This window comes from Ranitomeya imitator, chromosome 1, assembly GCF_032444005.1.
Source record: "Ranitomeya imitator isolate aRanImi1 chromosome 1, aRanImi1.pri, whole genome shotgun sequence".
Taxonomy (NCBI): Eukaryota; Metazoa; Chordata; class Amphibia; order Anura; family Dendrobatidae; genus Ranitomeya; species Ranitomeya imitator.
In genome coordinates this window covers 726,799,283-726,923,427 of record NC_091282.1, presented here as the reverse complement: position 1 = coordinate 726,923,427, position 124,145 = coordinate 726,799,283, and the positions used below count along the sequence as shown (strand labels likewise).

At 46.0% G+C, this 124,145-nt stretch overlaps 2 protein-coding genes across 4 annotated transcripts; one reads left to right on the top strand and one right to left on the bottom strand.

Moving 5' to 3' along the window:
* Window positions 1-4,162: 4,162 nt before the first annotated feature.
* Window positions 4,163-57,825, top strand: ATG14 (autophagy related 14). 2 transcript variants are annotated; one of them, XM_069732736.1, is made up of 11 exons: window positions 4,179-4,460; window positions 28,697-28,759; window positions 29,615-29,657; window positions 29,914-29,995; window positions 31,847-32,084; window positions 33,822-34,051; window positions 49,377-49,494; window positions 50,147-50,237; window positions 51,810-51,895; window positions 52,668-52,764; window positions 52,847-55,659. In XM_069732736.1, exons 1-11 carry the CDS (start codon window positions 4,231-4,233, stop codon window positions 52,874-52,876), a joined length of 1,308 nt encoding a protein of 435 aa, XP_069588837.1. In that variant the 5' UTR covers window positions 4,179-4,230; the 3' UTR covers window positions 52,877-55,659. The 2 variants fall into 2 exon arrangements, with proteins under 2 accessions (XP_069588828.1, XP_069588837.1); XM_069732727.1 differs by having other exon boundaries at window positions 4,163-4,460; window positions 52,668-57,825.
* A 10,433-nt stretch (window positions 57,826-68,258) lies between these two features.
* FBXO34 (F-box protein 34) lies at window positions 68,259-106,812 on the bottom strand. Of its 2 annotated transcripts, none has more exons than XM_069732706.1 (3): window positions 106,616-106,812; window positions 73,209-73,362; window positions 68,259-70,997 (listed from the first exon to the last, which is right to left on the bottom strand). In XM_069732706.1, exons 2-3 carry the CDS (start codon window positions 73,274-73,276, stop codon window positions 68,897-68,899), a joined length of 2,169 nt encoding a protein of 722 aa, XP_069588807.1. In that variant the 5' UTR covers window positions 73,277-73,362; window positions 106,616-106,812; the 3' UTR covers window positions 68,259-68,896. The 2 variants fall into 2 exon arrangements, with proteins under 2 accessions (XP_069588807.1, XP_069588816.1); XM_069732715.1 differs by lacking the exon at window positions 106,616-106,812 and adding an exon at window positions 76,929-76,991.
* Window positions 106,813-124,145: the final 17,333 nt, after the last annotated feature.

Genomic DNA, 124,145 nt, shown 5'->3' with positions numbered 1-124,145 from the left:
TTCAGTAAATACACTCAATACTTGGTCGTGCTTTTTTGGCATCAATTACAGCATCAATGTGGCGTGGCATGGATGCGATCAGCTTGTGGCACTGCTGAGGGGTTATGGAAGCCCAGGTTGCTTTGATGGCATCCTTCAGCTCATCTGCATTGTTGGGTCTGGTGTCTCTAATCTTCCTCTGGACAATACTCCATAGATTCTCTATGAGGTTAAGGTCAGGTGAGTTTGCTGGCCAATCAAGCACAGTGATACTGTTTTGTAAACCAGGTATTGGTACTTTTGGCAGTGTGGACAGGTGCCAAGTCCTGTTGGAGAATGAAATTTCCATCTCCAAAAAGCTTGTCGGCAGAGGCAAGCATGAAGTGCTCTAAAATTTCATGGTAGACGGCTGCGCTGACTTTGGTCTTGATAAAATACAGTTTTACCTTCACCAGAAGATGACATGGCTCCCCAAACCATCACTGATTGTGGAAACTTCACACTAGACCTCAAGCAGCTTGGATTGTGGCCTGTCCAATCTTCCTCCAGACCCTGAGACCTTGATTTCCAAGGTCTAATGTGAAGCCTCCACAAATAGTGATAGTTTGAGGAGCTACGTCATTTGCTGGTGTAGGTCCACTGTGTTTTATCAAGACCAAAGTCGGTGCAGTTGTCTACCAAGAAATTTTAGAGCAATTCAAAAAACTTGTCAGCAGAGGGAAGCATGGAGATGGAAATGTCATTCTCCAGCAGGACTTGGCACCTGTCCACATTGCCAAAAGTATCAATACCTGGTTTACAAACAACAGTATCACTGTGCTTGATTTGCCAGCAAACTCGCCTGACCTTAACCCCATAGAGAATCTTTGGGGTATTAAGAGGAAGATGTGAGACCAGACCCAACAATGCAGATGAGCTGAAGGCTGCTATCAAAGCAACCTGGGCTTCCATAACACCTCAGCAGTACTGATTGCCTCCATGCCACGCCGCATTGATGCAGTAATTGATGCCAAAAGAGCCCCAACCAAGTAATGAGTGCATTTACTGAGCATTTCAGTAGGCCAACATTTCGGATTTTATAACACTAATTTGAAAAAATTATTTTAAAGTATTCTAATTTACTGAGATAATGACTTTTGGGTTTTCATTGGCTGTAAGCAATAATCATTAACAGAAATAAACACTTGAAATACATCACTATTTGTAATGACTCTATCTAATGAGTTTCACTTTTTGTATTGAAGTGTAATTAAATTTTTGATATTCTAATTTTGTAAGATGCACCTGTATATATAATATGGTGATTCACCCCACAGCCCTTTCTAGTGTACTGTTGGGGAGGGGACAATCATACTATATGGGGGCTATGAGGTGAACTATCATACTATATTGGGGGGTAACTTCATACTATATAGGGGCTGTGAAGTGTACCATCATAATATATAAGAACTGTGTGGTGGACCATTGTACTATATAAGGGTCTGTTGGAGGAATCATCCTATGGGGGGGCTGTGAGATGGACCATCATGCTATATAGGGGGCAGTGGGGGGCCATCATACAGTACTAGGGCTTTGGGGGGAATCTTAATAGTGTATGGGGGATCTATCATACTGTGGGTGGCTGTGGGGAACCACCTGTGAACTGTGGTTGTGGTGGCCATCATACTGTGGGGTAGCTGCGGTGGACATTATACTGAGTGGAGGTTTATGGGGAACATTATACTATGTTGGGGGGCTGTGGTGACCATCATGGTATATGGGATGGTTATGGAGGACATCATACTGTATGGGGGCTGTAGGGTCGTCATACTGTACAAGGCGCTTTGATGGACAACACTTTATAGGGGCCTGTGATACTTCTCATACTGTATAATGGGGGCTGTAGTGGATACCATTCTGTATGGGAGGCTGTGGTGACACTTACTGAGTGGGGTGCTTTGGGGCATCATAATTTGTGTAAGGTTTGTGGGGAAATCATACTGTGTGGGCATAATACTTTGAAGGTGTCATGAAAGGGGTATCATAGTGAGCGAGACCATTTAGGGGTTTCAGTAGGGAAAAAGTAGCATTTACCCGATGTGGTTCCAGCCGATGTGAGCTCAGAAACTGCTAGGCAGCCATGTAACCCTCCATTAAAGGGCATCTGTCACCCCGAAAATCATATATGAGCTGCGGCCACCGGCATCAGGGGCTTATCTACAGCATTCTGTAATGCTGTAGATAGGCCCCGATGTAACCTGAAAGATGAGAAATAAAGGTTATATTATACTCACCCAGGGGCGGTCCAGGTCCGATGTGCGTTGTGATCCGATCCAGCGCCTTCTATCTTCATACGATGATGCCTCTTCTTGTCTTCCTGCCGTGGCTCCGGTGCAGGTGTACTTTGTCTGCCCTGTTGAGGGCAGAGCAAAGTTACTGCAGTGCGCAGCCGTGGGCCTCTCTGACCTTTCCCTGCGCACTGCAGTACTTTGCTGACAAAGTACGCCTGCGCCGCAGCCGCGACAAGAAGAGGATATCATATGAAGATAGGAGGCGCTGGACCGTACTGTGACGCCCATTGGACCCGGACCGCAGTGGGACCGCCCCTAGGTGAGTATAATAATACCTTTATTTCTCATCTTTCAGGTTACATCGGGGCTTATCTACAGCATTACAGAATGCTGTAGATAAGCCCTTGATGATGGTGGCTTCAGCTCACATATGATTTTGGGGGTGACAGACTCCCTATAATAAAGTGGTTTGTACAGTCAGGGGAGCAGGTACCCCACACATATCGACACTAAAGTGTCCTCCTCGGGTAATATCTGTCATTTTAAAGAGAGCATCTTTCTGGCTATTGCCCATGTTTATGTGCATGGTGCCTGACTTTTTTCCGATCTTCTTCTCTTGCTCACTAGGTACGGCTTGTAGTGCACCATCAACTGATCTGTGGTTTTTTTTTTTTTTTAATGTGAATTGACTTTGAATATTAAACAATTATCTACTATAGAGCTTGATGGTGCATCCTCATTCATATTTTGGGGGAGGACCATATTTGGTCAGGTTCTGCTAGCCACTTTGCCTTTTTAAATGTTTTATATTTGTTTATGGTTATACTTGTGCCTTTCCTTGTATCTAAATAAAAATTATTTTAAGGGGATCCTCAGTTGTATGCATACTATTTTTTTTTTTTTTTTTTTTTTTTCTTCTTCTTGGTTTTTCATTCTTCAGACTGTGAGCAGAGTCTGCAAGTAGTAAGCTGACACTGCACCGGTGGTCGGTAACCTAGGCAGTGAGTAGTAAATTCAAAAATTAAATTTGTAAGCGGTAAATTACACAGCTGCTTCCTGCTACACCTACTTTGCTATTATACCCATTTGTGAACATGAGACAACTCCTTTAAGCCCCCCATCTATACACAGTGCAGCTATTCCTGTGAAACACCAATTATTAGAAACAGAGAAGTGATTACAGGACTCATCCCTCTACCCCATACATCCCCCATGGGAACGGATATCAGCTGATTAGTGAGGTGGTGGGGGTCTTCTACTGACAACCTATTTTACATAAGGCTTGGTTCACATTGCGCTATGGCTCTACGTTTAACGGACGTTACACCGCGGCATAATGTAGTCCGTTAATGCTGCCATAGACTGCAATGTCGGACGCATCTCTAGCGCACGCCCACAGTGGGCGTGCGCTAGCGATGTGCCGTCCTTTGTGTGACAGATCCGGGACGTGGGCTGCAGCGGTTCCAGGTCCGTCACTGTTACCGCAGATAGAGCATCAGCTAGCTCTATCTGTGCTAGTGCTATGCAAGCGCCGGCACTTGCGTTACTGCAGTCCGTTTAACGGATATGTTGAACGGACTGCATAATGTAGTGTGAACCTAGCCTAACAAATACTGAAATAAAACACTGACCAAATACTGCTACTGAGACGACAGTCTTAAAGAGACTCCACCACCGAGACAAATTTTGCATGTATTTGTGGCTAAAAGTCTCTACGTGTGAAGATGTAGGGTCACAATTACATTGCTATGCTGCAGTGCGTGAGACTAGTGACAACCCTCGTTCTGTGGAAACCGCTGCTCTGCTCTAGTGTTCTGACGGCCACACTGCGATCACCGTGCTCTCTGCCGCCCCTAATGACGTCACCAGAATGGTGTCACGTGTCACCTGCCTGCCGCGGAAGCTATCCCCGCCCCCTTTTCCCAGCGTGCACCTGCTTGAAAACAAAATCCCACGTGACAGCAGGTGAGAAGAAGCTGTCATGGCGTCTCCCAGTGAGCGGGGAGTCAGGAGCTGGCAGCAGTTTCCGGCCGGGGCGAGCGGGAGCCCCCGCAGAGGGACGGAGATGGTGGAGTCTGTGGATGACGCCGAGGGGCTGTATGTGGCTGTGGAGCGCTGCCCCTTATGTAACACGACGCGCCGGAGGCTGACCTGCGCCAAGTGCGTCCAGAGCGGCGACTTCATCTTCTTTGATGGGAGGGACACGGAGAGGTAAGTGCGGGGGCTCTGGGGGGAGGAGAGACGCTGCATTGCCACTTACATGTCATTTATGTCACAAACCTATTTCATAGCAGTGAATGCAAGTGGCACTCTGTCTCTAACAGATCGGGGGTCGTAGTAGGTCCGTATACCTCCCCCAACTACAGGAGGTGCGGAGTGTACAATGCTGGGGTCCCTGTATATCTGTACCCCCCAACTACAGGAGGTGCGGAGCATAGGATGCGGGGTCCCAGTATATCTGTACCCCCCAACTACAGGAGGTGCGGAGCATAGGATGTGGGGTCCCAGTATATCTGTACCCCCCAACTACAGGAGGTGCGGAGCATAGGATGCGGGGTCCCAGTATATCTGTACCCCCCAACTACAGGAGGTGCAGAGCATAGGATGCGGGTTCCCAGTATATCTGTACCCCCCAACTACAGGAGGTGCGGAGCATAGGATGCGGGGTCCCAGTATATCTGTACCCCCCAACTACAGGAGGAGCGGAGCATAGGATGCGTGGTCCCAGTATATCTGTACCCCCCAACTACAGGAGGTGCGGAGCATAGGATGCGGGGTCCCAGTATATCTGTACCCCCCAACTACAGGAGGTGCAGAGCATAGGATGCGGGGTCCCAGTATATCTGTACCCCCCAACTACAGGAGGTGCAGAGCATAGGATGCGGGGTCCCAGTATATCTGTACCCCCCCAACTACAGGAGGTGCAGAGCATAGGATGCGGGTTCCCAGTATATCTGTACCCCCCAACTACAGGAGGTGCAGAGCATAGGATGCGGGTTCCCAGTATATCTGTACCCCCCAACTACAGGAGGTGCGGAGCATAGGATGCGGGGTCCCAGTATATCTGTACCCCCAACTACAGGAGGTGCAGAGTATAGGATGCGGGTTCCCAGTATATCTGTACCCCCAACTACAGGAGGTGCGGAGTATAGGATGCGGGGTCCCAGTATATCTGTACCCCCAACTACAGGAGGTGCGGAGTATAGGATGCGGGGTCCCAGTATATCTGTACCCCCAACTACAGGAGGTGCGGAGTATAGGATGCGGGTTCCCAGTATATCTGTACCCCCAACTACAGGAGGTGCGGAGTATAGGATGCGGGGTCCCAGTATATCTGTACCCCCAACTACAGGAGGTGCGGAGTATAGGATGCGGGTTCCCAGTATATCTGTACCCCCAACTACAGGAGGTGCGGAGTATAGGATGCGGGGTCCCAGTATATCTGTACCCCCAACTACAGGAGGTGCAGAGTATAGGATGCGGGGTCCCAGTATATCTGTACCCCAACTACAGGAGGTGCAGAGTATAGGATGCGGGTTCCCAGTATATCTGTACCCCAACTACAGGAGGTGCGGAGTATAGGATGCGGGTTCCCAGTATATCTGTACCCCCAACTACAGGAGGTGCAGAGTATAGGATGCGGGTTCCCAGTATATCTGTACCCCCAACTACAGGAGGTGCGGAGTATAGGATGCGGGGTCCCAGTATATCTGTACCCCAACTACAGGAGGTGCAGAGTATAGGATGCGGGTTCCCAGTATATCTGTACCCCCAACTACAGGAGGTGCGGAGTATAGGATGCGGGGTCCCAGTATATCTGTGTACACCCCAACTACAGGAGGTGTGGATTATAGGATGCGGGGTCCCAGTATCTGTACCCCAACTACAGGAGGTGCGGAGCGTAGGATGCGGGGTCCCAGTATATCGGTGTACCCCCTCACTATAGGAGGTGCGGAGCATAGCATGCGGGGTCCCAGTATATCTGTGTACACCCCAACTACAGGAGGTGCGGAGTATAGGATGCGGGGTCCCAGTATATCTGTGTACACCCCAACTACAGGAGGTGTGGAGCATAGGATGCGGGGTCCTAGTATATCTGTACCCCCTCACTAGAGGAGGTGCGGAGTATACAATGCGGGGGTCCCAGTATATGTGTGCCCCGTCACTACCGGAGGTGCGGAGTGTACAATGCTGGGGTCCCTGTATATCTGTGCCCCGTCACTACCGGAGGTGCGGAGTGTACAATGCTGGGGTCCCTGTATATCTGTACCCCCTCACTACAGGAGGTGTGGAGTATACAATGCTGGGGTCCCTGTATCTGTACCCCCTCGCTACAGGAGGTGCAGAGCATAGGATGTGGGGTCCCAGTATATCTGTACACCCCAACTACAGGAGGTGCAGAGCATAGGATGTGGGGTCCCAGTATATCTCTGCGCCCCCTCACTACAGGAGGTGCGGAGCATAGGATGTGGGGTCCCAGTATATCTGTACACCCCAACTACAGGAGGTGCGGAGTATAGAATGCGGGGTCCCAGTATATCTCTGCGCCCCCTCACTACAGGAGGTGCGGAGCATAGGATGTGGGGTCCCAGTATATCTGTACACCCCAACTAAAGGAGGTGCAGAGCATAGGATGTGGGGTCCCAGTATATCTGTACACCCCAACTACAGGAGGTGCGGAGTATAGAATGCGGGGTCCCAGTATATCTCTGCGCCCCCTCACTACAGGAGGTGCGGAGCATAGGATGCGGGGTCCCAGTATATCTGTGTACACCCCAACTACAGGAGGTGCGGAGTATAGTTTGGGGGTCCTAGTATATCTCTGCGTCCCCTCACTACATGAGGTGCGGAGTATAGGATGCGGGGTCCCAGTATCTGTGTGCCCCCTCACTACAGGAGGTGCTGAGTATACAATGCTGGGGTCCCAGTATATGTGTACCCCCTCATTACAGGAGGTGCGGAGTATACATTGCTGGGGTCCCAGTATATCTGTGTACCCCCCAACTACAGGAGGTGCGGCATATAGGATGGGGGTCCCAGTATATCTCTGCGCCCCCTCGCTAGAGGAGGTGCGGAGTATACATTGTGGGAGGTCCCAGTATATCTGTACCCCCTCACTACAGGAGGTGTGTATACAATGTGGGGTCCCAGTAGTTCTATGTGCCCCGTCACTACAGGAGGTGCTGAGTATAGGATGCGGGGGGAGGGTGTCCCGGTATGTACGTGTACCCCTAACTACAGGTCGTATGAAGTATAGGATGTGGGGGGGTGTCCCAGTATATACGTGTACCCCCTAACTACAGGAGGTGCGGAGTATATGATGCGGGGTCCTAGTATGTACATGTACACTCCCAACTACAGGACATGCGGAGCATAGGATGAGGGGGGTACCAGCATATCTGTGTACCCCCTCACTACAGAAGATGTAGAGTATACAATGAGGGAGGTCCCAGTATATCTTTGTACCCCCTAGGATGCAGGGTGGGGTCCCGGTATATATGTGTGTAACCCCCACCTACAGGAGGTACGGAGTATAGGATGCGGGGGGGGGTGTCCTGGTATATACGTGTACCCCCTATCTACAGGAAGTGCGGAGTATAGGATACTGGGATCCCTGCATATCTGTGTACCCCCTCACTACAGAAGATGTGGAGTATACAATGCGGGAGGTCCCAGTATATCTGTGTAACCCCCCACTACAGGAGGTGCGGAGTAAAGGATGTGGGGGAGGGGGGTTCCGGTATATATGTGTACCCCCTAACTACAGGAGGTGTGGAGTACACATTGCGGTTAGTTCCAGTATATGTGTACCTCCTAACTACAGGACATGCTGAGCATAGGATGTGCGGGGGGGGGGGGGGGGTTTGTCCTGGTATATACTTTTACCCCCTAATTACGGGAGGTGCGAGGGTCCCAGTATATGTGTCCCCCCCCCCCCCCCCCGACTACAGGAGATGCTGAGTATAGGATGTGGGGGTTCCAGGTATGTACATGTACCACTTAAATACAAGAGGTGCTGAGTATAGCATGCGGGGTTCCCAGTATATACATGAGATGCTGAGTATATGATGTGGGGGTCCCGGTATATGCATGTACCCCTAACTACAGAAGATGCGAGAGTCCCAGTATGTACAGTCATGGCCAAAAGTATTAACACCCCTGCAATTCTGTCAGATAATACTCATTTTCTTCCTGAAAATGATTGCAAACACAAATTATTTCGGATTATTATGTTTATTTAATTTGTGTTAAATGGAAAAAACACAAAAAGAATTGTCCTAAAGCCAAATTGGATATAATTCCACACCAAACATAAAAAAGGGGTGGACAAAAGTATTGGCACTGTTCGAAAAATCATGTGATGCTTCTCTAATTTGTGTAATTAACCGCACCTGTAACTTACCTGTGGCACCTAACAGGTGTTGGCAATAACTAAATCACACTTGCAGCCAGTTGACATGGATTAAAGTTGACTCAACCTCTGTCCTGTGTCCTTGTGTGTACCACATTGAGCATGGAGAAAAGAAAGACCAAAGAACTGTCTGAGGACTTGAGAAACCAAATTGTGAGGAAGCATGAGCAATCTCAAGGCTACAAGTCCATCTCCAAAGACCCGAATGTTCCTGTGTCTACCGTGCGCAGTGTCATCAAGAAGTTTAAAGCCCATGGCACTGTGGCTAACCTTCCTAGATGTGGACGGAAAAGAAAAATTGACAAGAGATTTCAACACAAGATTGTGCGGATGTTGGATAAAGAACCTCGACTAACATGCAAACAAGTTCAAGCTGCCCTGCAGTCCGAGGGTACAACAGTGTCAACCCGTACTATCCATCGGCATCTGAATGAAAAGGGACTGTATGGTAGGAGACCCAGGAAGACCCCACTTCTTACCCCGAGACATAAAAAAGCCAGGCTGGAGTTTGCCAAAACTTACCTGAAAAAGCCTAAAACGTTTTGGAAGAATGTTCTCTGGTCAAATGAGACAAAAGTTGAGCTTTTTGGGCAAAGGCATCAACATAGTTTACAGGAGAAAAAAAGAGGCATTCAAAGAAAAGAACATGGTCCCTACAGTCAAACATGGCGGAGGTTCCCTGATGTTTTGGGGATGCTTTGCTGCCTCTGGTACTGGACTGCTTGACCGTGTGCATGGCATTATGAAGTCTGAAGACTACCAACAAATTTTGCAGCATAATGTATGGCCCAGTGTGAGAAAGCTGGGTCTCCCTCAGAGGTCATGGGTCTTCCAGCAGGACAATGACCCAAAACACTTCAAAAAGCACTAGAAATTGGTTTGAGAGAAAGCACTGGAGACTTCTAAGGTGGCCAGCAATGAGTCCAGACCTGAATCCCATAGAACACCTGTGGAGAGATCAAAAAATGGCAGTTTGGAGAAGGCACCCTTCAAATATCAGGGACCTGGAGCAGTTTGCCAAAGAAGAATGGTCTAAAATTCCAGCAGAGCATTGTAAGAAACTCATTGATGGTTACCGGAAGTGGTTGGTCGCAGTTATTTTGGCTAAAGGTTGTGCAACCAAGTATTAGGCTGAGGGTGCCAATACTTTTGTCTGGCCCATTTTTGGAGTTTTGTGTGAAATGATCAATGTTTTGCTTTTTGCTTCATTCTCTTTTGTGTTTTTTCATTTAAGACAAATTAAATGAAGATAATAATACCAAATAATTTGTGTTTGCAATCATTTTCAGGAAGAAACTGAGTATTATCTGACAGAATTGCAGGGGTGTCAATACTTTTGGCCATGACTATGTTGTCACCCCTCCACCCCACCAACTACAGGACATGCTGAGTATAGGATGCGGGGGGTCCAGGTATATACATGTACCACTTAAATACAGGAGGTGCTGAATATAGCATGCGGGGTTCCCAGTATATAGATGTACCCCACCCCCCAACCACAGGAGATGCTTAGTATAGGATGCGTGGCTCCAGGTATATACATGTACCACCAAACTACAGGAGGTGCCAAGTATAGCTTACGAGGGTCCCAGTATGTACTTGCACCCCCTAACTACATGAGATGCTGAGTATATGATGTGGGGGTCCCGGTATATGCATGTACCCCTAACTACAGAAGATGCGAGGGTCCCAGTATGTAGTCACCCCTCCACCCCACCAACTACAGGACATGCTGAGTATAGGATGCGGGGGTCCTGGTATATACGTGTAGTATCTAACTACAGAAGATGCGGGGGTCCCAGTATGTACGTACACCCCCTAACTACATGAGATGTTGAGTATATGCATGTACCCCCTAACTACAGAAGATGCGAGGGGCAGCACGATGGCTCAGTGGATAGCACTGTATGGTGGCTCAGTGGATAGCACTGTATGGTGGCTCAGTGGATAGCACTGTATGGTGGCTCAGTGGATAGCACTGTATGGTGGCTCAGTGGATAGCACTGTATGGTGGCTCAGTGGATAGCACCGTACGGTGGCTCAGTGGTTACCACTGCAGCCTTGCAGCGCTGGAGTCCTGGGTTCAAACCCCACCAAGGACAACATCTGCAAAGAGTTTGTATGATGTTCTCCCCGTGTTTGTGTGGGTTTCCTCCCACATTCCAAAGACATACTGATAGGGAATGTAGATTGTGAGCCCCAACGGGGACAGCGATGATGTGTGCAAAGCTGTAAAGCGCTGCGGAATATGTTAGCGCGATATAAAAATAAAGATTATTATTATGCGAGGGTCCCAGTATGTATGTGGTCACCCCTCCACCCCACCAACTACAGGACATGCTGAGTATAGGATGCGGGGGTCCTGGTATATACCCGTACTATCTAACTACAGAAGATGCGGAGTATGGGATGCGGGGGTCCCAGTGTGTACGTGCTCCCCCTAACTACAGGAGATGCTGAATATACGATGTGGGGGGTCCCACTGATCCTTTGAGCAGGGTTTTTTGTGTTTGGAGATGCAGTCATCCTCACCCCCTCCCCCCCCCCCCCATGGGTTCTGCGGGGTGGCGGAAAAATCCCATCATAATCATTGCCCCTCCCATGTGTTCTTCGGAACAGTGGGGTGGCGGGACATCCTCATGTGTCCTGAGGGGCGGTGGGGCGACCCCATTGTTTCCCCCAAACCCCTGGTGTACCAGAAATACTTGATGTTGGAGAACACAAAGGACCCCTGTACAGCTAAGGGTTAGGTCCGCATTCAAGCAGAGAGTAAATGAGGGTGGTCTGTGACCATTACAAAAAACAGCAAGGGGACTGGGGACCCCCATTTTCTTGGTAGGTGGGGCCCTTCCTATACACATTGTAGCATATCCTGGGTACTTCTCATAACTGCGGCCTTCTAGACAGGTAGATGAACTTATGAGCTATGTAGGAGGTCAGTCAGCGCTCCATAAGGACCATGCTCATGATTGGGAAGGGGGTCCGTATGTGCGATCGTTCATTCCCTCCTGCGTGGACAAGCTTTCCTTTGTAAATGGGGAGAAATGCCACCAAATCGGGATAAAAGGTGCGATCAATGACATGCGTACAAGGGTCATGTTGGTTTGGCTGGACATTGGCCGTTTTAACGGGGGTTCCCTGCAGCGCTTATTTTCACATCTGCATTCACCTGGTGGAGCATGGTGAGGATTAGCTGCAGTGCTGGTTTGCCTGGGGTGAGCATGAAAGGTGTGATTTGTATAGCGGTTATATCCCCCTACGAGGCTGTGTGCTTACTTTATGCTTTAATGATTCATTACTGGGCAGGTCTGGTTTGGACAGATTTCACCTAATCTTCAAGCCCGGCTTTTCTAAAGAAGGATAATTGTATGGGAAAAATAAATGCAAAAATCCGTAGGTGGGTGCTGTGTAAATGCTTGACTCTTACCTTCCAGAATAGAGTGTGGCTCAGCAATGTGAGCTCTTACAATGGGAGGCCACAATGAGTGCAGCAGCGTTCTTTGTAACCCGCTCAGCTTTCTCATAGTGCCACCTAGTGGATGGATTTTGCTACTATAGAAATGCTATGTGGTATGATACATAGCAGCACGTGTGTAGGGACATTTGGAGGCCAATTCAGCACCCTTGTCATGACTAAACATTTTACTTTCCCAGGAACAGATTGAATTCAACTTACCGTACTTGACAGAAATGCATATAAAAAAAAAACCATCTCCTAAAATTTCATTGACACTTTTCCAACATGTGACACACATGTAAGTTACACATTGGATGCAAGGTGAGGAGTTGAGCTTGCTCTGTACAGGTTAGATGCCAGCTGTTATATAGCCAACACTTACCTCTAACAGCAGCAACCAGAGCAAGCTTCAGTTGCTGCTGTTAAATTTGCATGCAGCTGTCAATCTCTGACAATGGTATTTAAAAAGTAACCACATTTTTCTTTTTCACACATAATTGGTTGCAGATCTGTAGTGGCCATTTAAAGTGCCTTCAACATGATGGGAAGAAAAACATGTTTAGACACTTTAAATAGCATTATTGCAGAGTGTAGATTTTCTGGGGGGGGATGCATGTGTGAGATGCCAAAAAACTAATTTTGCCAATGGGTTCAGAGAATCTGCATTATCAAATACTCATGGTGAGAATGTAGCATTTTATATAGTGATGAAAAATAAACAAATTATGACTTTAGGTACAGAAAAGAAAGGGAAGAAAAAAGTAAAGTGGAAAAAATGGTGGTTGCAAGAAGGGGGTAAAAGAGGTGCATATGTAGATATCTTACATGCACATAGTATATGCAAAAGGTAACACCACATATCTAATATATAAAGCTGAATGTATGTGTGTGTCCGGGATTGGCATCTGCACCGTCGAAGCTACAGCCACAAAATTTTGCACAGTCACACGTGGACCCCGAGAGCGTCATAGGCTATGTTGTGAGGCGAAATTTTAACCCCGTGCTTTCCAATTCACCAAACAATTTTGCCCCTATCTACATAATGGGGAAAAAGTGAAAGGAAAAGTGTTGGAGGCAAATTGACAGCTGCCAGATGTGGACAAGGAGGACTTAAAGAATGAGAGCGATGGCGCCAAAGAGTATATACCATACAGTTGCTAAGGTGGGGCCCCGACATGAGATACTCACCACACACGGGGATATGAACACACACACAAAATGCGCCACACACTACCACGTGCTTGAACACATATACCACCCTCAGCACACATTTCACCACACATACACCAACCTCGCCACATATAAGACGAAACACAAAAGTCACTGCTCAAAACTCGCCACATGCAAAACTAGGCTCACGCAAAACTCGCCACACGTGCAAAATTCCACTCATGGAAAACTTGCACACGTGGAAAAATTGCCACATGCACAAAAGTTGCAACACATGCAAAAGTTGCCTCACACAAAACTTGCACATACTCAAAACGCACCACACATAAGACTCTCCATGCGCAAAACTTGCTGCACACAACTTGCTACACTAACCTGTCAAATGCAACTCAACACAAAGTTGCTACACGCATGTTGCCACACAAAACTCATCTCACAAAAGTCGCTACATGCATGTCGCCACACGCAACTCAACACACAGCTTGACACATGAAACTCACCCTAAAACACACACAAGTCTGGTATTATCCTTCAAAAAAAAAAATCTGATTAATAAGCAGACAAACTACAAGAGCAACAAATGTACCATATAGGAAATACGGCAGCTGTCAGTCACATGACCTGTCTATTATGTGTATGTGTGAACTAATATATACTGCCAGGGGGGAGGGCTTCCTGTTGGCTGGGGATTTATCAGGCTGCCAATAGCAACCAATCACTGCTCAGCTTCTATTTTGCTACAGTTAATTAATCTGAGCTTTGATTGGTAAATATAGGCAACAAAGGACATTCATAGTATAAGAAAGCTTGTGTGAGGTAATAGCATGTCAGTTAGGGTGTGTTAGTGGAAAGACTGATGTCAGTCACATTACCTCTATGTGAGAGGATATAGAAACTGCCAGTTACAGATTATTTTTACCACAATAATGCCTCATAAGAAAATGAATTCCATGACACGAATGTCAGCTGATGCGAAAAGAAAAGCTGCAGAACGGGCCAATGAAAAATGTGGAGTCCGAGAAACAAGACTGACACATGAGAACAGCAGCTGCTTCCTCAAGGGCCAACGAACTTTCTGAGGAGAGGGAAGCGAGGCTTGTAGACAAGAGAACAAGAACTGCTTCCTCAAGAACCAATGAACTTTCCGAGGAGAGGGAAGTGAGGCTTGCAGATAAGAGCTGCTTCCTCAAGGGTCAATGAGTCATCTCAGCAGAGAGAAGGCCAACTTGTCACGAAGAGAATTGCTATTTCTTCCACCAGGGCACAGGAAATGGTTGGAGATTTGAAACCTGCTGCCTTTTGACAGTCCTGTGTGTAATATTGCCAAGGGATCAGGACTGGCCAAATTGCTTAAAAAATGCAGTTCCATAATTTGGGATGAATGCACCATGTCACACAAAAGGGCTCTGGAAGCAGTGGACAGACTGCTGCAAGACCTGCGTAGCAACAAATATATCATGGGAGGAGTAGTTGTTTGGCAGGTGACTTCCGCCAAACACTACCTGTTATTCCAAGATCAACCCCTGCAGTCGAACTTAATGCCTATCTCAAAGCATCATACCTTTGGAGAAAAGTAAATAAAATGTCACTGAAAATAAACATGAGGGTCTACATGACAGGCAATGTTTCTGCTTGACTGTTTTCAAGCCAGCTGTTGACTGTTGGAGATGGCAAGGCACCAGTAAACTCAACCACTGGACAGATCACCTTCCCAAGCAACTTTTGTTGCATTGTGACTTCCATTGAGGAGTTGAAAGCAAAGGTTTTTCCAAACAAACATTCAACTCCACTTCAAAAATTCTGGCTGGCTGTGTGAAAGGTCTATTCTAGCTCCCAAAAATGACAGTGTCAACAAGATCAATCTTCAAATTCTAAATCTACTTCCAGGTGTGTGCACAACCTACAAGTCAGTAGATACAGTAATAGACCCTGCTCAAGCATTATTTTATCCAACTGAGTTCCTCAGTTCCTTGGAGCCACAAGGACTTCCTCATCACAACCTCTTTCTAAAACCTGGAGCACCTATTCTGCTATTGAGAAATTTGGATCCACCAAAGCTGTGTAATGGAACAAGACTCTTGATTAAAAACCTGTTTCCACATGTAATTGAGGCAACCTTTTTGACAGGATGTGCCACAGGAGAAAATGTTTTCATTCCAACAATTCCTCTCACTCCATCCGATTTGCCTTTTTGATTTTATACGCCTCCAGTTTCCTGTTCGACTGGCATTTGCTATGTCCATCAACAAGGCTCAGGGACAGTTCTTGAAAGTACTTGGAATCTATTTACAATCTCCATACTTTTCTCACGGTCAACTTTGTTGCCTGTTCAAGAGTTGGAACAGCCAAAAATCTGTTCGTCTTTGCACCTGAATGAAAAGCTAAGAATGTCGTTTATCAAAAGGCTCTCGACTAAGTAGTAGAAGATTACTTCACATTACTTGGCCAATTTAGTTAAATCTGTGTGGAATATCTCTTGTGTTGAAATATGCCGTGAAATGCTTCTATTAGCTTAGTTTTTGCGTTTTAATAATTACATTTCTATCAATTTGTTTTGTGGTTTTTGTGTGCAGAATAAATTAACACTTTCTATTTGCTAACAGCAGTTATTTACCCGGGCGAAGCCGGGTAGTACAGCTAGTATCTACATGAAAAGCATCCTTGTAAAACAAGGGCCTTCCTTATGAAAAGAACGCAACCCAATGGTTGCTCTTTGTATTTGGGGAAATATGAGAATTGTGGCTGTCTGAATACACAAACAATCTGTATTGGATGCACTTGTCACCTGTTCACATGTGCTTATTATTAAAAATCTCCTTGTTATTCTTACAGATTATGCAGATAAACAGCTTCCCAGATTCGGGCTCTTCTTATTACAGGCCTGCTGGTGTTACACAAATGAATACAATAATAAGCAGCATATCTTCCTATAGCTATAATATTCTGCCATTCTGTATAAAAGCAGGGCTGGCTCATCTGCCTTAAAGGGGGTTGCTCATTCCTTAGATGTTGATGGCCTATCCTTTTAGGATCCATAACTGATTGGTGATGTCTCTCCTTCTCCCCCTCACCAATCTGCTGATTGCTTGGCTCCTATACACTTCAATAAGAGCTGAAATGCAGTGCCTGAGAAGGACCTGTATACAGTGTACACTGCGGAGGTGACCTGTCGACAAACTGGTGTGAGGTGCCGCGTGTTAACCTCACCATCTGATCTGATAGTGATGACCTATTGATGTAGTAGACAACCCCTTTAAATTGTATAATGTAAAACTAATAGTGATACGTAATTGACGGGATGCATGTGGGAGAAGTTCACAATGCGTTTTGCCAAGAGTTCCTCCGTATGGCGCCCTCTGCCTCGAGGGGGGGAGGGAGGAAGTTTTTTGATTTGTTCTCCAAAATGGGGCCAATAAGAAATACAACTCTACCCCAGAAGAAAAGGGTCTGCATAGGTTAGAAGCTAAGGGAACATTCTAAATGAATTGTGGCTCTTAGAAAGTGCCGAGTTCCAGCTTTGTTTTTCTTCCGTCCTCTTGGAATCTCATCCCTCTCCTTTATGAACATGTGGATTGTCAGGTCGTCATTCCTGGCAGGGCGCTGTAATTGTTCCTCTGGATATTTACTCATCAATTACATTCTCCTAATTGTTTAGTAGTGATTACGATGGCTGCAGCATCTAATAATTACAGTTCATTAGATGGGTAGAAGTATGGCAATTGCTCGGCTGCTGATTGAGGCGATCTTTATCCATCAGGTGGAAATGTGTGAACGGTGAAGATGTCGTCATGCCAAGGATGGGTTCACATTGACGGGGAATGACTGATTGCCCCTAAGGGTACCGTCACACAGTGGCACTTTGATCGCTAGGACTGCACGATCTGTGACGTTCCAGCGATATCGTTACGATCTCGCTGTGTCTGACCCGCTACTGCGATCAGGGACCCCGCTGAGAATCGTACGTCGTAGCAGATCGTCTGAAACTTTATTTCGTCTCTGGATCTCCTGCTGACATCGCTGAATCGGCGTGTGACCCCGATTCAGCGATGTCTTCACTGGTAACCAGGGTAAACAGCGGGTTACTAAGCGCAGGGCCGCGCTTAGTTACCCGATGTTTACCCTGGTTACCAGCGTAAACGTTAAAAAAACAAACACTACATACTTACCTTCAGCTGTCTGTCCCCGGCGCTGTGCTTCTCTGCACTCCTCCTTCATCCTGTGTCAGCGCTGGCCAGCCAGAAAGCACAGCGGTGACGTAACCGCTCTGCTTTCCAGCTGACCGGTGCTGACAGTGCAGAGGAAAGCAGAGCGCCGGAGGACAGACAGCTGAAGGTAAGTATGTAATGTTTGTTTTTTTAACGTTTACGCTGGTAACCAGGGTAAACATCGGGTTACTAAGCGTGGCCCTGCGCTTAGTAACCCGATGTTTACCCTGGTTACTGGGGACCTCGGGATCGTTGGTCGCTGGAGAGCTGTCTGTGTGACAGCTCTCCAGCGACCAAACAGCGACGCTGCAGCGATCAACATCGTTGTCGTATCGCTGCAGCGTCGTATCAGCGTGACGGTACCCTAAGAGGAGTTTGTTTATACTGTGGATTAGTTGCTGCATAATTACATGGCAAATAATAAGCCAACGGAGACCCTATCTGTGCAGCAGTTCATGATTCTGTAGGGGATTAACATTTTTATTCACACATTCCCCTGAAGGAAGCATTGACTTTAGTTGGGCAAGCAAAGTCCAAAGCCTGACATTTTGGACTTCATTTGACTGGCGGAGTCCTTCTTCTAAAGGTGCCGTCACACTCAGCGACGCTGCAGCGATATAGACAACGAGCCGATCGCTGGAGCGTCGCTGTTTGTCGCTAGGAGACGTCAAACACAGTAACTCCAGAACGATGCAGGAGCGATCCAGTGACGTAACGGCGACTCGCTTATCGTTCTCGCTGGTTGTTAGCTCCATGTAAAACATTGCAGGCATCGTTGCTTTTGCTGTCAAACATGACGATACACGCCAACCTGACGACCAAATAAAGTTCTGGACTTCTAGCTCCGACCAGCGATGGCACAGCGGAATCCAGATCGCTGCTGCGTGTCAAACACAATGAGATTTCTATCCAGGATGCTGCAACGTCACGGATTGTTGTCGTTCTCGTTGCAAAGTTGCTGAGTGTGACGGTACCTTAAGAAACACTGTAGCAATGTTTCCTAAAAGGAACTGCAGCAAGAAAAGGCACACCTATTAAAAAAAGAAAAATCCCCAACAATGACTTTTGTAGAACACTAACGCACCAAAAAATATGCTGGATCGACATCTTCCCCCAACAACCTGCACGTTATCACCATACATATTAGAGTGTCTGTCAAACCTGTCTTTATCAGCGGGTACAGACGATATTAATCTATATGGGGCTTTAGACTCTTAACCCCTTAGTGACCGAGCCAAATTTTTTAAATCTGACCAGTGTCACTTTATGTGGTAATAACTCTGCAACGCTTCAACAAATCCCAGTGATTTTGAGATTGTTTTTTCGTGACACATTATACTTTATGATAATGGTAAATTTAGTTCAACATTTTTTGTGTTTATTTATAAAAAATATAAAAAATTTGAGAAAAATGTTAAAAAATTAGCAATTTTCTAAATTTGAATGATTATCCCTTTAATCCAGATAGTCATACAACAGCAAACCATTAATAAATAACATTTCCCACATGTCTGCTTTACATCAGCACCATTTGTAAAATGTTATTTTATTTTGTTAGCATTTTAGGAGGTTTAAAAATGTAGCAGCAATTTTTCATTTTTTCAAAGAAATTTACCACATTTATTTTTTTAGGGACATATCCATGTTTAAAGTGACTTTAGGGGTCCCATATATTGGGAAACCCCCAAACGTGATACCATTTTAAAAACAGCACCCCTAAACATATTGAAAACTGCTTTCAGGTAGTTTATTAACCCTTCAGGTGCTTTACAGGAATTAATGCAAAATGGCATGACAGAAATGAAAATGTGTATTTTTACCACCTAAATGTTGCTAACTTCTCAACAGATTACTATAGCCGGCAGACTCTAAGGCCGCTATTTGGTCATGAATTGCCATCGCAAACATCAGGACAACAAAATCATGATCTGAGGGCACCAATTGGGATAAAGAAGAAGCCCCCACACTCTGTTAACCATTTACAATGATGTAGTCACTATTGACAGCAGCATCTAAGGGGTTAAACAGATTTAGAAGGCGCAAATACTGATTGTGGCTGATACAGCAAGTTGTCAGCTATAGTGTACAACCAACAGATGCTGGATTGTCATCTGTATGGGGAGGCTATTCTCTTATATCTCAGGTCAGTTAAAAGACGTATTGGCGGTCATTAAGGGGTTAAAGTGGTTGTCCAGTGCTGAGATATGGATGACTCGTGCTTAGGATAATTTATCAATATTCGGTCGGTGGGCGTTCCTGGTACTCCCTCTGATTAGCTGCTGTCTGGTGCCACGGCAGCTGGATGTGTACAGGCGGCTCACTACTAATGGGAGCAGAGCTGCAGTACCTGACAATGGCCACTTCCCAGGGCACGGCACTCTTCTCTCTTTCCGGCTGTGGCTGTACGTCGGCCCCCACTGCTACCACACTGATGGCTCATGCTTAACATAAGTTATCAGTATCTTGTCCCTGGATGACTGATATGTTCCTATGAATATTTAGGGGAAGTGTAAGCCTCGTTACAGTGCTGAGTATTTCCCACAGGAAATATTTGCACTGGATGTAGATATCTTGTATGACTTGGGCCTAATGTGGTGGTGTCAGTGTATACTTGGCCCTATATGATTTTTCTCTACGAGCCCTGACCTCTTCCGGCAGATGTGACGTGATATATGGAATGACGGTGCTGTGAGCTGGTTGGACCTCATTCCGCTCTGTCCGTCTTCCTGCCTCATTTCTGCCTTCTGTGGCAGCGGTTAAACCAAATGTGGAATCCGATCTCTGTTCCATAAACTTTCTGGTGAGCAAGAAGAGAACGTGGGCTTGAGGTACAAGTCCTGTACACCCGTGTGGGAGATCTGGGACAGCTGGAGTCTTTTGTTTTTGTTCGTGTCCGTTTTCCCCGTGTCCGTTTTCCCCATCAGTGTGACATGCATTATTCTCTTATACACCAAAATGTCCATGTTTTGTCTCCCAGTAACAGAGCTATGATGCGCCACAGTTGGCATCTGTGTGCTTACCAGTTTACAGATCAACTCGAATGAGCAATTTGAGGTCAGAAACTGGAAACTTGGATCCAAACTGCTGAGTGATTGCAATGAGACAGACGTGCATCAGACTCACCCATTCAGAGTAATAGATCTATGAAAGATGGCGCACTGGTGACCTCCATCTGCCGTCTGTGTTGGCTGTCGGTCTCTTACTATTGTAGTGCAGCGGTATCCACGCTGTGCAGTGATGAGGCAGTGACCCAGCAAAGTTCAAAGCAAAACCTGTTTAATGTCCAAACTCGCACATGGTATCCTCCAGATCGCAGCCGGGAAAAACGACAGTCCATAAGTGCGTCCGGTTGCCGAAGGCGACTACACCGCCGTATCACACTGCGGGGTGCCAGGGGTTCGCTCTCCTTGACTCTTTGTTCCCTCACACAGGCTGAGCTTCTGCAGAACCTGTCTGCTCTGCTTGCTGCAAATGTCAGACTGACACACCAAACCCTCAATTGCAAGGGTTTTAGTAAAAGAACCTGTTGCCGTTGGCCACATGGAAAACCTGGGGCCGGGGAAGAAACAGACTGCCATCCTGTAGTCCGTTTCAAAAATAAAAGCCCAGAACAGGTTTTCTTATATCTGGACACACCACATGCTCAAGACCAATACTCATTTTTAGGCCGGGATCACACATGCGAGAAACACGTCCGTGTCGCGCATGTGAAATCCAAGCTCTGGCGCCGGCACTGTGGAGCGGAGCGTGCGGCCGCATAGCAACACATGGAGCCGCACGCTCCGCTTTGAAGTGTCGGCGCCAGAGCTTGGATTTCACATGCGAGACACGGACGTGTTTCTCGCATGTGTGATCCCGGCCTTATTTTGCGTTGCAATCACAGCTATGCCTGTGACTGCAATGCACTCCTACGACCTCCATATGCTTCTTTGCACATCTTGGACACATAGGGACCCTCGCGTATGACATCGGTCACTGCCTCACACTGTTTAATGGCAGCTACAGATGTGTGAAGGAGCCCTTAGTCAGCTGCCTGATGCATCTAGAAAAGGCTATTTGCAAATGACAACCTCTAGACCTGCAGAAGTGGCTGTAATATGAAGACTGTGCTCTTCCATCATCTGCCTCTGTCAGCAAAGACTGAGCAGGCTGCTGGGGTTTGGCTGTGCTGTGCTGCTTTTTACCAGCAGAGGGCGTGGTGTAGAAGTTTACAGCACCTTACGCTGAACCCTGCTTCCTTCTATAGGGGAGACAGTTGCCATTGTGACTAATGAGAGAAGTCCTGCTGTGACTACTATTGGTGCTTCTACTGAGAGTGTAGTCCTAGCTATTACTACTAGAGAATGTGGGGTTCTGCTGCCTCTACTAGTACTCTAGATCAAAAGCAGGTAACTGCATATTGTTGCTATCGATACTACTCCTGGGGGAGTGAGATCTTAGTTTACAGAGCCCATAATATAGGCTAATATAATTTTATTTTTATTTTTTTTCTCTTAAATACATGTAATTGGAACTAACAATCATTTATGCCATTGGGTTTCATTAAAAACTTTTGCACCATTCACTTTCTACAGCCCCTGTTTTGCACCCCCTATTTCTGGCTGTAGAATGATTTAACTGAGAACTAAGTCAGTGAGCTCACTATGACTCTGTTAAGCTTTAGTGTGTATATATAGTATGTTTTCACGAATATTTGAGCCCATGGATCCATTATATGTCCATTTTGCAAGCCGTTATATACATATATATATATATATATATATATATATATATATATATTACACACTTCATTGTTTGAAAAAATGTATATTTTATTGTTTACATCATGACAAAAATATAACATGATGTAAAAAATAAAATATACATTTTTTCAAACAATGAAGTGTGTATAATATATATAGGTATATAGTGAGTAAGTGGATACACGTCAAGTCTAAACGTAGTCTTTGTATGATAACCATTTTGCAAGCCGGTGAGAAAATCTCGCCATACGGATTTCTCACGGATGCTTAGATGTGAGAAAATCGCATCCTCGCATTCGCATTGCACACATTTCTGCGATTGTCGTCCGTGTAAAACGGACCGATAATTTTTTTTTTTAAATACATTGTGTGTGACCCCAGCCTAAAGGAGATCTCCCCCCCCACCCCAACATCTACTATATAATTGTCTAAGGGTCACTTCCGTCCGTCTGTCTGACTTTCTGTCACGGGTATTCATTGGTCGCGGCCTCTGTCTGTCATGGAAATCCAAGTCGCTGATTGGTTGCGGCAAAACAGCCACGACCAATCAGCGACCGGCACAGTCCGGTGGAAAAATGGCCGCTCCTTCCTTCCCGCAGTCAGTGCCCGCTCCATACTCCCTTCCAGTCAGCCCTCACACAGGGTTAATGGCAGCGCTAATGGACCGCGTTATGCCACGGGTAACGCACTCCATTGACGCTGCTATTAACCCTGTGTGACCAACTTTTTACTATTGATGATGCGTATGCAGCCTCAATAGTAAAAAGATCTAATGTTACAAATAATAATAATTGAAAAAAAGGTTATTCTCACCCTCCGCCGTCGCGCCCTCTCCTCGGCAGTGCAAGCGGCAGGTTCCGGGGCCAAGGATGCTATGCGAGAAGGACCTGCCATGACGTCACGGCCATGTGACCGCGACGTCATCACAGGTCCTGCACTCATACCAACCGTGGGACCGGAAGCTGCCGCCTGCACCGCACACAGGCGACAGGACTACAAGGGGCCCCTCGGAAGGTGAGTATATGTTTATTTTTTATTTTAACTCTTTTTTTTTTTTTTTTTTAACCTGTTACATACATGTCTGGGCAATATACTACATGGCTGGGCAATTTACTACGTAGCTGGGCAATATACTACGTGGCTCTGTGCTGTATACTACATGGCTCTGTGCTGTGTACTACGTAGCTCTGTGCTGTATACTATGTAGACATGCATATTCTAATACCCGATGCGTTAGAATCGGGCCACCATCTAGTTAAACATAATGGTATTTTACTTACTGATCAGAAAGGGCCTGATTGTCAGGATCTTGCAGAAGAACAGGGGCAGCAGCATTTTTTTCCCTCCATGGCAGCATTGCCATCTATCTGCAGTGTAGGGAAGTGCAACACAGCACTATGTATGTGAACGGAGCAGCTCCCTATACAGCAGTGCCAGTTTGACAGTAAAAATGGTGAAAGAAAATTGACCCAATTGCTGAGCGTATTTACACCATTGTATAAGGCTAGGGTCACACTGTGTTATGGCGGTACGTTTAACGGACTACGTTACACCGCGGCATGCAATGTGACCCTAGCCTAATAATTGGAAATATCCCTTTAACCCTTCTACCCCCAAGGGTGGTTTGCATGTTAATGACCAGGCCAATTTTTACAATTCTGACCACTGTCCCTTTATGAGGTTATAACTCTGGAATGCTTCAACGGATCCCAGTGATTCTGACATTTTCTCGTGACATATTGTACTTCATGATAGTGGTAAAATTTCTTTGATATTATCTGTGTTTATTTGTGAAAAAAATTTGGCGAAAATTTCGCATTTTTCCCAACTTTGAATTTTTATGCAATTAAATCACAGAGATATGTCACACAAAAATACTTAATAAGTAACATTTCCCACATGTCTACTTTACATCAGCACAATTTTGGAACCAAAATTTTTTTTGTTTGGGAGTTATAAGGGTTAAAAGTTGACTAGCAATTTCTCATTTTTACAACACCATTTTTTTTAGGGACCACATCTCATTTGAAGTAATTTTGTGGGGTCTATATGATAGAAAATACCCAAGTGTGACACCAATCTAAAAACTGCACCCCTCAAGGTGCTCAAAACCATATTCAAGAAGTTTATTAACCCTTCTTGTGCTTCACAGGAATTTTTGGAATGTTTAAATAAAAATGAACATTTAACTTTTTTTTCACATAAAAATTTACTTCAGCTCCAATTTGTTTTATTTTACCAAGGGTAACAGGAGAAAATGGACCCCAAAAGTTGTTGTACAATTTGTCCTGAGTACACCGATACCCCACATGTGGGGGTAAACCACTGTTTGGGCGCATGACAGAGCTCGGAAGCGAAGGAGCGCCGTTTGACTTTTCAATGCAAAATTGACTGGAATCGAGATGGGACACCATGTTGCGTTTGGAGAGCCCCTGATGTGACTAACATTGAAACCCCCCACAAGTGACACCATTTTGGAAAGTAAACCCCCTAAGGAACTTATCTAGAGGTGTGGTGAGCACTTTGACCCACCAAGTGCTTCACAGAAGTTTATAATGCAGAACCATAAAAATAAAAAATCATATTTTTTCACAAAAATTATCTTTTTGCCCCCAATTTTTTATTTTCCCAAGGGTAAGAGAAGAAATTGGACCCCAAAAGTTGTTGTACAATTTGTCCTGAGTACGCTGATACCCCATATGTGGGGGTAAACCACTGTTTGGGCGCATGGGAGAGCTCGGAATGGAAGGAGCGCTGTTTGACTTTTCAATGCAAAATTGACAGAAATTGAGATGGGGCGCCATGTTGCGTTTGAGAAGCCACTGATGTGCCTAAACAGTGGAAACCCCCCAATTATAACTGAAACCCTAATCCAAACACACCCCTAACCCTAATCCCCACAGTAACCCTAACCACACCTCTAACCCAGACACACCCCTAACCCTAAACCCAACCCTATTCCCAACCGTAAATGTAATCTAAACCCTAACCCTAGCCCTAACCCTAATGGGAAAATGGAAATAAATACATTTTTTTAATTTTTCCCTAACTAAGGGGGTGATGAAGGGGGGTTTGATTTTACTTTTATAGCAGGTTTTTTAGCGGATTTTTATGATTCGTGGCCGTCACACACTGAAAGACGCTTTTTATTGCAAAAAATATTTTTTGCGTTGCCACATTTTGAGAGCTATAATTGTTCCATATTTTGGTCCACAGAGTCATGTGAGGTCTTGCTTTTTGCGGGACGAGTTGACGTTTTTTGCGGGACGAGTTGACGTTTTTATTGGTAACATTTTCGGGCACGTGACATTTTTTGATCGCTTTTTATTCCGATTTTTGTGAGGCAGAAAGACCAAAAACCAGCTATTCATGAATTTCTTTTGGGGGAGGCGTTTATACCGTTCCGCGTTTGGTAAAATTGATAAAGCAGTTTTAGGCCATGTTCACACGATCCTTTTTTTCATGCGGAATTGCTGCTATTTTCCCGCTGCGGGTCCGCAGCTGTTTTCCATGCAGGGTACATTACATTGTACCCTATGGAAAACAGGAACTGCTGTGCCCACAATGCGGAAAATAAAAAAAAAAGCCGCGCTGAATAGCTGCGGGAAAAAAGAAGTACCATGTCACTTCTTTTTTCGGAGCCGCAGCGGTTCTGCACCCATTGACCTCCATTGTGAGGTCAAACCCGCAGTAAAACCCGCAGATGAAAAAAATATCTGTGGGTTTTACTGCGGTTTGTGGTGCAGAACCGCTGCAGCAGGAAGTGCGGGGAAGCGGGCGGAAGTGCGTGGGCGGAGTGTGGCTGCCCCCCCCCCAGTGCTCCGATGCCCCCCCCCGTGCCCTAATCTCCCCCCCTTATACTTACCCGGCGTCCCGGTGTCCGTCCGGCCGTCTTCTCCCTGGGCGCCGCCAACTTGCAAAATGGCGGGCGCATGCGCAGTGCGCCCGCCGAATCTGCCGGCCGGCAGATTCGTTCCAAAGTGCATTTTGATCACTGAGATATAATCTATCTCAGTGATCAAAATAAAAAAAAATAGTAAATGACACCCCCCCCCCCTTTGTCACCCCCATAGGTAGGGACAATAAAAAAAAATTAAGAAATTTTTTTTTTCTTCCACTAAGGTTAGAATAGGGGTAGGGTTAGGGTTAGGGTATTTTCAGCCATTTTAACCCTAAAAAACTTCCTAGAAAACACACAGACTCTGCATAGAAAACTGCATAAAAAAAAGGATCAAAAAACGCATCAAAAAAGGACAAAAAAAGGACCTGCGTTTTCTGCCAAGAGCTGCAGTTTTTTAAAAAACAGTCCTGAAAAAAAAAAAGGATGGAAATCAGGAACGTGTGAACATACCCTTATTCTTCAGGTCAGTACGATTACAGCGATACCTCATTTATATCATTTTTTTTATGTTTTGGCGCTTTTATACTATAAAAACTATTTTATAGAAAAAATAATTATTTTTGCATCGCTTTATTCTCAGGACTATAACTTTTATTTTTTTGCTGATGATGCTGTATGGCGGTTCGTTTTTTGCGGGACAAGATGACGTTTTCAGCGGTACCATGGTTATTTATATCCGTCTTTTTGATCGCGTGTTATTCCACTTTTTGTTCGGCGGTATGATAATAAAGCGTTGTTTTTTTGCCTCGTTTTTTTTTTTTCTTACGGTGTTTACTGAAGGGGTTAACTAGTGGGCCAGTTTTATAGGTCGGGTCGTTACGGACGCGGCGATACTAAATATGTGTACTTTTATTTATTTTTTTATTATTATTTAGATAAAGAAATGTATTTATGGGAATAATATATATATATTTTTTTACACATTTGGAAATTTATTTTTTTTACTTTGTCCCAGGGGGGACATCACAGATCGATGATCTGACAGTTTGCATAGCACTCTGTCAGATCACCAATCTCACTTACAGCAGTGCAGGCTTACCAAGCGCCTGCTCTGAGCAGGCACTTGGTAAGCCACCTCCCTCCCTGCAGGACCCAGATGCCTCGGCCATTTTGGATCCGGGCCTGCTACAGGGAAGGAGGTAGGGAGACCCTCGCAGCAACGCGATCACATCGTGTTGCTGCGGGCGTCTCAGGGAAGCCCGCAGGGAGCCCCCTCCCTGCGCGATGCTTCCCTATACCGCCGGCACACCGCGATCATGTTTGATCGCGGTGTGCCAGGGGTTAATGTGCCGGGGGCGGTCCGTGACCGCTCCTGGCACATAGTGCCGGATGTCAGCTGCGATAGGCAGCTGACACCCGGCCGCGCTCCCCCCGTGAGCGCTGCCGATCGCATATGACGTACTATCCCGTCGGTGGCCATACGGGCCCACCCCACCTCGACGGGATAGTACGTCTAATGTCAGAAAGGGGTTAAAAAAAAAAAAGTAATATCTGCAGATTATTTTATCTGTTTTCCCTACGGTTGGATTTTTTTTTTTCCAATTTTTGCAAGGTTGATTCCACCAATCTCTCCCATCGGGAAACAATGTACAGTCTGAGTTATGTCAAAGCTGCAGTTTTTTTACTTGGAACCACAGGTGACCTCAGGTCACCAATAAGCTGCAACCTTAGAAGGAAGATAGACTTTTCAATGACTGTCCAATAATACGGAAAATCTGATGGTTCAGAACCTGTCCAGTCCCTTTTTAGGCTGCATTCATTTAGATCTTCAGTTTTAAAGCTTAAACAGGTAAAATTTTACTTTTATTCTACTTCCACATATGTAGCAAATATTTTATATGTACCTGACTGAAATTGGCTGGGCAAGGAGTTCAGCAAGCTGGAAAACACACCAGGCAATTGTTAGGACTTGTTTCAGCTTTGTATTTGTATGCTTTGAGGTAGTGTGGTGCCACCTGCAGGCCATTTTTCCTTACTGCAGGTTTATGAAAATTAATGTTTAAAGTGTATTTTGTGATAACATCATGAATTTGTGGTTTGTTTGTCTATTTTCTTGCTGAAGGGGGCAAGTTTACCTTTCAAATGGTGTATCATTTGTGTGTGTGGGTGCAGTATGAGCGGAGATACAAAGTAATCACTGAAAAAGAGTGTTTTGAAATCATATAAAAGGATATTTATATTATGCACATGTCGACAATCCCTTTGAATAACATTACGGCACCTCTTGACTCCCATCCTGCATTGTGATCCACCCTGTGATGCAGCTATACATTGGCCTCTGCTTGCTGGGATGACCAGTGTCTGTCTGCCTTGGGCATGGGGTGGGCAAATCCCACCAACAATGTTGTCTATAGTCATTAGTCTGAAGCAATATTCAAAATTGTATTCTTAATGGGATAAGCGGCGCCTGGGAGGTGATGTCTGCGGCAATCGTGAGAGATTTATCTTTAATCTGAGAAGACTTCCTACATCCATTAATCACGGCCACCTAATAAATGCCATGGCTGAAACCACTTGTGTTTAAAAAAAAAATTAAGAAAAATGTTTTGATCTTTTTCAGGTTTGCAGACAAGAGGGAGAGATTAAATCACTTAAGGGAAACACAGCTGGATTTCCAGAAACAGTAAGTGGCTCTTCACATAAAAACATTGTACTTCAGATAATGACTGAAAAGTGCGGCTATTAACATTCCTGCTGAGGGTGGTAGTCCTCTGATCTGTCAGCTTTTCACATGGGAGGTTATTGTGTTGTAACAAGAATTGACACGATCGGTTCACTTGTGCCATACAACTGAGCCTGGCCGGAGGGGTCCGTGCTCATCGTATCCAAACCATGACCCCTCCCGAACCTACAATATGACTTGTGGAGGCCTGGGGTGGAGAGGGCACGTCATTCTGATTTAGGATAACATTGATTGATTTTATTTTTTTTGGGGGGGGGGGGAAGGAGGGGGTTTCAATGGCTTCTTTCTTTCTTTCTTTCTTTCAATTTTCTTTTTATTGAAGTTTTAATAATTACAGACAAATGGAACATCAAGAACTACGAATGAGCATATCAAAGTGCAAAAGAACATGTGACAAGTTAGCGATATAAACTCAGGCCAACTGACACTAATAAGTCCATATACTTTCAAGGAATAAGATCTATTAGGCAGCAAGTGAAATATTGCTTTTTGTAATTGATGGATTGGAAGCAGGAAAATGAGCAAGGGCAAGGATCTAAGCTACTATGATGAAGGCAGATAGACTGGTTAGAACCAACAAGAGACCCAAGAAGGAGGACTAGTGAATCGGCAAGCTCATGGGCTCGGCCGATCCATAGCCGCCCCATCTCACATCTTGTAAGCTCAAGCTGACCGTAGTTTTGGCTCGCATGTTGCCCATGGTCGGAGGCACAAGTCTCTTGATTGGCAGTGACATTAACATACAATTAAATCCTTTGACTTTTTTTTCTAATTTTTATTTTTTGTTATTTTTAGGGTGGCATCTGTCATAGAGGGAAAGCTGGCAGCAGATAAGCTGGTAAGTAAGCTGCTCTCATGACGCAGCCATTTTAGTAAAAACTTGTATTCCCGAAGAAAAAAGAATCAATCTGGGTTGTAACGTTCCATCTTGTAAATGGGGGGCAGAGCCTTAGTGCCGCGGGTGAATGTGCATTGTTAGGACACCCTTACTATCACAATATCCATATAGTTCACTCCGCTCCTCTAATCTAAAGAGCAGTGGGTTCTTTGTTTTATACTTATGGCCAAAATGACTGGAGAACCTTTTCTTTCAGAAATGGAAGATCATGTCCTGCAAGATGAGGATTGAATTGCTGAAGCAAAGTATATGGAACGGAAGTGAGGAGATTGCAAAGAGTAAGTGGGATCCTGCTGTGTGCCAAATCATCCCGAATTAAGTCCTTTTATCCGGAATACAAAAAACATAATTTAAAGGTTGGGGTCACAGGACCGTTTTCTCCACATCCACGGCATCCGTTTTTCTTGACCATGTAGAGGGAGAATTTTTTTTTTTTTTTTTTTTTTTCACGGACACATAGGCTTGCAGATCAAAATCGGAAATGTCTAAAATAAATGATGAGAATATCAATGGCCTCTCCATCCTTCAGTATCCTTGCACATTATAAACTTCAAAACGGGCTGGACCCTCATAGATCTGATGTTAAAGGGGTTGTCTCACAAAAGACACTCATGGCATATCTATAGGACATGTAATAGATGAGTGTCTCACCTCTGGCACCTGCATGATTTCCATAACCATGGTCCCTTTTATTCTCTGTTCCGGCTGGCATCCGACCACGATTGAGTGGAGAGGAGGCAGCACATGCGCCAGCTCTCTCCATTAATTACTATGGGTGTCCTACATATATCCAAGAGTCGTCGTTTCACCACCTCTCCGCTCATCATTTGTTAGACACCGGCTGGAGTGGAGAGCTCCCTTTCTGTAGATGGAGGCAAGTTTCACCTCTGGGACCTGTACGAGTCTCCAAAACTGGTCATTACGCAGTAATAAACCCTTATTCATATAGGTGAGGTAGATCCATACATAGGGATGATGGAAACTTGTTCTTCTTGCTATGGATATGACTTGTATCCATCCTGTAAGAAGGGCTCTTGCTGTAATGACCTGGGTGCAGAGATGTTGGACAATGGTCACCTGGCTGGCCGTCTTCTGTAGATGTCTGTCCAGCCTACCTTCATTCTCCAGAAGCCGTGCATGCAATGCAAACATGCCTGGAATAAAGATCTTACGGCTCAGAAACCTGTAGGGTGGAGGTCACAAGAAGTTTCTTGTTCTTTATTATTAGCCCCTTGTTTTAATCTTCAGCTTAAAATGACTACATGCTGACAGACGTCTGAACTTGTGAAAATATCCCAGTCTGACGAATCGGCTGAAAATGCCTCCTTATTGTAAATGAATTTAACTTGTGATTCAACTGCAGTGTTTATCTGCTTAATAATGGTGTGATTGGCGATTTTCCTTGGACTCCTTAATCAAGCAGTCAGTTTAAAGGGGTCTCCGGTGAAAACAAGTTATTTCTTATCCATGAGATAGACCTGGGCAACATTTGTTAAACTGGCATTTTGTACCCCAGTCCTAATGAGGAGGTTCAGGAATAAAATGTGCCAAATTCAATAAGATGCAGTCAGTGCATCTGATCAGCACAATGCACTTTACAGAAGTGTTACTCCAGTAGAGGACTGGAGTAACATTCCCGGCATAAGAAATACTGCCAGTTCTAAAAAACCTGACTGTGGGGCATAACCACACTTCACCCCGGAATCACCCATTTGCCCAGAGATGGTGGAAACTTGTGTGAAAACGACAGTTTTTTGCATAAACACTCAGGTTAATCGATGTCTTAGTATCAGACCTACTGCAGACAGGAACAGCGCCTCCCCCCTCCTGCCCCCCCACCCCGAAAAAAAAAAAAAAAAAATTACCTACAAAATATCAGCTTACTACCTGGAGGGATGATAGGGCAAAATGAACACTGGCTGTAGCTTTTCTGGGGGTTAAAGAAGGACTTGCTGGATAGTGTAGCGCATTTTCTGTGTTCTGTGATGTTCCGTTCAGCAGTATATAGGGCAGTGGTGTTGATCTACTATTTTAAAAGCTTCCCTGTTAGAGTGCTGTATTTTTGATCTATGACATGATTTTTGGGGGGGGACATAAAGCTTTAGTAAAACTTATTTATTTTTTTGAAGATTCTGAACTTCTGTCTAAGTCCAAAAAATACAACCAAGAACTTTACCTCAGGAGTCAAAGACATCAGGAGAAGAAGGAGAAGATTCAGAGGAGGAACCATAAGCTCAGCGTGGTGGTGGAGAAAAGAAGCAAGGATCTGAAGAGCCGGCACGCAGAGTTGGCAAGTCTTCGGCGTGCTCATATACTGGAGCTGACTTCAGTCATATTTCCCATAGGGGAAGTGAAGAACGTCACTAGGTAATTCCAGGCTTACACACTCTAAAACATATATTTTTTCCTTTTATGATTATTGGATCTTTCCATATGTTTTCTAGCATTAACGATGCTGACCAGGCATATAATATTGATGCCTTCTTTTTAAGATTGGGTCATCAATAGGAGTCTGACACCCATCATCTGTTATTGGCACCAGATGTGGTCATTAAACAGAACATGTCAGCTTTTTTTTTCAGAACGTAGCTCCCGAACACTGCAGATTTTATTAATGTGATCTGCAGTACCAGGCAGCGGGTGCTACACATTAAATGGAACTACACCTTTCATTGTTTACTTCCAGCTGCCACCGGAGCAAATAGTAGTGGATTGGTGGGGCTGCTGTGTGATATTGATGTCCTCTCCTAAAAGTAGGTCCTCAATAATATGCCCATACAACCCCTGGTATATAATGCTTGTTCCTGAACCTGTCCCTATAAAAACTTCTGTCTTCCTGTATTATTTGTATTATCACTCCCTAAACAGTCCCACGATTCCTCTGTCCCCCGACCAGTCACAATGACCTGACCCAGGCCAGGTTCAATGTCTACTCCTTTTCATGTCCACACAGTGACACAAGGTGGTGTACCAGCTATTGGCTCCACCTGAACTGGTGACACTAAAGCTGTGATGACTTATCCTAGCTAGAGGGGCATCAATCAATCCAGGAAGGGGCTAGTCAATGTGGTGGCTTGTGGCACCACGTCCATAGCTCTTCCTTGGCGGTTGACATACAGCATTTAATCTACTAAAGACCAAATGTGCTTGGTCCTGGGCTTTAACCCTGGGAAGTAAATGTACAATGATGTGGGTTTAAAGTTTCTGCAATCTCGCAAGAGCAGGCCCCATCCTGAGCTACTGTCCTGCTGTGTGGATGATCCTGGCTTATTAGTGCACAGTAAGATCTGTAGCTCTTCCTGCAGAAGTCAAGCGGCTTCTTACTTAAGGTACCGTCAACGATCCGGATCGCTGCAGCGTCGCTGTTTGGTCGCTGGAGAGCTGTCACACAGACCGCTCTCCAGCGACCAACGATCCCGAGGTCCCCGGTAACCAGGGTAAACATCGGGTAACTAAGCGCAGGGCCGCGCTTAGTAACCCGATGTTTACCCTGGTTACCATCGTAAAAAAACAAACAGTACATACTTACATTCAGCTGTCTGTCCCTTGCCGTCTGTTTGCTGCACTGACTGCTGGCCGCAAAGTGAAAGCAGAGCACAGCCACAGGGGTGAGTCACCGCTGTGTGACTCACCGCTGTGCTGTGCTTTCACTTTCACTTTGCGGCCAGCAGTCAGTGCAGCAAACAGACGGCAAGGGACAGACAGCTGAATGTAAGTATGTACTGTTTGTTTTTTTACGATGGTAACCAGGGTAAACATCGGGTTACTAAGCGCGGCCCTACGCTTAGTTACCCGATGTTTACCCTGGTTACCAGTGAAGACATCGCTGAATCGGTGTCACACACACCGATTCAGCGATGTCTGCGGGAGATCCAGCGACGAAATAAAGTTCTGGACTTTCTTCCCCGACCAGCGACAGCACAGCAGGGGCCTGATCGCTGCTGCCTGTCACACTGGACGATATCGCTAGCGAGGACGCTGCAACGTCACGGATCGCTAGCGATATCGTCTAGTGTGACGGTACCTTAACTGGGAGCTTAAGTGCTGAATTGTGATGGCCTCGGTGAGTAAATTGTGCACGTTTTGTGATCCTGTGTTGTCCAGGGATCCTGCTGACGTTTCATTTGAGAATGACAATGCAATGACCTCTAGCACTGTGAGCAAGCTGGCCGAAGCCCGCAGGACCACCTACCTTTCCGGAAGATGGGTGTGCGATGATCACAATGGAGATACCAGCATTAGCATTGCCGGACCCTGGATCACTCTGCCCAACAATGGCGATTACTCTGCCTACTACAACTGGGTGGAGGAGAAGAAGACCACGCCAGGACCTGGTAATCGCTCATTAGACGTGGATAGAAAGTTATTACTAATCCAGAAACTTAAGTGGTTCTTCCTTGCAGGGGCTAGAACGGCTTTGTGTATGTAAGTAAGCTCCATGTGAGTCTGCTTGCAGGCTCCTTGCTGTGTAATAACTTTGGCCCATCTTTACACACTTTGTCTCCTTTTGTGTTGAATTACTTGGAGTAATTTTTTATTTTTTTTTATCATCATGCTCAATTTCTTGACAGTCACACTGCCCTATTTAGTGAGGTGCAGAGAGTTGTAAATGCTTACTTTCCGCTGTAAATGCCTGAACCCCTTTCTGACATTGGATGTAATATTCCGTCCATGTAACCTAGGCCAATTTGACCATGGATGGAATACTAAGTTATCGTGACTGCCCGCACTCTCACAGTGGGGTGAGGGGGGGAGCACGGGCGACCGCCGCCGGGTATTAGTTGATTCTGACAGCTGACATCCGGCACTGCGATGGAACACGATCGCATCATTCCGGAAGCTGACAGAGGGCTGTCAGCCCCTCTGCGTTTGGATCGGAGACCCTGTGGCGTGACGCGGGATCCCGATCGTTGCTATAGTGACCCAATGTCGTCACGATGACATCAAAGTCACCAGAGCTAGAAAACTTGGTGATCATGTGCAGTGCATGATCAGCAAGTCTTGTCAGTGCAATGCTGACAGCTTCTATGGCATGGCGATGGTGCTTAATATGCATGCTATGGAAGCGATCAGCCTGCAAAAAATGATTGTCCCATAGTGGGACAAAGTAAAAAAGTTAGAAAAAAGTAAAAAAAAAAAAAATTTTATTGTAAAATAATAAAAAATCAATATGTTATCTCTAAATATTTATTTGAAAAAATATAATCAATTAAAGTACACACATTTGGTATCGCCGTGTCCACAACAACCCGACCTATAAAACTTTCCCACTAGTTAACCCCTTTAGTGAACACCATAAAAATTTTTTTTTAAAAAGGCAAAAAACAATGCTTTATCATTATACCGCCGAACAATAAGTGGAATAACACGCAATCAAAGAGACAGATATAAATAAACATGGTACCGCTGAAAACACAATCTTGTCCTGCAAAAAGCAAGCCGCCATACAGCTCCATCGTCAGAAAAATAAAGTTATAGCTCTCAGAATAAAGTGATGCAAAAATATATTTCTCCTATGCCTCATTGGGGGACACAGGACCATGGGTGTTATGCTGCTGCCACTACCGTATTTTCTGGCATATAAGACGACTGGGCGTATAAGACGACCCCCAACTTTTCCATATAAAATATGGAATTTGGGATATGCCCCCCCCCCCCCCCCCCCCGTATAAGACGGGGGTCATCTTATACGCCCAGTCATCTTATACGGCGTGTGGTTCCCAGGATCTGAAGGAGAGGAGACTCTCCTTCAGGCCCTGGGATCCATATTCATGTAAAAAATAAAGAATAAAAAAAAAACATGGATATACTCGCCCTCGGACAGGCCCTGGATCACAGCGCTGCAAGCGTCTCCCTCTGTTCCTTAGAATGCGGTGAGTGAAGGACCTTCGATGACGTCGCACCTGACCGCTCATGTGACCGCGACGTCATTGAAGGTCCTTCACTCACCACATTCTAAGGAACAGAGGGAGACGCTTGCAGCGCTGTGATCCAGGGCCTGTCTGAGGGTGAGTATATCCATGTTTTTTATTTTTATTCTTTATTTTTTACATGAATATGGATCCCAGGGCCTGAAGGAGAGTCTCCTCTCCTCCAGACCCTGGGAACCACACGCCGAAATTCAGAATCGCTCCCTGCACACGCCATACCCGGCGTATAAGACGACCCCCGACTTTTGGGACAATTTTTAGGGGTCAAAAAGTCGTCTTATACGCCGGGAAATACGGTAAGTTAACACAGAAAGAATAGCTCCTTCCCTGCAGTATACACCCTCCTGCTGGCTCTAAGTGAACCAGTTTTGGCTTAGTGTCTGTAGGAGGCACTTGGGTCTGCTTTCAGACCCCACCGTTTTTATTTTCATTTTTTATTTTTATTCTATTTTTTCCCTTAACGGAGCGAATGGGGGTGATGGTTCCTTTCTAGGTTCCGATCTCCCCCGAATCATCAACAGGCAAGTACGCAGAGCGTCCGTCCCGTATCCTTTCCTGCAACGTTGGATGCCAGCCCTGAGCTCACCTTACGGGCGACGGTTCCTTCGCGTACCGATACCCCCCCCCCCTCCATAGCAGGCGACCACATGGAGTAGCCCTCCATCTGCCTCTCCTGGAGCCAGGTGCATAGCCGGACATGAATATGTACGGCGTCCGTGCAGCCCCCCTCTGCATCACCGCTGATATAGCGGATGACGCAAGGCGGCAGTAGCTCTCCACCCCCTCCCTGACTATGGCGACGGTGGATTGAGCACCGGCCCACCGCATCTACCGTGAGTACACTGCAGGGGCCGAGGCGCTGGGGGGTCCTGGTCCCAGGGGGGTATGGGAGGTCCGCACCTTAAGGCTGCCGTCACACTATCAGTATTTGGTCAGTATTTTACGTCAGTATTTGTAAGCCAAAACCAGGAGTGGAACAAATAGAGGAAAAGTATAATAGAAGCACATGCACCATTTCTGCATTTATCACCCACTCCTGGTTTTGGCTGAGAAATACTGATGTAAAATACTGACCAAATACTGCTAGTGTGACGGCAGCCTAAAGCCCGGGTCCGTGGGTGGTCTGCAGTGCGGCAATTCATTCAGGGAGTGTGGCTTAAGAATGTTGCTAATAGCGGTCGCGGCGCTGCAGGCCGCAACCGCAGGTTTAAAACTTAGCCACCGGCTTTTCCCCTTCATACAGGCCGGAGTTTTGGCCACGCCCACCGGCAGTTACCGCCGCCCACTCTTTCTGGCGCTTCTCGTTCCCTGAGAGACACTCTCACTTCCTGATCTCGGCGGCCATCTTGGTACACCCACAGGGCTGATTCTGCAGCGCTGCTCCAGCCTTTTCAATCACAGCCTTCAGGACTAGCGATTCCTGTGCATAACTCCCGTGGCATCACACTGCGGACCTCCCCTGGAGACTCAAGAAACAGGACCTGGGTAAGCTGCAGATACATAGCTTAACCCTTCCCCTGTTAGTAAGCGCTCTCCTCAAGGCTATGCTATGCCTCAATCAAAGCCTCAAAAAGTCTGGGAAAACCCACACTTTTTTTGCGGCATGTACCGCTCGTAAGGTGTCACTACCCTGGGGTCACAATACTGCATTATACACAGCTTGTGAACCGGTGACTGATCAGGAACCACCTGTTGCTGATACTGAACCCAGTGAGCCTAGTCCCCCTGAGTGGGCTACCTCCCTTACCCGGTCTATGGCATACTTGGCAAAAGCGTTAGAATCGTTCCGAGACCCCTCCTCTAACCAGGGCACTATTTCGGACGACGCTTCTGATGATCAGAACCCCTTGTACTCCAGGGGTCGTACCTTGCCAAGGGGCTCTTGCCCTTGCAGAAAAAGGACTCATGCCATATCCCCAGACCATCATCGGGATTCGGGTTCTGAGAGCTCCATTTCTCGCTCCCCTTCCATTGGGGTTAGTAGAAAACCTGTTTCAGACGACGATTCTGATACATCCCTAGATCAGGAATTTCATCACGATCAGGAGACTTTCGACTCTCTCATTGAGTCAGTGAATAAGGCTTTGAAGCTTGAGGAGGAACCTTTATCTAAAACGGATCATGCCGTGTCCTTAAAGAGAACCAAGCGAGCTCAGAGTGTTCGCCACTCTGCCGAATTTAACGAAATCGTTGATTCTCGCAAGATCCGTCCAGATAAACGATTCACAGGGCAGAAACCCATGGAGTCAAAATATTCCTTTGCCCAGGATCCAAGAAAAGATTGGTCGCAGTCTCCCCCGATCGTGCCTGGCTACTAAATCTGTTTTATCCTCCTCGGAGGGCGCCTCTATTAAAAGACCAAATGATCATCAGATCGACACTATAGCGCGTTCAGTCTTTGAAGCCTCAGTAGCCGCACTCTTCCAATCTTTTGCCGCTACGTGGGTGGCTAAGGCTATGACCCACTGGGCAGAGGCTCCAGAACGGGCAGATCTTCCACACAATGACTCCCTGTGGTATCCGGGGGACACCCTCAAAGTAGGCTTTCCTTCAGTGTCACGTGGCTCTCGGTCGTTCACGACGTGTGGATCCGCGACTTGGTGTTCTCTGGATACAAGATAGACTTCTTATCTCGTCCTCCCAGGGCAAAAGCGTTAGAGTTCTTCCAAGCTATATGCTCTCTGAGTAAAGACGGAATTATTATTCCGATCCCTAAAAGCGAACGGTTTCAAGGTTTTTACTCAAACCTCTTCATGGTTCCAAGAAGGACGCTACAGTACGGCACATACTGGACCTAAAACTGCTGAACAAGTTCGTCACGGCGCGACGGTTCCGGATGGAATCTCTTCGTTCTGTCATCACCTCCATGGGAAAAGGCGAGTTCCTGGCGTCTATAGACATCCAGGACGCGTACCTCCACATTCCTATTTTACCTTCTCACTAAAGGTTTCTTCGCTTCGCAGATCAGGAACAACACTTCCAATTCGTTGCTCTGCCCTTCGGCCTCGCCATCGCCCCCAGGGTATTCACAAAGGTCATGGCGGCTGCCGTGGCCATACTCCACACCCAAGGAGTGTTGGTGCTACCTTATCTAGACAACATCCTCACCAAGGGCTCCTCTTTCCGCGCCTTCAATGAGGCTGTGAACATCAAAATAGATTCTCTTTCTCGCTTGGGTTGGAAGATAAACTTCACAAAATCTTCCCCAATACCGGCTCAGCGAATTTCCTTTCTAGGAATGATACTGGACTCGTCCCAGGGGTTGGTGCTTCTTCCCCCAGAAAAGATCTCAGCCTTACTGTGGGAAGCTCGGAAGCTCTCTCAACCTCGCACTCACTCCCTGCGCTTCAGTATGAGAGTCCTCGGCAGGATGGTAGCAGCCTTGGAGTCGGTTCCATTTGCCCAAGTACACCTCCGTCCCTTACAGCATGCTCTCCTTGCTGTTTGGGACAGGAACCCGTTCTCCCTCGACCGTCGGTTCTTCCTTCCCCAGCGAGTCTGACAGTTTCTCAGGTGGTGGACATTAAAGTCCTCCCTGAATCAAAAGAAGTCTTTCTTCCAGTACATTCGCTAGTTGTGACAACAGATGCCAGTCTTCTAGGCTTGGGAGCGGTGTTCTTACATCACACTGCTCAGGGCCGCTGGTCACTTTAGGAATCACGCCTTCCGATCAACATCTTAGAAATGTGGGCAATCAGGTTAGCTCTTCTCCAATTCCATCTCTTCCTGGTGGGTCGTCCCATCAGGATTCAGTCTGACAATGCAACTGCAGTGGCATACATCAACCGACAAGGGGGAACCCACAGCATGGCAGCCATGAACAAGGTAGGCTACATTCTCCGTTGGACCGAGGAAAACTTCTCAATGATTTTTGCAGTTCACATCCGGGAGTGGACAATTGGGAGGCAGATTTCCTCAGTCGTCAAGGCCTCGACTCCGGGGAGTGGTCTCTCCATCCGGAGATCTTCCACCAGATCTGCTGTCGTTGGGGCTCCCCAGACATGGATCTAATGGCCTCACGGCTTAATTCCAGGGTTCCCGACTTCATAGCTCTGTCCCACGATCCAGCAGCAATCGAGGCAGATGCACTTGTACTCCCGTGGCATCATTTTCGGCTTCCGTACATATTTCCCCCGCTCCCCTTGCTGCTGAGAGTCGTCAAGAAGATCAGAGCAGAGGGAGTACTGGTAATCATGATTGCGCCAGATTGGCCGCGCCGGGCGTGGTGCATGGAACTAGTCGCCGATGTTCCCTGGTGATTACCGAATCGCGCAGACCTCTTTTCAAAGGGCCCCATTTACCACCAGAACTCCTAGGCCCTGTGTTTGACGGCATGGCCTTGAGTTCTGGGTTCTAACCCAGGCAGGTTTCTCTCCGGAAGTCACCTCTACCATGATCAGCACTAGAAAGCCTACGTCTATGTGCATTTATCATTTCACTTGGAAAACCTGCTTTTCCTGGTGCAACGACCGGGGACGTTCTCCTCTTGAATTTTTCATTCCTTCCATCCTCAAATTTTTACAAATGGGTTTGGACTTGGGTCTAACCCTTAGGCCGGAGTCACACTACAGTGAGATACGGCCGAGTCTCGCAGGTTAAAACCAAGCTCTGGCACCGGCTCTCCGGAGCGGAGCGTGCGGCTCCATGTATCGCTGAGCGGCCGCATGCTCCGCTCTGGAGTGCCAGTGCCAGAGCTTGGTTTTAACCTGCGAGACTCGGCCGTATCTCGCTGTGTGTGACTCTGGCCTTAGTTCTCTCAAGGGGCAGATTTCGGCCCTGTCCGTTCTGTTCCAACGCAGGATTGCCAACAGATTACAAGTGAAGACGTTCATTCAGGGAGTCTCCCATAGGGTGCCACCCTATAAGATGCCGTTGGAACCATAGGACCTTAATCTGGTCCTCTGAGTCTTACAAGAAGCTCCTTTCGAACCTCTACAGGAGTTTTCCCTGTCTTTTCTTTCAAGGAAGGTTGCCTTCCTGGTTGCGGTCACGTCCATTATACTAGTCTCAGAGCTGGCGGCTCTGTCTTGTCAAGTTTCCGTTCCTGAATTTTCATATGGATAAGGTGGTTTTGAGAACATCCCCGTCCTTTTTGCCAAAGGTTGTCTCATCCTTTCATCTCAATCAGGAGATTGTCTTACTGTCTCTCTGTCCGGCACCAGTACATCGCATCGAGAATGCCCTCCACACACTGGATTTAGTGAGAGCTCTCAAGAGATACGTCTCGCGGACGGCGTCCTTCCGCAGGTCGGATTCCCTATTTGTGCTCCAGGAAGGGCCAAGGAAGGGGTTTCCCGCTCCCAAGACGACAATAGCAAAACGGATTCGTTCAGCTATTCAGGAATCCTACAGAGTCAGAGGTCATTCTGTCTCAGCAGGGATTAAGGCTCATTCCACTCGGTCAGTGGGTGCGTCTTGGGCCATCCAGCACCAAGCTACGGGAGCACCAGTTTGCAGAGCTGCGACCTGGTCCAGTCTGCATACGTTTACAAAACATTGCCATATTCATTCTCAGGCCTTGGCAAATGTGACCGTTGACAGATGAATTTTGCAGGCGGCTGTGCCGCACCTGTAACCTGCGGGTGCAAGGAGCAATTAGTTGATTGTTCCCCACCCAGGGACTGCTTTAGGTCGTCCCATGGTCCTTTAATGAGGCGTAGGAGAAACAGGGATTTTTGTGTACTCACCGTAAAATCCTTTTCTCCGAGCAAATCATTGGGGGACACAGCACCCACCCTGTTAGCCTAATGGCTTTGGTATTTCTGTGTTGGCTTGGTTTTGACATAGTTCATCCTGGCTAAATGTTAAGCTCCTACTGCTTTACCGAACTGGTTCACTTGGAGCCAGCAGGAGGGTGTATACTGCAGGGGAGGAGTTATTCTTTCTGTATTACTTAGTGTCCTCCTAGTGGCAGCAGCATAACACCCATGGTCCTGTGTCCCCCAATGATTGGCTCGGAGAAAAGGATTTTACGGTGAGTACACAAAAATCCCTATTATATTTCTATAAAATAGTATTGTATAAAAGTGCCAAAACATTAAAAAATATAAAAGAGGTATCTCTCTAATCACACTGACCCGAAGAATAAAACTTATTTATCAATTTTACCACATATGGAATGGCAATTCTCCCCCCCCCCCCCCCCCCCAATAGAAATTCATGAATTGCTGGTTTTTGTTCATTCTGCCTTCCTGAAATCTGAATATAAAACAATCAAAAAATGTCATGTGCCTGAAAATGGTACCAATAAAATGCCAACTTGTCCCACAAAAAAAAAGACCTCACATGACTCTGTGGACCAAAATACGGAAAAATTATAGCTCTCAAAATGTGGTGATGCAAAAACTATTTTTTTTGCAATAAAAAGCGTCTTTTGGTGTATAACAGCTGCCAAGTATAAAAATCCGCTATAACGCCTTTCACATGTCCTGATATTTCTGGTACCGTAGATGTCAGTGTCCGTGTGTGTGTAATACTTGCGGCACAAGTGTGGCCTGCGTGTGCCGCATCAGTACCACACGGACGGGCACCAGGGAAGAAGCGTTACAGTAAGCGCTGTCCCAGCTCATCGTTCTTCCCTGCTCTGCTGGCGATCGGCACGAGCATGGTGGAATGATGACAGTTACATTTAAAGGGAAGGTGCCGCAATTTTGTTTTTGTATTAAAAATGATTGTTTATATAAACAATTATTTTTAATACAAAATTTTTTTTTTTAACTTTAATATCTTTTTTATTATTCATTATTTTTGCAGCCACTGGGCGCCGCCATTTTGCTTTGCAGCAGTGTAAGAGTCCCAGCTCGACACTTACACTCTGCAAATACGGCAGCCCTGGGCATAGGAGGTTGCGGTCGGGAGCCGACCCCATAGCTACCATTATAAGCTCAGCTGCTCTCTGCTCTGATGTGGCCACGCCCCCTGGGCTATCTCCACATCACAGCAGAGGCAGGAGGTCGGCGCCATCTTGCTTCAGCCACAGTGGAGTGTACCTGTGAGCTCCACTGTGACTGAGAGCTGTGCTGTTGGAGGGGCAGCTACATCTGTCTCCCCTCACACTGTCAGCGGCCGTTCCCTGTCCTCTACTGCCTGGTGTGTGGCTGTAATCTCAAGAATCGCTAGAGAGTCTGAAGTGCTGGGGTCTGATGTCCTCTATCAGGACCTGCAGAGAGGTAACAGAGGGGGATGGGGGAGGCTCTGTGCTGCTCCGACCCTGCCTCTCACTGTAGCTCCTCACAGGACATCAGACCGTGCATCTATCACTATATTGTGCTGAGCCATGTATCTAATCCTCTTCTGTGTAATACTGTCTGCTGGCCCGTGTATCTAATCCTCTCATGTGTGATACTATGCTGAGCCATGCATCTAATCCTATACTGTGTGATATTATGCTGAGCCGTGTATCTAATCCTCTCCTGTGTGATACTGTCTGCTGGCTGGTGAACCGTGTATCTAATCCACTCCTATGCACTCCTCTCCCCCCTGCATATCTGTCCCCATTGCACACACAACTCAATGCGTGCGATAACAGGAGCTGCGGGCGTCATGCTGTATTATGGCATTATGTGAGATCTATATGACGGTATTATGTGATCTGTATGGTGGTATTATGCTTGATCAGTATTGTGAGAATTATATGGTGGTATTGTGTGATCTATATGGCGGTATTATGTGAGAACACTGGCAGCATTATGTGTGATCTATATGGCGGTATCATGTGAGAACACTGGCAGTATTATGTGTGATCTATATGGCGGTATGTGAGAACATTGGTGGTATTATGTGTGATCTATATGGCGGTATTATGTGAGAACACTATGGCAGTATTATGTGTGATCTATATGGCGGTATTATGTGAGAACACTGGCAGTATTCTCTTCAGAAAGCGGATCCATTCTATGGTGGTTCTGGCTGAGCACCTGCAAGCAGGTCTGGGGTAAGGCTACTTTCACACTGGCGTTTTTTTGAATATGTCGCAATGCGTCGTTTAGGGGAAAAAACGCATCCTGCAAAGTTGTTTGCAGGATGCGTTTTTGCCCCATAGAGTAACATTACTGACGCGTTGCAACGTATTGACACGTCGCAACCGTCGTGCGACGGTTGCGCCGTGTAGTGGCGGACCGCTGGGAGCAAAAAACGTTAAGTGTAACGTTTTTTGCTGCCAACGGACCGCTTTTTCCGACCGCGCATGCGCGGCCGGAACTCCGCCCCCACCTCCCCGCACCTCACAATGGGGCAGCGGATGCGCCGAAGAAATGCATCCGCTGCACCCGTTGTGCGGCGCATCAAACGCTAGCGTCGGAATTCGACGCTAGTGTGAAAGTAGCCTAATAGAGGGGGCAGCATGACCTCCAGTTAGGTGTAGTCAGGGGAAGGCTGGTGAGGTAGCTGAAGAGGGGTCTCATTTTTATCGTTACTATATGGCTACATTTCCTTCCCAGCGTCACCCCAACTGCGCCTGTCGCCTCGCTTTCACACATCGCCAGGACAGGAAGGAGAAGACAGGATCTGAGGAGGGGAATGGGATCTTTGCATGCAATGTCTGGATCAGAACAGGCCATCAATCAGCAGAAATGTTTCCTGGATTTTTGTGGAGCTGACGGTCCATCCATGTGTATAAAAGACAGCGCCCTATGTACAATCCCTGGCTGCTCCGCGCACCAAACAGGGGGCCCCCATAGACCAGCACACTGCTCTCCTGAAATACTCTGTGCTGCTGTCACCCTGCTCCCTCCACCACATATCTCCCAGAATCCTTGCTGCCTGCCATCCTCGGTGACTATCTACTTGTCAGTATAAGGCTGCTTTCACACTAGCGTCGAATTCCGACGCTAGCGTTTGATGCGCCGCACAACGTCGGCCCGACGCACTGCGACGGGCCCGTACCGACGCATGCTGTGAAAGAAATGTCCGACGTGGGCAGCGGAAGCAGTCTTACGACGCTTCCGCTGCCCCATTGTAAGGTCTGGGGAGGAGGGGGCGGAGTTTCGGCCGTACATGCGCGGTCGAAAATGGCGGACTCGACTCACAAACAAACGTTACATGTAACTTTTTTTGTGGCGGCGGTCCACCAAAACATGACGCAACCGTCGCACGACAGTTGCGACTTGTGGCAATACGTCGCAATGCGTCGGTAATGTTAGTCTATGGGGAAAAAACGCATCCTGCAGACAACTTTGTAGGATGTATTTTTTCTCCTAAACGACGCATTGCAACGTACAGCCAACAACGCTAGTGTGAAAGTAGCCTAAGGCTGCCGTCCACTATCAGTATTTGGTCAGTATTTTACCTCAGTATTTGTAAGCCAAAACCAGGAGTGGGTGATAAATACAGAAGTGGTGCATATGTTTCTATTATACTTTTCCTCTATTTGTTCCACTCCTGGTTTTGGCTTACAAATACTGAGGTAAAATACTGACCAAATACTGATAGTGTGACGGCAGCCATACTCTGCAGTCACCAACAAAATGGCTGCTCACTGGGTTCCTGAATATCATCCTCTCTAATCCCTTAGCAAACACCCAGAAGGAGAGGAGAGGAGTGACCTCACACAAGTCAGCAGACTCCGCCCATAATTACTGCAGTGCAGTAATGTGAGCTAGTTGTACACTAGGTTTTTCTGAAATTTCAGCAGCTGCTCCCCCTAGTGTTTAAAAGTGGAAATTCCAAAACGTTCAAGTTATTTTTCATATTTTACTAAATTATAAACAAATGATAATATTTTTTAAGAAAATATAATCATTAATTCTTTACATGGGGGGGGGGGGGAGGTATTCATCAGCCGCCGCCTGCGCTATAAATAAATGAATACCGTATGGGTTTCTCTGTATTTTCTATAATCAGCCAGGCAAAACTCACAGCTGGAGACTGCAACCCTCATCTGTCATCTTCAGTAAGGTTGGTTATCAAGAATAAAGGGGAACCCACAACGTTTTTTTTTGTGTTTTTTAATTTAAATAAATAATTTCTGACAACTAGCCTTGCTAAAGCTCACATCTGGGGACTGGTAAGGGGCCATGGATATTGACTCACCCCCCCTCCCCCTCCCAGACCACAGTTCTCCGCATCTGATCTCTCGGCAGCTCAGCCCGGCTGGGAATGGAGCCTCAGTGAGCGGAGGTAAGCTCTGATGTCACCCCCTGTCACTGACACTGCGTTCCCAGCAGCTTATTCACCAGTGGTTCTCAGCCTGGACGGTTGCATCTTGGCACCGTCCAAGTTAAAAACTAATTATCCCCCAGACATGGATTTGGCGTGGGACAGAACGACACAGGTACATGGTATATTGTTGTTTTTTTATTTTTGTTTTATTACAGGAGAACGAATGCTTTTCTGGAATAGGTGTTTGGTGAGTATAAGGCTATGTGCACACGTAGAAAATGTGGTGCAGAATTTTCTGCACTAAATCTGCATCTCCTGGCAGAATCCGCAGCTGCGGATTTGCTGCGATTTTTGTGCGGAATTGATGCGGATTTTGTGCAGTTTTTATGCAGATTTTACCACTGCGGATTTCTATTAATGGAGGGGTGCAGAAATGCTGCAGAACTGCATAAAAGAAGTGACGTGCACTTCTTTGAAATCCGCAGCGTTTCTGCGCAGATTTTTCTGCACCATGTGCACAGCTCTTTTTTTTTCACATTGATTTACATTGTCTTGTAAATCACAGTGCAGTTCTGCAGCATTTCTGCTGCAGAAAAATCTGCTGAAGATCTGCACTAAATCTGCATCGTGTGCACATACCCTAACGGTGTTTATTTTTAAATAAAATTAAAACTGTTTTGTTTTATTTCTAATAAAAGACTTTATTCTGGCTGTGTATTTAATTTACCATGTAACTACAGGATTAGTAATGGATAGGTGTCTTACAGACGCTTCTCCATTACTAATCTGTGGGCTTGATGTCACCTGACAATGCAAAGGTGACATCAACTCCACAAATATTAACCTACTTGCCACCGCTACAGGGCAAGTGGGAAGAGCCAGGCAAAGCGCCAGAATTGGCGCATCTAATAGATGTGCCTTTTCTTGGCAGCTGTGGGCTGCTTTTTTAAACTGAGGGCAGGGGGCGGGTCAATATTCATGGCCTTTTACCAGCCTGAGAATACCAGCCCCCAGCTGTGAGCTTTAACAAGGCTGGTTGTCAAAAATAAGGGGGACCCCACACTTTTTTTTAAATTATTTAGACTTAAAAAAATAAAACGGCGTGGGGACGCCGTCTAGTCTTGATAACCAACATTGCTGAAGATTACAGCTGGGGGTATATATCAGCCGCTCCTGCTGTCACTGTTATTAGCAGCAGCAGGTGTAGGCTGATGGGAGTAGTAGTCCCATCAGCCGGCGCCTGCTGTCTCTTTTATCACTTAAATGTAACTCTCATCATTCTCCCCTGCTCGTGCCGATCGTCAGCAGAATAGGAGAGAATGATGAGAGCTGTGTTTAGCAACCGGCGCCGCTGAACAGCGCTTACTGTAACGCTTCTTTCCCGGCGCCGATGCATGTCACACAGATGACATCCATACGTGTGCACGTGTGCGGGACGTTTATGGCCTGTGCTGGCATTTAAAAAAAAAAAAAAATGGACATGTCAGTGTATTTTGACTACGGACACACGGTCTGTGGAAACACACTGACATGTGCACAGACCCATTAACTTGAATAGGCAAATAGCGCTCTGTTCCTCCCGAATCTCTCTGTATGGCTAAGCAGTACTGTACAGCCACATATGGGGTATTTCTACCCTTAGTAGAAATTGTGGGACAAATTTTAGTGCCATTTTTACCAACTTCTTGTGTGAAAATGTAAAACCTTTGGCTAAAACAAAATTTTGGTGGTAAAAATGTAGTTTTTTTTCTTCACTGCCCAATGGTATAAAATTCTGTGACACACCCATGGTGTCAACATGATCACTGCACCCCTAGATGAATTCATTGACAAGTGTAGCTTGTAAATTAGGGTACCTTATGGGGATTTCTGCTGTTCTGGCACCTCATGGGCTCTCCCAGTGGGTCATCATGGCACCTGCAAACCATAACAGTAAAAACTGGCGCTCCTTGCCTTCTGAGCTTTGCACTGTGCCTGAAAAATGTTTCCCGATTACATGTAGGGTATTGGCGCACTCAGGAAAAAAAATGGACCTCAGTTTGTTAAATAAAAAAAAGAAACTATTGGCAATGAGAAAAATTAAAAACTTAGGGCTAAAACAACATTCACCATAAGTGATAAAAATGTAATTAATTCTTTCTTCACCGCTCAGTGGTATAAAACTCTGTGAGGCACATGTGGTGTTAATATGATCACTGCACCCCTAGATGAATTCATTGGGGAGTGTAGCTTGTAAAATGAGTTCACATATGGGGGATTTCTGTTGTTCTGGCACTTCAGGGGCTCTACCAATGTATCATGGCACCGTCAAACCATTACAGCAAAATCTGAACAATATGGCGCCTCTTCCCTTCAGAGCTTTGCACTGTGCCTCAAAAGTAGTATTCCCCCACATATGGGGTATCTGCGTACTCAAAAGAAATTGGAGAACAACTTTTGGGGTCCAATTTCTTCTGTTAACCTTGGTAAAATAAATTGGGGGCAAAAAGATTTTTGTGGAAAAAATTATTTTTTATTTTTACGGCTCTACGTTATAAACTTCTGTGAAGCACTTGGGGGTTCAATGTGCTCACCACACATCTAGATAAATTCCTTGGGGGGGGTCTAGTTTCCAAAATGGTGTCACTTGTGGGGGGTTTCAATGTTTAGGGACATCAGGGGCTCTCCAAACACGACATGGCATCCGATCTCAATTCCAGCCAATTCTGCATTGAAAATTCAAATGGTGCTCCTTCCCTTCCGAGCTCTGCCATGCGCCCAAACAGTGGTTTACCCCCACATATGGGGTATCCGTGTACTCAGGACAAATTGGACAACAACTTTTGGGGTTAAATTTCTCCTGTTACCCTTGGTAAAATAAAAAAAATAAAAATTGGATCTGAAGTAAAAAAAAAAAAATTCTGAAAAAAAAGTTAAATGTTCATTCATTTATTTATATATTTTTTTTAAACATTCCAAAAATTCCTGTGAAGCACCTGAAGGGTTAATAAATTTCTTGCATGTGGTTTTGAGCACCTTGAGTGGTACAGTTTTTAGAATGGTGTCACTTTTTCACTTTTGGGTATTTTCTATGATAGACCCCTAAAAGTCACTTCAAATGTGGTGTGGTCCCTAAAAACAAAAAAAAAAAGTGTAAAAATGAGAAATCGCTATTTAACTTTTAACCCTTATAACGTCCTAACGAAAAAAATATGGTTCCAAAATTGTGCTGATGTAAAGTAGACATGTGGGAAATGTTTCTTCTTAAGTATTTTGTGTAACATATCTCTGATTTTTAAGGGCATGAAAATTCAACGTTGGAAAATTTTTGAAATTTTCAACAAATTTCCTTTTTTTTTTTTCCCCCACAAATAATCGCAAGTCGTATTAAAGAAAATATTACCACTATCATGAAGTACAATATGTCACGAGAAAACACTGTCAGAATCATCAGGATCCGCAAAAGCGTTCCAGAGTTATAAACTCCTAAATTGACAGTGGTCAGAATTGTAAATATTGGCCCGGTTATTAACATGCAAACCACCCTCGGGTTAAGGGGTTAAACCACATTTATGAAGTGCAAATTTATCCAGCATTCTTGCGTTTGTAGCTTAGTAAATCTCATCAAGTGTTCTGTTTTTTTTTCCTTCAGACATGGAACACAACAATCCAGCATACACAATTAGTGCTGCGTTATGCTATGCAACCCAGCTCGTCAATACTCTGTCACATATGTTGAGTGTCAACCTTCCAAGAAAGCTTTATAATAGGTAAGTTTACATTCTGCAATAGGAAACAATGGCACGTACCCAAGATGCAAGATGATTATTTTAGGAGTGGTGTTTTTTTTTTTGTTAGTATTATTTTCGTCTCCCTTGGGGATTTGCATCTACAATCATTTGATTCCTTGTGCTATATGATGCACTATGACAGTATTGTATATAGTCACTGTCAGTCTCCTATGAAACCTTCAGTATTACCAAGGCGGCAGCGACTGAGGATTCCAGCATGCCCCTGGCTGCCGTGTCAGCTCACTGAGACCCCGCAATCATGTTGCAGGGTGTGTAGGGCGAAGGAAGCTCAGAGGTGTACCATCAGGGTTGTTCCAGATAGATGCCAACTATATAATACAGCCGGCATCTGCAGGATTTTGTGCAGGCTCGGGTCTTGCTCCTGCTGCATGTATTTGTTTTTGACATAGGATGGTTTACCAAAAGAAAGGCCTACTAAACACCTCTGCATTACTCCATGCAATCTGAGTTGTACAGAGCCATAATTCAGCCCCTGTCGGTGTCTTTCAGGCCCTGATGTACCTGTGTCATTGTGGGGTTTCATCCAGAAATGCACAAGACTTGTTGGTTTCTGACTATACTGGAAGAGGGAATATCACTGTGGTCTGATGTATGATTTCTGAATTTTCAGTGAATTCTGCGGCGAGAACTTGAGTCGGTGGAAATTTAATCGCGCGGTGAATAAGCTGAACTCCAACATTCTGTATCTGTGCTTCTCTCAGGTGGGCATCATGGGGGTCTGTATCTTGGTTGTAGAAAATGAATCTCCAATGAAACATGATGGGGCTTCTCTAATAACACAGCATGTGTGGTGTTACACCATGTACTCTAAGGCCATGTTCTGACTTGGGATCTGAGCCTAGACAGGCTTCATGTGTATTACTGCGACCTGATATGCTATGGTGGTGAGCCAGTCCTCCCTTATGTGCACCACTCCCCCATAGACTAGTCGCACGTGTATCCTAATACAATGGTTTACATCCCATAAATTTACCTTCCAGGAGTAAGAAACCAGAGGACCGTCATGTACTGTTTAGTAAATGCTTCCATTCCCTAAATGCGCTTCACTTTTTTTTTAACCCCTTTCAGACATCAGGCGTAATAGTATGCTGATGTCAGCTCCGGTTCTGATCTCACATCTTTCCCGGTACATGTCAGCTGTGGCTGTTAACCAGTTAAATGCTGCTGTTATGCTCTGACAGTGGCATTTAACACGTACTTCTGGCAATCGCGCCAGAAATTCTGCCCATCGGCACCCGTGTCACATGACCGCGGGTCGCCGATGGGTTGGCATGACGAGAGGTCTCCAGCAGACCTCCGTGGTTGTCACTGCTGGATTGCTATGAGCGCCACCCGATGGATGGCGCTCATAGCAAGTGAGTAATTCTTCTACATACAGGTGCTCTGAACATCGCCTGTATGTAGCAGATTCGATTTGGTTATGGCAGCTTCTAGTCTCCCATGGAGACTATCGAAGCATGCCAAAAGTGAAAAAAAATAAAAAACAAATAATAAAAATTTAAATCGTCCCCCCCCACCTTTCGCCCAATTCAAAATAAAAAACATCAAACGTAAACATATTTGGCATTGCCGCGTTCTGAATCGCCCTATCAATATAAAAAAGGATTAACCTGATCGCTAATCTGAGTGAGAAAGTCAAAACGCCCGAATTTCGTTTTTTTTGTCGCTGCAACGTTGCATTAAAATGCAAGAACGGCACTTAAAAGATCATATCTGCACCGAAATAGCATCATTAAAAACGTCAGCTTGGTGCGCAAAAAAATAAGCCCTCACCCAGCCACAAATCATGAAAAATAGAGACGCTATGGGTATTGGAAAATGGCACAATTTTTTATTTTTTTTGTTTTACCACAGCATTTGGAATTTTTTTTCACCACTTAGATAAAAAAGCACCTAGACATGTTTGGTGTCTATGAACTCTTAATGACCTGGAGAATCATAATGGCAGGTCAGTTTTACCATTTGGTGAACATAGTAAAAAGCCACAACAAAAAAAACCTACTCTGGAATTGCACTTCTTTTGCAATTTCACCACACTTGGAATTTGTTTCCTGTTTTTGAGTAAACCAATGGGGTCGTTAAAAAGTACAACTCGCTCCGCAAAAATAAAGCCCTCACATGGCCATATTGACCGAAAAATAAAAAAGTTATGGCTCTGAAGGGGAGCGAAAAATGAAAATGCAAAATCAAAAATTCCTCTCGTCGTTAAGGGGTTAATGTGAGGGGTTTTTTTTTCTTGCTGTAAAAACTATGCTCCTTCCTTTCTTCTGCAGCACGTGGACCTGGATCTGTTGCATCCTCTACATACGCTCAGGAATCTCATGTACTTGGTCAGTCCAGACAGTGAGAACTTGGGCAGGTGAGCTTGAATTGGCTTTTGTCAATGTTCTTGAGGACTGTTTGTAATGTTTTGATTGTATGGCGGTGACTGAGCGTCACATTGTGTCAGTGTGCATTGTGTGGCGGTACATAAGTCTTTGTGCTCAGGGAACATAAACGTCATTCATTACTCCTATTCACTGTGACAACTCATACTTCTTGTACATGAATGAAAGCTCTTGGCTTAGACAGCCAAGAAAGTTCTTTTTAAAGGGGTTGTCCGGTCTAAAATGTCAAATTTGCAGTCATTCTGTGTGGCTTCAAACTTGTGAATCCTCCCACTGCGCACCGTGCGGATTCTTGAATGTCAGCGCCGGGAACGGTCATATGAACGCAAGTATGTGATATGCATAATCCCGATCAGAACCCATCTGACGGTTTCCAGACTCGCACAATATGCTTGCATTGAGCGCACCAGAAACAGTCTAGTTGGGTTCTGGCCAGGAGTATACATATCATATAGTTAAGTTCACGCGACTGCTGACGTCCAAGAATTCTCACAGCACACCTCATTTTAGACCGGACAACTCCTTCTCCGTGTATGATTTGCATATGTGGCACACTTTGGGTGCAACGGGCTCTGCAGCTGAGCCCGCTCCATACAGGGCAGATGCCAGCTGTGTTATGCACCTTCCTGTACCACAGTGATCAGTTCTAGCTCCATTCACTGCTACTTAACTGCAGCATTTAAGGGTGGCACGACTGTTTTATGGCACCAATAACCGTATGATTGTCCATTTTCTGTTACTTAGGTCTGGGCCTTTTGAAGTCACCGCTGACCTTGAAGACTCCATGGAATTCGTAGATCCCAGCGGCGCCGGCGATAGTGATGAGAGCGGAGACGAGCACGTAAGTGATGAAGAAACCGATCTCGGCACTGACTGGGAAAATCTGCCTAGTCCCAAATTTTGTGACATCCCCTCTCAACCAGTGGAGATGCAGGAGAGCCAGAGCACGATGATGTCCCAGCCGATCGCTAGCAGCAGTGCCGGTGGCATGATCTCCTCTGCCGCCGCCTCGGTCACCTCCTGGTTCAAGGCGTACACTGGACATCGTTGACACGGCACTGAAGGACGAACACATGGCATTACCTCTCCTGTCGCTAACTTTTTACACAGGTAGTTTGACTTGCGGCAGAAAACAAAACTTTATATTGGATTGTGTTTTTGTTTTTTTTTGGATTTTGTGCACGGATGGAGTTTTCTAACGTTATCACGAATTATAAAATCTAACAGTAACCAGTGGGCAAGTCCTCTGCTCTCCATTCTGGACAGATGGGCAGCGTACCTGTACTGGGTCCTTGCTGAAGAATTTCAATTGATATATGTATATATACAGATTTGCACTAAACATATAATGGGAAGTTTAGTTGTTTTGGTCCTATCTTACCCATTTGAGATAGTATCATGATATGATCTAGGCTCCTATTGTCATATATATCAAGTGTATCTATAAAGCTCCATTTCCCCGACTGCATAGAATAGTGTCAGTAATGCCAAGAGGCATCCTACAAAAAAAAAAGTATACCATGCTTTGTACTATGGGACCTTATAGGTAACTTAACCAATGCATGCCTATAGTGTGGCATCGCTTAAAGAAAAACTAAACTTTTTTTTTTTTTTTTTTTTTTAAGTTCTCCTCCAGGCATTAAGTTATGAATTTTCATAATAGATTTCATTACTTAATTTTGCTTCTTTCTTTCCCAAGCCCCATGCTGTTTCACATGGTTAGTATATGCTTCTTTTAGAAGCTGCTTTTATCTGCTGCTCAGCAAAATTCGCACACACTGGGTGCAGGACTTTTCCTATGTGAGCGTGTCTGCCCTTCACGTCTCTGCCCAGATGAAAATTCCTCTATTCTGTCTATAGCGTACAATTTTGGTCGAGTAGCAGCTGAAAGCTGCTTCTAAAGAAAAATAACTGGACCATGTGAAACAACCCAGCAGAACAGTGTTTGGGAGAGTATAATTTTGCAATAGTTGGAGGATAATGATTTTTTTTTAAATTGTTACCCTTGAAGCTTTTGTTTGGATGTATACATAGAGAATCATATACCTCTTATAAGTGTCAGACCCTATAGCACTTTTTACAATAAGCCCAGTGGTAAAAGCACTGCTGCCAAAGTGAAGGGGAAAAAAAGATATTTTCTGCTGTTGAGTAATATTTCTTGGCTACTATTTTACATTGCCACCAAAACCCCTCTAAGGCTGGTTTCACATTCACATGGTGTATGCATGAACATACGTTTGTATGCGTTTGCTTGCTTTTGTGTACGCATGCGTTTTTTCGCAGGGCGCGGCAAACACAACATGTTGCATTTTTGGAAGCGTCAAAAATCAGTCAAATATGCGCAGACATGCGGATGAGTACGTAAAAAAAAAACGCATTACTGTCTATGGGAACGCATGCGTTCGATGCGCTTGCGTATTTCGGACTGATCATGTCCAGGAACTCTTGAGACGCGCTCTCCTGGAAATATCGAATGCATGCGCATAAAGCGCAACCGCAAGCAAAAACACATGCAAACGCTGCGTTTTTTTGCCGTCATGCGTGAGCTGATGCGGATAAACACTGCGTCGGCATGCGGTTGCAGATGATGCACTGCGCACATATACGCAAATGTGAAACTAGCCTAAGAAAAAGCCAGTTGCATTGGGCCTTTTACACTTTGGTATCTCTCCCCTATGCCAGGTTTGGCAGCACATTCAGGGTCCTAGTGTCCCTGCAGAGCTAAATGACAGCTAATTGGCAACATGTTAATCCCGTTTACATAGATCAAACCCCATGTTAGTTCTCTAATTGGTGGTTCAGTACACTTTGCCATTGTTCTCGGCAGCGCAAGTCATATTTACACAGCACGATGTGCTGTCGAGAATAGTTCTTTTATACAAGCCAAAATCTTGTGCCCATTGCCAATGATTGTGCAGTACAAATGCACATTTTATCCATATTTTCTATGGAAAAAAAGGACGGCATGGATGGACCTGTGTGAATACATTCTAATTGGGATTATGCTAACTATCCATATTCTGTAACACATGGACTCCTTGTGGTTCTGCTGGACTGACATTGGAGCACCATGGGGACCAGTATAAGGACTGATTTGGGGCTGCATTCAGACTTCTGTACAAATCCGACTGGCTGGGGGGGGGGTTTCCCGACTCAAGCGTGACAGCCTCATGGCTTCATATTTTTCTATCAGATTCAGGTCTGGCGACCCCCAGCCAGTATGAACATTGCGGTCCGATCTTGGACCAATTTATACAGACGTCTGAATGCATCCTTGCAATGAAATACGCCAGTCTGAATGATGTCTTGGATGTTTTTTTTTCTAAATTGCTCTGCGTCATGTAATTTACTTTGTCCCAAGTGTTCAGTGGTACGACACAAACTTTACTGACTGGCTCAGAATACGGACCCACAAATGATCACCTTTATTTCACATTTTACTCCTTGCTGAATCTCGTATTGATCACACACACTTGTGGGATGCCATATTTTTTTATTTTTAACAGTATTGACTACCCAAGGTTCTGTTGTACTATATTGATGCAGATGGATTTTTCTTCATGCGATGTTAACCTTGCACCAGAGTATGCTCTTATGATTATATTGAAGAAAAAAAAAAACACTGTAGGGATTGTAATGAGAAAAAAAATGTATTTGAAATAAATGTAATTACAATTTAATGAACTGTACAGTTCCACTTCCCAAGAATGTCTGCAATAAAAACCCTGACATAAGATGCATGTTCTGAAAAAAAAAAATATGCTCCAATGAACTTGGTGTCTGCCTTTTCCCATCGTGGGCGGAGTCATGTGCCATACTACTGACCACTTGTCCCACCCATGAGGACCGGTGCCTTACACCCAGCTCAGTGATCAGAGGGATGAAGAATGGCAAATATTCCCTCCTAGAGGAACAAAAAAAAAAAATCTATCTATCTATCTATCTATATATATATATATATCTCGTCCAATGTGTAAATAATTGTAAAGGATCTGACTTTTATTTTTGTAGCTATCAATCAGTTTGCCTCTAGCACCATGTTTCACAATGAAGGCTAGATAGTTCTCTATGGTATTCTTATAGATCCTTTCTTTGTCCTTTGCACCACATGTTACAATTTGGCAATAGTTGGAGTGCGAAGGGTGCACCATTTTTTCATTCTTCTACCTTTCTAAGGTCCTGGCAATCAGCCATAAAAATCAGTTAGGCAAGAGCTCGAAAGTTTAGAGCACTCCCAGCTGTTGCTGAACTACACTTCCCATTATGCTTTTCTTTTGCGCCCCAACTTAAAGCAGAGTGTCTGCACTAAATGACTGCTCAAACAAAGCACCTAAGTGCACCTTCCCACCTACTTGTTTTCCATCTATCTCTGTCCTCTTCCTCCATCTGTAAAACCAGGGCTGTCAATCAAGGAAGAGATAAATAGGGAAAACGAGTAGGTGGGAGGGTGCACTGAACTGTTTGGCCACAGCAACGGTGCATCGCGTGCCTGTGCTTGGTTTGAACAGTCATGTCATTTTGTGGACAATACTGCCTTTTTAAAGCATCACAGAAATGTATAGAATGTTATTTAGATAAACCAGCACTCATTATTTCATTATTTTCTTTTTTAAATCCAAAATGGTGGATGACCGAGAGAATCTTGGAAAAACAGCAGTGGCTAAATGGCTCTGACGTGTGATTTAAAACAAAGAAACTTCTGCCAGGACCCCTCTTTTCATACAAGGCAGACAGAGGGGGTGGAACACCAATCTCATGGGGCAGTGCAACAATTATAAAAAATAGTATCATGTCTCCGATTTTATTTCTTTTTCCCATGGACTACTTGGTCCAAGGCAAAATTTAAAAAAAAAAAAATCAGACATGTGCACAGTCCCATAGAATATAGCAGGTACGAGTTCTAGCCATGAAAACCACGGATGGCCATCGTACGAGAGACTCGGTCGTGTGCATGAGCCATAAGGCTAGGTTCACATTTCGTTAGCGTATCCGCTAAATGGATTGCACTAACGGATTGCGCTAACGCAATGTCCAAAAAGGGATTGCGTTCAGCAATCCCGCTAGCGCAGATGCCCGATCTGCGCTAGCGAGGAACGGACCCTGAACGCTGCAAGCAGCGTTCGAGGTCTGTCCAAAACTAACGGCACATCGCAGACGCATGCCAAAAATGGCATACGTTTGCGATGCGTTAGGGATCCGTTAGCACATTGCAGTCAATGGGTGCGCTAACGGATCCATTACATAGCGTTAATTGCAACAATTGCGCCATGTAATGGAGTCCGTTAGCGGACACCCACTAACGCAATGTGAACCTAGCCTTACCCTGATATTCAGGCTCTGCTGTGTTCGGTCCCATTAATATGCCATCATATTTTCTTGATACTCATTGTTGCACTGCACCCTGAGACTGGATCCCGTCTCAGGGATGTTTGTAAAGAGGGGTCTGTGCACAAATGTCTTGTTACACCAAGAGTAAGCAAGGTTTTGGCACTTGAAAAACACATTGGGTTTCACGTTTGTTTGTTTTTAATCTAAATTGGAACTTGACAAATGCTTTTAATAAAAACCTGGAGTGCTGGATCCCAGTCTACAACGTTCCCTCCACTGACTGTTGAGTAGCCGGCTCTGCGGTATCTTCTGTGCACCGAGGATAATCTCTGGATGACGTTGCCTGGGAAGGGTGAGCTGATGGTTTTTCCGATTACACACGTATAGATCGACCATGGCTGGAGTGCTGCGGGGTTACAGCCGTGGACCTGTATCCGATCGGCTTGTGGTGCTATATAAAATGCTGATATGTCCTATTCCTATGGGCTGATGCCATGTGGCCTGGGCCGCTCATTGATACCTGTGCTTGTTTAACAGGGCAATAAAATATTTATTTCCACCTTTTGATAAGCGGCAACGTGACTGGTGTTTTATTTGTGATGTGGTTTGTTTTAGGGTGATCACATTTACATGGATTATTGTATTATTATTATAAAGGGAGCAGTCAGCAAAAGATATACACCAGCTAGTGATCTCACTGAGCCGGCAGGCACAGCGAGCAGGTGTCTCGTGCCCTAGCAATGCAAATTCCTGGCAAGTTAATTGACGACATTCTCTTTAGTTTTCATTTAGCTGCAAATTGCCATAGCCTAACTCTCTACCACGAGATGTTGGCACATGTGGGGTGGGCAGTCTAAACAGGGGACACGTTTAAATACAAATTTTTTGCAATCCAGTTGGAACATACGTGGGGGACCCTTTAGGGGAAAACCGTAATCTGCAATTTATTTTTTTTGTTCTCTGAACTTCCTATTTGACTCGGAGACCCTGGCACCACAAAATGTAGTCCAGTCTCCAGGCGTCATGTTATAAGAGTAGGGGGAGCGGAGCAGGTTGCTATATAGTTATGTGGGAAAAGATTCAGTATATGTTTTAATTATTTAAACCTTTTGCTGACCACTGCCACAGCACACTAGAGTAGCTGTCAATCACTGATATAACCGCCCACTGGATCCAAAATGTCAAAAAGAGCAGAGCTTTAAATGATAAAAACACAGGCTTTGCTGAATCTTTTCTCATAAAACTGTATGTCATTCTGCTCATCTCTCCCTATGCATTTTCGTGGAGACAAGTTTCCTTTAAAAAAAATAAACTGCTGAAAGATTTCATTCGCTATTTAATCTAAGGGTACCATCACACAGTGGCATTTTGATCGCTACGACGGCACGATCCGTGACGCTCCAGCATCGTAACAATATCGCTCCAGCGTCGTAGACTGCTGTCACACTTTGCAATGTACGACGCTGGAGCGTTTCATGACGTGTTTGCGATGTAGAAGCCGTTGGTTACTATGCGCACATCGTATACAATATCGTGCACACCTTTGTCACACCATGCGATCATACCGCCACAGCGGGACACTAGACGACGAAAGAAAGTTTCAAACGATCTGCTTCGACGTACGATTCTCAGTGGGGTCCCTGATCGCAGGAGCGTGTCAGACACTGCGAGATCGTAACTATATTGCTGGAACGTCACAAATCGTGCCGTCGTAGCGATCAAAATGCCACTGTGTGACGGTACCCTTAGTGATGTTTCACTTGCTCAGCTGCTTTCAATACAATGTGTTTCATCAGCAGGAGATTATCACTAGGTGTCCCTGTGCAGGGTGTTCAGCTAATCTGTGTAACCCCACCCCCCCACCATTGATTGGGAGCAAGCTGCCAAACGGGTGTGGGTGGGATGGCACATAGCATTTAAGCACTGCTATATTTGCAGCAGAGAAAATAGAGATTACAACAAAACTGCAGCAAGCAGCCTATTAAGGCTACTTTCACACTAGCGTTATCTGCAATCCGTCACAATGCGTCATTTTGCAGAAAAAACGCATCCTGCGAAAGTGCTTGCAGGATGCGTTTTTTCCCCATAGACTTGTATTGACGATGCATTGCGACGGATTGCCACACGTCGCATCCGTCGTGTGACGGATGCGTCGTGCTTTGGCAGACCGTCAGGAGCAAAAAACGTTACATGTAGCATTTTCCAACCAAGCATGCGCGGCCGGAACTCCGCCCCCACCTCCCCGCACCTCACAATGGGGCAGCGGATGCGCCGGAGAAATGCCTCCGTTGTGCAGTGTGTTAAACGCTAGCGTCGGAATCTCTGCCCGACGCATTGCGACGGGGAGATTCCGACGCTAGTGAGAAAGTAGCCTAAGTGATATTTCTGGAAAAACGTTTTTTTTTTGCGGTATGACCCAAGCCTGATCCTATAAACAAAGCCGTGCCATGGAGTGATGGAATTTCCCTATCCCCAGTTTAATTCTCCTGAGGTGAGCAGCAGCCCTATAGGTATGAGGTTGTGAGTTTGGGGGCCGAAGACTCACGTGTGATCTGTACTTGGCCTTTGTTAAACTGGTTTCACAGATCATCTATGGTGAAGACTAATTTCCTGAAAATGTTCCAAACCATCCTATTAAAATGTGAGAAAAGGGTTAAAATTCCTCAGCAATACTACATATGTATTAATTAAGAAACAGTGGTGTGTTATAAGCCAGTCTTTAGAGGGTGCACTGGAATACAATTTGGTACATTCATTAAAATCCTTAGCACCAGGTGCAGTTTAAAAATAAAACCCACACATGGTACATTCTACCTTCTCAGGGCCAGGACTGAGTCTTTGCTGCTACTCCCGGTATCTGGCTGCAGTGCCATCATCAATATCAAAATACTGATCATATGGGCAGCGCTACCGCGCTCAGTGCTTGACTGGCGACGAGACAGCAATAGCAAAAAGCTGATCATATGGGCAGTGCTACCGAGCTCAGTGCTTGACTGGCATCAATAAGCTGATCATATGGGCAGCGCTACCGAGCTCAGTGCTTGACTGGCATCAATAAGCTGATCATATGGGCAGTGCTACCAAGCTCAGTGCTTGACTGGCGACGAGACAGCAATAGCAAAAAGCTGATCATATGGGCAGTGCTACCGAGCACAATGCTTGACTGGCATCAAAAAGTTGATCATATGGGCAGCGCTACCGAGCTCAGTGCTTGACTGGCGACATGACATCAATATCAAAAAGCTGATCATACAGGCAGTGCTACCGAGCTCAGTGCTTGACTGGCATCAATAAGCTGATCATATGGGCAGCGCTACCGAGCTCAGTGCTTGACTGGCATCAATAAGCTGATCATATGGGCAGCGCTACCGAGCTCAGTGCTTGACTGGCGACATGACATCAATATCAAAAAGCTGATCATACAGGCAGTGCTACCGAGCTCAGTGCTTGACTGGCATCAATAAGCTGATCATATGGGCAGCGCTACCGAGCTCAGTGCTTGACTGGCATCAATAAGCTGATCATATGGGCAGCGCTACAGAGCTCAGTGCTTGACTGGCATCAATAAGCTGATCATATGGGCAGCGCTACCGAGCTCAGTGCTTGACTGGCGACATGACATCAATATCAAAAAGCTGATCATACAGGCAGTGCTACCGAGCTCAGTGCTTGACTGGCATCAATAAGCTGATCATATGGGCAGCGCTACCGAGCTCAGTGCTTGACTGGCATCAATAAGCTGATCATATGGGCAGCGCTACCGAGCTCAGTGCTTGACTGGCATCAATAAGCTGATCATATGGGCAGCGCTACCGAGCTCAGTGCTTGACTGGCGATGGGACATCAATATCAAAAAGCTGATCATACAGGCAGTGCTACCGAGCTCAGTGCTTGACTGGCATCAATAAGCTGATCATATGGGCAGCGCTACCAAGCTCAGTGCTTGACTGGCGACGAGACAGCAATAGCAAAAAGCTGATCATATGGGCAGTGCTACCGAGCTCAATGCTTGACTGGCATCAAAAAGCTGATCATATGGGCAGTGCTACCGAGCTCAGTGCTTGACTGGCGACATGACCTCAATATCAAAAAGCTGATCATACAGGCAGTGCTACCGAGCTCAGTGCTTGACTGGCATCAATAAGCTGATCATATGGGCAGCGCTACCGAGCTCAGTGCTTGACTGGCATCAATAAGCTGATCATATGGGCAGCGCTACCAAGCTCAGTGCTTGACTGGCGACGAGACAGCAATAGCAAAAAGCTGATCATATGGGCAGTGCTACCGAGCTCAGTTCTTGACTGGCATCAATAAGCTGATCACATGGGCAGTGCTACCAAGCTCAGTGCTTGACTGGCGACGAGACAGCAATAGCAAAAAGCTGATCATATGGGCAGTGCTACCGAGCACAATGCTTGACTGGCATCAAAAAGTTGATCATATGGGCAGCGCTACCGAGCTCAGTGCTTGACTGGCGACATGACATCAATATCAAAAAGCTGATCATACAGGCAGTGCTACCGAGCTCAGTGCTTGACTGGCATCAATAAGCTGATCATATGGGCAGCGCTACCGAGCTCAGTGCTTGACTGGCATCAATAAGCTGATCATATGGGCAGCGCTACAGAGCTCAGTGCTTGACTGGCATCAATAAGCTGATCATATGGGCAGCGCTACCGAGCTCAGTGCTTGACTGGCGACATGACATCAATATCAAAAAGCTGATCATACAGGCAGTGCTACCGAGCTCAGTGCTTGACTGGCATCAATAAGCTGATCATATGGGCAGCGCTACCGAGCTCAGTGCTTGACTGGCATCAATAAGCTGATCATATGGGCAGCGCTACAGAGCTCAGTGCTTGACTGGCATCAATAAGCTGATCATATGGGCAGCGCTACCGAGCTCAGTGCTTGACTGGCGATGGGACATCAATATCAAAAAGCTGATCATACAGGCAGTGCTACCGAGCTCAGTGCTTGACTGGCATCAATAAGCTGATCATATGGGCAGCGCTACCGAGCTCAGTGCTTGACTGGCATCAATAAGCTGATCATATGGGCAGCGCTACCAAGCTCAGTGCTTGACTGGCGACGAGACAGCAATAGCAAAAAGCTGATCATATGGGCAGTGCTACCGAGCTCAGTTCTTGACTGGCATCAATAAGCTGATCATATGGGCAGTGCTACCAAGCTCAGTGCTTGACTGGCGACGAGACAGCAATAGCAAAAAGCTGATCATATGGGCAGTGCTACCGAGCACAATGCTTGACTGGCATCAAAAAGTTGATCATATGGGCAGCGCTACCGAGCTCAGTGCTTGACTGGCGACATGACATCAATATCAAAAAGCTGATCATACAGGCAGTGCTACCGAGCTCAGTGCTTGACTGGCATCAATAAGCTGATCATATGGGCAGCGCTACCGAGCTCAGTGCTTGACTGGCATCAATAAGCTGATCATATGGGCAGCGCTACAGAGCTCAGTGCTTGACTGGCATCAATAAGCTGATCATATGGGCAGCGCTACCGAGCTCAGTGCTTGACTGGCGACATGACATCAATATCAAAAAGCTGATCATACAGGCAGTGCTACCGAGCTCAGTGCTTGACTGGCATCAATAAGCTGATCATATGGGCAGCGCTACCGAGCTCAGTGCTTGACTGGCATCAATAAGCTGATCATATGGGCAGCGCTACCGAGCTCAGTGCTTGACTGGCATCAATAAGCTGATCATATGGGCAGCGCTACCGAGCTCAGTGCTTGACTGGCGATGGGACATCAATATCAAAAAGCTGATCATACAGGCAGTGCTACCGAGCTCAGTGCTTGACTGGCATCAATAAGCTGATCATATGGGCAGCGCTACCAAGCTCAGTGCTTGACTGGCGACGAGACAGCAATAGCAAAAAGCTGATCATATGGGCAGTGCTACCGAGCTCAATGCTTGACTGGCATCAAAAAGCTGATCATATGGGCAGTGCTACCGAGCTCAGTGCTTGACTGGCGACATGACCTCAATATCAAAAAGCTGATCATACAGGCAGTGCTACCGAGCTCAGTGCTTGACTGGCATCAATAAGCTGATCATACAGGCAGTGCTACCGCGCTCAGTGCTCGACTGGCGACGTGACATCAATATCAAAAAGCTGAAGCAGCAGAATAATTTACCAGCGACCAGGGAATGGTTAGTAGCGCTGCCCGTATGATATAATTTTTTTTTTTTTAATAATCAACTAGGATTGTTTGAAAGGGGGACAAATCCCTTTTAAATAGGCATGAGGCCATAAAAGTCTTAATGACTCATCACCACTGAGCTCCAGAAATGTATCCCAGTCATTGGCATACACATCTGTAGCCTAATTTCTCATACCTACTCCTGTTAAACCTCATCCAGTTTTTCAAATAGTTGATAAGGGTATCGTAAAAATGACAAGTCGGATGGCGAGCAAAAAGTTTTACACGGTCTTCAAGTGCAAATATTTTGCTGAATTGCTCCCTTAGTGTTGCCCCTGACAAAGTGCAGATAAAGAGAATAAGACACTATATACTAGTAACATCAATTATAGTGAAGGGGTGAAGATGTGACCCCCTCAGGCCACACCCAGCATTTGGTGACCGTGAATGTAACCCAACCGCTTAAGAAAAGGAAAACCGTAGAGGAGCAAATCCATGTTGCTGGAGGAGTAATGTTTCCATAAATAATTCAATGTCTTCTCAATGTCACGTATTAAATAATTAAGCAAAAAAAAAAAGCCCTTAAAGTGACCACCCATGTGTGGCAGCCAGGCATTGTGGCTTATATTACTTGTCTGCCCCATGGTAATGGCCAGAGACATGGACAGATTAATTTCAGCTGCGCCTACTTACTGCAGAAGTATGAAAACCTGCTGGTGACATGATCCAACTAGGCAATGGACCCATTCTGTGTATTCCCACCCAGCCGCTTTCCTCTTACTTCAGGTGTACATTAACTGTTTGTACCATAAGAGACAATAACGCAGAAGGGGGGTCTATCCCTGACAAACTCTGCAACAACAAGTGCTCCTATGAAGAACGCCATGATGTGTTCTAGGGGACTGTCACCTTCACATCATGCCATAGCTTAGATTAAATGTTTATGGTACGTATCCAGAACAATGTGTGCATTAAGGCTACATCCACATGTTACAGAATTGGGGCAGATTTTATTTTCTGCAATAAATTCTGCATGCTGCTCTGTTGGCCGGTTTACCCTTGCCATTGTACAGGATCACGGTCACAAAAGCATCCATTGAAATATGTACTTATAACTATTTTTTTTAAATATGAAGACAGACAACATTAATGCTCAGTATTAAAGGGGGCCACAACCTTACACTAAACACTCATCCTACCTTGCCATGGAGGTTAGCACCCTAAACTGGAATATGTGGCACCCCTGCTAGTCGATGGCTCGCCCTTCTCACACTAGTGTCCCGCCATGTCATGAGTTAGGGCTCAGTAAACAGAAATTAATGTAAAACAGAAACCACAGCATTAGAGATTGAAAGGAAGGTGCCAAGCGCATATGTGCCTGATAATTTATATTTAAAAAAAAAAGCCATAGGAAAAGACCTGGCTGTCCAATACATGCGATTAGCATAGTCTTTTCTTATTAGAAGCTGCTCACTATACTATAATGCGCAACTAAATCCCAACATACATAATTATGTATCAGAATTCGACTAGATGGGGAAACGGACCTTGTGGTATCAGGTGCCTGAGCATATGATCCCTAGATGGAATGCTAGAAATATCATCTTCCTGGCCACTAGTCAGATAAGTATATTTTTATAAAATTGCCTGATTTAGTACTAGTGAAGAGCAAATGTGCCCTGGTAAGATGTCATCCAAGCATGCTCATGCACTGAGTGTCTTCGGTGTGCTTGAATAATATGTTCGATTCCCAGTTGCTGTTAGTTGCAACACATGCGGGGATTGTCTAACAGCCACGGGAACTGGATCATATTTTTTCGAGCACACGAAAGTCATTGAGCACCTGAGCATGCTCAGATAACACCTTATTTGAGCATGCTCACTCATCACCATTTAGTACTCCTGATGAACCTTTAAGCTGTGTGCACACGTTGCTGTTTTTTCGTGTTTTTTTCCCCCGATTAAATCGCTATAAAACCGCAAAAAAAAAAAAAAAAAAGCATACAATAAGCATCCCATCATTTAGAAAGAATTCTGCATGTTTTGTGCACATGATGCATTTTTCTGCGAAAAAACACACAACATATTCATTAATTTTGCGTATTTCCCACTACAAAAATGCATTGGGAAATGTCTGGGGGGAAAAACGCATCAAAAAACATGCAGATTTCTTGCAGAAAATTTTCAGGCTTTTCTCAGGAATTTTCTGCGAGAAATCCTGAACGTGTTCACATAGCCTAAGGGTATGTTTTCACGTGGCATAATACATCAGGAGTTGCGTACAGCTGCAGCAGCCAGATGTTATTGCATAGTGGAGGAGATTTTATGAAATCCCATCTCCACTATGTGCACACGGCCGCATCCGGCAGCCCTGCATTTACACACATGTGGCGCAGCTTTATAGACCGCAGCATGTCTATCTTGTGGAGATGCTTAGTCTCCGCAAGACAAATAACCCGGTCTATGTCTACATACATACACACACACACACACACACACACACACACACTCACTCTTGTGTGTCAGATACAGTGCCAGCAAAAAAAAAAAAAAAAAAAAACCTTTACATTTGCGCAGCAAAAATAAAATTGACAAAGTCCACATAATTTAACTTTTTAAAAGTGTACACAATGGGGGAGAAAATAAAAAACTGTCTAATAAAGCTAGCTTTGTTGCAAATATCAACCAATCAACGCTCAGTTTTCACTTCTCTGGTAAAGCGAAAGCTGCCCTCTGATTGGTTGCTATGTGCAGCTCAACCGGTTTTGCTTTTTGGCAGTCTTGTAAAGATTTTTTTTGCCGACACTGTAGATAATCTCTCTCGGACTTGTTAGGTAGGGGTGTGTAGGTAGGTGTATAATATACACACACACATATACACATATATATATATATATATATATATATATATATATATATATATATATATATATATATATATATATATATATATATATATATATATATATACACATATATATACACATATATACACATATATATACACATATATACACATATATACACATATATACACATACATACATACACTAGATGGAATGCATTATTTATCAGGCACCTGATACCAATTACCGGCAACTTTATTTTAAAAACAAAAATAAATTATTAATTCCTTCTTTCCAGTAAACGCTGCTGGAGAGAAGTAATGAATGGGGCTTCAGCACCACACGCAGGGGGGTGACAGCGCTTACAGTAGCGCTGTCTCCTGCACGGCACACAGACTGCACACGGACAACATCCGTGTGCGGTACGTGTTTTACACGGACCCATTGACTTTAATGGGTCCGTGTGATCCGTGCGCTCCCACGAACACGGACATGTCTCAGTGTTTTCCAAACAGACACACGGTCCTTGAAAACACGCCGACATATGCAGAGACACATTGATTTTAATGTGTCTACGAGAGTCAGTGTCTCCGGTACGCGAGGAAACTGTCACCTCAAGTACCGGAGCCACTAACGTGTGAAACAGGCCTCACACAGTCACCTTTATAAAAGAAAGACTCCTGTCCACAGACTCAATTAATCAGTCACACTTTACCCCCTACAACATGGGCAAGACCAAAGCACTTTATAAGGATGTCAGGAAGATGAGTGAATTAGCTGCAGAGGGAGCCCGGTTTCCTGGCTCGTGCCAGCCGATTGCCTCTGCAGCTGCATGTGTCATGGTGGTGTGACAGCCTGCATGGAGAGCCTGTTTGTTAGGCTCTCCATGCATGTGTAGTGAAGGTCACACATGCAGCTGCAGCGCCTATCAGCCAGCGCGATCCAGGAAGCTGGGCTCCCTCTGCAGCTAATTCGGCAAGCTCTATAGCTTGCTGAATAAGAGGAAACCCGAGCAAATTCGCTCATCTCTAGTCAGGGATAAGATCAGACTTGCACAAAGCTGGAATGGGCTACAAAACCATAAGTAAGACGCTGGGTGAGGAGGAGACAACTGTTGGTGCAATAGTAGGAAAATGGAAGAAATACAAAATGACTGTCAATAGACAGTCTGGGGCACCATGCAAAATACCACCTTGTGGGGTATCATTGATTGTGAGGAAGGTGAGAGATCAGCCTAAAACTACACAAGGGGAACTGGTTAATGATCTCAAGGCAGCTGGGACCACAGTCACCAAGAAGACCACTGCTAACACATTACACCGTAAGGTTATGAGTCCACGTTCAGGATTGCATCAGGATTTTATGCAGGTAAAATCCTGACCAAATCTGCACCTGAGGTCACTGGCAGGTCGCCTGCGCTGTACTTGCGTTGTTTCAGCAATGTAAGGACATGCTGTGTTCTTAAAAGACGCGCCGCATGTGCGTTTTCATGGGTCTGCCGCATGCGTCTTTTAATGCATAGTAGAGACAGAATTTCATGAAATCCCCTCCACTATGCTGTAACATCTGGACGCTGCATTTTTGACGCTGCAGCTCAACGCAGCGTCAAAAACACAGCGTTTCCTGAACGTGAAAGCATAACCTAAAGGTTTAAAATCCTGCTCAAGAAGGCACATGTGCAGGCCCATCTGAAGTTTGCCAATAAACACCTGGATGATTGTGAGTGATTAGGAGAATCTTAATTTGTAGTAAATGTCATTAAACAAGGCGGGAAGTTATTATACATTTAATATTTCACCAGATTTGCTTTTAAAAATGGATTCCACAGTTCCATAAATTGTACATCTATAAACTCTACTGAAAACATTGCAGCTTAGAAAGAACGATCAATAGATGAAGACTGTATATTACACGGAATATAAAAAAGAAAAAGTGCAAAGTGACGAAGAAGAAAACAAAACCACAAAAACACTATTAAACAAAAGGTGAAAGCCAATGCATTCAGAAAGATTCAGGATGCACATTTTATTGAAGTAAAGCCAGACAATATCTTTCTCATATAGTTTGTCACTATACAAGTCACCTCATGTATTCACTTTGTCACAGTATTTCAGACACTTGTGCCAGTTCCGAGTACAACTCTCTCCAGTTAAACCAATGATAAACACTTTTAAATGCTTCAAGCCCTATATATTTTTAGAGTTTCTTTCTTTTTTTTAGAAACATCGTACAGGATATACATATTTAACAAGACACTTAAAATTAAAGAAAAAAAAAAAAAAAACACAAAACAGAAATTAAAAAAAAAAAAAAAAATCCATCCGTACACCTATAGCCACAACAACTTCCATAGCTGCTTTGTAAAGATTAGGTGGCATCAGCTAGCAATAGATTTTATATGTACATCTATTAGGAGTTATTTACATAAAAGGGCTAAATATCCAGTTGAAAAATGAAAAAAAAAAAGTAAAGGCTCTTGTGTTAAATGTGCAGTTTCGCGACCCCATGAAAAAAAAAAAAAACGAACAAAAGAAACCCTCATGTTTATGTACAATGTAAACAGCATGGGGCATGAAAATGTCTCTTTCTTTCTACTAGACCAATACAATTCCTGCCCGCACTTGTCAGTCTTCTTCAATGTCAGACTCTCTCGCTTTCTTGCACACAGTTCGGTTAAAGCTGTGAAAAGCGGGCACCCAGCGGTTGTCGTGAAGCCCCACCCTACAGCCGCGGCTCTCTTTTTGAGACATGTGACAGCACATCCAAAAACCCGGGCCGTAAGGTAAAGCTTGGCAGTAAGGTTTGGGATGCCACAGGCATAAAGACACGTCGCCCCTCGCATACTTTTTCTTGCACTGCTTGCAAGGGTCATCTTTGTAGCGAGGGTCCCGCACCCACAGCGAGTCGCACGGTCGGATGTCGTAATGTTCGATAAGGAATTTGAAATAGAAGGAAGTGCATTTTAGGGCAGCGAGAGATCGGGTGGGAAGATACTTGAATATCTTCACCAGGATGTGATGGGGTAAGAACGCCATGTACTGCTGTGGCTCCAAGAGCTGTTGGATCTTAAATCGAGTCTCGAGAAAATCATGAGACACCTGCCTCTTTACGGAGGAGGCATTGAGTACCTGAGTTACGGTTCCAAGTGAGGAGATAGAGACGGCGTACTGTGCAATCATTGAGCTATTCTGCATACACAGAGTATTGTCAAAGGCGCATTTCTCAGGGCCGTCTGCCTGTGACTTTACTTCAGGGCTCACCCGTACATGTGCATGTGTTGCATCGTTATGATCACTTTGAAAAAATAGGACCCCGGGTGATGGGTCACCTGATAAAGCTTTGTCCTGCGTGTGTCCTATATCCTGTGTTTGCATTCGTACATCTGAAGTCTTATAGGAGAGATCAGGGATCCTATCTGAACACTCTGACTTTTCATCAGCTGCAACATTCACCAACTGACTCTCATAAGAATCGGGGACACATTCAACAGCTTTTATACAGACAGAAATAGATAAGTTACAAGGATCTACAGTTATCGCAATATCGCCCCTACACCTCATTTTTAGGTAAGTCTCTCTTACGAGTTCAAGGTCTACGTTGGCCACAAAAAAGTCTTCCATAGGCGGCAAAGACTCAGAATCTTGAGGCTTGGGTGGAGCGCAGTTTTGCCAAGATTTCACAGCAGAAACGTCTTCCTCATTTTGCAAGACATCGGTCTCCACCCCAGAAGCAGCAGTAGAGTGTTTTTCAGGATCAGACGCATCATCTTGCAGAGGACTTGCTCCTTGCTGTGAGCCGCTGACAAGCAACATCCGGCCGACGTTCCTTCTGAAGCTGTTGTTTCTCGAGAGTCCTCCTGATTCACGGTCGTTCTGGCGTCTCAAACATTCAGATTCCAATTTAGCCACCATTTCCAAGACGCACACGGACTCCAGTTCGGTCTTCTCTGAATTGTCTTTCTCAGAAGAGTTTTCACTGGCTGCGAGTGCCATCAAGGAAACGGGCGGAAGGGCACATTTAGAATTTCCAGTGGGTTTCGAAGGATTGGAAAAGGGTTTAGCACAATCAGAAAGTAACGCACTTGCTCTTTGTTCTAGAAAAGCTACCATCTCTATCACAGAAATGGGTCTTCCAGGAAGAATTCCATCATTATCAGTGACAAAATTTATTGAACAGTCTTCCACAACGCTTGGGAAAGACTCAGAGAGGAGGCACTTTTTCTGCGCTTCCTGCACCTTCTCCAGATGGTTCTTTACGCGTTTCATGTCCACCGATTTCTTTCGCCTTTTGGCAGCTCTTCCATTCATGTCCCCAGTGTTTTTAATCTTCATGGAGCTGTTCCTATTGCTGATGCAGTGATGAGAGGCAAAAAAGGCAATCTTCTCTTTCGTGTTTCCTGGCTTGATGAGGGCATAACTATCCAATGGGACCTCTCCTTCGTCACCCTGATGGATGGTTGCAGGTGGAACATTCTTTGCTTTGACCTCGAAGCTGTTGGAGGAGCTCATCCCTGCCATATTGCACATGGTGTTTGGAGACAGCGTGCCCAATGGCCTGCGGGGGGGATTGTCCATACAGGGTAAACAATTCTTGGAGGCCACATTATGCTTCTCTTCTTTTGCCGAGCTTTGGTTGTTCAGATGCATGCCTTTGTTTGATCTTGGTTCTAGGAGAGATTCTCTTTTCTGTATTTTGTGATATGGCTTTAAATGCATTCCAGAAGCCCTGCAAAAAAACAGAAGTGCAGGCAGTGAGACTCGCATACATACAGAACCCAAAATCAATACATTCAGCAAAATCCCACAGCTGACCATATGCAGCCAGATCCCATCAGCTTAAGGAAAATCTCTTATGTTGAAAAAACACATTAGTAGCCAGATTTTGTACAGATTTGCTGCTCTTTACACAGCTTATGCAGTCGGGACAGCTCTGTAATCCTTGAAAAAGAAAATCATGAGGGCAAGCAAGCCATCCGAGAGAGCCAACAGCCTGATATTAGCAGCAATCTGACACCTAACTTTCAAAAAAAATACTGATTTTACTTCATTCTTCATTTGGAAAAAAATAGTGATTTTGAAGACTACACATCAGCTAGGTGGGCCTAAAAATTCAATAATTTGTGTAAATGAAGAAAAACTGATGTCAGTATACAATCTACAAAGAACTAGATTTCACACCAGTAAAATGGCTCCGCATCCACATGGGTGCACACATCTGTGCCTTTATCTATTCAAGTCTATGGTAGTCACTGAGGCCATGTTCCTAACGCACTGGAGGGTTTGCTCTCCCCCACACCAATCAGAAATTCACAGCATATTTTGGGTGAACACAAGTGCGTATCAGAAAAAAGTATTTGTCTAAGGTTCCTGCTATAAAAATATCCTACAATAATTGCTTTTCTCTGATGTGCAGTCGTTCTGAACTAATGCTAGCCCTGTACATAGGTGTGAAAAGGCTGTTCAGAAAAAGTGGGCAATCCCCATACAGGTGCTTAAAAAGGTAAAAGCAAAAGACAAACCTGCCATGTTGGATTTTATTGGTTAACTTTCCAATTAAGAAAAAAAAAAAAAAACACCACAGTGCACTGTGCATGGACCGGCTGCAGGTCTCCTTATCCATGCTTGACAGCCTCAGACATGTAACCTTGCCAAATTCAGGTCATGAGACCCAAGGCCGGGAAAGGATTCCATACACAATTGGTGGGTCCTCTGGCTGACAACTAGTCCTCTTACTGAAATCACTGCCTGGCCCCTTACTGCCTGGCCCCTCCATTACTAACCATAAATCAGGAACAGCTGAGGCCAAGTGCCAGACTTGGTGCATCAAATATGATGCACCACTTCTGGGTTGGCTGCAGGCTGATATTTGTAGGTTGGGAATGGCCCAATAACCATGGGTGTTCCCAGTATATTAATATCAGTGCCCAGCTGACTGCTTTGCCTTAGTTGATTAAAAATAGGTGGGCCCATCATCATTTCTTTTAGCGTCCTATATTATTAATAACCAGCAAAGGCAAAGCAGACAGCTGAGGGCTGATATTAATAGGCTGGGAATGCCCATGGATATTGGGTCATGCCAAATCTACAAATAAAAGATGCGAGATCCCGCCTATTTTTAAATAACCAACCAAGGGAAAGCAGACAGTTGTTAGCTGGTCTCATGCTGGGAAGGGGCCAAATATCCATGGACCTTCACAGCCTGAGATTACCAGCTGTCCGCTTTACCTTGGCATCAAAAATGGAGGGGGGGCCCTACGCCGTGTTTTTTTTTTTTTTTAAACTTAAAATGTAGGCAGAAGTGCCTACACCAGAAAGGCTTGTTGATTGGCTGCACTGCAGTCTTTGAACAAGCTTCGTTCGGGCTGCCGAGCCCAAACTAACACCAACTTCCGTGATAAATCAGTGTTCGGAGTCTGTGCACGAACACTAGGTGTCCGGTACAGACCCCAATCTAAGGGGGTTCACCCATCACTACTCTTGACCTCCCCATACACACATGTGCATGCTCAGTTGACCATGCATGTGTTCTCAATGGGAAGCAAGCTGCTGCAGGACACTTGTTGCAATTCATCTCCAAAGGAGAAGAAAGGATCAAGCAATGTTAATTGCCAGATACTTCCGTACTCTGACATCAGTTCACAGCAAAGGGCTTGGCAGATTCAACTAATGTGTATGGGGGCCCCAAAATGGTTCATGGATGCCACTCGCTTATGCATCGGTAGGAGAGCAGCGCAATGATGTTGCATTGCCAGCTACCTGCTAGGGCACGTGCACAACGCCTGCAGATTGTGCTCGAATCATTGCACTGCTCACCTCTCCATGCATAATTTAGAGTAGCACCAACTGGAGGAAGTTCTCTGTTTAAATGTAAAAAATCCAGCAGATGGTCCTCTTAACAATGACCGACAACGAGCATGGACGACTCCGCAACACTTACCTCTTGACATGTTGATAGGAGTGGAATTTAAGTGGTTCCCTGTGGAGGCCGGTTCGGCTGGAACTCATCCTAACTGCCTGCACACGAGGCGTGTCGTCACAGCCAGTCCATCTTGGTTATGGGTTTATGCTCAGTCCGTCACAGTTGTGGTAAACTGCAGAAACACAAACAGAAGAGGAACATTTAGCGGGACTGATTGGCGCCGTTCATCCCCAACACAGGTAATGGATGACACGGAAAACCACATTACATGAAACAAGCACCCTTCCCCCAATAAGGATTGCTTATGGAGCCACTTGCTCCACTTTTAGTGCCATGCAGATAAGGCTACTTTCACACTGGCGTTTTTTTTTTTTTTTTTTTTTTTTTTAATACATCGCAATGCGTCGTTTAGGGGAAAAAAACGCATCCTGCAAAGTTGTTTGCAGGATGCGTTTTTGCCCCATAGAGTTACATTACCGATGCATTGCGACGTATTGACACACGTCGCAACCGTCTTGCAACCGTTGCGCCGTGTTGTGGCGGACCGCCGGGAGCTAAAAACGTTAAATGTAACTTTTTTGCAGCCGACGGACCGCTTTTTCCGACTGCGCATGCGCGGCCGGAACTCCGCCCCCACCTACCCGCACCTCACAATGGGGCAGCGGATGCGCCGGAGAAATGCATCCGCTGCACCCGTTGTGCGGCACAACAAACGCTAGCGTCGGAATCTCGGCCCGACGCAATGCGATTATGCGACGGGCCGAATCCGACGCTAGTGTGAAAGTAGCCCAACTCCTAGAGCAATTCTGAAGTTTCATTATAAACGTAAAAATAAATAAATAAAAATTGCACACTTCTGGAACAAATAGCAAACACTGTAGCCGTACGCAAGGTGTACTTACTATTGGCCCTGTTTACACTACAAGATCCATTTTAGGCAAAAAACAGGTTTAAAAATATCTGAACTGAAGATTTCCACAACTCAACACTTGTGACTGTCGTATCTGCCAGGAGGCTAAAAATACAGGAGCCGAGGCCGACACTTCATAATCCAGACGGTGCCACTTACTGGAGGCCTATTAATCACAGGATTGAGGATCCCAAAACAGAAGGGGCAGCTATACACGAGATGGCCAAATATTAGGGCAACAGACTGCCCCCATACACACGAGCACTTGGGCTAGCTAAGCAAAACCAGGAACTAGGAGAAAAGCTGCTTCAGGGTATGTGCACACGTTCAGTTTTTTTCGCGATAAAAACTAATTAAAAACGCATACATTATGCATTCTATCATTTAGAATGCATTCTGCAATTTGTGCACATGATGCGTTTTTTTCCCCCGCGGGGGGGGGGGGGGAAAGCAGCACGTTCATTAATTTTGCTTTTTTTTTTTGCGTTTTTCCCGCTATTCTATGCCTTTGGAAAAAACGCATGCGGATTTCTGGCAGAAATGTCAGGTTTTTGTCAGGAAAATTTCTGCCAGAAATCCTGACGTGTGCACATAAGTCTGTCGTAGGCTATCTCCCCTAAAAAAAGATGGGACGTGGAAGCTTACATGTTCCTGATTTCATGCACAGTGTCCCAAACAGTGCAATATGAGGGGCACAGAGACCCCATGTGCGGTTCTGCAGAGTGTAGACCTCTAGATTTGAGTGGCTGGCAGTGGAAGCAGACTAAACCCAAAATTAGTATAAAAGCACAGAGACAAGTACACCACGTACAGCGCCATGCCAGATTCATCACATGGCAAAACATGGGAGGATTCTGCAAATACAGGAGGAGGGGGGGGGGCGGGGAATAGAAGGAAGACAAAAAAAAAAAAAAAACACACCACACACACACACACACACACACACACACCTTGGAAGCACTTAAGATTCCAGGAAACAAGGTTAAAAAGTACGAAGGAACATGAAGAACCGGGGTCTCGGGGCCACGCTCTTATTTCTGTAGCCCACCATTCGCAGAGGGACTGCTCTTTGCAGGGAAAGGAAAGATTCCCCTTTGGATGACTATAGGCGAGAGGGATTCTGATAGGAGCGAGAAGCCGAATGTGGTCTGTCTGCACCTGCTTCTCATTATTAATGAAGTCCAGACATGGCAGCGGCAATTCTCCCAGCATGGAGGTGGATCATCACAGCAACCCCACTGAGAATTGATATGTGGGGGACCTTGTACCCTTGGTCATGCACCCTGCCACTCCATTCAAGCCTCTTACACTGGCAAGGATAGCCGAGTGCACATCTGTGCTAAAGGCATCTTGTGTAGTCATAGACTAAGGTTGTCAGCATACTGCCCCACTTAAAGGCATGGTCTACACTTGAGAAAAATTTGGAGTTTGGCGAATTATTCCAATGTGTAGTATTCGCCTCTGCATTGTCGACTCCAGTTCTTGCCTAGTCGCAATCCTGCACAGACTAGTGTCAGCCACTTCTCAATGGAATCTACTAAATGAAGCGGAAAGTGGAGCCGAATCCTAACAGTGTGCACATTACATTGCCGAAGATGTCCTCAGGGGAGGGAGGATGTTTGGACAACCCTTGAAGCTATACCCTGGCCCCACCAGAGAATAGTTAGAGAATAGTTTTGCACAGTATAGAGCTCGAAATCTCTCATACTTCTAGATCCTCGGATCATTTGACATTACTAAGACCACCAAATACTAGACAACTCTCAAAAACACATGCAGATGTGCAGGATATGTCATAAATGTGATAATGGATGCAAGTCCACAGCCACATTGTGGGAAATGAGACGTGCAGTGCTCTCCTTTCGTTTGTATGGGAGTTAAAAAAAAAAAAAAGCCAAGAAAGTGTCCGTATAAACAAATGGAGAGAGCACCGTGTGGGGCCCAGGATCCAGCGGACATTTTCGGTATATCAGGTACCATTTAAAAGGAACCTGGCACCTCCAGAAAGGCAGTTTCCCGGCAGCTATAGAAATATCTGCAGATAAATAGCATTGGCCGCACTGTCCTCAGAAAAGGGGAGATTTTGGCTGTCCTGGTAATGTAAAAATGGATAAGGAGCAGGTGTATTTTATGGTTACCCACATAAACCTGGTCATATGGCAATGATGCCGGTGTTATAAATCAGGGAGGAATCCAAATGACTGCCAAGTCGTTTGAAAGGCATTTTTTGCAGTGAATGATTAATAGGTTGTGAAATGCACCCACAGAAGAGCTTAAAGCTGAGGACACATTCTTAAAGGGGCAGGAAACGGGTTGACAAACAGTTTTAAGACTACTTCCCAAAAAGGTCACCAGAAGCCGAGGTCATATGGGCCCGCTTCGCTTTTGGAAAGGAGTATATTTAACAGAACAATCTGTAAATCAATAAGCAAGGACAAAGTAGGGGAATTTCTTTTATAGGGGATAGAGGAAGCAGATCATTTGACTAAAAGAAAAATGGTAAGTTATACCTGAGGAGGAGCAGGTAAAAAAAAAAAAAAAGGTGAAAACGTCTTAGTGGTCAAATACAAGCCAAGAGTTAAGTACTTTATGACAGGGATTAGCGGTGGGAGGTCACTACCACTCCCAGAAGCCAACTTTCATCGCAACTCCTATTTTTACAGAGCTAAACTGGAGCAGGACACCTGACAAGCGAGTGGATGGTTTTTATAGCTTTTGATCTTAAAATAGAGATTAGGTTTCACTGTAACAGAATTAGGATCAACCAAAATGTATGGAACTAAAGACTGACAACACACCGAGTATCACGATGTGCGGGCTATACTCACAGAAAGGAGCAGGAGATCCAGAAAGTATAAACAAGGCTTTATTATTCACACTATCGTGTTTCTGTACTTCTCCAGGCAAGACAAACAAAAAAAACCCTGCTTATACTCTGAGCTGAGCCAGCATGCAGTAATAATCCCTGCCTTGCCAAACTGCTACCTGAACAGTACCCACAACTGTTCCTCATGGTACTGCCATATCTGTGAGCCTTTATCCCATCCAGATCTCAAGCCTGGGGCACTCCAGCTCTATTCACTGGCCATTGCTGCTTTCTCCTGCTTGACCGACAGCCTCTATGCAGTGTGACTTCAGACAAGGAAGCCGTCCAGCCAAGCAGAAGGAGGAGGCACTGGGTGGGGGGGGAATAGAGCTGGGGTGACAGGCTTGAGCAGTGCTTCCAAGCAGATTTCTCTTTGAGGGTATGTGCACACGTTCAGGTTTTCTCATTTTTTTTTTCACGATAAAAAAAGGCATTAAAAAACGCAGACATATGCATTTTATCATTTAGAATGCACTCTGCAATTTTTGTGCACATGGTGGTGTTGGGGGGGGGCGGGGGGCGGCACAAGGCTTAGTTTGGAAAATCAGGCAAGGTACACTCCCTTAGTTTTACAGTACCAGAAGAAAAAAAAATTCTTACCAGTCAAATGACTTTCTTCCCATCTCAAGCCAATGTCAAACTTTATGGTGTATTGCCATCATAGTTCTCCAGTATGGCTCCCCGGTCACACAGTTTCTGCCGGGAATTCTGGGGTTCTGCCTGAATGAATGTCCCCCCCCAAAACCCTGGAGAGGGCCACAGACTACAATGACATTTCATATCAATATGAAATGAGCTCCATTTGTGGGTTTTTCCCCCGGAGTCAGTACATGGGGGGCACAGAGACTAGGTTATATTGGCACCCCGTAGAGCAGATCTGCCTCATCCCTCATTTACTGCCCAGTATGGCTATAAAAGGATCATTATGTAGGTTTCCACGTGTGCAAAGGTCACACAGTCTAGACAGCCGTCACAATGTCAGAAGATAAGGGCAGTCTAATATCTGGCTTCAATAGAAGGCGAACAGGGACTACCATAAAGTGGGACAGGAACTGCGGCATAGGATATTGTACACTGCCAGGGCTTGCTGGGAGTAGTAGTATTACAACAGCTGGAGTGCAATAGTGGACCGTGGCTAAAAGGGCTGTTCAGGGCTTTACCTATTCTATGGATAATATATTGATGGCTGGCATATTAGCCTTTGCGAAGGAAGGTATCAGTGTAAGAACAAACTATGGAGTGACAGCTTATTTTTCCTTAAAACACAAGGTATTTTAATTGTGTTAATAATAATAGGAATCACACTTTTGCATGTCGTTAATTTGATCAGATACTATGACAAACAGGTCAAAAGATCACGGCTGTATTATTATAGGTACTTACAAACCTGCCAAAGAACATACACTGATGAGAACAATCCACTTTATTTTCATGGCAGTGGTGAAGTCGGCCAAGTAAAATGGGTGTATACCACATGAAACAATCTTGGAATCTGCTACTAGGATATAGGAAAAAATGAGTAATGGAGACACAAACATTCCCTTTGCTTTCAACGTTGTAAATGGACGTACATCCCAGAGAAAAGGTTCAAGTGACAGTTCAGGACTACACAACTTATATTGGTACAATGTATAAAAGGTATGTGCACGCATTAAGTGTTTGGTGCAGAAAGTTCTCCAACATTTCTGCATCTCTTGACAGGAAAACCACAGCTGCAAAAAACACGATCGTTGGTATGGGTAAGGGTATGTTTCCACGTGGCGCAATACATCAGGATTTGCTGCGGATTGAACGCTGCGTACATCCACAGCGTCCAGATGTTACACCATAGTGGAGGGGATTTTATGAAATCCGGTCTCCACTATGTGCACACGGCCGCATCCGGCGGCCCTGCGTATATGCACATGACCGCAGCATGTCTATTTATCTTGTGGAGATGGTCAAATAACCCAGTCTATGTATACGATGCGGTGATTCTGCATGTGTTTAATGAACACATCTGGAATCCTAGCGTGTACAAAAGGGGGGCAGCACTTTGGGCGGAGCGGGGTATCTGCTGTGTCCAAAGCGCTAAGTTTCCTGACAGTGGAAACAGCCTAAAATGTGCAGCAAAAAGCTGAAAGAATTGACATGCTGCACCAAATCTGCAAGTCACAAATAAGCAACGTGTGCATGAGACTTTAGGATTCTTATTCACTTTGCTGATATCAGGAAGCCCTTCAGGTTGTATGTCTGTTCACAGAAAAAAAAAAAATACATACAAAAACACACAATTGACAAATCTGCAACATGTGAACAGGCTGTAACTGTACATCAACCCACTGATTAAAAGGGAATAGGTCAGCAGATTTTTGCTATGTAATCTGAGAGCAGCATGACAGAGGCAGAAACCCTGATTCCAGCCATATTAGGGTATGTGTCCATGTTCAGGATTTTGTGCAGGTAAATTCCTGACCAAATCTGCACCTGAGGTCACTGGCAGGTCACCTGCGTTGTCCTTACATTGCAGAAAAAAAAACGCAAGGACATGCTGCGTTCTTAAAAGATGCGCCACATGTCCGTTTTCGCGGGTCTGCCGCATGCATCTTTTAATGCATAGTGGAGACGAGATTTCATGAAATCCCCTCCACTATGCTGTAACATCTGGACGCTGCGGCTCAACGCAACGTCAAAAACACAGCGTTTCCTGAACGTGGAAACATACCCTTGAAGGGAATCTGTCAACACATTTGACCTATTTAAACTATTAATATGGGCATACAGGTTACAGGCCGCTGAAGGCTTCGGGAAAATGACTGCCCCTAGAGCTGGTTTTACATGAAGGGGGAGTTACCAGTGAGATGTGTAAGGGTATGTGCACACGTTGTGGATTTGGCTGCGGATCCACAGTGGATTTGACGCTGCGGATTCGCAGCAGTTTTCCATGCGCTGTACGGTACCATGTAAACCTATGGAAAACAAAAAACGCTGCAGTTTAATTTTCCGCAGCATGTCAATTCTTTGTGCGGATTCCTCAGCGTTTTACACATGCTCCATAATTGGAATCTGTAGATTTAAAAACCGCAGTAAATCCGCAGGTAAAACGCAGGGCGTTTTACCTGCGGATTTTTCAAAATTTGCACGGAAAAATCGGCAACGTGTGCACATACCCTAATGGCGGCTCTCATCTCACTGCAGAGCTGTGGGTGATTATACCGGACCCATCTGCAGGTTCCTCTCAGCCTCCAGCTCACAGGGAGTCAGGGCGGCAGAGCTTAACAGCTGCAAACATATTGTTTGCAAGAAGTCAAAATTTAATTTATCCTGTTCTGTGTTAGTTACTTGTCTCACACTGTTCAGTTTTTTATGTTTTTTTTTTTTTTTTTTTAATGAAACTGGAGGAGACATGCTCATTTTTTTGTTTTTTTATGCTAGCCATAAATCAAACTTGCCTATCCAAATTAGTGGGTCCATACGCAAGACATGGACGATGTCTGACTCCTGAGTGTCCAGTTTGTTTTGTTACTACCTCATCTGTAAAGGTTTGGTAAGAAGTAAAAAAAGCAAGCAAAAAAAAAAAAAATTAAGAGTAATGGATGCCCAAGCGGTTCGAAAGGACAGTGTCAACAAATAGAGAATTTTCATTGCTGCCCATTATAATGGTAGAGGGCATTAGCCACACATCTCTACGGGTATACAGACACTAGATCATACGCTTCTGCAGTACATACAGTAATCCTATTCTGATATAAAGAGTACATGCAACAGTCCAAATTATGTGCCTATTATATGGCTGGCATAAGAACCAAAACATTGCTTGGCACCTCCAAGGGGACAATTTGCCCTAGTCACTTTCTAATGTCAGTGTCAATGCCATGACTAAAGCTCCCGAGCAGCCTGAAGAAGGATCATTATCGCTGCAATTATCGAGGAGGGTGTGGAGGCCACGCTTGTTATCTGTAACTACAGAGCGTATGGAGGAATGACATGAATGTACATTGTGTAATCAGATTTAGGTGTGGCATCAAGTGCACCATTCAAGGGAACATTTCACCCTTGGAGTATAAAAAAAAAAAAAAAAAAAAAAAAAAAAAAAAAAAAAGGGGGGGGAAGCAGGTCTGTCCAAGACAGAGTCTTACATCACAGGCCTGGCAACCTGTGGCTTCAGTGTGTTACATAAGGTAGCGACTGTCAGATGGAGACGGGTCATGCGGATTATAATCTCAGCATAACCCGGTATTATACCGCTTCAAATAACGCTCATTCAGCAAAAACCATCATGTGTGGCCCTGCCCAGTCTGACACCATTACACCAAACTCCTATGTCCTGCAAGATACAATGTTCAAGGGTTTATGAATTTGGCATTGCCCCTTGGTAGGTCTTGTTTCCCTAGAAATTAGAGGTGTTGATGGCTTGGACACCCCTTTTCAGTTAGAAAGTTGCCAGGAATTCACCTCCATTATGACCCATGGGTGTTATGGAGGCTGACATTTTCCAGGCCACATCGATAAACATTGTTACGAAAAAAAAAAAAAGTGTTAATTTATGAAGTCATAGGCACAAGATATCCCCCAGACAGCATTCTTACATCTAAACATCTGAAGGTTCGGAAGTGGCAGCGCTTTGGACGCAGAACATGTCCGCTGTGTCCAAAGTGCCACTGTCTATTTAACGCAGGCGAATCCGCATGTGATCACTGAACCGTGCGGATTCATTGTGTTGCCGGGTCATTCCATGTCAGGTGAACCAATGATTTTTACAACTATATTTTTAATTATTTTGAGATTTTGTTGTTATTTGGTAATAGTGTGTCAGAGAATGCAAAATGTGAAGAAGAAAAAAAATTCTAGATTCTATTGATTTTCAAAGTTCGGAAAAAGTGCGAATTTCGGTGTTGCCTGCCTTTTACATTTCTCTCCATAACTCAGGCTAGAAAAAAAAAAAATAGAGAAACAAAATAAACACCATTCTAGAACTGTACAGGCTTTCACCAGATATGTCACAAGAGTATATTTGATAATATTTTACCTATGCGAACGCAAAACTTTAAAAACGCATTTCCGAAAAAAAGTTTAATTTATAAACTTCAAGAACTGCACATGTGCCTGTTATGCTCCTAGCCACATACAGTGGGGCAAAAAAGTATTTAGTCAGTCAGCAATAGTGCAAGTTCCACCACTTAAAAAGATGAGAGGCATCTGTAATTTACATCATAGGTAGACCTCAACTATGGGAGACAAACTGAGAAAAAAAAAAATCCAGAAAATCACATTGTCTGTTTTTTTATCATTTTTTTTGCATATTATGGTGGAAAATAAGTATTTGGTCAGAAACAAACAATCAAGATTTCTGGCTCTCACAGACCTGTAACTTCTTCTTTAAGAGTCTCCTCTTTCCTCCACTCATTACCTGTAGTAATGGCACCTGTTTAAACTTGTTATCAGTATAAAAAGACACCTGTGCACACCCTCAGTCTGACTCCAAACTCCACTATGGTGAAGACCAAAGAGCTGTCAAAGGACACCAGAAACAAAATTGTAGCCCTGCACCAGGCTGGGAAGACTGAATCTGCAATAGCCAACCAGCTTGGAATGAAGAAATCAACAGTGGGAGCAATAATTAGAAAATGGAAGACATACAAGACCACTGATAATCTCCCTCGATCTGGGGCTCCACGCAAAATCCCACCCCGTGGGGTCAGAATGATCACAAGAACGGTGAGCAAAAATCCCAGAACCACACGGGGGGACCTAGTGAATGAACTGCAGAGAGCTGGGACCAATGTAACAAGGCCTACCATAAGTAACACACTACGCCACCATGGACTCAGATCCTGCAGTGCCAGACGTGTCCCACTGCTTAAGCCAGTACATGTCCGGGCCCGTCTGAAGTTTGCTAGAGAGCATTTGGATGATCCAGAGGAGTTTTGGGAGAATATCCTATGGTCTGATGAAACCAAACTGGAACAGTTTGGTAGAAACACAACTTGTCGTGTTTGATGGATGCAACTCAGTATTCTTTTTCCTCCAAACACCATACCTACTGTAAAGCATGGTGGTGGAAACATCATGCTTTGGGGCTGTTTCTCTGCAAAGGGGCCAGGACGACTGATCCGGGTACATGAAAGAATGAATGGGGCCATGTATCGTGAGATTTTGAGTGCAAACCTCCTTCCATCAGCAAGGGCATTGAAGATGAAACGTGGCTGGGTCTTTCAACATGACAATGATCCAAAGCACACCGCCAGGGCAACGAAGGAGTGGCTTCGTAAGAAGCATTTCAAGGTCCTGGAAGTGGCCTAGCCAGTCTCCAGACCTCAACCCTATAGAAAACCTTTGGAGGGAGTTGAAAGTCCGTGTTGCCAAACGAAAAGCCAAAAACATCACTGCTCTAGAGGTGATCTGCATGGAGGAATGGGCCAACATACCAACAACAGTGTGTGGCAACCTTGTGAAGACTTACAGAAAACGTTTGACCTCTGTCATTGCCAACAAAGGATATATTACAAAGTATTGAGATGAAATTTTGTTTCTGACCAAATACTTATTTTCCACCATAATATGCAAATAAAATGATAAAAAAACAGACAATGTGATTTTCTGGATTTTTTTTTCTCAGTTTGTCTCCCATAGTTGAGGTCTACCTATGATGTAAATTACAGACGCCTCTCATCTTTTTAAGTGGTGGAACTTGCACTATTGCTGACTGACTAAATACTTTTTTGCCCCACTGTATCTACCAAAATACTCGTTGGGATCGTGATGGGATCAGATTTAAAAAAATAAAACTATTAGTGTCAATTTGAAAATCTCGCATTCTGATCTGTTCAGCCTGTGGTCTAAAAGTGTGGGGTCTATATTTACCAAATAATCCATGATTTTAGATATTACTGTATTATTTTATTATGTTACAGCTTAGGCGCCGTCCTTTGTGTATCCAAGAAAACCAGACATTTTAAAAGTTACAAAAATCAGATATTAACTCAGGTGGAGCTGAACACCATGACAGGCCGCACATACTCTGACACAGAAGGAAACGCCATTGCTAGTAAGCGCATATGGACAAGATTAGATTTCATCCACTAGAAGGGACAAATTGATGATAAAACGTTAGTGTAAAAACCTACTATTAATTGTTACATTAGTTCATATTTTATAAAACGAGGATTTAACTACTGTACTATTCTTAAACAATTCATAAATGACATGTTTAGTGATGAATTGTTACATGTATAAATAGGTGGTAAAAATATTGGTTCTTTTAATCTTTTTAACATAATTAGGATGAGACTACTTGGAAAATCACACTTGAGGATATGATCACTTTTTTCTTTTGGCTTGTTCAATGAATTCAAGTTGAAAATGCTGAGCAATGATTAAGATGGATTTATTCTGGCACTTCGGGATTTGTTTTTTGTGTTTCTTTATTGTTACATAAATGTTGAATGCAAGAAGTTATAATTTGAAAAGAAAAAAGGGAAGAAACTCACACAAACAAAATCAGATAATTCAAGGATTAAGAAAAAAATAAAAATTTGACAGGTCCCAAGTTGAATTCCTGTACAAATATAAACAAGAACACAAGTAACACACATGCATGTTTTCACCATTTTAAAACATACGTTTTTCACAATTGCGCATCAAAATTTTGAATTTGATTTCTCCAAAACAAAATATCAAGAAACAGTCTTGTGACATATCAAATGAAAGCCGGTACCGTTCTGAGAAAAATGATGCCTCTCCCACCTCTTTATCCTAATTCTAGCCCGAGATATGATAACAAATGTAAAGCCATACCAGGCCAAAATCCGCACTTTCAAAACTTCAAAAATCTGTAAAAAAATTAACTGATGGGAGAAAAAAAAAAAAAAAATCTAAACTTTTAATTTGTAATTAACTAAAGTTGTACTTCATAAAAACAAAAAAACAAATAAAAAAATCTAAAGACGTCAGGTAAAACAAATATTCATATTTCGATCACTTGATATGGAATGACCCGTCCAATACATTCTATTGGGTGAAATTATCTTGCGGAAGCATAAGCCTCCACAAAAGTAAACATGCTGCGGTCTGGAAAGACACACTGCAATATCCGCGGGCGTCTGGACGCATAGTGGGCAAGCGATTTATTGAAATCCCATCCACTATGCTGCAACACCTGTATGCCACACAAGTACGCAGCATCCAACCCGCAGCATTTACTGAACCTCTGCACATACCCTGCAGCTTGTATAGAGCAGTTATATTGGTTGTTTGTATGTCGTCCCTTAAGCCAGGGGTCAGAAACCTCAGGTACTATGGCTTTTATGAAACTACAGCCCCCAGCATGTGCAGACAATCTGGGAGTTGTAGTGTCACAACAGCTGGAATGCCAGAGATTGGTGACCCCCTGCCTTCAACACAGGTTAGAAATTAATCTGTTCTGTACAGCAGAAGGTTTGCAGAACTGACTCATCTAATCCCCCTGCAAGAATCGCATACAGTTGTGCTCAAAAGTTTACATACCCCGGCAGAATTTTTGCTTTCCAGGCCTTTTTTCAGAGAATCTGAATAACACCAACTTTCTCCACTCATGGTTAGTGGTTGGGTGAAGCCATTTATTGGTGAACTAGTATGGCTTCCTTTTTATAAATCATACTTACAACCCAAGACATCCAAATGACTGATCTAAAGTTCACATCAATGACAACTTGAAGTCTTTTGTGGTAGTTGTGGATGAGGTTCTTTATTTTCTCAGATGGTAAAGCTGCCCACTCTTCTTGGCAAAGCCTCCAGTTCCTGTAAATTCCTGGGCTGTCTAGCATGAACTGTGCGCTTGAGATCTCCCCAGAGTGGCTCAATGATATTGAGGTCAGGAGACTGAGATGGCCACTCCAGAACCTTCACTTTGTTCTGCTGTAGCCAATGACAGGTCAACTTGGCCTTGTGTTTTGGATCGCTGTCATGTTGGAACGTCCAAGTACGCCCCATGTGCAGCTTCCAGGCTGTTAAGTGCAAATTTGCCTCCAGTATTTGTAGATAATGTGCTGCATTCATCTTTCCTTCAACTCTGACCAAGTTACCTTTACCTTTCTAGCTCACACATCCCCAAAACATCAGTGATCCACCCCCGTGCTTTACAGTGAGAATGGTGTTCCTTTCATCATATGCCTTGTTGAATGTAACATTTATGGTTGTGGACAAAATGCTTACTTACCAGTAAGGCTGCCGTCACACTAGCAGTATTTGGTCAGTATTTTACATCAGTATTTGTAAGCCAAAACCAGGAGCGGAACAATTAGAGGAAAAGTATAATAGAAACATATGCACCACTTCTGTATTTATCACCCACTCCTGGTTTTGGCTTACAAATACTGATGTAAAATACTGACCAATTACTGCTAGTGTGACGGCAGCCTAACAGTGTTATTCGGAGCCCAAGACAGCACGAGAGAGGGGATCTACCGTTCAGGGACAAGAAACCTACAGACATAAAAAGGCGGCACCTCTCTCCCACATCATTTGGATTACAGAGCATGAGAAGACCTCCCAGGTTAGTATCAAAATACAGGTCCTTCTCAAAAAATTAGCATATAGTGTTAAATTTCATTATTTACCATAATGTAATGATTACAGTTAAACTTTCATATATTATAGATTCATTATCCACCAACTGAAATTTGTCAGGTCTTTTATTGTTTTAATACTGATGATTTTGGCATACAACTCCTGATAACCCAAAAAACCTGTCTCAATAAATTAGCATATCAAGAAAAGGTTCTCTAAACGACCTATTACCCTAATCTTCTGAATCAACTAATTAACTCTAAACACATGCAAAAGATACCTGAGGCTTTTATAAACTCCCTGCCTGGTTCATTACTCAAAACCCCCATCATGGGTAAGACTAGCGACCTGACAGATGTCAAGAAGGCCATCATTGACACCCTCAAGCAAGAGGATAAGACCCAGAAAGAAATTTCTCAACAAATAGGCTGTTCCCAGAGTGCTGTATCAAGGCACCTCAATGGTAAGTCTGTTGGAAGGAAACAATGTGGCAGAAAACGCTGTACAACGAGAAGAGGAGACCGGACCCTGAGGAAGATTGTGGAGAAGGACCGATTCCAGACCTTGGGGAACCTGAGGAAGCAGTGGACTGAGTCTGGTGTGGAAACATCCAGAGCCACCGTGCACAGGCGTGTGCAGGAAATGGGCTACAGGTGCCGCATTCCCCAGGTAAAGCCACTTTTGAACCATAAACAGCGGCAGAGGCGCCTGACCTGGGCTACAGAGAAGCAGCACTGGACTGTTGCGAAGTGGTCCCAAGTACTTTTTTCTGATGAAAGCAAATTTTGCATGTCATTCGGAAATCAAGGTGCCAGAGTCTGGAGGAAGACTGGGGAGAAGGAAATGCCAAAATGCCTGAAGTCCAGTGTCAAGTACCCACAGTCAGTGATGGTGTGGGGTGCCATGTCAGCTGCTGGTGTTGGTCCACTGTGTTTCATCAAGGGCAGGGTCAATGCAGCTAGCTATCAGGAGATTTTGGAGCACTTCATGCTTCCATCGGCTGAAATGCTTTATGGAGATGAAGATTTCATTTTTCAGCACGACCTGGCACCTGCTCACAGTGCCAAAACCACTGGTAAATGGCTTACTGACCATGGTATTACTGTGCTCAATTGGCCTGCCAACTCTCCTGACCTGAACCCCATAGAGAATCTGTGGGATATTGTGAAGAGAAAGTTGAGAGACGCAAGACCCAACACTCTGGATTAGCTTAAGGCCGCTATTGAAGCATCCTGGGCCTCCATAACATCTCAGCAGTGTCACAGGCTGATTGCCTCCATGCCACGCCGCATTGAAGCAGTCATTTCTGCAAAAGGATTCCCGACCAAGTATTGAGTGCATAACTGAACATTATTATTTGATGGTTTTTTTGTTTGTTATTAAAAAACACTTATTTGATTGGATGGGTGAAATATGCTAATTTATTGAGACAGGTTTTTTGGGTTATCAGGAGTTGTATGCCAAAATCATCAGTATTAAAACAATAAAAGACCTGACAAATTTCAGTTGGTGGATAATGAATCTATAATATATGAAAGTTTAATTGTAATCATTACATTATGGTAAATAATGAAATTTAACACTATATGCTAATTTTTTGAGAAGGACCTGTATATTTATATATACACATACATAAAATAACTTTCCATACGTGATTATGCTAAGGTAAAAAGGGTGCCGGAATGGGCTCCGAAAAACACAGTTACCGGCAAGTAACCAAGCATTTATTCGGTCTCCCATGACAGCACCACAAGAGAATTACAGAGAGATAAGGAAATTATGGATGGATCACATCCTGAAGCACCCTTGTCCCAAATGTGACATCGGAGGAGGTATCCATATCAAGTCTATAATGTTTGAAGAACGTGGAGGGAGAAGACCATGTAGCCGCCTTACCCATCTCCTCAAATCAACACCTCCGATTTCTCTGCCCAGGAAGTTGCCAAGGCCCGCGTGAAGTTAGCCTTCAGACCCTCCAGGATTGCCTCACCAATTGCTGTATAGGCCAAAGAAATGGCTTCGCTGATCCACCTAGCTAAGGTGCTTTTTGAGACTATTAGCGCCTTCCTAGCTCTGTGATAGGAGACAATTCTCTTTCTGATGTTCTCCTTTCCTCTTATGTGCAGAGAGGTCAATGACCGCAAATGCACTTCGGCCACCTGAAATATAGATTCGGGAGAGAGGTGCCACCCATTTATGTCTGTAGGTTTCCTGTCCCTGAAGGGCAGATCCCTTCTCTCGTGGCGCTGTCATGGGAGACCGAATAAAAGTTCAATTTCGGCCTCATCACTCCAAATTGCCTTGTTGCATAAGTTTTGAAGCTTGTCTGTGCTGTTTTGCATATTGCAGGAGAAATATTTTGTGGCATTTGTACAGTAATAGCTTTCTTCGACTATGCAGTCCATTTTTCTTCAAGTGCCTCCTTATTGTGCATCTTGAAACAGCCACACCACTAGTTTTCAGAGAGTCCTGTATTTCAGCTGATGGTATTTGTGGGTTTTTCTTTGCATACCGAACAATTTTCCTGGCAGTTGTGGATGACATTTTTGCTGGTTTACCTGACCATGGTTTTGTTTTTACAGAGCCCGATTTTCCATTTGTTAATCACAGTTTGAACGCTGCTGGCTGGCATTACCAATACCTTAGATATCTTTTTGTATCCCTTTCCTGTTTTATACAGTTCAACTACCTCTTCCCGTAAATCTGTTGACAATTTTTTTGCTTTCCCCACGACTCACAATTCAGAAACGTCAGTGGCTGGATGAAATATGCATGAGTCTGTCTGGATCCCAGAAACTCACTCAGCTTTTATGTGTGCACACACACACACACTAATTACAAGCAAGTCATAAGGGAGGATATTACCTTTAGTAGCCATTCAAACCCATTTGTCAACTTCTGTGCATGTTGACAGGCTAAAATCACCAGGGTATGTAAACTTTTGATCAGGGTCATTTGGATGTTTTGGGTTGTCATTATGATTTAAAAAAGAGAAAAACACAGTAGTTTGAAAATACATGGCTTCACCCAACTACTAACCATGAGTGGAGGAAGAAGAAGAGGAGAAAAAAAAAAAAAAAAAAAAAAAGGTTGGTGTTCTCATTCATATTCTCTGAAAAAAGGCCAAGAAAGCAAAAATTCTGCCAGGGTATGTAAACTTTTGAGCACAACTGTCATGGTTGCAAGCATGCACAACCATCATACCACTATGTATGACCGATCTATAAAACAATAAGCGAGATATATATTGTACACATACACACACGCCTCATAAAAAGTTTGTGCTATTTGGCTTTCGGGTGAAGTTTCATGATGATCCTAAAATGCCCTCTAACCTTTTCAGGTGAACTTAATGTGACGTCTCTGAACGCCCATGACCAACTGTTCAATGTCCCAGTACTTTTTTTTTGTTTTTTTTCACCCCCACAAGTTGCTGTTCTAAGGCTACTTTCCCCATTTCCATTTTTTTGAATCCGTCAATGCGTCGTTTTGGAAAAAAAACGCATCCTACGAATTTGCCCGCAGAATGCGTTTTTTCCCCATAGACTTGTATTGCCGACGGATCGCGACGTACGGTCACACATTGCGTCCATTGTGCACTGGTTGCTTCGGGTTTTGGCGGACCGTCATAACAGAAAAACGTTCAAGGGAACATTTTTCTGTACGTCGCATCCAGTGTTTCAGACTGCACATGCCCAGCAGGTAATATCACTCACGATCTTTCCTCACCCTGCAGTCTGACAGAAAAGGGAAAGCACACACTTCCATCGGTACGTCGCGCTGATGCTTCGTGACGGCCCCGTACCGACGGAAATGTGAAAGAAGCCTTACAAGGATCTTGTTGTGAATTTTGCCATTAAGTGTTTGATCCATGAGTCGCCCAATAAATTTGAAGGGTCAGTTAGAATGGTTATTTAACAGTCGTCCTCATCACCCTGGTCACATGTTGACATCAGGAGACCAAGACAACACCAAACAATTGATAAACACTTTCACCATTGCGAAGCTTCAAAAGCAGGATGCTGTCAGACGAAAGTGGCCCCTGATCTTAGATAGTCACAGAGTCATCAGCAGGGTGCAACAGAGATACAGGAAGAGTCACAGAACGGCAGAGAAGTGGACGTCCTCTGCCACATCCCACACCGATGACTGCTTCATTGTGAAAAATTAATCCTCATCTGGTTCTGAAGGGTATGAATGCCACACAACCCCAAGCACATGCAAGGGAGGTGAGAGGCAGCCAAGTGTCACATCAGACCATTCATAACCATTTACATCAGCGTGGTTTGTGTGCTAGAGGAACTGCAAGGTACCAGACCCCACCATCGGTCACAGGCGTTATCTACGCTGAACCAGGGGACCTCAGAGCTATTTCACTGATGAAAGGAGATTCACAATGAGCAGAAATGATGGCCGCCAATGATGTTAGAGATGTCAAAGAGAGTGTTATGAATTGGCAACTTGTCACCAGGCGAGCCTGTGATGGCGATACAGGGTGGGCAGGTGGTCTGGTTAGTACAGAACTGCCCTACACTACAAGAATAACCTCACTAATCCAGTCATTGTGCCTCTGCACGGACAACACAGGCCTAATTGAATCTTCATGGACGACAATGCTTCAGTTCTTTGAGGTCCCATCATTAGGGAACGGCTGCTGGAGACTGGGGGCCCTCAAATGGAGCAGCCTGCAATATCTCCAGACATATGTCTCCAGAAACCTATGGGATCAGCTGAGTCGCCGTGTAGAGCCTCGTAACTCTCTACCCCAGAACCTCAATGACTTGAGGGCCACCCTTCAAGAAGAGTGGGACACCTTGCCTCAGACAATAACTCGCCTTATGAACAGCAGTACACATCGTCACCTGGAATTAATGCTCAAAGCCCCAGGACAAATTATTGAGATCCACCATTTACCCACCACTCTTCTTGGCTTTTGTTTCAATAAATTGAGATAAATGAATCACCATTGCTGCTTCTACTTAAATGTCCGACTCATGAGAAAATATCACTGTAGTGGGAACTTACGTTTTCCATTAATTTGACCCAAAAGTCAAATATCCCTAACTTTCTGTGAGCAGTGTATATTTCGGCTCCCACTGTATCAATCATCTTTTTATTTTGGTCTGTTTTTGCTACATACCACACATTACACCCATTTAATAAGTGATTCTGCAAATTCAGTGCTAAGCTCTATATCCAGTTACACAACTTGCTTTTCATGGGTGTAGTTCCTAAAAGTGCAGCGCTGGTGTGAACCAGATACAGATCTCATTTTCCAAGTGAAAGAAGGATCTGTCCAAAGCGATGGTGCCTTCCACAGCGCGGTCTTGTGCCAAACCCTGTACTTCTGTGTCACATACTACATCTCTCTGCAATTATAGAGGAGACCTTAGAGAAGAGATTTCCCCTTTCGTGAGGAGCACTAGGATTCTTACACAGTACTAAAAATAGAATTATTCTTACCGTTAATTCGGTTTCTAGGAACCTTCCACGACAGCGGTACTGGAGGATGTCTCCCCGCCCTAATAGGGGACAGGAAACACAAAGAGGTTAAATACCCTCCCCTTCCTGCCACCTCCAGTGTTTTTTCTGGACACAGTAGTATGTATAGTTACCACTTAAGTGCAGGAATCATCCAATAAATCATCAGATAGGGAGGGAAATTAGTGCTGTCGTGGAAGGTTCCTAGAAACCGAATTAACGGTAAGAATAATTCTATTTTCTCCAGTCACCTTCCACGACAGCGGTACTGGAGTAGTAACAACAAATAATTTCTAGGGGGGGGGGACAACCGCCTGCAGAACTGTTCTGCCGAAAGTTAAATCCCGGTTGAAATCAAGCCTGTAATGCCTGGTGAACGTATGTACTGATGACCAGGTGGCAGCTCTGCAAATCTGCTCCGTAGAAGCGTCACCTCTCTCTGCCCATGATGTTGACACCGACCGTGTAGAATGGGCCTTCAGTGATGGAGGAGGTGGTAGATTCTGGGATGAGTATGCCAGAGATATGGCTTGTTTAATCCAGTTGGCGATAGTATTTTTCGTAGCCTTTTTGCCTTTGTTCTTCCCGGAGAGTTGAATAAAGAGATTTTGGTCAATCCTCCAACTCTCTGTTTGTGAGAGATAATGTAAAACCACTCTGCGGACATCCAGAGTGTGGAAGGACTCCTCCTTCACATTAGAAGGATCCGGGTAGAATGAGGGCAACACTATGTCCTGACCTCTATGAAAGTCTGATGTAACTTTAGGTAGGAAAGTAGGGTCTAGACGCAGGATAATACTATCAGATGTTACCCTCAAATAAGGCTCTTGTATGGATAGAGCATGTAGTTCCCCTATCCGTCTGGCAGAAGTAATAGCCACTAAAAAGACCGTTTTTAGGGTAAGAACCTTTAATGAAATCTGAGATAAAGGTTCAAAAGGATCTTGAGTTAGACTTTTAAGGACCAGATTAAGGTCCCAAGGAGGAGTATTGTTGAGAACTCTGGGACGGATTCTAGTTGCTGAAGTAACAAAGCGCCTGATCCACCGATGTTTGGCTAGATCCTGATCGAAATAGGAGCTAAGTGCAGAAATTTGTACCTTTAAAGTGTTAGGCTTAAGACCCAACTCCAGACCCTTTTGCAAAAAGTCCAGAATTTTGGCAATGTTTGGATGAAAAGGGTCAGGAATATCTGGAAGATACCAAGATGAAAACCTCTTCCAGATTTTGGCATAAATAGCATTTGTTATGGGTTTTCTACTGTTCTGGAGAGTATGAATTACTCCATCCGAGAGACCTCTTGCCTTTAGTATCTCGGCCTCAGAAGCCATGCCGAAAGATTCAATCTGTGAAGGTTTGGATGCAGCAATGGACCCTGACGAAGAAGATTTTCCTTCTGGGGTAGATACACTGGATCTTCCTGAGCCATGTCTAACAGGGCGCTGTACCAACTCCTTCCTGGCCATGTTGGCACAATCAAAATTGCCGTAACTCGTTCCGATCTGATCTTCTGTAGAGTCTTCGATATCAATGGGATCGGCGGGAATGCATAAACAAGGTTGAACCTCCACGGGTGAGAGAACGCATCCATACCCAGTGCTCTGTCTGTCATATTTACCGAGAAATAAGATCTTAGCTTGGCATTCTGACCGTTGGCAAAAAGGTCCACCTCTGGGATCCCCCATCTGGAAATCAGGGAGAGAAAGACCTCCTGGTCCAGACACCATTCTCCTGGATGCACATCCCTTCTGCTCAAAAAATCTGCTTGGGTATTGGCTGACCCCTTCAGGTGAATTGCTGAGATAGAGAGAACATTTCTCTCCGCCCAGAAAAAAAAATGTTTGAGGCTACAATCTTTAGTTTCTTGAATCTTGTGCCTCCTTGATGACGCAGGTATGCTACCGTGGTCATGTTGTCGGAATATATTCTGACACGGTGTCCTTGAACAAGGGAGGATGCAGCTCTTAATGCTTCTTCTACCGCTTTCAGTTCTCTGAAGTTTGAGGAGCTTGCTCTGATGTCTGGGCCCCAGGTGCCCTGGAAATGGGATCCCTCGACTATAGCTCCCCATCCCCTTTGACTGGCATCCGATGTTAGTGTCTTTAGTGGGATCTGATCCCAACTGACCCCCTTTTTTAGGTTTCGAACCTGTAGCCACCATGTCAGGGATGTCTTGACATGATTGGGAAGGCAAACTCTCTTGGAGAGAGAACTCTGCTGACCGTTCCAGGATGATAGGACATGAGTCTGGAGAGCTCTCGAGTGGGCTTGTGCCCAAGGTACCATCTGGATACAAGATGTTAGAGATCCCAGCACCGACATAGAATGTCGTAGAGTAGGAGCCTTCAGGGTTTTGAATGCCGAAATCTTCTGTACCAGATCGAGTTGACGTTCTCTAGGCAGAAAGGAACTCCTCGACTCTGAGTCCAGAAGGACTCCTAGGAACTTCTTCCTCCTGGAGGGACGAAGGTCCGACTTCTCTAGATTTGGGATCCAACCCAATGATTTTAGGATTTCCAGAGATCTTGTTAAGTCGGCTCTGAGGCGGGAAACTGAGGGAGCGACAATGAGTAGATCGTCCAGATAGGGTACTATGCAGATCCCTTGGAGACGGATGAATATAATGGCTTCTGTCATGATCTTTGTAAAGACTCTGGGAGCTGAGGCGATTCCGAAGGGAAGGGAGTTGAACTGGTAGTGTACTATCTCCCGATCCTGAGATATTGCGAATCTTAGGTACTTTCGGAACTCTGGATGGATTGGGACGTGATAATAAGCGTCCCTCAGATCCACTGTAGCCATCTCCCAGTCCTGTCCTATCAGAGGGATCGCTGTTTTGACCGACTCCATCTTGAACCTCCTGTAAGTTATCACTTGATTCAGGGGTTTCAGGTTGATTATAATTCGGTGCTTCCCCGAAGGTTTCTTGATCAGAAACAGGTGGGAATAATGTCCTCTGCCAATTTCTTGCTGAGGTACTGGGGAAATTACTCCCTCTTGGAGTAAGTTCTGGAGGCCGGAAAGGAATGCGCCCTGAGGACTGAGACTCTGTAACGAGGTTATCCTTAAGTGATGAGGGGGAGGGCTCTCGAACTCTATTTTCAGTCCATTTTGGATAGTGTCGAGTACCCACTGGTTCGACGAAATGGACCTCCACTGGTTGATGAAGCTCGAGAGACGCCCCCCGACGCCCTGGGCGTAGTCACTGTTTGTCCGGGGTCTGCTGGGACTGGGGAACCAGGATGTTCCTACCTTTCCCTCCTTTAGGATAGCTCCAGCGTCCTGTTTTGCCTTTCCCTTTGAATTCCCATTGGAAGGGTTGCTCCTTTGAGGGACGAAAAAAACGTTTCTTCGGATTTCTCTGTTCCGGAAGCGCTTTCTTTTTGTCCGTTGCCTTATCCAGAATATCATCCAGGGCCTGCCCGAATAGATAGCAGCCCTGAAAGGGAATGGCACATAGTTTTGTTTTAGACGTTATATCCCCACTCCAGGAATTGAGCCATAGAGCTCTCCTGGCTGAGTTAGAGAGCACTGCTGATTTGGCAGCCACTCTTACGGACTCTGCCGAAGCATCGGCCAGGAAGCCCGTAGCTTTCTGGAGAAGCGGAAGAGAATCTAATATTATCTCCCTAGATGTTCCCTGGGTAAGATGGTCTTCCAGCGTGCGGAGCCAACGAAATAGGGATCTAGCCACGCAGGTGGACGCAATGTTTGTTTTCAGGAGATTGGTAGAAGTCTCCCACGATCTTCTTAGCAAACTCTCCATTTTGCGGTCCATAGGGTCTCTGAGTTGGGACGAATCCTCGAAAGGGAGGGTTGTCTTTTTGGACACTAGAGACCTGCACGTCCACTTTAGGTGTATCCCACAGAGAGACATCTCCATCTAGGGAAAAGCGATTTTTTAGCTCAGAAGGAACAGAAAGACCTTTTTCAGGAGATTCCCATTCATGAAGGATGAGACTCTGTACATTCTCATGTATAGGGAACCCCTTTAATTTTTTAGGTTTCAACCCACCGAACATCTCATCCTGCACCGATGGCTTCTCCTCCTCAACACCCATTGTCCCCCTGACCATACTGATTAACTCCTGTATGTCTTCTGAGGAAAAATAATATTTTTTACTCTCCTCTCTGGGGGTGGAAGTGGAGCCCTCATTCTCCCACAAATCCTCCGAACCGGAGGAATGAACTTCACCAGAATCTGAGTCAGAGAAAACCGGCGCCGTCTTCCTTTTTTTTTTTTTTTTTTTTTTTTTTTTTTTTAGGAGGAGGAGGCGGAGGTAACAGAGACTGGGAAAGGGCCGATACCGAGGATTGCACTTCCTGTTTAATGAGGGATTTAATGCTCTCAAACAAGGATGGCTGTTCTGAGCGAATTATTTCATCGGTGCAGGGCTGGCACAGTCTCTTCTTGTAAGAAGAAGGTAGCTTTGATGCACAAACACCGCATTTACGATCTTCCGTTTTTGTCTTGGAAGATCTGTCCTTCCTAGGGGCAGAGGCCTTGTCTCCCTAGAAAAGAGAGAGAAGGGGGACTAAGTATATGGCACCCTAAGGAATACAAGGATAGAGGGACCTTAACCCACTACTCACGGTAGGAGGGAGGACGCAGGGCTCGGCAGAAGCAGAGATAGACCTGTCACCTTCCATGGTCAGTCAGTACTGAAGTCCAGTCAGTCAGACAGGGGGCCTTACCTGGAGGTGACTACCAGGGTTAAATACCGTGGCAGTTGCGTCCGATGTTGTTGGTCCTCTATTGTTGCGTCCTCTATTGTTGGTAAAATATTTGAAGGGTTTCTGAGGGATGTTATTCTGGATTATCTCAATGAGAATAACTGTTTAACTCCATATCAGCATGGGTTTATGAGAAATCGCTCCTGTCAAACCAATCTAATCAGTTTTTATGAAGAGGTAAGCTATAGACTGGACCACGGTGAGTCATTGGACGTGGTATATCTCGATTTTTCCAAAGCGTTTGATACCGTGCCGCACAAGAGGTTGGTACACAAAATGAGAATGCTTGGTCTGGGGGAAAATGTGTGTAAATGGGTTAGTAACTGGCTTAGTGATAGAAAGCAGAGGGTGGTTATAAATGGTATAGTCTCTAACTGGGTCGCTGTGACCAGTGGGGTACTGCAGGGGTCAGTATTGGGACCTGTTCTCTTCAACATATTCATTAATGATCTGGTAGAAGGTTTACACAGTAAAACATCGATATTTGCAGATGATACAAAACTATGTAAAGCAGTTAATACAAGAGAAGATAGTATTCTGCTACAGATGGATCTGGATAAGTTGGAAACTTGGGCTGAAAGGTGGCAGATGAGGTTTAACAATGATAAATGTAAGGTTATACACATGGGAAGAGGGAATCAATATCACCATTACACACTGAACGGGAAACCACTGGGTAAATCTGACAGGGAGAAGGACTTGGGGATCCTAGTTAATGATAAACTTACCTGGAGCAGCCAGTGCCAGGCAGCAGCTGCCAAGGCAAACAGGATCATGGGGTGCATTAAAAGAGGTCTGGATACACATGATGAGAGCATTATACTGCCTCTGTACAAATCCCTAGTTAGACCGCACATGGAGTACTGTGTCCAGTTTTGGGCACCGGTGCTCAGGAAGGATATAATGGAACTAGAGAGAGTACAAAGGAGGGCAACAAAATTAATAAAGGGGATGGGAGAACTACAATACCCAGATAGATTAGCGAAATTAGGATTATTTAGTCTAGAAAAAAGACGACTGAGGGGCGATCTAATAACCATGTATAAGTATATAAGGGGACAATACAAATATCTCGCTGAGGATCTGTTTATACCAAGGAAGGTGACGGGCACAAGGGGGCATTCTTTGCGTCTGGAGGAGAGAAGGTTTTTCCACCAACATAGAAGAGGATTCTTTACTGTTAGGGCAGTGAGAATCTGGAATTGCTTGCCTGAGGAGGTGGTGATGGCGAACTCAGTCGAGGGGTTCAAGAGAGGCCTGGATGTCTTCCTGGAGAAGAACAATATTGTATCATACAATTATTAGGTTCTGTAGAAGGACGTAGATCTGGGTATTTATTATGATGGAATATAGGCTGAACTGGATGGACAAATGTCTTTTTTCGGCCTTACTAACTATGTTACTATGTTACTATGATGTTGTGCTCCTCCTCCCGGTCCCAGGTGTAGGGGAAAGACCGCTATGCCGCCAACAGAAACTGCAGCCTGACGCGCGTGCGTTCCACCGCTGGAACGCACATGCCGAGAACCGGAAGTTCGGGTACTTCCGGTTCACGCGTTCACTGCTTCCGGCCAAGAAGCGAGGAGGAAAATGCCGGGGAGCCGCGCGGGGACCCCGACTGCACCACACCACTCCGCTTTACTCCCGAAGGAGCGCGGGAGGAGCGGAGAAAAGTCCCGAGTCCGCACCATGTGGGGAGACGGAAGCAGCGCTACAGGGAGGAGATACATCCCGACCCAGGCTGCCCGGCTACGTAAGATGCGAGTGCTCCGATCGCCGGCCACGGCAGCACTACCGCAGGACCTCTTCATGCCCCAAAAGGGGACAGGAAAAACACTGGAGGTGGCAGGAAGGGGAGGGTATTTAACCTCTTTGTGTTTCCTGTCCCCTATTAGGGCGGGGAGACATCCTCCAGTACCGCTGTCGTGGAAGGTGACTGGAGAAAAGTTAGCCATTCTTCACCAAGGACATATTGTATATGGTGGGATTTTTCTCTCTCCACTGTGGACCTCAATGCAAGTCAGCATAAATTTTGCAGTAAATTTCACGCATTACTTAGATTAAGTTCTTTGCTTGCATGGTGCAGAAACAAACATCTGCAGTATGCTCATTTTATTTGAACAGTAATTTTTCTGCAGATTTTGGTCAGTTAAAAACCCAATATACATTTATTACAAATGCTGAGCGTTTGCAGTGCAGAAGTCGAGCCACAAATCTGCAAATACAATTGTCCGCCTCAGATCTCACTTTCACTGCCAATCAGTAAATTGATATCTGAATTTACATCTAAGGCCGGAGTCACGCTACAGCGAGATACGGCCGAGTCTCGCAGGTTAAAACCAAGCTCTAGCACCAACAATCCGGAGCGGAGCGTGCGGCCGCACAGCAATACATGGAGCTGCACGCTCCGCTCTGGAGTGTCGGTGCCAGAGCTTGGTTTTAACCTGCGAGACTCAGCCGTATCTCGCGTATGTGTGAGCTTCTGTGTGCATTGACCCTGTATAGCAGTGTATGGAGTCTAAAATAGATCACAACTGGCTGCATTCACATCATGGCAGCGATTAGTTTTCAGACATTGTTAAAGCTCCTAAAATGTACATCTCGCATATGTATCTATAGGGTATCCTCAGCCAGAGGATGATCCTCCATCTAGCCAGTATCTTTTACTCAATACAACTTTATCCAACATAGAAGTATATGGTAAAATGAGATCTAGATAGATTTACAATGGGATCTCAGAGGACAATATGGCATCTCTGGGAGGCATTCATGTATATTTAGTGTAGGCCATAAACATCAAGTAATCAGAGCCTTGCAGAGGTGGCCTGTCATAGATGCAGAGGTGGCCTCATCTAGATGCAATATATCTCCTGATGGCTTCCAGGCAAACAGGGAATAATCGGGTAGCACTCATCTGATTTATATGATCGTGTAAGCGAGCCCTCAGAACGAATCTGGTAGCTATCCATCGACAAAAGTTCTGCAGACAGATTTTTTATTTTTTTTTTTTACAATATGTGCACTCCTAGAACAAAACTACACTTGCACAGAAGACTGATTTCACAAAGAAAAAAACAAAACAAAAAACCCACAAACATCTTTTGATAGCAATCTATAAAAGCTGCAACTCAGTTACAGAAGCACTTGTAAACTTCCTCCATTACACCGCAACAGGATGACATTTCCTGGACGAGCTGTACGCAGATGTCACATGAAACGAGGAGACACTGTCCTACACATATTAGTCACTGTGTGTGTTGCAGCTCGTCCTGTCCCCCATACAGGATGGGGGTCCAGGCTATGTACGGTAAGCCCTGTGGTAGGAATGTTGTGTATAATCGTGTACTGCATGCACAGACATGCTCTACAGCACAAGAAGTCATTGCACATCATTGGAGCAGCAAAGCATTGCAAGAATGTTTATGACAGTGAAATAATAGACAATATAATGTACCACATAGCAGCGATCTGTAAAGAAGCTTTGGTCCAAAAAAATTTTATGATCTCAATCATTTGAGGACTTCACATCTGCAATTTCACCCATTGTTTGTTTTTTGTTTTTAAACCAAATAAAAATAGTAAGGCCACATTCACACGTTGCGTTCTGTCCTGCGGGTTCTCCCGCAGCGGATTTGATAAATCTGCAGGGCAAACCCGCTGCGGTTATCCCTGCAGATTTATCGCGGTTTGTCCAGCGGGTTCCGCTGCGGGATTTTACCCCTACTATTGATGCTGCATATGCAGCAATATGCAGCATCAATAGTGGTGTTAAAAATAATAAAATAATTATATACTCACCCTCTGACGTCCCGATCGCCTCGGCGCTGCAGGCGGCGGTCTGGTTCCAAAGATGCTGTGCGACCAGGACCTTCGTGACGTCACGGTCATGTGACCGCGACGTCACCGAAGGTCCTGGTCGCATGGCAAACCTGAGACCGGACGGCCGCGTGCAGCGCTGAGACTTCAGAGGTGAGTATAGCTTATTTTTTATTTTAATTTTTTTTTTTTTTTTTTTTTTACACCACAAATATGGTTCCCGGGGCCTGGAGGAGAGTCTTCTCTCCTCCACCCCGGGTATAACCCGCACATTATCCGCTTACTTCCCGCATGGTGGGCACAGCCCCATGCGGGAAGTAAGCGGATCAATGCATTTCTATGGGTGCAGAATCGCTGCGATTCTGCACAAAGAAGTGACATGCTCCTTTTTTCCGCAGCAATTCTGCGCGGTTTTTTTTTTTTTTTTTTTTTTCGGGATTTTCCGCATCATGTGCACTGCGGTTTTTGTTTTCCATAGGGTAACATTGTACTGTACCCTGCATGGAAAACAGCTGCGGACCCGCAGCCGCAAAATCGCGGCAGTTACGCAGTTAAAACCGCATAGTGTGAACATACCCTAAGGACCTTAGCAAAGGTTTAGCAAACACACTACATGCCTATGTATTCCAATTGAAATGGTGGCACTAAAACATCTGCAATTGAGCCAAAAGCTCCATGCACAGTGCACACCCCTTTGTATTTGTCTGTACAGAAGTGCCTGCTTCCTTTGTGAACGTGTTGATGTAGATGAGTGATGCTCATATCCATGATGATGCGCGAGTCACCTGTACCCGGTGGTGAAGGTCACAGGTACAGTGGCTCAGCAATGTGACTGCCTCCCTGCAGGGAGCTCCTGACCTGCTCCCAGCTAAAGAACAGCCAGTCTGTGGATATGCAGAGGTCTAGCAGGTGGAGATGTGTACCTCTGACCAATGTACTTGCCCAGAAATAGAAGAGTTGGCAGAGCGGACAAGGCTGGCAATTACAGCGCGCTCATTAAGAATCCGTACAAGTAGAAAGCTTTGTACAGCAAAGGAAATAAGCCAAACGCAGAAGCTCGGCTCATTCTGCTAATAACTGGAGCACACCAGGCAGAAAACAGAGGTTGTGCACCAAGAAATCTGCTTTGAGGCTATGTGCACACGTTGTGGATTAGGCTTAGGAATTTCTGATGTGGATTCTACCTCTCCTGGCAGAAAACGCACCTGCGGATTTGTCACGTTTTTTGTGCGGTTCCGCAGCGTTTGTGCTGCGGTTTTCTTGCGGATTTGCTGCATTTTTTTACCCCTGCGGTTTTCTATAATGGAATGGGTACAAAAACGCTGCAGATTCACAGAAAATTAGTGACATGCTACTTCTTTTAAACCGTGGCGTTTCCGCAGCGGATTTTCCGCAAAGTGTGCACAGCATTTTTTTTTTCTCATTGATTTACATTGTACTGTAAATCAATTGCGGATCTGCAGCGTTTCAGCACCTCAAAAAACACTGCGGATCCGCAACGTGTGCACATACCCTTAAGGTACCGTCACACTAGACGATATCGCTAGCGATCCGTGACGTTGCAGCGTCCTGGCTAGCGATATCGTCCAGTGTGACAGGCAGCAGCGATCAGGCCCCTGCTGTGCTGTCGCTGGTCGGGGAAGAAAGTCCAGAACTTTATTTGGTCGCTGGACTCCCTGCTGACATCGCTGGATCGGCGTGTGTGACACCGATTCAGCGATGTCTTCACTGGTAACCAGGGTAAACATCGGGTAACTAAGCGCAGGGCCGCGGTTAGTAACCCGATGTTTACCCTGGTTACCATCCTAAAAGTAAAAAAAACAAACACTACATACTTACCTACAGCAGTCTGTCCTCCTCCTGTACTGGCTGTGAGCGTCGGTCAGCCGGAAAGCAGAGCGGTGACGTCACCGCTCTGCTTTCCGGCCGCTGTGCTCACACAGACAGTACAGGAGGAGTGCAGAGCACAGCGCTGGAGGACAGACGGCTGTAGGTAAGTATGTACTGTTTGTTTTTTTTACTTTTAGGATGGTAACCAGGGTAAACATCGGGTTACTAAGCGCGGCCCTGCACTTAGTAACCCGATGTTTACCCTGGTTACCGGCATCGTTGGTCGCTGGAGAGCTGTCTGTGTGACAGCTCTCCAGCGACGCTGCAGCGATCCGGATCGTTGTCGGTATCGCTGCAGCGTCGCTAAGAGTGACGGTACCTTTAGGCTAATCTCTATTGCAGGGTCACTAAGGACTCGTGTACAAGGCAGAAATGGTAGAGGCACCCTATGGTTTTATATTACAGAAGCTGCCATATGTCACCATAGTCTGCCTCCTCAAAGCCAAAATAATGCAATTGTGGTGGGCCATCCAAGTGTTTGCTCATCAACTGGGCACAGTATTACATATCCATCATATGGTTGGACATATGTGCCCGACAGATGTAGATTTCTCTTCGATAGCTATAGGGCTAAATATTAGTTACACTTATCGCTACCCTCCCCTTTATACACATGTACGCTCACAGCTGAGGACGCACGTGTTTACAATGGAGAAAATAGTGTAGGCCACTGCCTAGCTCTTCCGACAGCGACTCAACCTGTAGGACTCGTACACACAACCGATTATATGGGACAAGTACTATCCACAGTTTTTACAGATCGCATATCGTAGATGCGAGTGCTACATGGCTGTGAACATGTCCCAATTTTTCCTTGGATCAAGCGGTCTGCATGGAAAATATATCAGGTTTTGATCTGATTCAAGTGTCAGATCAAAACCGGCAATGTAAGCCTATGGGCATGTGAAAGAGAGAAAATACATACATACTGTACTGTGGATTTTTACAGATTACAGAATGGAGAAGGTGCAGAAACTGATTATTCCCCTCTCCCTCCACATCCCAGCAAATAAAATGATGGCACTCCGATAAGTCATCAGACCATTTTTCTCAGATGTGGAGAAAAAGGTCATGGGACCCTACCTGTAGGAAAAGTATAAGGCAATGCAGTTGGAGGAGGGGAAAAAAAAAAAAGAAGGGTTGGGCATGATAAATTACAACATGTCCGATCCTGTGCTCTGAAAGATGAGATAAGCCAGAACCAGTGAGATCTGGCAGCCGCTTGTTCCTCTCCCCACCAAGAGGACATACAAGTTGGTCCAAGAGGAGCATCATATGCATGGACGGACAGACAAAATAGCCGTCTCCCAAATAAGTGTATGACCAGCACCCATGCTGCTGAGAATATCCACATCAATATGCAACACTTGCCGGCTGCACCCCAGGCAATGCTCCGCGCCACTTGGATTTGTCAGTCTCGAGCCTCCGACATAGAAATTTGTCCTGTGGTTACTTTTTAAAAGGAGTTTTCCCAGGAATAGCCTGCTAGATACATTCCCCTATGCTGCCTTATAGCCGACCGACTTATATGCCAATATTTTAGCCACAGACATAGGCAGTTCTTCCTCCTGTACAGTCAGACTTTTTGATGTGCTACAAATCTCGCAAGTTGTGCTGTAAAAACTGCAATGGTATTGATGATACCACGACGAAATACTACGCATGGGTCCAATACTGTCCTGGTGTAATGAAGCTGTGACATCGATTGTACCGTCCAGCATGCTGAAGTAGAGCAACGTGCCAAATGGTCCGACTGCAGGAATGCACTGATGAGTTTAGCTTGCTGTTATAGAACTAGAACTTGTTGTCGCTCTTTCTGCAGCAGACATGTTATGGTTTGAGTAGAAGACTAAAACAAGATCAGCACATGACTTGTACATTTGGTGCAGCTAGGAAATACGAATCCAAAGTTATGCTCCTCTGTCATTCAAAATGACAGATTCATAGTGAAGCAGGATGACAATCTGCTATTAGTAAACACAGGGAGTCACCGCACTACTTCAGATTCAGATCCCGGAACGGTTACACCGCCTACACATGGAGCGGCGACTCCTTCCTCATCTATGCATCATAAGTAGTTACTGTTCAAGAGACTAAATATTGGGGGAACACCTCCAGTGGGGGAATGGTATTTATTTCCCTCCCCAGAACAGATGAAATTTTATTAAAAAAAATAAATAAATAAAAACCACACACACACACACACACACACACACACACACAGCATAAACTAATAAGCAAGTGCTCCTTAAAAGGAGGTTGACTATGTCAAAAAAGAAAAGTGCTACTAGTTTTTGTTTGACTGCAAAATCGGGACACTGTACCACCTGTGCAGCTGGGCAGTCATATGACCACGTGTACGCGATACGCAGAGGAGAAGCGGACGAGAGTCTAATCAGCACGTGATGGCGAGTATGCGCACAGCCTGACAAGCTGCAGGTGGTACACATGGGCATCAGTCACTGCCAAAACTCAGGGATGGCAGACTTCTTCTACAGGACAATCCCATTATGGTAACGTTCACATTAGCGTTATGCTAGTTTGTGTCATGCGCCCCTATATTTAACATGGGGGACGCATGCTTTTTTTTTGTTGCGTTGTGCGACGCATGCGTCTTTTTTGCCGCAAGCGTCGGACCAAGAAAACGCAACAAGTTGCATTTTTCTTGCGTCCAAATTTCGACAAAAAGCGACGCAAAACACAGCGTTATGGCGCATTTTTGCGTGCGTTGTGTCGCCGACGCACAATGCTAATGTGAACGTAGCCTAAGGAAATACACTGGGTGGATCAGCTGCATATTTTCCATCCAGATTTTCTCAGTAGAAAAAAAAAATCAGCAATGTCTGAAGCCATGTTTGCAGTCAAGAGATTTTTTTGGTTGCTTATTTTAGCGGATGTACTACAAATACCTTCTCAAAAGGAGTTTTTCTTTCCAGAAAATCCTGGTCCCAGGACACACTTTTCCCATAAAAAAAAAAAAAAAACAAAAAAAAACACACACACACACTAGCTTTGCTCACCCTGCCCTTGTCTAGTGCAGAGTCTCCAGAATCTGATAATGGCGGTTACTGATGACATCACGTCTATAGCGCTGCAGTTCATCATTAAGCTCAGCAGCCGGACTGGCGATGTGTTATTAATATGGGGTTGTCCAAGTAACTCCAGTGTTTCCCCCAGTAAAATAGTAGCACTTACCTGATGCCAGCACTGGCTCCCCCAGGGCTCTAGTGACACTATTATGTCACGCTATCCCTGTGGCCAGTCAGTGCTGGCTCCACTCTCCTACAGAAGTAACCGACAATCAGAGGAAAGGAAAGAGCGGCAGCAGCTCACACTCATGTTCTGTTGTATCCGAACAGAAGGGGAGAGTGAAGCCAGTGCTCCCTGGCCGCAGGGATCACCCAAACATAACTTGGGGATCCCCAGGAGCGCCAGTGCCAAACTGCTGGAACGTCGCCGGCACCAGAGGGGACTATAGGTGTTATACTGGGGGGGGGGGGGACAGACAAGGGCTGACAGACTAGCAGGCTATCCCTTTAATGCTACAGACACTGGGAGCAGCAGCGGAGACTCAGCACTGGACCTCAGGAGGGAGACACTCTTAAGGGGAAAACCCCTTTAAATTGCATTACTTGGTGCATTTTTCCGCACCCACCGTTTATCAGACACAGGTGGACACGCTTAATTTGAGACTTTTGGGGGGGTGTTTCTTATAACAGCATGCCAAAAACATCATGCAACAAGCTAGAAACCACAGGTCAGTGGTCTGCAACCTACTCCTCTCCAGCACATGTGGAACTACAACTCTCAGCATCCACAAGAAGGAATCTACGCCAACTGTCACACGTTATAATGGCTGGAGGACAACAGATTGTGGTCACCTTTCTGCAGACATCTGTAGAGCCCCTCAGCTGGGGGGACGGGACTACACCTCCCAGCATGCCCTGACCACTGCATGCTATGAGGGCATACTGGGAGATGTAGTCCCCCCGCCGATCAGGATGGTGTGATGGGGGCACTAATGCTGCATTATACTCTACGGACTCGGGGAGGGAGATAAACCGACCACAAACCGGAACACACACAGGAGAACATCCATAGGCTAAAAATAGCCTCGGCCCAGCGCGCAGGAAAGTCCGAGGCTGCGGCCTGGAGCAGCTCTGTACCGGCGTCCGGGCCCGCTCCCTCCCGGGCAGCTCTTACCTTGTCTATCAGCGGCGGCCCCGGCTGGGCGGGAGAGAGGAGGCAGCAGCTCGGCCGCGCCACACGCTCTGCTCACTGTGTGTATAGCAGGAGAGATCCTCCGGTAACGTGACCACCCAGGAGAAACGACAGCAGTGTAATACCGAGCGACCGACACCAGAGGAATGGGGTGCAGAGGAGATAAGCGCTACGTCACCAGAACTAACCAGGCCAGCGCCTCTCATAGGGCCGGGGAACCTGCCACTCACACGTCGTCCCGCCCCTTTCCATCGCCCTCTGACTGGAGCGTACCTGTTGGCGGGAGCGAGCACTTCTGCCATAGATACAAACCGGCGGGAGCGCGCACTGCTACTATAGCTACACAGGCAGGATCGCGCACTGCTACTATAGTTACAGAAACGGGAGCGCGCATTGACTCCATAGCTACTACAGACAGGACCGTGCACTGCTACTATAACTATCGAGGCGGGAGCGCGCACTGCTTCCATAGTTACACATAGGCGGGAGCGCGCACTGCTTCCATAGATACACACAGGCGGGACCGCGCACTGCTTCCATAGTTACACAAAGGTGGGAACACGCTCTGCTTCCATAGCTACACACAGACAGGAGCGCGCACTGCTTCCATAGCTACACACAGACAGGAGCGCGCACTGCTTCCATAGTTACACACAGACAGGAGCGCGCACTGCTTCCATAGCTACACACAGACAGGAGCGCGCACTGCTTCCATAGTTACACACAGACAGGAGCGCGCACTGCTTCCATAGTTACAGACAGGAGCGCGCACTGCTTCCATAGTTACACAAAGGTGGGATCACGCTCTGCTTCCATAGCTACACACAGACAGGAGCGCGCACTGCTTCCATAGCTACACACAGACAGGAGCGCGCACTGCTTCCATAGCTACACACAGACAGGAGCGCGCACTGCTTCCATAGTTACACACAGACAGGAGCGCGCACTGCTTCCATAGTTACAGACAGGAGCGCGCACTGCTTCCATAGTTACACACAGGCAGGAGCGCGCACTGCTTCCATAGTTACAGACAGGAGCGCACACTGCTTCCATAGTTACACACAGACAGGAGCGCGCACTGCTTCCATAGTTACAGACAGGAGCGCGCACTGCTTCCATAGTTACACACAGGCAGGAGCGCGCACTGCTTCCATAGTTACAGACAGGAGCGCGCACTGTTTCCATAGTTACACACAGACAGGAGCGCGCACTGCTTCCATAGTTACACACAGACAGGAGCACGCACTGCTTCCATAGTTACAGACAGGAGCGTGCACTGCTTCCATAGTTACAGACAGGAGCGCGCACTGCTTCCATAGTTACACACAGGCAGGAGCGCGCACTGCTTCCATAGTTACAGACAGGAGCGCACACTGCTTCCATAGTTACACACAGACAGGAGCGCGCACTGCTTCCATAGCTACACACAGACAGGAGCGCGCACTGCTTCCATAGCTACACACAGACAGGAGCGCGCACTGCTTCTATAGCTACACACAGACAGGAGCGCGCACTGCTTCCATAGTTACACACAGACAGGAGCGCGCACTGCTTCCATAGTTACAGACAGGAGCGCGCACTGCTTCCATAGTTACACACAGGCAGGAGCGCGCACTGCTTCCATAGTTACAGACAGGAGCGCACACTGCTTCCATAGTTACACACAGACAGGAGCGCGCACTGCTTCCATAGTTACAGACAGGAGCGCGCACTGCTTCCATAGTTACACACAGGCAGGAGCGCGCACTGCTTCCATAGTTACAGACAGGAGCGCGCACTGTTTCCATAGTTACACACAGACAGGAGCGCGCACTGCTTCCATAGTTACACACAGACAGGAGCACGCACTGCTTCCATAGTTACAGACAGGAGCGTGCACTGCTTCCATAGTTACAGACAGGAGCGCGCACTGCTTCCATAGTTACACACAGGCAGGAGCGCGCACTGCTTCCATAGTTACAGACAGGAGCGCACACTGCTTCCATAGTTACACACAGACAGGAGCGCGCACTGCTTCCATAGTTACAGACAGGAGCGCGCACTGCTTCCATAGTTACACACAGACAGGAGCACGCACTGCTTCCATAGTTACAGACAGGAGCGCGCACTGCTTCCATAGTTACACACAGACAGGAGCGCGCACTGCTTCCATAGCTACACACAGACAGGAGCGCGCACTGCTTCCATAGCTACACACAGACAGGAGCGCGCACTGCTTCCATAGTTACACACAGACAGGAGCACGCACTGCTTCCATAGTTACAGACAGGAGCGTGCACTGCTTCCATAGTTACAGACAGGAGCGCGCACTGCTTCCATAGTTACACACAGGCAGGAGCGCGCACTGCTTCCATAGTTACAGACAGGAGCGCACACTGCTTCCATAGATACACACAGACAGGAGCGCGCACTGCTTCCATAGTTACAGACAGGAGCGCGCACTGCTTCCATAGTTACACACAGGCAGGAGCGCGCACTGCTTCCATAGTTACACACAGACAGGAGCACGCACTGCTTCCATAGTTACACACAGACAGGAGCGCGCACTGCTTCCATAGTTACACACAGGAGCGCGCACTGCTTCCATAGTTACACACCGACAGGAGCGCGCACTGTTTCCATAGTTACAGACAGGAGCGCGCACTGCTTCCATAGTTACACACAGACAGGAGCATGCACTGCTTCCATAGTTACACACAGACATGAGCGCGCACTGCTTCCATAGTTACACACAGACAGGAGCGCGCACTGCTTCCATAGTTACAGACAGGAGCGCGCACTGCTTCCATAGCTACACACAGACAGGAGCGCGCACTGCTTCCATAGTTACACACAGACAGGAGCACGCACTGCTTCCATAGTTACACACAGACAGGAGCGCGCACTGCTTCCATAGTTACACACAGACAGGAGCGCGCACTGCTTCCATAGTTACAGACAGGAGCGCGCACTGCTTCCATAGTTACACACAGACAGGAGCGCGCACTGCTTCCATAGTTACACACAGACAGGAGCGTGCACTGCTTCCATAGTTACACACAGACAAGAGCACGCACTGCTTCCATAGTTACACACAGATAGGAGCGTGCACTGCTTCCATAGCTACACACAGACAGGAGCGCGCACTGCTTCCATAGTTACACACAGACAGGAGCGTGCACTGCTTCCATAGCTACTCACAGACAGGAGCGCGCACTGCTTCCATAGTTACACACATACAGGAGCGCGCACTGCTTCCATAGTTACTGTCAGGTCGCCGTTATCACCGCCGCGGCCCCTGCTGTCCGCTCTTACTTACCGCTCCTCGGCGTCCCGGCGCGCCCCTGTTCCTTCTCCAGCGCCGCCTCCTCTGCTCGCTCTCCCGGCTCCTGCTTCCTGTCGGGCGCGCGCGCACTAGGGTTTCCTGCGCACGCGCACTCTGCCTTCCCTTCCTTCCCTGCTCCGGTCAGCCCTGTGTCTCACGCTGGCAGCGCTGACGTTATTAGCAGCGCTCCTGCGCGTCCACAGCGCCTTCTACTGGAAGCACATGAATGCGCACTCTGCCTTTTTTCCTTTGGACGCTCTTTCCCCTGCTCTCTGTGGTCCTGGAGGTCCATGACCCGGAAGGTACGCTGCCACTCTGCATTTAAGGCCGCCTCTTCCTTTTGGCTGTGCCTGTCTGTCATTTGTTTTCTGGCAAATGTCTCTGGCTCTCTCGCTTCCTAGCGTACCTTACGTTCTTCCTGCTGCTTGTCTCTGACTTTTCGTTTCTGTGTAATTTCATTAACTGTCTCCGTGTTTCCCTTGCAGCTCCAGTTCTCCTGTACCTTCGTTTCTTCCCGGTGTTCCAGATCCTCTGCCTAGTCCTTCCGCCATCGTCTCCTGCGCTTCCGTGGTCTCGTGTCTCCATCCTGTCTTCCAGTTTGTCCTTCCATTCTCTGTCTGTCTTGTCCGTTTCCCGTTACCCGTTCCTCTTCTCCTTCTTCGTTTTCTTTTCCGTCGTCCCTGCCCTGACCTTTTCCTTTCCCTGTACTTTGGTACCGGCTGCCGTTCAGTAGTCTCCCCTGGGCCTGCTCCTAACGCTCCCTGTATAGGGGGCGGTCCACCTGGTCCACTCGTCCTGGGGAGGTTCGCTGTTGCGGTCCAGTGGGTCCACTTATCTCGCTTTCCTGGTCCCTAAGCGTAACAGTTACAGACAGGAGCGCGCACTGCTTCCATAGTTACACACAGGCAGGAGCGCGCACTGCTTCCATAGTTACACACAGACAGGAGCACGCACTGCTTCCATAGTTACACACAGACAGGAGCGCGCACTACTTCCATAGTTACAGACAGGAGCGCGCACTGCTTCCATAGTTACACACAGACAGGAGCACGCACTGCTTCCATAGTTACACACAGACAGGAGCGCGCACTGCTTCCATAGTTACACACAGACAGGAGCGCGCACTGCTTCCATAGTTACAGACAGGAGCGCGCACTGCTTCCATAGTTACACACAGACAGGAGCGCGCACTGCTTCCATAGTTACACACAGACAGGAGCGTGCACTGCTTCCATAGTTACACACAGACAGGAGCACGCACTGCTTCCATAGTTACTCACAGACAGGAGCGTGCACTGCTTCCATAGCTACACACAGACAGGAGCGCGCACTGCTTCCATAGCTACACACAGACAGGAGCGCGCACTGCTTCCATAGTTACAGACAGGAGCGCGCACTGCTTCCATAGCTACACACAGACAGGAGCGCACACTGCTTCCATAGTTACACACAGACAGGAGCACGCACTGCTTCCATAGTTACACACAGACAGGAGCACGCACTGCTTCCATAGTTACACACAGACAGGAGCGCGCACTGCTTCCATAGTTACAGACAGGAGCGCGCACTGCTTCCATAGTTACACACAGGCAGGAGCGCGCACTGCTTCCATAGTTACACACAGACAGGAGCACGCACTGCTTCCATAGTTACACACAGACAGGAGCGCGCACTGCTTCCATAGTTACAGACAGGAGCGCGCACTGCTTCCATAGTTACACACAGACAGGAGCACGCACTGCTTCCATAGTTACACACAGACAGGAGCGCGCACTGCTTCCATAGTTACACACAGACAGGAGCGCGCACTGCTTCCATAGTTACAGACAGGAGCGCGCACTGCTTCCATAGTTACACACAGACAGGAGCGCGCACTGCTTCCATAGTTACACACAGACAGGAGCGTGCACTGCTTCCATAGTTACACACAGACAGGAGCACGCACTGCTTCCATAGTTACACACAGACAAGAGCACGCACTGCTTCCATAGTTACACACAGACAGGAGCACGCACTGCTTCCATAGTTACACACAGACAGGAGCGCGCACTGCTTCCATAGCTACACACAGGCAGGAGCGCGCACTGCTTCCATAGTTACACACAGACAGGAGCACGCACTGCTTCCATTGTTAAACACAGACAGGAGCGCGCACTGCTTCCATAGTTACAGACAGGAGCGCGCACTGCTTCCATAGTTACACACAGACAGGAGCACGCACTGCTTCCATAGTTACACACAGACAGGAGCACGCACTGCTTCCATAGTTACACACAGTCAGGAGCGCGCACTGCTTCCATAGTTACAGACAGGAGCGCGCACTGCTTCCATAGTTACACACAGACAGGAGCGCGCACTGCTTCCATAGTTTCACACAGACAGGAGCACGCACTGCTTCCATAGTTACACACAGACAGGAGCGCGCACTGCTTCCATAGTTACACACAGACAGGAGCGTGCACTGCTTCCATAGTTACACACAGACAGGAGCACGCACTGCTTCCATAGTTACACACAGGTGGGAGCGCGCATTGCTTCCATAATTACACACAGGTGGGAGCGCGCACTGCTTCCATAGTTACACACAGACAGGAGCACGCACTGCTTCCATAGTTACACACAGACAGGAGCGAGCACTGCTTCCATAGTTACAGACAGGAGCGCGCACTGCTTCCATAGTTACACACAGACAGGAGCACGCACTGCTTCCATAGTTACACACAGACAGGAGCGCGCACTGCTTCCATAGTTACACACAGACAGGAGCGCGCACTGCTTCCATAGTTACAGACAGGAGCGCGCACTGCTTCCATAGTTACACACAGACAGGAGCGCACACTGCTTCCATAGTTACACACAGACAGGAGCGTGCACTGCTTCCATAGTTACACACAGACAGGAGCACGCACTGCTTCCATAGTTACACACAGACAGGAGCACGCACTGCTTCCATAGTTACACACAGACAGGAGCGCGCACTGCTTCCATAGCTACACACAGGCAGGAGCGCGCACTGCTTCCATAGTTACACACAGACAGGAGCACGCACTGCTTCCATTGTTAAACACAGACAGGAGCGCGCACTTCTTCCATAGTTACAGACAGGAGCGCGCACTGCTTCCATAGTTACACACAGGCAGGAGCGCGCACTGCTTCCATAGTTACACACAGACAGGAGCACGCACTGCTTCCATAGCTACACACAGGCAGGAGCGCGCACTGCTTCCATAGTTACACACAGAAAGGAGCACGCACTGCTTCCATAGTTACACACAGACAGGAGCGCGCACTGCTTCCATAGTTACACACAGACAGGAGCACGCACTGCTTCCATAGTTACACACAGACAGGAGCGTGCACTGCTTCCATAGTTACAGACAGGAGTGCGCACTGCTTCCATAGTTACACACAGACAGGAGCGCGCACTGCTTCCATAGTTACACACAGACAGGAGCGCGCACTGCTTCCATAGCTACACACAGACAGGAGCGCGCACTGCTTCCATAGCTACACACAGACAGGAGCGCGCACTGCTTCCATAGTTACACACAGGTGGGACCGCGCACTGCTTCCATAGTTACACACAGACAGGAGAGCGCACTGCTTCCATAGTTACACACAGGCAGGAGCGCGCACTGCTTCCATAGCTACACACAGACAGGAACACGCACTGCTTCCATAGTTACACACAGGTGGGACCGCGCACTGCTTCCATAGTTACACACAGACAGGAGAGCGCACTGCTTCCATAGTTACACACAGGCGGGAGCGCGCACTGCTTCCATAGTTACACACAGGCGGGAGCGCGCTCTGCTTCCATAGTTACACACAGGTGGGAGCGCGCATTGCTTCCATAGTTACACACAGGTGGGAGCGCGCACTGCTTCCATAGTTACACACAGACAGGAGCACGCACTGCTTCCATAGTTACACACAGACAGGAGCGCGCACTGCTTCCATAGCTACACACAGACAGGAGCGCGCACTGCTTCCATAGTTACACACAGGAGCGCGCACTGCTTCCATAGTTACAGACAGGAGCGCGCACTGCTTCCATAGTTACACACAGACAGGAGCGCGCACTGCTTCCATAGTTACACACAGACAGGAGCGTGCACTTCTTCCATAGTTACACACAGACAGGAGCACGCACTGCTTCCACAGTTACACACAGACAGGAGCGTGCACTGCTTCCATAGCTACACACAGACAGGAGCGCGCACTCCTTCCATAGTTACACACAGACAGGAGCGTGCACTGCTTCCATAGCTACACACAGACAGGAGCGCGCACTGCTTCCATAGTTACACACAGACAGGAGCACGCACTGCTTCCATAGTTACACACAGACAGGAGCATGCACTGCTTCCATAGTTACACACAGACAGGAGCGCGCACTGCTTCCATAGCTACACACAGACAGGAGCGCGCACTGCTTCCATAGTTACACACAGGAGCGCGCACTGCTTCCATAGTTACAGACAGGAGCGCGCACTGCTTCCATAGTTACACACAGACAGGAGCGCGCACTGCTTCCATAGTTACACACAGACAGGAGCGTGCACTTCTTCCATAGTTACACACAGACAGGAGCACGCACTGCTTCCACAGTTACACACAGACAGGAGCGTGCACTGCTTCCATAGCTACACACAGACAGGAGCGCGCACTCCTTCCATAGTTACACACAGACAGGAGCGTGCACTGCTTCCATAGCTACACACAGACAGGAGCGCGCACTGCTTCCATAGTTACACACAGACAGGAGCACGCACTGCTTCCATAGCTACACACAGACAGAAGCGTGCACTGCTTCCATAGCTACACAGGTGGGACTGCGCACTGCTTCCATGGTTACACACAGGAGCGCGCACTGCTTCCATAGCTACACACAGACAGGAGCGCGCACTGCTTCCATAGATACACACAGTTGGGAGCGCGCACTGCTTCCATAGCTACACACAGACAGCAGCGTTCACTGCTTCCATAGCTACACACAGGAGCGTGCACTGCTACTATAACTACCCAGGTGGGAGCGTGCACGGCTTCCATAGCTACACACAGACGGGAGTGCTACCTGCTTCCATAGTTACACACAGGTGGGAGCGCGCATTGCTTCCATAGTTACACACAGGTGGGAGCGCGCACTGCTTCCATAGTTACACACAGACAGGAGCACGCACTGCTTCCATAGTTACACACAGACAGGAGCGCGCACTGCTTCCATAGCTACACACAGACAGGAGCGCGCACTGCTTCCATAGTTATACACAGGAGCGCGCACTGCTTCCATAGTTACAGACAGGAGCGCGCACTGCTTCCATAGTTACACACAGACAGGAGCGCGCACTGCTTCCATAGTTACACACAGACAGGAGCGTGCACTTCTTCCATAGTTACACACAGACAGGAGCACGCACTGCTTCCACAGTTACACACAGACAGGAGCGTGCACTGCTTCCATAGCTACACACAGACAGTAGCGCGCACTCCTTCCATAGTTACACACAGACAGGAGCGTGCACTGCTTCCATAGCTACACACAGACAGGAGCGCGCACTGCTTCCATAGTTACACACAGACAGGAGCACGCACTGCTTCCATAGTTACACACAGACAGGAGCACGCACTGCTTCCATAGTTACACACAGACAGGAGCGCGCACTGCTTCCATAGTTACAGACAGGAGCGCGCACTGCTTCCATAGTTACACACAGGCAGGAGCGCGCACTGCTTCCATAGTTACACACAGACAAGAGCACGCACTGCTTCCATAGTTACACACAGACAGGAGCGCGTACTGGTTCCATAGCTACACACAGGCGGGTGCACTCATTGCTTCTAAAATTACACACTGATAGGCACATGTACTGCTTCCATAGATACAGGTGGGAGCACGCACTGTTTTCACAGCTACACACAGACAGGAGCGCACTCTTCTTCCATAGCTACACACAGGAGTGTGCTCTTCTACTATAATTACCCAGGCGGGAGCGTGCACTAATTCCATAGCTACACACAGGCGGGAGCACTTACTGCTTCCATAGCTACACACAGACAGGAGCATGCACTGCTTCCATAGCTACACAGAGACGAGCCCGCACTGCCTCCATGATTACACATAGGAAGAAGCGCGCACTGCTACTACCGTATAACTACCCAGGCGGGAGCGCACACAGCTTCCATAGCTACACACAGGCTGGAGGGCGACTACTACTATAACTACACAGGCAGGAGCACGCACTGCTCCATAGCTACACACAGCTAGGAACATGCACTGCTACTATAGCTTCACACACAGACAGAAGCGTGCACTACTCCATAGCTACACACAGACAGGAGCGTGCACTAAAACTATAACTACCCAGGCGGAATCGCTCACTGCTTCCATAGCTACACACAGACAGGAGCACGCACTGCTTCCATAGCTACACACAGACAGAAGCGTGCACTGCTTCCATAGCTACACAGGTGGGACTGCGCACTGCTTCCATGGTTACACACAGGAGCGCGCACTGCTTCCATAGCTACACACAGACAGGAGCGCGCACTGCTTCCATAGTTACAGACAGGAGCGCGCACTGCTTCCATAGCTACACACAGACAGGAGCGCGCACTGCTTCCATAGTTATACACAGGAGCGCGCACTGCTTCCATAGTTACAGACAGGAGCGCGCACTGCTTCCATAGTTACACACAGACAGGAGCGCGCACTGCTTCCATAGTTACACACAGACAGGAGCGTGCACTTCTTCCATAGTTACACACAGACAGGAGCACGCACTGCTTCCACAGTTACACACAGACAGGAGCGTGCACTGCTTCCATAGCTACACACAGACAGTAGCGCGCACTCCTTCCATAGTTACACACAGACAGGAGCGTGCACTGCTTCCATAGCTACACACAGACAGGAGCGCGCACTGCTTCCATAGTTACACACAGACAGGAGCACGCACTGCTTCCATAGTTACACACAGACAGGAGCACGCACTGCTTCCATAGTTACACACAGACAGGAGCGCGCACTGCTTCCATAGTTACAGACAGGAGCGCGCACTGCTTCCATAGTTACACACAGGCAGGAGCGCGCACTGCTTCCATAGTTACACACAGACAAGAGCACGCACTGCTTCCATAGTTACACACAGACAGGAGCGCGTACTGGTTCCATAGCTACACACAGGCGGGTGCACTCATTGCTTCTAAAATTACACACTGATAGGCACATGTACTGCTTCCATAGATACAGGTGGGAGCACGCACTGTTTTCACAGCTACACACAGACAGGAGCGCACTCTTCTTCCATAGCTACACACAGGAGTGTGCTCTTCTACTATAATTACCCAGGCGGGAGCGTGCACTAATTCCATAGCTACACACAGGCGGGAGCACTTACTGCTTCCATAGCTACACACAGACAGGAGCATGCACTGCTTCCATAGCTACACAGAGACGAGCCCGCACTGCCTCCATGATTACACATAGGAAGGAGCGCGCACTGCTACTACCGTATAACTACCCAGGCGGGAGCGCACACAGCTTCCATAGCTACACACAGGCTGGAGGGCGACTACTACTATAACTACACAGGCAGGAGCACGCACTGCTCCATAGCTACACACAGCTAGGAACATGCACTGCTACTATAGCTTCACACACAGACAGAAGCGTGCACTACTCCATAGCTACACACAGACAGGAGCGTGCACTAAAACTATAACTACCCAGGCGGAATCGCTCACTGCTTCCATAGCTACACACAGACAGGAGCACGCACTGCTTCCATAGCTACACACAGACAGAAGCGTGCACTGCTTCCATAGCTACACAGGTGGGACTGCGCACTGCTTCCATGGTTACACACAGGAGCGCGCACTGCTTCCATAGCTACACACAGACAGGAGCGCGCACTGCTTCCATAGATACACACAGTTGGGAGCGCGCACTGCTTCCATAGCTACACACAGACAGCAGCGTTCACTGCTTCCATAGCTACACACAGGAGCGTGCACTGCTATTATAACTACCCAGGTGGGAGCGTGCACGGCTTCCATAGCTACACACAGACGGGAGTGCGACCTGCTTCCATAGCTACACACAGGTGGCAGCACACACTGCTTCCATAGCTACACACAGGCGGGAGCGTGCACTGCTTCCATAGCTACACACAGGCGGGAGCGCACACTGCTTCCATAGCTACACACAGGTGGGAGCACACACTGCTTCCATAGCTACACAGTCGGGACTGTGCACTGCTTCCATGGTTACACATAGACAGGAGCATGCACTGCTTCCATAGATGCAAACAGGTGGGAGCGCTCACTGCTTCCATAGTTACACACAGAATGGTGCTCGTACTGCTTTCCATAGCTACACCATGTTCCAAATTATTATGCAAATGACATTTTTCTCGGATTTTCCTAAATGGTCGGTGCAAATGACAGTCAGTCTAATAAAAGTCATCACCCGTTAGAGTATACATCGAATTTTATTGAAGAAACCTCCCAATGATAACAGTATAATCTTCAAAATTAATAAAAACTCAAAATGCACTGTTCCAAATTATTAGGCACAGTAGAATTTCTAAACATTTGATATGTTTTAAAGAACTGAAAATGCTAATTTGTGGAATTTGCAGAATTAGGAGGTCATATTCACTAAACAAAAAAGCTATTTAACTCCAAAACATCCTAACAGGCCAAGTTACATGTTAACATAGGACCCCTTCTTTGATATCACCTTCACAATTCTTGCATCCATTAAACTTGTGAGTTTTTGGAGAGTTTCTGTTTGTATTTCTTCCCTCCCAGAGCTGCTGTTTTGATGTGAACTGTCTCCCACCCTCATAGATCTTTTGCTTGATGATACTCCAAAGGTTCTCTATCGGGTTGAGGTCAGGGGAAGATGGTGGCCACACCATGAGTTTATCTCCTTTTATGCCCATAGCAGCCAATGACTCAGAGGGATTCTTTGCAGCATGAGATGGGGCATTGTCAGCATGAAGATTAAATTGCTCTTGAAGGCACGTTTCTGCTTTTTATACCATGAAAGAAAGCTGTCAGTCAGAAACTCTATATACTTTGCAGAGGTCATTTTCACACCTTCAGGAAACTTAAAGGGCCCTACCAGCTATTTCCCCATAATTCCGGCCCAAAACATGACTCCTCCACCTCCTTGCTGACATCGCAGCCTTGTTGGGACATGGTGGCAATCCACCAACCATCCGCTACTCCATCCATCTGGACCATCCAGGGTTGCTCGACACTCATCAGTAAACAAACCGTTTGAAAATTAGTCTTTATGTATGTCTGGGCCCACTGCAACCATTTCTGCTTGTGAACACTGATTAGGGGTGGCCAAATAGTAGGTTTATGCACCACAGCAAGCTTTTGAAGGATCCTACACCTTGAGGTTCGAGGGACTCCAGAGGCACCAGCAGCTTAAAATAACTGTTTGCTGCTTTGTAATGGTATTTTGGCAGCTGCTGTCTTAATCCAATGAATTTGTCTGGCAGAAACCTTCCTCATTATGCCTTTATCTGCATGAACTCTGTCTGTGCTCTGTTTCAGTCACAAATCTCTTCACAGTATGAAGATCACTCACGTTTTCGTGAAATATCTAATGTTTTCATACCTTGTCCAAGGCATTGCACTATTTGATGCTTTTAGGGAGCAGAGATCCTTTTTATTTCCCATATTGCTTGAAACCTGTGGCCTGCTTATTAATGTGGAACATCATTTTTAAGTAGTTTTCCTTTAATAAGAATCATCTGGAAAACTAATTATCACATGTGCTTAAGATTGATTTCAGTGATCCATTGAGCCCGGAGACACAATACCATCCACAAGTTTAGTTTATTTGAAAAACAAAATAATTAAATCTTTATGACACTTAAATCCAATTTGCATAATAATTTGGAACACAGTGTACAAACAGCCGGGAGCGCTCACTGCTTCCATAGCTACACGCAGGCCGGAGCACACACTGCTTCCATAGCTACACAGGTGGGACCACCCACTGCTTCCATGGTTACACTCAGAAGTGCGCACTTCTTTCATAGCTATACACAGACAGGAGCGTGCACTGTTTCCATAGCTACACACAGGCGGGAACGCTCACTGCTTCCATAGCTACACACAGGCGGGAGTGCACACTGCTTCCATAGCTACACACAGGCGGGAGCACACACTGCTTCCATAGCTACACAGACAGGAGTGTGCATTGCTTCCATAGATGCAAACAGGTGGGAACGCTCACTGCTTCCATAGCTACACACAGAGAGGAGCGCGCACTGCTTCCATAGCTACACGCAGGCGGGAGCGCTCACTGCTTCCATAGCTACACAGGTGGGAGAACACACTGCTTCCATAGCTAGACAGGCGGGAGAACACACTGTTTCCATAGCTACACAGGTGGGACCACACACTGCTTCCATAGCTACAAATAGGAGGAAGCATGCACTGAGTCCTTAGCTACACACAGACAGGAGCACGCAATGGTTCCATAGTTACACAGATGGGAGCGCGCACTATTTTCATAAATACAAATAGGCGGCAGTGCGTACTGCTTCCATAGCTAAAAATAGGCAGAAGCATGCAATAAAAGTAAGTGTTGGTCTTGGGCAAACTATTTGTCCAAGGCAAATTTAAGAAAAGATGCTCTGGGCTTTTATTTTTTAAACGGACTACAGGATGGTAGTGGGGCGGTCCGTTTCCTTCCCTGCCAGGTTTCCCATGTGGCCTACGGCCACAGGTTCCTTGTAAAGACCCCTGAAGCAGAGGGTTGGGTTTGTCAGTTTGGTTTTGCAAGCGTGTTGAGCAGAAGGCTCTGCAGAGCTCCACCTGTATGAGGGGAAACAGGGCCAAGCTAAGCCAAAAGGCCTGGCACCCTCAGCATACATGGCAGTGCAGTCGCTCATGGGAACTGGTCACAGTTATGGACTATTTTGTTTTCCCGGCTGCGAACCAGAGGATACTATTTACAGTTCGGTCCATATATATTTTGACAGAGACAACATTTTTCTAATTTTGGTTATAGACATTACCACAATGAATTTTAAACAAAACTATTCAGATGCAATTGAAGTTCAGACTTTCAGCTTTCATTTGAGGGTATCCACATTAAAATTGGATGAAAGGTTTAGGAGTTTCAGCTCCTTAACATGTGCCACCCTGTTTTTAAACGGACCAAAAGTAATTGGACAGATTCAATAATTTTAAATAAAATGTTCATTTTTAGTACTTGGTTGAAAACCCTTTGTGGGCAATGACTGCCTGAAGTCTTGGACTCATAGACATCACCAGACGCTGTGTTTCCTCCTTTTTGATGCTCTGCCAGGCCTTCACTGCGGTGGTTTTCAGTTGCTGTTTGTTTGTGGGCCTTTCTGTCTGAAGTTTAGTCTTTAACAAGTGAAATGCATGCTCAATTGGGTTGAGATCAGGTGACTGACTTGGCCATTCAAGAATATTCCACTTCTTTGCTTTAATAAACTCCTGGGTTGCTTTGACTTTATGTTTTGGGTCATGGCTAGTGTTGAGCATTCCGATACCGCAAGTATCGGGTATCGGCCGATATTTGCGGTATCGGAATTCCGATACCGAATTCCGATACTTCCCGCGTATCGGATACCGGAATCGGAAGTTCCCAGAATTCAAACTGAACGCAGCAGCCAATGAGGAATGATTGGAAGTGTGGGCACATCCTGTTTAGCATGGTGGGCATGTAAGTACTGGCAAGGCTGTGATTGGCTGCTGAAATGATGTCACTCTGCACTATAAAAAACGCTGCCGCCATTTTGCGCTCACTCTGCTGTGATTTCAGTTAGGGACAGGACGCTGTGTTCTAACTGAGGGCCAGTTGAGATAGCTAATTGCTTTATTTTCCTTTCCAAAGGCTAATTTAGCAAAACGCTGTGTGTTCTTCACTGTTCACCTTGCTCTTGCCTTGCAGCGCTGTTTTAACAGCGTTCTGCAAGGTCTCTGTGTGTGTGTGTGTGTGTGTGCAGCTCACTCTGTAGTCTGTGTGCAGCCATATACCCGGTTGTATTCAGCTCAGGGGGGGTTCACACTGCCTCACACAGTTGTCCTTTTTTGCTCATAGTGCAGCCTGCTGCACATTTTTTCTCAAATTTCCTATTAGTGTTTTTCCACCCGTCTCCAGCTAAATTGTGGAAAAACACTACATAGGATAACCTAGAGGGGGGGTTTTGGGCCTTGCAGCGCCGTTTACGGCTGTCTGCACGGTCTCCGTGTGAGCCCAGCTCGCCCTGTAGTCTGTGTGCAGCCATAGCCGGTTGGATTCAGCTCAGGGTTCGTTACTGCCTCATACCTTGAGAAAAATTTTCCTTTTTTTCAAATAGTGCAGCCTGTTTAAAATTTAAAAAAAAAAAATCCTATTAGTGTTTTTCCACCCGTCTCCAGCTAAATTGTGGAAAAACACTACATAGGATAACCTAGAGGGGTTTTTTTGGGCCTTGCAGCGCCGTTTACGGCTGTCTGCACGGTCTCTGTGTGAGCGCAGCTTGCCCTGTAGTCTGTGTGCAGCCATAGCCGGTTGGATTCAGCTCAGGGTGCGTTACTGCCTCATACCTTGAAAAAAAATTTCCTTTTTTTCAAATAGTGCAGCCTGTTTAAACTTTTAAAAAAAAATTTCCTATTAGTGTTTTTCCACCCGTCTCCAGCTAAATTGTGGAAAAACACTACATAGGCTAACCTAGAGGGGTTTTTTTGGGCCTTGCAGCGCCGTTTACGGCTGTCTGCACGGTCTCTGTGTGAGCGCAGCTCGCCCTGTAGTCTGTGTGCAGCCATAGCCTATTGGATTCAGCTCAGGGTGCGTTACTGCCTCATACCTTGAAACAAAAATTTCATTTTTTTCAAATAGTGCAGCCAGTTTAAAATTAAAAAAAAAAAATTCCTATTAGTGTTTTTCCACCCGTCTCCAGCTAAATTGTGGAAAAACACTACATAGGATAACCTAGAGGGTGTTTATTGGGCCTTGCAGCGCCGTTTACGGCTGTCTGCACGGTCTCTGTGTGAGCGCAGCTCGCCCTGTAGTCTGTGTGCAGCCATAGCCGGTTGCAGCTCGCCCTGTAGTCTGTGTGCAGCCATAGCCGGTTGGATTCAGCTCAGGGTGCGTTACTGCCTCATACCTTGAAAAAAAATTTCCTTTTTTTCAAATAGTGCAGCCAGTTTAAAATTTAAAAAAAAAATTCCCTATTAGTGTCTTTCCACCCGTCTCCAGCTAAATAGTGGAAAAACACTAAATAGGATAACCTAGAGGAGGTTTTTTGGGCCTTGCAGCGCCGTTTACGGCTGTCTGCACGGTCTCCGTGTGATTTAAACTAGCTCTGTAGCCCGATCTGCAAAAAAAAAAAAAGTAAAGTTCACCAAACACAACTTAACACTTGTGTAGGCCACATTTGAAAAATAATAAAGTTTAGTCCACACTTTACAACATTAGTGTTTCTTACACCTGTTAGGAGGAGCATTTCAGGAATAAGCACACTAAGGCCTTAGTACTTTTCTGCTTATCTTTATCTGTCAACCAAGATGAAGAGGGCAGGGAGTAAGGCACGTGGGCGTGGGCGCGGAGCAGGGAGAGGAGCAGGGAGAGGACGTGGTGATTCTGTGCCTGCTGCGGGCACCGGTGACTCGTCGTCACTCAGTTTCAGCAGGGAACAGTCCTTCATGCGCAGCTTTGTCAGAGAGCGCCGTGCACCGCTGCTGCGTGAAGACCAAATTGAAGCCGTTGTCGGGTGGATGGCAGCTAACGCCTCGGCATAGACTTCAGTTAGTGCCACATCCTCTCAGGCACAGACCACTGGAGAGCAGCCATCTGTCTCTTCACCACCTGCCAAATTGGCCAGGCAGTCAGAGAGCCCAGGACAGGAGCTGTCTCTACTTCTGTTCTCTGAATCTCTTGGCTTGGAAACAGGGGGCCAGCCAAGCAGCATTGGAGAAATGGAAGAAGAGGCAGTGTGCAGTGATGCCCAACAGCTTGTCTCTCTGACTCTGAAGAGGCGGGTGGGCCAGTGCCTCCGGTGACCACAGCGCAGTACGCATCTGATGATGAAACTCAGGTGACGCTTTCTGGTGCGTACTGTGCTGCCGAGACTACCCAGGAGGAGCAGTTGGTGGCAGAGGGTAGTGGAGATGATGAGGTCATTGACCCATCGTGGCGTGAGGAACAGGAAGGTGGTGGGAGCA

What these genes read in the sequence shown, in the direction of transcription:
- ATG14 (XM_069732727.1), top strand. Translation starts at nt 4,231, where the DNA reads ATGGCGTCTCCCAGTGAGCGGGGAGTCAGGAGCTGGCAGCAGTTTCCG. An exon ending in AGCTGGCAGCAGATAAGCTG is followed by an intron (nt 29,658 to 29,913) that starts GTAAGTAAGCTG and finishes CTTTTCTTTCAG; the next exon opens with AAATGGAAGATCATGTCCTG. An exon ending in CCAAGAAAGCTTTATAATAG is followed by an intron (nt 49,495 to 50,146) that starts GTAAGTTTACAT and finishes CTGAATTTTCAG; the next exon opens with TGAATTCTGCGGCGAGAACT.
- FBXO34 (XM_069732706.1), bottom strand. Translation starts at nt 73,276, where the DNA reads ATGAGTTCCAGCCGAACCGGCCTCCACAGGGAACCACTTAAATTCCAC. An exon ending in TCCTATCAACATGTCAAGAG is followed by an intron (nt 70,998 to 73,208) that starts GTAAGTGTTGCG and finishes GTTTTTTTGCAG; the next exon opens with GGCTTCTGGAATGCATTTAA.